Source organism: Carica papaya, chromosome 3 (genome assembly GCF_054855325.1).
Source record: "Carica papaya isolate Zhongbai chromosome 3, ASM5485532v1, whole genome shotgun sequence".
NCBI classification, from domain to species: Eukaryota; Viridiplantae; Streptophyta; class Magnoliopsida; order Brassicales; family Caricaceae; genus Carica; species Carica papaya.
Window position 1 is genome coordinate 15,708,144 of NC_142311.1, and position 144,179 is coordinate 15,852,322.

Genomic DNA, 144,179 nt, shown 5'->3' on the forward strand with positions numbered 1-144,179 from the left:
TTTTGAGACTGCAACACTCGAGCCACTTTCAAGAGGTACATGATTATCATCTTTTCTAAATTTATGGAGTAGATTATTGAGGTCTTCAGGATGATTTTACCGTCTATGGAGATTTGTTCAATGAATGCTTAGTGTTAAAACAGTGCCTTGAAACCAACCTCGTCTAAATGATGAGAAATGGCATTTCATGGTTGATCAAGGACTGATCTTGGGTCATATAGTGTCTTCAATGGGTATAGAGGTGGATAAACTGAAGGTTAATGTGATTAAATCTCTACCCTATCTTCAAAGCATGTGAGAAATTCATTCATTCCTTGGGTATGCTGGTTTTTATAGGAGATTCATCAAGAACTTCCCAAAAATCACCCAACCTCTATGTAAATTGCTATAGAAGGAAGCTAATTGTGAGTTTGATGAATCCTGCAGAAACGCATTTGACACATTGAAGGAGAAGTTGATCATAGTACTCATCATACATCCATTGAATTTGAACCTACGATTTGAAATCATGTGCAACGCTAGTAACTAGGCTGTAGGTGCAGTTCTAGAACAGTAGATGGGAAATGATCCATAAGTCATCTATTATGCTTTCAGAACTTTAGATAGTGCATAGGTGAACTAGTCCATTATGGAAAAAGAGCTACTAACCGTTGTGTTTGCATTGGAAAAATTTCATTCCTATCTGCTAAGAATTTAGATCAGTATGTTTACTGATCACACAACATTAAAGTACCTGTTGAAAACAAAAGATGTCAACCAAAGATTGATTAGGTGGATTCTAATGCTGCAAGAGTTTGAGTTAGAGATACGGAATAAAAGAGGCATGGAAAACTTGGTCACTAATCATCTCAACCATCTATCTCTATATGTAGAACCTGTGCCATTAAAAGATGAATTATTATATGAGCATCTATTCTCAGAATAAGATCACATTGTGTAATGCTGACACTGTCAATTTCTTGGTCACAGAAAGACAAAATTAGAAGAGAAGTCAGAAAATATATATGGGATGATCCGTATCTATGAAAGCATTATGCAAACCTAATCATCCGCCAATGTGTCTCAAAGATAGAAGTTCCTTCTGTCTTGAGTTTTTTTCATTAATATGCTTGCTAAGGACATTTTGGCCCCAAACAAATAGCCCGGAAGGTGTTATAATGCGGTTTAATTTGGCCTTCTTTATTTTAGGATACATACTTTTACTACAAACCTTGTGAAAATTGCTAGAACACATGGACTATAAACCACAAGGACCAAATGCCTTTGACACCCATCTTTATTTGTGAAATTGTTTATATATGGAGGATCAACTTCATGGGGCCCTTCTCCTCTTCTTTTGGGAATTCATATACCCTATTGGTTGTCGACTATGTCTCGAAGTGGGTAGAAGGTAACAAAACTTAGATAAATGATGCAAAAACTATACTCAAATTCATCAAATCCCATATTTTTGTTCGGTTCGGAGTACCTCGTGTAATGATTAGTGATAGAGGCATTCATTTCTGTTACTGAGTTTTTGCGATACCCCTCAAAAGATACCATGTCACTCACCGTACTTCCACCACTTATCATCCGCAAATCAATAGACAAGCAAAATTTTTTAATAGAGGTAAAATCCATTCTAGAAAAGACAATCAATCTGAACCGAAAAGACTAGCGGTTGTAGTTAAAAGATGCTCTGTGGGCTTACAGAATAGCTTACAAGACTCCTAGTAGAATATCGCCATATCGACTTACCTTCAACAAGGCTCGTCACCTTCCTGTAGAGTTGGAACACAGAGCTGGGAAATCAAGAGCTGTAATATGAAGATGGAAGAAGTCAGAAAATAGAGGAAGCTACAATTGTACAAACTAAAAGAGATAAGAAGGGAAGCCTGCAAAAATGTGCACATTTACAAGGAGAAGACAAAGGCCTTTTATGATAAGATGATTTCCATAAGGTAATTCTCTATAGGACAAAAGGTTTTATTATATGACTCCCATATGAAACTATTTCCAAGCAAACTGCATTCCAGAGGGCTATGACCTTTCATTGTCATTACTGTCTACCCTCACGGAGCTGTTGAAATCAAGAGTCTAGACACACATAAGATTTTCAAAGTGAACGAACACTGATTCATACTATTTTATAAAGGATTTACTAAGCAACAAGTCGAAGAAGTGATCCTCAAGAATCTTGCAGATAATAACTGACAACTCACAGGCTACATCTAGCCTAAGATGATAAACAAGGGCATTTAATGGGAGGCAACCTATTTGGTTTCTTCATTCCTTCTATCTCTTTTCTTCTTATTTCCTTTATTGTTTATTTTTGTTAGTTGTCAATGCTACTTTAACTTATGCTTTTCTCCCTTATTGCAGACTATTCAAAGCCATACTCGAGGCTACTCAAATAAAGATCATATCAAGAGGAAGAGAATTACCCTTGCCCAAGGCAAATGCAGATTTGTTAACCCTTACTTAAGAGTTAATCATACAGTAATGCTTGAGCAGCAATTTGGCAGTCACCACCTAAGCCTTGCTTGGCTTGCATTTCGATCACTTAGACACTTTGACTCAAGTGGATCATGTTAACCTTGCCCTAGGGTAATAAAACATTCAAACCCTTAGTCAAAACCCTTAAGCCTTGCCTAAAGCTTACGTTTTGAGCCAGTGAAGGGGGAAAATAGCTAATTAACTTATATTAACCTTGTCTAAGGCTTATTCTCCATAAAAGAGTCCTAACAAGCCTTACTTTAGGGTAGACCGATTGTCAACCATTCTCCATATCTTAAGCCTTATCGAAGCAAAAAAAAAAAAAAAAACCCTCTCGTCTATACTTGGCCTAGGCACTCGGCCCTTTGCACCCCTTTTAAATTTCAAAAATTCCCAAACCTTACTTTAACCTCTCTTTATCTTCCCCGACCTAGCCCAACTCCCGACTCTTAACAACCAACAACCACATACACCACAACCATGAGGCCAAAGAGATCAGCCCAAAAAACTTATGACCCTCGACCCTACTTCATCACTCGCCAAGCCGAGAAGGATGCGGAATGAGTCGCAAAAAAAGTAGCATAGAGTGCGCCATATATGTCAGTTCTGGCTCTGCAACCAGAACCACCACACATTATGAGCAGCTCCACGGCGAGTGACCACCCACCAGGCAGTCCCCTCATCAATATTTTTGATTCCCCACTAAGACTGCCAGATGCCTATTAACCCGTACCAGCTGTGCTACCGATCAGCCCAAATTGCAATAACCCCACTCATAGGAACCTACTAGTGAAGATGTCTAGGATATCCAACACTAGAAAAGGGCACGAATCCAAAAGGGCAAGCATGTACTTCTACCTAATAAGTATGAATTGAGCAACTACCTCGCATTCCCATAAGAATCAGAGAAAAAGAGGTACGAGGAAGTCTCTAAACTTCCCATCGTACCAAACAAATGTTGTCATACCCTTACCCTATAAACCCTCAGCATCAAAGAGGAGGTTTTGCAACTAATTAGCAACATCAACTAGTCTCCTTACTTTGAGAACACCCTGTTATCATATGTGGAATTAGTCCAAGAATTTTACTCCACTTTTGAATTTTATAAACAGACCAATTTCACTCTGAAGACACCCAACGTGGTCTCCTTCTAGTTGATGGATCAACACTTTAACTTTTTGCTTACTTAGTTCTAAAATGCCTTGGGATTCTCTAAATCTTTCTTCGAGCACCTATTCTATGATTTTGGTGAGGACTTCAACTAGCCTTCGTCTATGAGGAGCTTTGTGATAACTCACCAGACACCTACAACCCCAACAAATACAAAAACATCTACTTACTGGCACTGAGCATAAAGTACATCCACCATTTCCTCACCTACTCCTTCTCTAGCTGCAAGGATGAACCGAACATCCTATCCAAAACAGAGATCTATTTCTTGTGGTGCATGGTGCACAAAAGATGGATGAACTTAGGCTTCTGGATGGCCTCACAGTTCTCAAATATCATCACCTTCCAATGACCACTGATCCTAGGATCTGTCATCACCAGGCTTACTATGAGCCTTACTAGCTTTGACACCACGGACAATGACCTGCATATAGCCTGCCCACAGGCACCATTGGACTTTGGTTCTCTCGACGTGATGGGCTTGTTAATGCTCAAAGATAGCATCCCTTGCTTTGCACTTGTAAGCCCACCTATACTAACAGACCTATGCATATCTAGAAAAAAAAAATAGGGATGAGGTCCTCGAGCAAACCCCCATCCACATTCTAAACTGCAAGAATTTATGGACTCTGCCCTCCTGCAATTCTGTTAGTTGGGTGACCGTATGACCCTTCTCTAGCAATCAACTCGAGAATTGACTGCAAAGGTTGATGCACTGACTGAGCTACTCACCTGACAAAGGTGACCAACCAAGTGGCCCTGTACTAAATGAACCTCTAGGGGAGTATTATGTCATTTTTCTTTTCTTTTTCTCTTTTTTAATGCCTTTTCTCACTTATTTACCACATGCATTACATCATAATGGGGACAATGTGTCCTTTAAATGTGGGGGAGCTTAGGTACGAGTTTAGGTACATGCTGCACCTTTAGATTTTAAGATAGTCATATTTTGAATACTCACTGCCCTACACCCTTAGCCATGCCCAAATCACATACAAAGACACTTTTACTAATTCTTACCCCAATCTTTTTCACAACTATTTCTGTTATTTTGAAAACAACTTAAAATTGATATTTTGAAAATCAAATTACAATTTACAACCATCTTCTTAATTCATAGTTGGTCTTTTATCCTTTCACATTGTGAACAGTCAGTTTTAATCATACATGCTAAACATGACTTGGTCTCAACAAAAATTTGATTTTCTCTTACTTCCAAGTAAATGTCAATGTCTAAAAAGAACCTCACTACAACCTGTCTAGATTTGTATAGAATCATACAGTTCATGCACAAAAAATAAACAAGAGAGAAAGAAAAGAGAGCACAAATAATCTATTCCTTTAGTAATTTGAATATATAACCAGCTGAGCAACTGAGTGCATTCATCATAAATGTTGCCTTTGCATTAAAAGGTTGGTGACATTTTAAGCTGAATGACCACGAGTAGCACTAGTAGCCACTTGAATCTGTGACCAGCATAGTAATCAAGGGCATTCATCAGAAATGTTTGCCCTCGGGTCAAAAGGTTGGTGATAATCCAAGAAAGCAAAGTGTTTAAAGTTTGACACAAATAAATTTATTATTTTTAGCATGAACCAATTGCATGAAATCCTTATTTCTGGATAGGGTATTGGCTATCCAAAAGGGCATTGGTTATTTCTTTCAATGGAAAACTTTTGTACTGAAACTTTTACAAAACTTCCATGTTGTGTTTGGGTATTGGTTAAATGGTTGTTCACCGATGTGGTTGTATAAAAATCTATTCTTTGAACTCCTACTTCTGGTTATTCTTCTAATTTAAAATGTCAAAGTGGAATAGATCGAGTTGTGATAGAATTGATGGGAATAGGTGGGTTAGAAATGAAGGGTTGGAAATTCATGGTTTGCGTTATGAAGTGTTTAAGGGTAAGCACAAGATAAGTATGGGGGCGTTTGATAGTCCATAAAAACATCATTTTCATTGTCCATTTTTGGGTGCTCAATTGGAATAATTGCTATCTAATTTAAGTTATTCCACTCTTTTTGATGCAGGATAAAAGATGGGAGCAAAATAAGGGAAAACAACATGAAGAGAGGCAGAATTGATGGAAAAGCTGTCAGACCAAGAATAAGCCACCCAAGACTTAGGACTAGCAAGAAGCAGTAGACCTGAGTTCTCCTTCACTTGTCCCTCAAGCAAGACTAAGGTATCAGTGGAATTACAATTTGCGGACCCACTCAAATAAGCCTCAACCAAGACTTATGTCTCAAAAAAAGGAGGAAGCATAACTTATCCTTGGGCATAACTAACACCAAGGTAGTAGGAGGTAGTCTTTATCCACACTCGACTAAGCCTTGGCTAAGGCTTAGAACATGTACAATTACTAATTTGAGAAAGTTGTGCTCTTGAGATTAAAAAGAGAGAATTCCACCACAATCGAGATTGGCAACTGAAAATCAAGGGAAGATGATTTTAAAAAGTAAGCTAAATGCCAAAATCATTAAGAAGAAACCCAAAAAGAAACCTTTTGGCTATAAAAGAAAGTGGCCGATATCAAACAAGATGATTTTTACCCTCCCACTACATGCTACAATGTCTGTAACTTTTTTATATATTTCTTTTTCTTCTTTCCACTTAATCAAAAAGTAAACCTTGGGTTGTAATACATCATTAGTGGCTAGAACACTTTTTCTTTTCCCAGTTAATCAATTTAGTAAACTCCAAAGTGTATTGTGAGATCGAATTGAAATAATTTTAATTTTATTTGAATGTAAGTATTTGTTTGTTTCTCTGCACATATATCTATTTGCTATTACTAACCGCTTAAACATGCTCTTTTGAATGTGTGACACAGCAACATACAACCATTTGAGACAGTTTAAATCTGTAATTGTTTGAGCTAAGGAGGTATTAGTGGCAATTAGTCCTGAGCTAAGGGAACAAACAATCTGGTTGTTCGGTTCACATAGATGAATCTGACAACATGAATATGGTCCTTGTAGTTTACAAAGCCACTGATAAATTAAATCCCAAGAACGTTCCTGAGGCTGTTTGATTGATGAGAATCAACTAATGAATGTTTCGTGACTAGCTTAAAATTAAAGAAGGATTGGTTGCCGAAATTTTTCTATCAACTAGAACTGATTTATTGCATTCTAACCTTATTGATTTTTGCATCAGTGATCAATTACACGATTGGAGTATAGCTAATTCGTTAATTGGGAACGTTTACATATTTGATTAATCTACAATTTCTTCTAATGATTTTTTTACTTTAAATACAAACAAGTTTGACTTAAGTATTTTTACCATCTTTTCCATTAAAAAGAGAGAAAACCCCTCGTCTAATTCTGTTCAAATTGGTCACAAAAAAGGAAGGCAATCCTCAGTTCCCTATGGAATAGACCCTATTTACCACTGCTATAATCTAGTGTAATCGAAAAATAGAATTTTTAATCTTGAGTTAAATCAGATTGATATTAAGAAAGCGTTTTTCAATGGCGTCATTAATGAAATAATCTATGTGGTGCAACAAAAATAATTTATGTCTAGTGACCAAAAGAAAATGGTTTACAAATCAAAAAAATCCATTTATGGACTCAAACAAGTTTCTCGTTAATGGTATCATAAATTTCTCCAAGTAATTGTTTCATTTGGTTTTGAGATAAATATTGTTGAAGATTTTTTGTATCAAAAGCTCAATAGAAGTAGATATATATTTATTGTTTTGTATGTTGACAACATACTCCTTACTGCCAATGATAAGGAATCATTGCACGAGACCACACAATTTTTATCAAAGAATTTTGAGATGAAAGATCTTAGAGAAGCTTATTTTGATTTAGGAATTCAGATACATCAATATCGCTCTCAGGGTATTCTTGGATTATCTCCAAAGAGGTATATTGAAAAGGTACTTAAAAAATATGATAACTCCTATCACTAAGGGAGATAAATTCAGTCTCAATTAGTGCCCTAAGAATGACCTTGAAATTAAAGAAATATAGAAGATTCCCTATGCTTCTGTAATTAGGAGTCTGTATATTCAAGTTTGCACACATTTGAAAATAGCATCCATTGTCAGAATGCTAGACAAATATTTAAGTAACCCTAGGATGGATCACTAGAAAGTAGCCAAAAGGGTTATGAGATACTTACAGAGAACTAAGAGTTACATGCTCACATACAAGAAGTCAGATTATTTAGAGATCATTTGATATTCAGATTCTAACTATGTTGGATGTCAAGATAGTAGGAAATCCACTTCATGCTACATTTATATGTTTGCTAAAGGAGCTATTTCCTAAAAAAGTACTAAACAAAGACTTATAGCTTCTTCTACCATGGCAGCTGAATTTTTAGCATGTTATAAGGCATCCAACCATGGATTATAGCTGCGAAATTTTATCACTCAGCTGCACCATCTTAAGTGGTATTAAAGAAATATTTAAGTTATATTGTGACAATAACTCACCGGTTCCATATTCCAACAACAATAGGAGCTTGACTGGGTCAAAATATATTGACATAAAGTTTCTAGTTGCCAATGAAAGAGTACAGAGTGGATAGATTTTTATAAAGCACATTAGGACAAACTACATGATTGCAGATCCGCTTACTAAAGGATTAATATGGCATCTCAAATACCTCATGAGTAAAATGGGAGCCAACTACTTAAATAGTTGCGAGTGCAAAATAAATTTTTTTACATTGAAGTGGAAATATGAAATCCCTTACAACCTTATAAGTTCAATTCCCTACAATAAGGTCATAAGATGACCATAAAATACAAGATAGGATCCTCACAAGAAACTCCATCAAAGTGCAAAGTAACTATTGCACATGAATTATGTCGTAAAGCATTATCAATAATCTGGAATAGGGTATAAGTGGACTTCATAAGGTGACTCAGGGAGCAAACCCTCCTTTTTCTTAGTACCTGGGTGAGCATGAATTAGGGGTGAGTTCCATAGAAACACAGTCAGGAAATTACATGGCTAAGGTTTAAAGAGTAAGTAATTTGAATAAAACCTTTATTCCTCTCACCTTAGAGATCCATCGCGGAGTGGAGTCAATAAGTCATACAGAAAACTATTGTCTTTATTAAGAAATTCGGTGAAACAAATATCCAAACATGCTAAAGACTATGTTACTTAACATTCATGCAGACATGTTATTTCACATATATTCACACTGATAGTACATCCAATAGCAGAAAATTCAACATATAAGTTATTATAGGGATATAAAGAAGCACAAACAATACACTATGCAACATTAGAATCATCATGTAGATCAAAGTTGAAATTCTAAATAATAATTAAGTTTTATTTTATCTTTTATTGACCTTCGCACAAAGACTCTGCAACATATATCCACTGAGGGTAGAAGGAATTCCTAACTACTGCTGTGAATCACAGACCCATTTCGGATCCTTATCATTTACCCATCTAAACTATAACCATGGAAATACCTTTTTCGTGGTGGTTCTATATAAACCTAACACATATCCTCTCTCGTTAGAGGGAACGCCGATCATCACAGGAAGCAGTTCACCAACACTTATTTAGAGAGGGAGAAACAAAAACCTCTTAGAGATCATGGTTGAATGGATTTCTTACTTCTTCTCACTTGTTTAATTTATGCTCACAACAATATGTATACTACATGTTAATGCCACTGTTTTCCAAACCCGTTAAAAATTCCACATCTTACTCAGCCCGAAAGCTCATATCTGGCCCGAAGGCTCTCAACTGTGTTCGGCTTGAAGGCTCATTTTATCTAGGACCTACAGGTAATCATCTTAAACCAAAGTCCATAAGAATAACCCTCTTCACCATTACTAAGCTAACATAAAGTGTAACACCCTGCTAACTTTTACGCTAAATTTATATTTGGAAACCCCTATTTATTCGGGCGCTAAGACCACTAGAACTCTTTAAATTACCTCGTAATTTTTATATATCATATTTCGTAAATTTGATTCATATTTTTATTTTTATTTGAAAAGCATATTTTATGATTTCGTTATTTTTTCCAATTTTACTTCATTATTATTTTTTATTAAAATAATTTTTCAGGAGAAAAAGACAGAAAAAGGGGCAGAATCCTATGGGAAAATGCCTGTGGAGAAAACTCACCCGCTCGAGCATCGCACACCGTGAGTGCATGCAGCCAACACAGGACGTCCAAATTGGGCACATGCCTTGTCAGCACGAGGCTTAAGGTCGGTCTGTGTGCACATCCCATTGCACACAAACAGGCTAGCCCGTGTGCATCACATAATGCACGGACAGGACAGGCATTATACGCCCTATGCGCGTGCCGTCCGTGCAGTAGGCCTGAGCGATAGGCTTGCGCGCACCCTGCACATTGTAGGCCCTATGTGCGGCCGACTTGGGGAGGCGCACTGTTGCCTCGGGCAGTGTGCCGCCACCCCTTAGGTGCTGTGCACCGCCTTGGGCAATGTGCTGCTGCCGCCTTGGGTGGTGAACCACCACCAGTTGGGGGTTTCTTCCTCTATTTTTTTGTGTCGCCGTCATGTTGCGTCACATCACTCTTTTTCTACTAAACTTTCTCTTTCCTCACCAGATTTCACCACTTGGCACAAATCTAACAGTCCCCATTTTTTATAAATAGGGACCCCTTTCTTCCATTTTTTCTCATTTCTTCCATTTCATTCTTCCATTCTCCAAGAGCTTAGTGAGAGAGGGAGTGATCTAGAGAGAGAAAAGAAGAGAAAAAGAAGTATTTCTTTAAACATCTTAATGAGCATTTTTAGAATTAAAATTATGAAGCTTGAAATTTATGATTTGCATTATTTATGTTTAATCGTTCAAATGAAGTGAGTTTACTTGATAAAGCATGTTATAAGATTATATAGCCATTTGGTAATTTTCATGTGATTTAAATGACGTGATTTTGGTGATAATTTTTTGAAATACGAAAAAGAGATTGAGTATGAAATGGTATGAAAAACATGTATCTGTATTGATATGCATAATGCATCAAGTGTCTCGTTAGGTTTTTTATCTCTAAGAAATTTTTATTTTTCCCTCCTCCATCTAGTCTAGAAAGACATGAGAGGACCGCTCCTTATGTATGACAGCATACCCTCTAACGAGAGTGGTGACGCGAATATCTGTTAGGGATCACCTTTGGCTAAGTGTTGCTGTGGCTATATAATATCTGATAAGATCACTGTGGTTGGCACGGTCATGGTCATAGATTGTTTCATGGTTTGGCAAGCTGAAAATGTGCCGTGAGCAAATTATCGCTATATATCTGATCTGGTCATTCTACACGGGTAGTCGAAATCTGTATCTACCCTCAGAAGATGAAAGTCGAAACAACTTCGCGAAACATGATACAAAAATTGGAGCATTTTCTGTTTTATTGGATTTTATCTATTATCAACATGATTGATTTGATTGTTGTAACTATGATATGATGGATCTGATATTTTCTTTAATAAATAAATTATTTTCATAAAGTAAGAAAAGACCCTAACGTGACCCTTGATGGTTAGTGTTGATGACATAATTATTCATTTTAAAAATCTTATGATGTTATTTAAATAGTATTTTTCTTACTGAGTATATAAAACTCATCTCTTTCCATGTTCCCTCTAGATGAGGAAGATAATGAGGAATCGATCGCTAACCTATCCCTTGAAATCTATGAGGATCCCGTGGCATCAATTGTCCCACACTTTGATGAGTCCATTCACATATTGAAAGAAGTGGCCTTTTTTATATTTTGATAATTTGTATTTTGTTGCCACTTCTGTCCTAAGTTATATATGTGTAATTGAAATTCATATATATTTTGGTAAGGGATTTGTAATAATTTACTCCGTTGCATATAATTATTTATCATGCACTCATAATATGTTTCTGTATTTGGCACCCTTAGGCCTTAATTAGCATTTCAGATGTCATATAAAGGGTCAAATCTGCTTAAATTTTAAATCATTGTACTATGTGCATTATACTCAATGTTTTCATGATTAAATAATATCAAACACTGTAAAGATATTAAACATCAAATCAACACGTTCAACCATGAAAATCATCAATCCACACAAGGTTTCATGCATCTCAATCATGCAGGAAACTCTCATGCATCGTGCCTCATGCTCGAGACACGGTGGGGCTCCAACATATTTGGCCAAAAATGCATTACCTTCGATCTTGACCATTGGGATATTTCTTGCAACTAGGGCTCCTTAAAACACCCCTTTTTACTTTTACTAAAAGTACCCATAAAAAATACCAAAATAATTTATCAAATCAACGTTAATCAAACTCTGTCACCAAGCAAGCACTCACAATTATTTTATGTTATTATTATTTTATTAAGCTAAAAAGAGTACTTAGAGGCATAGATAAAATACAACAAAATATCTTACTATACTTAGCCTTTTGGTAGCGAAGGAAAAGCTTCTAAAAATCCTCCAAATGAGCTTGTGAAACTCCAAACTTTTCTTTCCTTTCTTGCTCCTTATTCTCCCTAAAGATCTCCCCTTTCTCTCTCAAAAATTTCTCTCCTCTTATCTCTCTAAGTTTCAAAAAGTGAAGAAGGAAAATGGCATAGACGAAATGGAGAGGATGAGAGGTTTAAATAAAAAAAAGAAAGGTCGGATTTGTGCCACTTGGCAAAAATAAATGAAATAAAGTGAAGAGGTGGACTTAGGGCCCACCAAACATGGCCAAAAGGGAAAAAGAAAGACCAAACATGGGCTTTGACTAATGGGACAAGGTTGTCCCGTCGATGATAGCGCACAGCAACAGTGTGTGGACGCGTAGGCGGCCATGCCACGCAAGGTGAGTCTGATGGCTACTTGTCAAGCGCGCAGACACTACAATGTTGTGCAGTAGGCATACACAATATGCGCAGCCAGCTTGCACAGGCTATCTGTGGTTCGTAGTCCGCAGGTTGTGACCTGTGAGCTGTGAACCATGGACCATGGGTCATCTTTTCCTGAGTCACTTATTTCCTCATTATTTCTTCTCTTGAAATTGGTTAATTCAGATAAAATTTTGAAAAAAAAGGGCTCGTAATTCAATGAAATTTCATGTGACCAAAGTCTTGAATTGTCGTAGTTTTGAAATTCGTTAATTACCAAAAGGCAGGGTGTTACATTCCCCCTACCTAATAAAAATTTGGTCTTCTAAATTTGAAGGAGTCCCTAAAACCAAGTCGAGATATAGATCCTGCATCTCTTTTTCCTTTTCTCATGTCGCCTTCTCTTGAGTGGTATTATTAGCATACCTTGACCATGGAAACTTCTCAACTACGTATTATCTCCTCAGCCCATTCCATGATCTCTATATGATATGTTGCGTAAGTATTATCTGTGCAGATGGGGACTCTCGGATATGGAATGTTGTTGGATAGGTTACAAAGATGCTTTCGAATCATAGAAACATGAAAGAGTTTATGTAAGGAAGCATATCCGGGGGTCAGAGCGAGGCGGTATGCCATAGGACCCATATGTTCTGCAATCTTCAGAGGTCCAACGAAACGAGGAATTGATCTTACTATCTGTCCATCTCACCATCCTACCTTGCATGGGAAAACCCTGAGATAGATGTGGTCATGATTACAAACTCCAAGGGCCATCTCTTGTTGTATGCGTAGCTCTTTTGGCGACTCATAATTGCGATGAGGTTTCTTTGAATAATGTCAACCTTCGCGATAACCCATAGGCATAATCCCACTTAGGGAGGCGTCTATTTCTAGTCTCATTACGTCGTGTCAAGAATCGATAAGGTCTACCATAGAGGGCCTCGGAGGGAGTCATACCAAGGCTACACTGGTAACAGTTGTTGTAAGTAAACTCGTAAAGGGACGTGTTGATCCCAAGAGCTACCGAAATCCAGAGCACCGGTACACAACATGTCCTCTAGGGTCAAGATAGTCTACTCAATCTGACTAGCAGCATGGGAATGTCCAACAGTGCAAAGGTTCAAACTAGAACCGATAGTTTTTTAAAAACTATCCCAAAAGTGCAATGAAAAATGAGGGTCCCTATCTGACACCACGGATCTAAGAATGTCATGAAGTCTGACAACTTCTTCAATGAACAGTCGGCCTAATCTCATAGTTGAGTCAGTGGTTCTAATGGTAAGGAAGTGAGCTACCTTAGTCAGTTGATCTACAACGAACCAGATGGCATAATGGTTGGCACTGGTCTTGGGTAGTCTTGTGATAAATTCCATATATATGTGCTCCCACTTCCACTTGGGGACAGAAAGATTTTGCAAAAGACCACGGGGTGTCAGATGCTCAGCCCTAATCCTTTAGCATGTGGGACATCAGAAGACATATTCGATGATATCTCTCTTCATGCTATACCACTAATATTGGTGCTTCATATCGCGGTACATCTGGTGCTACTGGGATGGATGGGTAGCTTGAATGTATGTACCTCTTTCACAATATCTACTCAGATTGATGAGCTGTTAGGTACCTAAATTTGATTGTTGAACCAATATAATCCATCATTAGCCACTATGAAGTGACTATCGCTGCTACTATCACCCATGGGGCAAAACTTATTCCTATGTTCTAGAATCTCTGGATTTGTTGCTTGAGCTTCCTAAAGTGTATCAAGGATGTTAGGTTGATCCCATATTTGTTCAAGGTAAATATGATGGTTCTATTGACTCACTCAAAGTCCTTGAATTGTCTCTAACATCTTCTATATGGATATCATCAGGCGTCTCAATAAGGTTTGTTCTTCTCGATCAAGGGCACCATCGATTTTTCTTCCTCTACTGGGATGCCATAAGATTGTACAATCACAATCCTTCAGAAGATTTGTCCAGTGTTCCCATCTCTTAATGTCATAGGATGTCATAGGTAAATAGGATTGTACATTTATTTTAGGCTTTCATGATTAGTGTGAATCTCGAAGGTCTGGCCTTGCAGATAATGTCGCCATATTTTTAAGGAAAAGACAATGGTGGCGAGCTCGAGGCCATGAAAGATGTAGTCGCACTCATATAACTTTAGTTGTCTAGAACCACAAGCTATAGCTTGGCCTTGCTGTATGAACACACACTCCATACCTATATGGGATGCGTTGCTTTTTATTCAAAGGTAGTTAGTGTTGTGAGGAAAGGGTGACACTGGTGTGGTGGCAAGTCGATGCTTAATCTCTAAAATGCTTCCTTCACATTTGGGATCCCAGTTGAAGTAGAACCCTTCTTGACAAGGCTCTTCAAAGGAGCTGAAATACGAGAAAGGTCCTGGATGAAACGCCGAGAGTGACCAACTGGTCTAAAAAATCTATAAACATCTTCGATGTTGACAAGTTGGCCCATGTTGATAATGTTATCGATCATAACCAAATCAATGGAAACCCCTTCACCAGAAACAATATGGCCAAGGAAAGAGGTATGGTCCATCCAGAATGAGCATTTCTTGAACTTGGCATACAAAATGTGCTGACGAAGAGTTTCCATTACATGTTGTAGACGTGGTCTTAAGAGTTCCTCGAGTACACCAGTATGTCGCCGATGTGGATAAGAACATATTGGTCTATGATAAGTTCAAATCTTTTTTTTCATGAGATCCGAGAGTATTGTTAGGGCATTTATCAATCCATAGGGCATGACTCAAAATTTAAAACGACTGTATCAATAACAGAATGTCATCACTAGCATATCCTTGACTCAAACTCACATTTGGTGATAACTAGAGTTGAGATGAATTTTAAAGAACACTGCAGGGCCTGAAAGTTGATTAAACAGGTTATTGACATGGGGCAATAGACACCATTTGTTGGTGGTTATCATTGTTGAGTTCTCGATAATCGATACAAAGTAGGGAGTTCCATCCTTCTTCTCTGTGAATAAAATCGGGGCACCCCACGGAGAGGAGTTAGGTCAGATAAACTTCTTCATTCATAGTACCAAAAGTTGGCAATACAGCTCCCGAAGTTCATTTCTATCCCTTTGGTTCAAAGGTAGGTTAATGAGTTGGGTTCCAGGAACTAGATTGATGGAGCACTCAATTCCTCGCTTGGGCGGCGACCCTGATAGTTTCATGGGAAAGACGTCTGAAAAGTTGCCAATGACAGAAATGATATAAGGTGATTGTTCAGGATGTATCCTTTTATTTATCACAAGGGTTAGAAGAAACAATATTTATAGAATAAATCTCTATTGTATGTTTGTAGACATAGAATAGTTAATTTTCCCTAGTGTTTCCTCTTAGGCAATAAATGTTTCCTATCCTTCCTAGTTATCAGATAACTCTTTAATGATGGTAGGATTCTAAGACTTCCTAAATTTTGGGTTTGGGATGCCAATCATGAGGGATTTCTTCTAGAATCGGGCTCTGCTACCATCTGTGGCATCCCAACTACCTAATAGATAAAAAAGAAGTCAACTACTTAAGTAGTTACAAGTGCAAAATAAAATTTTTGACATTAAAGGGGAAATAGAAAATCCTTTATAACCTTCCAAATTTAATTCCTTACAATAAGGCTGTAAGATGGAAATAAAATAGAAGATAGGATCCTTATAGGAAACTTCATCTGAGTGCAAAGTAACTATTGTACTCGAATTATGTTCTAGATCATTATCAACAATCTGGAACTGGGTCTAACTGGACTTCTAGAGGTGACTTAGAGAGCGAACCCTTCTTTTTCTCAATACTTAGGAGGGGCACAGAGTAAGGATGAATTTCATGTAAACTCAATAAGGGAAGCAGTAGGTGTAAAGAGTAAGTAATTTGAATAAAACCTTTGTTTCTTTCACCTTAGAGATCCATACAGAACACCATTGTCTTTATTAAGAAATTCACTGAAACAAATATCCAAATATGTTAAAGACTCAGTTACTTAGCATTCATGCAGACATGTTATTTCACATATATTCACATTGATAGTACATCCAATAAATAGAAAATTCAAACATATAAGCGATTAGAAGGATGTTAAAAAGCACAAACAGTACACTATGCAATAATAGAATCATCATATAGATCAAGATCGAAATTCTAAACCACAATTAAGTTTTATTTTGTCTTTTACTGACCTTTGCACGAAACCATTGCAACATATATCCACTAAGGGTAGAAGGGATCCCCAACTACTATTATGAATCACCAACCCATTCCTGACCCATTCCCAAGTCCTTATCATTCCCCACCTAAATTATAACCATGGCAATACCTTTATTGTGGTGGTCCTATATATACCTAACCCGTATCCTCTCTCGTCAAAGAGAATGTCGATCATTACAGAGAGCGATTTAACAACATTTATTCAAAGAGGGAGAAACAAAAACCCCTCAGAGAAAATAGTTGAACGAATTTCTTCCTTCTTCTCACTTGTTTAATTTATTCTCACAACAATATGTATGCTACATGTTCATTGCAACTGTTTTGTGAACCCGTTAAAAATTTCATATTTTACTTAGGCCAAAGGATCATATCTGGCTCAAAGGATCTCAATCATGTTCAGCACGAAGGCTCATTTTACCCGGACCTGACCTACTAATTATCCTTTTGAACTAAAGTCCCTAAAATAACCCTCTTCACCATTACCAAGGTAAGGCGAAAGGTCAAACTTGCTTACGTTTCAAATCATCGTACTACCTGCATTATGCTCAAATTTTTCATGATTAAATAATGTCAAACACTGTAAAGATATTAAACATCAAATCAGCACGTTCAACCATGCAAATCATCAATCAACACAAGGTTTCATGCATCCCAGTCATATAAAAAACTCTCATGCATCGTGCCTCATGCTCAGGACCTGATCGGTGTCTAAAACATTTGGCCAAAAATACATTACCTCTGATCTTGACCATCGAGATATTTCTTGTAGCTGGAGCTCCTTAAAATACCCTTATTTACTTTTACTAAAAGTAAGGCAAAGGGTCAATACCCATAAAAAATTCCATTTTGTCATTTATTCAAAACAAGGTATAAAAATATCGAAATAATTAATCAAATCAACACTAATCAAATTTTATCACCAAGCAAGCACTACAAACTATTTTACGTTATTATTATTTTATTTAGCTAAATGAGCACTTAGAGGCGTAGATAAAAATACTAAAGAATCCCTTAGCATAACTAGGTTGACTTACCTTTTTGGTAGAGAAGGAAGAGCTTTTAAAAATCCTCTTAAGAGCTTATGAAATTCCAAACTTTTCTTTCCTTTCTTACTTCTCACTCTCCCTAAAGATCTCCCCTTTCTCTCTTTAAAATTTCTATCCTCTTTTCTCTTAAGTTTTGAAAAGCGAAGAACGAACATGGTGTGATAAAATGGAGAGGATAAGGGGTTTAAATAGATCAAAGGAAGGTCGTATTGGTGCCACTTAGTAGAAATCGATGAAATAGAGTGAAGAGCTGGACATCGGGCCCACCAAGCATGGCCAAAAGGGGAAAAGAAAGACCAAGCATGCCCTTTGATTGATGGGACAAGGCTGTCCAGTCGATGACAGTGCTGTACGCATGCGCATGTTGCCATGCCATGCACTGCGCTCAAGCAGGTTACCTAGTGTGTGTGCAGGTGTTACAGTGCTACACGTTGTGCGCATACACCCAGTACACAGTTGGGTGCACAGTTGCATGCATTGGGTGTGCGCTAGGCTCACGACTTACCCGCACAGGCTGTCTGCAGGGTGTGGGCCGTTGGTCGCGAGCCATGGGCCGCGGGCCATGGGCTGTGACCTTGGGCTGTGTTTTCCTGAGCCACTAATTTTCTCATTATTTCTTCTCCTAAAATTGGTTAATTCAAATAAAATTTTGAACATAAAAAGGCTCAAAATTTCAACAAAAATTTTGTATGGCCAAAGGCCTAAAATATCATAGTTTTGAAATTTGTTATTTGCCAAAAGTCATGGTGTTACAATTACCACCGAATGTCTTTCATGAGCACACTACTTATGTGGGTGTTATGCCATTTGAGGATATTCTGGTCTAGTAGGAGTTCATTTGTGTGTGTTTTATTGTCCTATTCTATATTATGGACACATTTTATATTCAGATATTTTCTGCAAATAAAGTATTTAATTTATTCACACTCTATCTTATTGTGTTAAAGTTTGATGTCAATAAAGTTTAAAATATGACTAGTTGAAAATATACATATTTGTATAACGTAATATGTAATTTCGATCCTACACATCCATAATTGATATGTCATTTGATATATTGATATGTGTGACTACTTGTCAATTTAGTTCAACTAAATGTAACAAAAATTCCTTTAATCCCATATCATTATGGTCAATGGACGAGATTGCTCATAATACCTTATATGATTGTAACACCCCGCCCATCGCTGTGCTTAATTAATTTAGAATACCCCATTTATTTTGGCATTTAGGTTGTATTGAACTCATTTAATTTACAACGCAAATTATTATCATAATTCGTAATTCTTGGTGATTTTAATTTGATTTTAATTAATTATAATTTAATTTAATTGCATTAATTTAGTTTTATTTTATTTCAGTACAAAAGAAATGAAATTTCGAAAAAAAATGGCAAAACGGAAAAAATCCTGCAAAAAAATCCCACGAGGAAGGGGAGTTGTCCGTGGGGCGCTTATGCACTGTGCAGCACGCCGGGTGGGCCACCGCCGCCTCGAGCAGTGCGCCATCATCACCTCTGGCAGCATGCCCCCACCGCCAGCAAAAGAGACTTTTCTCCCTTGTTTTTCGTGTTGCACATATTTTTTTTTCTCTCTTCACCAGATTTTGTTACTTTGCGTGAATCTGACGGCTCTTAATTTCTATAAACAGGTTCTTCCCTTCCTATTCTTCCCCACACTTCCATTCTTCCATTTTTCAAGAATTAAAGAGAGAGAAAGAGAGAGAGTGATCTAGAGAGAGAATAAGAGAAAGAAAAGAAGAACGGTGAAGGAGAAATTATAAATGTTTGGGTAAGAAATTTAGTATTTTTTTAAACGTCTTAAGAGATATTTTTAGATAAAAAAATTATTAAATATGATAATTGTGATTTTGCCTGTTTTACATGCTTTTGTATTTGTAGGTCTAATAAGCTGAATTATTTTTTATTTCAAGCATGCTATGTGATTATAAATACTTGATGATTTGCATGTAATAAAAATAATATAAAGTTGGTATTATTACCTGGAAAATAAAAGAAACAAGAAAAAAAGAAAAAGAGAAAAGTGTAATAAAGCATGAATTGTCTGAAGTATGTATCTGTATTGACATGCATAATGCATCAAGTATCTCGTTAGGCTTTTTATCTCTGAGAGATATTTGTTCCCCTAACCCCATCTAGGGTATCTGTTTCTCCCTTCCCCATCTGCTCTAGAAAGACGTAAGAGAACCACTCCCTGTAGATGACGAAGTACTGTCTGACGAGAGTGGTGATGCAAATATCTGTTAGAGGTCACCTTTGGCTAAGTACTGTCGTGACTATAGAATATCTGATAGGACCACTATAGTCGGTACGACCGTAGTCATAAATCGTACCATGGTTTGGCAAGCCAGAAATGTATCTGAGCAAATTGCCGTTATCTGTATCTAATCTTATCATTCCACATGGGTAGTAGGAAATCTGTATCTACTTTCAAAGATGGAAGTTGTAACGACTTCGCGAAACATGACACGGAAATTGAACATTTCATGATTTATTTGATTTTCTCTATTATCTGGTGTGATGTGTGTTTGTTTTTATTATATTAACTTATTCTTTTCTCTAATAAATAAAGTGTTTTCATAATGTAAGATAGGTCTACGAAATAGTCAAATGGTAAGTATTTATATTAGAATAATTCACCTTTAAAACCTTATGATATTTAAATATTATTTTTCTTACTGAGCATAAGGAACTCATTTTTTTCATGTCCTCCCGCCCCAAATGAAGAAGAAAATGGGGAACCACCAGCTGACCTACCTATTAAAGTTTATGAGGATTTTGTGGATCCACAAAACTTGAGTTCATGATCGTTTCCGCAGTCTAATGAGTCCAATAGTATAGTGAAAGAAGTGGTTCTCTTTTGTATTTTAACTTTGTACTTTATAGTCATTTATGTCCTCAGTTATATGTATGTAATTGGAACTCATATATATTTGTAGGATTTGTATTAATTTGTTCCGATGCATAAAATATTATCATGTACTCGTAATTCTATTTCTGTATCTAACACTCATTTGTCTTAATTAGCATTTAAGATGTCATAATGATACTAAAAATTTAAGCTCATAGGTTGTATACATTTATATGGTCACATATGCAGTCTAAGTGGGAGATTGTTGAAAAATATTTTAATAAATGGGCACACATATGTGATTTAATGTGTATTGCTATCTTAAACTATAGTTAATTTTATTGGTGGTCTAACAATTAATAACTTTAAGGTATTAAATTTTCATGAATTTAATGTGCGGAGACTAAATTGTAATTTTTAATATGACGAAAGGGAAAATAAAAAATAATGAAAAAATATGTCTTTTTAAGGGATTATGGTCCCTAATTTAAAATTGTCAGTTTTTTCTTTCTCCATTCAATTGAAAAACTTACAGACTTTAAAATTATTTTTAAATTTGAAGAATCAAACCCTAATCATCAAGAACAGCTAATTCCAAAATGGATCAAGGTATATTTCCGCTCATTTCTTTTATTGTCTTCTCATTAAATTGAATATAGAAGGTGATTTTTTATTCTAAAGATTTATTAATTCAACAACTATAACTTGTTTTGAGAAGACAACTACCATGTCTCCAAACTAATTTATAAAAACTATTTTGGGTCCCACTGATCGAGTCTTAACAAAAATAGTGATGAAATATTTATGTTGATTTTGATGACATCAAATACTTAATTTTTGCAAATGAGTATTTTACCAGCTCGTACAAAGTTAAATGTGCAATTATGATTAAAAGAAAATAAAGCACTTGGATTAAAGAACTTTCAAGGAAAGTGAAGAACAAAGAAGAACAAGAGAAGAATGACAAGTTGTGATTACTTCATCTTTTAATTCTGTAAAAAATAAATAAAATATATGACTCAAGAAAATTAAAATGTCTTTTAGAAATCTTCATGATGGTATTTACAAAATATTTTTAAGAGAATATTATCAAAAATAGTTTAGATGAATTTAAAAATTAAATTTTGAGAATTTTACTTATGAAAATGTGATTATACATGTGAAATATAATATGTTGATACAGTTAAAATACATTTAACATTATAGAATTTGTAAAGATAAGAAAAAAATCATATTTAAGATTATTAAATGCTCTCATTTACATAGACTTGTGTCTAATAGTAGTTTCTTCCAATATCTTCAAATATCATTCATCACTTCATTTAATACAACTTTTTGAGCATTTAAAGTTTGAAAATAATAAACAAACTTCATTTTTTATTTTCCTTGGGCATACATTTGAAATCTTTAGATCAATATGTATATTTTACACTTGAGAGAGAGAAGGTATGGGACTTTATTTTTCTATTCATTATTGGGTATTGTAAGAAAAGAGCAGGAATTCCTTCAGAAAAAAGTGTTAAAGGAACACTTGTGACAGTAGTGGGTTGTTGTGTAAAACAAAGACTTGTAGAAGCTACGGTTTGTTAACCTTATATTAAAAAAAAAAAAAAAAAGAAAAGAAAAACCACAATGAGGAGTGCAGTTAATCAACATTGCATAAAACAAATATTATGAAAGAAGTAACTTGTCGGCGTTAAATAAACAAGCATTACCAGAAGTGTAGCTTGTCGACCTTGAGAAAAACAAGCATTACAAAAAATAGAGCCTGTCGACGTTGGAAACAATAAGTAGTTGTAACTGTGAAGGTTATTAGTGCAATTCTTAAATGGTGAGTTGAGGAAAGAAGATAAACATGTATTGAGTGAAACCTACATAAATCATGTTTACATCTTCTTGTAAAACATTGGAATATTAAAAAGGAAATATTAGCTTAAAAAAAAGATATATTAGCTTTCTTGAGATAAAATAATTTAGAAAGAGATCACCTTTGAAAATCTGAGCAAACGGAAGAAAAAGAGCACAACTAATAAAACTTTCTACAATAACAAAAAAGGGAGAAAAAACTTAGAAATGCATGCTTTGAAATAAACAAATGTATGAGGCAATTTAACGCAGACAATAATCAATTAAGAGAAAAATAAAAAATATTAGGAATATCTGACTAGGCATCATGACGCATTAATCTATTTAATTATGTAAGAAATTGATTAAAAAGGTTGAAAATTGTAACATCCCGCAACCAGGAGACGCGGGAAAAGCAAGATTTCAGGCTGCAGGTGGCCAAACCGCGGACTGCACAACACGCCAAGGTGACGCCCACGCCTTGGGCGTGAGGTGGCAGCTTGCTATTCCACCGGTTGGGAGAGTTGGGTTAGCAATAGCTGCTGCTTCCTTGCCCAGCCAACTGCCAAGGCCACCTCTTCCCCTCTCCAGCTGGTTGCCTCTTTCTTGCAAGCAACGGCCTGCATGATCCAAGGGCTGAGATTGAATGGGAGATTACGTAAAAGCCTCCCATTCTGTCTTCTGTTCTTCATTTTCGTCTAGAAGAGAGAGAGATGTAGAAGAGAGAAACAGACAGAATTAGAGAGCATAGAGAGAGAGAGAGAGAGAGAGAGAGAGAGAGAGAGAAACAGAAAGCATAGAGAGAGAAACTGAAAAGAGAGAAGAAACGAAAAACAGAGCGTACGTGTGCGTACGCCTCTGCCCAGAGGAACCGGGTCCTCTTCGCGTGTGAGGTGAACTTCTTCTCTTCTAGTGCATTTTCCTTCCTTCCCTCTTGCTTCGCATCGTTCCCTTGAGCTAACTTAATCTACCCAGAATGTGCAGCAAGCTTCCGACGGAAGCTGTTCCCTCTGCTGCTGTCAACTGCGTATCTGCTGCAGGTAGCTGAGTTTCTCTTGTCTTTTCCGCTTTCCTTATTCTGTTTCCTTGCATTTAGAGGATGTTTAGGGATGCCTTTACATGTTAGGATAAGTGCCTAACCATTTCCTGCAGCAGATTCTTCCCAGAACACTGCAGAAGTCGCTACAAATCCACCCAGCTCTGCACGCATCGCATGGATGTGTTGCAGAGAGTTCATGCGCGATTGGGGGCGATCCACTCGTCCTAAATTTGGTCTCCATTGAGGTGAGAATAGCATTACTCTCTTGAACACATTTAATATTTTTTTAGATGCATTTAGAGAATGAAGTTTGGGTGAAAATAGTAGAAGGTTATGTCTTAACGAAATGTAGAGGTGTGTATGTGTTCATGTGATTTTCTAGAAATTAATGAATGTTTTCTTGAGGCTTTATTGTTTAATTATGTTTGCTAACATGTTTAATGTTTTAGAATTAGGATAGAATCAACATAGGAGAGAAAACCATGGAGAAAATGGTGCAGAAGCCAAAGGGAGTACCCCTGTGACGGGTGCCGAATTCACTAAAAATAAATTCCTATTCAACCACCAATACAGAATTATAGCAGTGTCAAACAGGATTGAATCCTTAGGGAACTGAGAATTACAATTTTGCTTATGACCAATCATACAAGAATAAAAATAGGGAGGATTTTTTCTCTTTTTTTAAATTGAAACAGTTAAAAAAAATAATTTGCCAAAATAATCCTAAATTTATAACTCATATATTGATAGTGCGTAAAAACATCATCTTCATTATCTATTTTTAGGTATTTAATTAGAATAATTGCTATCTTATTTCAGTTATTCCACTCATTTTGATGCATGACAAAATATGAGAGAAAAATCAAGAAAAGCAACATGAAGAAGTGCAGAATTCGTGGAGAAGCCGTCAGACCAAGAATAAGCCTTGCCTAAGGCTTAGGACCAACAAGAAGTAGCAGAATCGAATTCCTTTTCACTTGTTCCTCGGGCAAGGCTAAGGCATCAGCGGAATTACAATTTGCAGACCCACTCAAATAAGCCTCACCTGGGCTTACGTCTCAACAAAAAGAGGAAACATAACTTACCCTTGGGCACAACTAACACCAAGGCATGAGGAGGTACGTCCGATCCACACTTGGCTAAGCCTTGGCTAGGGCTTAGGACATGTACTGCTATTAATTTGAAAAGGCGCGCTCATGAGATTTAAAAGAGAAAATCCTGCCATAACAGGGATTGGCAATCAAAAATCAAGGGGAAGATGATTTTGGAATGTAAGCTATGTGCCGAAATCAATTGGAAGAAACCTAAAAAGAAACCCTAATCCTTTTAGCTATAAAAGAAAGTGACCAGCATCAAACAAGATCATCATCTCCCTCGTGCCCCACACTGCAACGTCTACAACATCTCTGTATTTTTCTTTTTTTTCCCACTTAACCAAAAAGAAAACCTTGGGCTATAATACCTCAGGCATGGCTAGACATTTTTTCTTTTCCTAGTTAATCATTTTAGTACAACTCCAAAGTGTATTGTGAGATCGAATTGAGCAATCTAAAGTGTACAACTCCAAAGTGTATTGTTTGAGCTAAGAAGGTATTAGTGGTAATTAGTCCCAAGCTAAGGGAACAAACAATCCGGTTGACTAGTTCATGCAGATGAACTCAGGCAACTGAATCAGGTCCTTCTAGTTTCCAAAGCCACTAACAAATTAAATCTCAGGACGTTCTTGGGGTTGTTTGATTGGTGAGAATTAGCTAATGAACGTTTCCTCACTAATTTAAAATTAAGGAAGGATTAGTTGTCAGAACATTTCCAACAATTAGAACTGATTTACTACATTATAACCTTATTGATTTTTGCATTAGTGATTTATTACACGATTGGATTGTAGCTAATTTGTTAACTGGGAATGCTTACATAAAGTTTTGTTACTTTAAATACAAACTTGTTTAACTTAAGTATTTTTTCCACCTCTTCCATTCGAAAGAGAAAAAAAACCTCATTTAATTTTGTTTAAACTGGCCACAAAGAGGGAAGGCAATCCTTAGTTCTCTGTGGAATCAATCTTATTTACCACTATTACAATCTAGTATTATCAGAAAATAGGATTTTTATCTTTGATGGATTTAAAACTCATCAAATTTTGGCATCGTTGCTGGGGAGCTGAGTAACTAATTATTATTTTTTATTTTATGACAAGATCTAATCGTGAGGAACATCTCCTTTACAACCCTGAGATAGAATAGATAGCCAACAGCTTGAGAAAACAGACTGAACAAAGAAAACAAATACAACCACAAGATTCGAGATCTGAAGAAGATAGTGACACTGCAGAAACTGAAAAAACATCAAACTTGATCGCATAGGAATGCACTATGAGGGAGTTGGCTACTCCGCCTATGAACCAATAGCCCTTCTGCATAACCTACCCAAATTGGATATACCCTTTGAGCTGAAGTCGAGTCTGATCCATTTATTGTCTAAATTCAGGGGATTGGAGAATGAGAACCCACACAAACATGTTAAGGAATTCCAAGTGGTGTGCTCCAATATGGAATTACAAGGAGCTTTTAAAAAGTAAATCAAGCTAAGGTCATTCCCACTCTCATTGGATGACACGACCAAGGGTTGGTTGTTTTACCTAGCTCCTGGTTCCACAACAACTTGGGGAGAGATGGTCACGTCGTTCTCAAACACAATTTTTCCTACTTCCTGAGCTGTTGGGGTAAGAAGAGAAATCTACAGCATCAAACATAAGGACACCGAAAGCCACCACGACCACTAGGAAAGGTGAAAAAGATTGTGTGCTAGCTATCCGCAGGATGATATATCTGAACAGTCACTTATCCACTAATTCTATGAAGGACTGATCCTTACAAAAAGAAGAATGCTAGAGGCTGTTAGCGAAAGCACAATAATGAACAAAACTCCCATAGAAGCGAGAGAATTGACATCAATCATGACAACAACTTTGCAGCAATTCGGAGCCTTGCGAAAAACTCCGAAGAGAGTGAATGAGGTAAGTAGTTCTTCTCTCGAATCCTGAATTTTTGAAGTGACACATCTAATACAGAACATGGTTTCAAAAATGGACCACGTGCACGAGAATATAGAATATGCGCACATACAGGACACCCAACATATATGTGTCCCACGCTTCTACAGGATGACACACAGTATGTCAACGCCTTGGGAGGATTCTAGAGTTAACAACAACAGAGATACGATCCCTATTAAAATACATATAACCCCGAATGGAGAGACCATCCGAATTTCAGCTATGGGGCGAGGCACTAGAAGTTTTAACCATACCAAGCCCGACCACCTTTCCAGCAGAAAGCAATTGCCCCGAAGCAAGATATGTCCCTTGAAGAAATAGTGAAATCATTTGCAACTAACATGCAGCAATTACAACAAGAAACAAGGGCTAGTATCAAGAACTTGGAGACCTAGATGAGCCAGCTAGTAACATCTCTCAACATACTAGAATCTCAAGGAAAATTGCCTTCTCAGACTAAGGTCAATCCGAGGCCTAATGTGAGCACAATCACATTATGGAGTGGCAAAGAGCTACAAAACATCTTTCACCGGCCAACCATTGGGCAAGGCTCACGAAGGGAGGCTGAATCAAAAGTCTTGACTAAGGATTCCAACCCAGTTTGTAAAGAAGATAGCTGGGTACCAGTGTGAGATTCTGGACAACTGAAGACACTCGTAGTGAAGGCACCATTCCCAAAGAGGTTTGCCTAGACAAAAAAAAAAAAGAAAAGGAGCATCCAGAGATTCTGGAAATTTTTTGCAAAGTAAAAGTTAATCTCCCCCTTCTTGAAGGAGATTCTGGAAAAGTAAGAATGTGAGGTTTGCATCATTACGCTAAATTCTTGAAGGAATTATGCACACACAAGAAAAGCTGTAATGAAAGAGTCGGTGTAGGGGAGAATGTGTCAGCTATCATACGGAGAAAGTTGCATCTAAGGTGTAAGGACCAAGGCATGTTTGCTATTTCGTATAAAATTGGCACTTTAGGCATAAGAAAGGCTATGTGCGATCTTAGAGCTTCAATCAATGTGATGCCATTGTCTATTTATTCCAAACTGAAGATCAAACAGTTAAAAGAGAGAGAGGTTATTATACAATTAGCTGACAGATCCATGGTTTACCCTAAAAGGGTGCTCGAAGATGTATTGGTGCAAGTAGACAATCTTATCTTTCTTATTCCTATGTGTTAGACATGGAGGATGACAAGTCTTCAAACTCATTCGACCTCTTGTTAGGAAAACTGTTTCTCAGCACTGCCAAGACCAAAATTGATGTGCACGGTACACTCACCATGGAGTTTGACGGGGAAGTGGTCGGGTTCAACGTCTATGATGCCATGAAGTATTTCACTGACTTGTTCTACGTATACAGTGTTGATATTCTGGATTCCTTGCAGCATAGGCATTTCAACCTATACTTTGGAGATAAGATGGATACGGATCTTAGTAACACACTATACTCTAAAGACTTGGAGGGTTTGGAAGAAGACTATATGGCTGATGGAAAGTTGCAAGAAGGGTGTTTGAACTGATTCATCAAAATGACTCAAAGATAACATTCCACAATGTAATCTTTCTAGTTCTCAAACAAAGATTTTGCCTTATGTTTTGCAAGCCCTAAGTTGGAACTGAAGTCTTTATCAGGGAACTTGAAGTATGTCTTCTTAGGAGAAGAGGAAACACTTCCCATCATAACTTTTAACAAGCTGAGTAAAACTAAGGAGAAGAAATTGATACGAGTACTCTGCGAGTACAAAGAAGCGGTGGGATGGACCATTGTTGACAACAAAAGGACATCATCCTCAACGTGTATGCACAAGATACTGATGGAGAAAAATAACAAACCTAGTAGATAGGTACAAAGGCGTTTGAAACTACTTATGATGGATGTAGTGAAAAAGAAATTCCTTAAATTGATGAACATTTGAGTGATTTACCTAATTTCAGACAGCAAGTGGGTGAGCCCAGTGCAAGTAGTACCAAAAAAGACTGGAATAATGGTGATCGAAAACCAGGACAGTGCGAAAAGGTCAACTAGGATATAAAACGGATGAAGGATCTGTATTGACTACGAAAAACTAAATGTTTCCACTAGAAAAAACCACTTCCCCCTTATATTTATCGATCAGATGCCAGAGAGACTTGCTGGAAGAACACATTATTGTTGCCTGGATGGTTATTTAGGGTTCTATCATATTCAATTTGCTCTAGAAGACTAAGAACCTACCATCTTTACCTGTCTTTTCGGCACCTTTGTTTATAGAAGGATTCCTTTTAGCTCTGCAACACCCCATTCACTTTTCAGAGGTGCATGTTTAACATCTTTTCTAATTTGGTGGAGCAGATTATTACGATCTCCATAGAAAATTTTACAGTCTATAGAGATTCTTTCGATGAATGCCTGAAAAACCTCACTAAAGTACTAAAACGGTGCCTTAAAACTAATCTTGTCCTAAATGATGAGAAATGTCATTTTATGGTTGATTAAGGACTAATCTTGGGTCACATAGTGTCTTCAAAGAGTATAGATGTGGATAAAATGATGGTCGATGTGATTAAGTCTCTACCTTATCCTCAAAGTGTGTGTGAAATTCGTTCGTTCTTCGAGTATATTGGTTTCTGTAGGAGATACATCAAGAAATTCTTAAAAATCACGTAGCCTTTATGTAAATTGCTACACAAGGAAGCCTATTTTGAGTTGGATGAATCCTGTAGAAATGCATTTAACACATTGAAGGAGAAGTTGATTACGACACTTATCATGCAGCCACTGGATTGGAACCTACTATTTGAAATCATGTGCAATGCCAGTAATCAGGCCATAGGTGCAGTTATCAAAATGTAGATGAGAAAAGATCCACGTGTCATCTATTATGCTTCCACGACTTTAGATAGTGCTCAAGTGAACTATTCTACCACGGAAAAAGAGCTACTAGTCATTGTGTTTACAATGGAAAAATTTTGCTCCTATCTACTAGGAACTAAGGTCATTGTGTTTTCTGATCGCGTGGCATTAAAGTACCTGCTCAAACAAAAGATGTCAAGTCAAGATTGATCTAGTGGATTCTACTACTGCAAGAGTTTGACTTGGAGATAAGGGCAAAAGGGGCATGGAAAACTTGGTTGCTGATCATCTTAGTCATCTACCTCAGGATATAGAACCTTTGTTGCTGAAAGATGAATTCCTAGATGAGCAGCTCTTCTTAGCACAACAGATCACACTGTGGTACAATGACATTGTCAATTTCTTAGTCACATGTACCTTCTAGATGAACTATTAAGGTCGTAGAAAGACAAAATCAGAAGAGAAGTCAGGCAATATATATGGGATGATTTGTATATGTGGAAATATTGCACAGACCAGATCATCTGTCGATGTGTCCTGGAAGTAGAAATCCCTTCTATCTTGAGTTTTTGTCATTTACACGCTTACGGAGGACATTTTGGCCTCAAACGCATGACTCCAAAGATGTTAGAATACAGTTTATTTTGGCCTTTTTTTTTGTTTCAGGATGCATACTTTTACTGCAAAGCTTATGAAAATTCCCAGAAGACTTGGACTGTAAACAGCAGGGACCAAATGCCTTTGACACCCATCCTTATTTGTGAAATTTTTTATGTATTAGGGATCGACTTCATGGGGCCCTTCTCTTTTTTTGGAAACTCAAATATCTTGTTGGTTGTCGACTACGTTTCGAAGTGGGTAGAAGCTAAGGTAACTCGATTAGACGATGGAAAAACTGTGGTCAAATTCATCAAATCCCATATTTTTATACAGTTTGCAATGATTAGTGATAGAGGCATGCATTTCTCTAATCAAGTTATTGCGACACTCCTCAAAAGATACCATGCCACTCACTATACTTCCATCACTTATCATCTGCAAACTAGTAGACAAGTATAAGTTTCTGATAGAGAGTTAAATCCATTATGGAAAAGACAGTCCATCCTAACCTAAAGGACTAGAGCTTGGGGCCAGAGGATGTCTGTGGGCTTATAGAACAGGTTATAAGACTCCTATAGGAATATCGCCATATCGACTTGCCTTCGGCAAGGCTTGTCACGTTTTTGTAGATTTGGAACACAGAGCGTATTGGGCAATCGAGAGTTGTAATATGAAGATGGAAGAAGTCGGAGAACAGAAGAAGCTACGACTATAGGAACTGGAAGAGATAAGAAGGGAAGCCCATGAAAATGCGTGCATCTACAAAGCAAAGACAAAGGCCTTTCATGATTAGATGATTTTAAGAAAGCAATTTTCTGTAGGACAGAACATTCTGTTGCATAACTCCCATCTGAAACTATTTCCAGGCAAACTACATTCTAGATGGCTAGGACCTTTCATTGTCACTGCCATCTATTCTCACGGAGCTATTGAAATCAAAAGCCTGGACGCACACAAGATTTCAAAGTGAACGGGCACCGACTAAAGCCGCTTTATGAGAGTTTTACTGAGCAATAAGTCGAGGAAGTGATCCTCGTGAATCTTGCGGATAATAACTGACAACTCACAAGCAACGTCCAACCTAAGATGATAAACAAGGGTGCTTAATGGGAGGCAACCCATTTGGTTTCTTCGTTACTTTTATCTCCTTTCTTCTTCTTTCCTTTATTGGTCATTTTTGTCATTTGTTAATGCTACTTTAACTTATATTTTTCTTCCTTATTACAGGTCATTCAAAGACCTACTCAAGGTTGCTTAATTCTCGAACAAAGATCATGTCGAACCTGACTGATATTGAGAAGAAGAGAATTACCCTTGCCCAAGGCTAGTGCAGATTTGTTGATCCTTGCCCAAGGTTTAATCACACAGCAATGCTTGAGCAGCTATATGGCGGTCACCACGTAAGCCTTTCCCAAGCCTTGTATTCCGATCACTCAGAAATTTTGACCCCAACGGATTGTGTTAACCTTGCCTTAGGGTAATGAACATTCAAACCCTCAATCAAAATCTTACGTAAGCCTTGCCCAAAGCTTACATTTTAAGCCTGTGGGGAGGGTACAATAGTCAGTTAACTTGTATTAACCTTGCCCAAGCCTTATTCTCCAGAAAAGAGTCCTACCCAAACCTTGCCCTAGGGTAGATTGCACCGTCACCCGTTCTCTATATCTTAAACCTTGCCCAAGCCCAAAACAAATCCTCCAATTTACCCTTAGCCTAGGTGCTCGAAACCTAGCACCCTTTTTAAATTTCAAAAACCCCTAAACCTTGCTCTAACCTCTCTGCATCTTTCCTAACCTTCAACCCCAACTCCTGATTCATAACCACCAACAACTGCAGACACCAGACCTGTGACCCCCGACCTTATTTCGCCATTTGTCAAGATGAGAAAAATGTGGAAGAGGCTGCACAAAAAATAGCAAAAAAAACAACATAGAGTGCACCAGATCTGCTAGTTCAACCTCTGTAGCCAGAACCACCACACACTAAAAGCAGCTCCATGGGGAACGACCAGTCTCGTCATCAACATTCTTGATTCCCTACTAAATGCGCCAGATACCCATCAAGTTGGACCCAATCGTGCCACCAATCAGCATGAATTAGAATAGCTTGAATCCTAACAACCACACTCCCAGGAACCTACAACCGAAGATGCCAACACTACCCAAGACTAGAAAAGGGCATAAATCTGAAAGGGCAAACATGTACTTCAACCAAACGAGTCCAAACTGAGCGCCTACCTTGCCTTCCCGGAAGAATTAAAGAAAAGAAGGTATGAAAAAGTATCTAAACTTTCACATTGTACCAGGAAAATGTTGTCATGCCCCTACCCTAAAAATTTGCAACATCAAAGAGGAGGTTTTGTAACTGACTAACGACATCGGTTGGTCTCTTTACTTCGAGAACACCCTGCCGGCATACGTGGAATTAGTTCGAGAATTTTAATTTACCTTCGAATTTTACAAACGGATCAATTTCACTTTGGAGAAACCTAACGTGGCCTCCTTCCGGTTGATGGGCCAGTGCTTCAACTTTTAACTCAGTAAGTTCCAAAACGCCTTGGGATTCTTTGACCTTTTCCTTGAGCACCCATTCTGCAATTATAGTGAGGATTTCAACTCAACCTCTATTTATGAGGAGTTTTGTGATAACCCACCAGACACCTATGACCCCAACAAATCCAAAGGCCTCTACTTACAGGCACAAAGTATGAAGTACATCCACAATTTCCTCGCCTACTCTTTTTTCAGCCGCAAGGACACACCGAGCATCCTATCCAAAACTTAACTCTATTTCTTATGGTGCATGGTGCACAAGAGACGAGTGAACTTAGGCTTTTAGATGGCCATACAATTCTCAAATATCATCACCTTCTAGTTACCACTGATCCTAGGATCTGTCATCACCAGGCTTACTGTCAGCCTCACTAGCTTTGACACCACATAAAATGACTTGTATATAGCCTTCCCATAAGCACTCCTGGACTTAGGTTCTCTTAATGCGATGGGCTTGCTGATGCTTAAATATGACATCCCTTGCTTTGCAGCTCAAGGCCCACCTGTACCAAAAGACCAGCACATATCTAACAAAAACAAGGAGCTATGAGATCCTCGAGGTATAATACCCCAACTTTGTAACAATTAATGAATTATAAAACTACAATATTTCAGGCTGTTGGTCACAGGATTGTTGAAATTATGAGCACTTTTTATTTTAATTAGTTTTCTAAAATTTTTGTCTGAATTAACCAAAATTTTAGGAGAAAAAAACAAGGAAATAAGTAGCTTAGGAAAACACAGACCTCAACCTTCAGCCCATGGCTCACGGCCCATGGCTCATGGTCCATGGCTCATGGCCTGTGACCCACGCGCCGCAGACCGTGACTCGCGAATAGCCTGTGCGGGCATCCCTGCGAGCACTACGAACGCTCTGTGGGCGCAGCCAATGGCGTCACCCCTTGCGCATGCGAGCAACGCTATTGTACGTTGTCACTGACGGGACAGCCTTGTCCCATTGATCAAAGGCCATGTTTGGCCTTTTTGTTTTCCTTTAGCCATACTTGGTCGGCCCCAAATTCACCCCTTCACTCAATTTCACCGATTTTCGCCAACTGGTGCAAATTTGGCCTCCATTTTTTCTATTCAAACCCCCCATCCTCTCGATTTCCTCCACTTCATTTTCCTTCTTCACTTTTCCAAATTTAAAAAAGAGAAAGAGGAGAGACTTTTAGAGAGAGAAAGGGGAGATTTTCAAGGAGTGAAAAAGAAAAAAAAAGTTTGGAGTTTCAGAAGCTCATTCGAAAGATTTCTAGAAGTTCTTTTTTCGCTACCCAAAAGGTTAAGTCAACCTAGTTACAGTAAGGGACTCTTTAGTATTTTTATCCACGCTTCTAAGTGCCATTTTCAATTAAATCAATGATAAAAATGTAAGATAGTTATGGTGAACTTTTCATATATGTTGGTTATATTCATTTATCCATGTTGTTTTATAGTTTGCACCATTGAATGTCAAAATGGGATTTTAAGGATATTGATCCTTTGTCCTACATTCGCTAAAGGCAAAAACGGAGCCTCAGCTTCAAGGAATATCTCGACGGTCAAGTCTAGAAAAGATAAACCTTGGGCTAAGTGTTTTGGATTCCCATCGGATTCCGAATATGAGGCATGAAACATGAGAATGTATTGCATGAGTAAGATGCATTGGACCTTGATAGATTGATGATTCACATAGTTAAACTTGTTGATTTGATGTTTAAGGTGTTTGATATTGTTTAGTCCTAAAAATATGAGGCGTAATGCCTAAAACATGATGATTGGAACAATATGTAGGTTTGACCCTTCGCCTTACCTTAGTAATGGTGGAGAGAGTTATCCTAATAGACATCAGTTCAAAAGGATAACCTGAAAGTCAAGTCTGGGTAAGATGAGCCTTCAGGTTGGATATGAGTTTACGTACTGGATAAAATATGGAATCCTTAACGGATTTGAAGATGGTTGCACTGAACATGTGTCATGCATATGATAGAAACATGATTTTGTAGTGAGCATAAATTAAACAAATGAAAATAAGGAAGAAATATGTTCAGCTGTTATCTCTAAGGGGTTTTTATTTCTGCCCCACTGAAAAAGTATTGCTGAACCACTCCCTGATATGATAGGCATTCCCTCTTACAAGAGAAGATATGCGTTAAGTATATGTAGGGCTGCCATGGCGAAGGTATTGCCATGGTTATAGTTTAGATGGGAAAAATGATAAGGACCCGGGAATGGGTTGGTGATTCACAATGGTAGTTGAAGATCCCTTCTTCCCTTAGTGGATATATGTTGCAACGGCTTCGCGCGAAGGTCAGTAAAAGATAAAATAAAATTTAAATGTGGTTTATAATATAAATCTAGATCTATATGATGATTCTATTGTTTCATGGTATACTGTTTGTGTTTTTTGACATCTCTCTAATCCTTTATATGTTTGAATTCTTTGTTTATTGGATGTACTATCAATTTTAATATATGTGAAATACCATGTCTACATGAATGTTAAGTAACGAAGTCTTTAGCATATTTAGATATTTGTTTCACCATATTTCTTAATAAAGATAATGGTTTTCTGTATGATTTAATGACTCCACTCCACAATGGATCTCTAAGGTGAAAGGAATAAAAGTTTTATTCAAATTACTTACTTTTTAAACCTTAATCGTGTGATTTCAAATATTATTTCGCTTACTGAGTTTATATGGAACAAACTCTTAACCCATGACCCCCCAAGTGTTGAGAAAGTTGAGGCTTCGCTCTTTAAGTCATCCCTTAAAGTTTAGCTAGGCCTAGTTACAAATCCTTGATAATGCTCAAGGACATAATTCAAGTGCAATAATTACTCTGCACTCTGATGAAGTTTTTTATAAGGATCTTATCTTATATTTTGTTGCCGTCTTACGGCTTTTTTGTAAGGAATTAAACTTAGAATGTTGTAAGGGATTTCTTATTTCCACTTTAATGTTTAAAAATTTTATTTTGCACTCGTAACTACTTAAGTAGTTGGCTTCTTTTAACCTACTAGGTATTTAAGACATCACAAATGGTATTCGAGCCTGATTCTATGAGAAATCCCTCATGATTAGGATCCCAAGCGAGACATTAGAAAGCCTTAGATGCTTATCATCATTAGAGAGTTGTCTAATAATTAAACAAGTCAAGAAATGTATTCCATCGAAAAGAAAACATAAGGAAACTGTTTTAAACCTTTATGATGCATACACATGTGCAGTAAAAATTTATTCTACAAATGTTGTTTTATTTTAATCATTGTGGTAAATAGGAGGATGTATCATGAACCATCACCTCAAACCATCCTTATCATTACCAACTTTTTGGATGTCTTTCCCAAGGAACTATCTAGACTACCGCCCAGATGAAGAGTTGAGTGCTCCATCAGTCTAGTTCTTCAAGCTCAAACCATCGACATACCCTTAGACCAAATGAATAAGATCGAACTTTAAGAATTGCATCACCAACTTTTTGCACTGCAAAAGAAGAAGTTTATCTAACCTACCTCATCTCTGTGGGGTGCCATGGTCTTATTCATAGAGAAGAAGGATGGAGCTCCCCGCCTTTGTATCAATTATCGAGAACTTAACTAGGTAACCACCAACAAAAGGTGCCCATTGCCCCATGTCGATAACCTATTCAATTGACTTTCGGATGCTGTGGTGTTCACCAAATACGAGTCCGAATCGAGGATATGCCAGTGACAGTATTTTGTTGTCGGTACGGTCGTTTCGAATTCCAAGTCATGCCCTATGGATTGAAAAATGCTCCGGTGATACTCTCTGACCTCATAAACCAAAGTTCTAAAATTGTCCTAGATCAGTACATTCTTGTCCACATCGACGACATATTAGTGTACTCAAGGAACTCTCAGGACCACACCTACCACCTCATTCATGTAATGTAAACTCTTTGTTAGCACCATCTATATACCAAGTTTGAGAAGTTCTCCTTTTGGATGGACTGGACCTCCTTCCTAAGCCATATAGTTTCCGGTGAAGGGGTTTCCATCGACTCGGTTGTGATTAAGAACATCCTTAACTTGGATGAACTTGTCAACATTGAAGATGTTTACAAATTGTTTAGACGAGTTGGGTACTATTGGTGCTTCATCGAGGACCTTTCTCGCATTTTTGCTCCTCTTACGAACCTTGTCAAGAAGGGGTTCTACTTCAGCTGAGACCTAAAATTTGAAAGAAGCATTTGGGAGATTAAGCGTCGACTTGCCACCACTTCATTGTTGGTCTTTCCTAACAACACCAACTACCTTCGAACAGAAAGCAACGAATCTTGTACGGGTTTGGAGTGTGTGCTCATACAGTAAGGTCAAGCTATAATTTGTGGTTCCAGAAAACTGAAGTTGTATGAGCATGACACCTTTCATGACCTGGAAGCTAGCCGCCATCGTCCCTCCCTTAAAGATATGGTGACATTATCTGTAAGGCCAGACCTTTGAGATTCACACAAATCATGAAAGCCTAAAGCAAATATTCTACAAGGAGGAATGGACTAAATGATGCGAATGCTAGACGAATCTTCTTAAGGATCGCGATTGTACAATCCTATGACATCCTAGTAGAGAGAGAAAAATTGATGGTGCTCTTGATTAGGAAGAAAGAGCCTCATGGAGATGACTAATAATATCCAGGTAAAAGATATTTGCAACAATTTAGAAACTTCGAGTGTGTAGCCACCATATCTATCTTACGCAAATACGAGATCAGCCTAACATCCTTGGTAGACTTTGGGAAGCTCAGGCAACAGACTTAGAGATTCGGGAACATAGGAACAAGTTTTGCCTCAGGGTGATAACAACAATGATGATCATTTCAGAGTGACTAATGATGGATTGTACTAGTTCCACAATCGGATTTGGGTACCTAATTGCCCATCAAATCGAGCAGACATCTTGTAGGTGGTACATGCATCTAAATTACCCATCCACCCAATAGCACCAGAATGCACTGCGATATGAAGCACCAATACTGGTGGCCTAGCATAAAGAGGGATATCACTAAATATGTCTTCTGATGTCTGACATGCCAAAGAATCAACACCGAACATCTAATGCCCTGTGGTCTTTTACAAGGTCTCCCCATTCCTGAGTGGAAGTGGGAGCATGTTGCTATGGAATTCATCATTGGACTAACTAAGACCGATGCCAACCACAGTGCCATCTGAATCATTATAGAGCAACTGACCAAGATAGCTCGTGTGACATCCACAATGCTAATTAAAGCATAAGGGTACCAGATACAGAAACATATTACGAGTGCATGATAAAAATTATATGCAGCGGAACAAATTATTACAAATTTCTTATCAAAATATATGAGTTTCAATTACACATATATATATAACTGAGGTTAGAAGTGGAAAGATACAAAATATAAAAGGGCTACTTCTTTCACTATGTGATTGGACTCATCAGAGTGCGAGACAAGTCATGCACTCAAGGTTTATGGATCGATGAGATCCTCATAGACTTCAAGGAGTAGGTCAGCGGTCGGTTCCTCACTATCTTCCTCATTTGAAGTTATAAGAAGGGTGAGTTCCATATACTCAGTAAAGAAAACAATATTTAAATAACATCATAAGATTTTAAAAGTGAATAATTATGTCATTGATACTTACCATCATGTTACGTTAGGGTCCTTTCTTACTTTATGAAAATAATTTTATTTATTAAAGAAAACATTATGTCATAGTCACAACAATAAAATCAAAATCATATTCAACAATAGAGAAAATCAAATAAATTATGAAATGCTCATATTTTCGTGTCATGCTTCACGAAATCATTCCAACTTCTATTTCTGAGGGCAAATACGAATTTTCGACTACCTATATAGAATAATTAGATCAAATATATATAAAGACAATTTACTCGGCCACATTTCTGGCTTTCCAAACCATAGTATGATCTATGACTACAGTTGTACCAACCACAGTGGTCCTATCATAAATTTTATAACCGCACTAGTACTTAGTCAAAGGGTACACCTAACAGATGGAGTACACCGTCATTCACTAGGAGCTGTCCTCTCACGTCTTCTTAGACCAGATGGAGGAAGGGGAAACATAAACCCCTCACAGATAAAAAGCCTAAAGAGACACTTGATGCATTATGTATGTCAATATAGATACATATATTTTTTGAACTATTCAGACTCATTCCCTTTCTCTTTTCTTTTTTTTTTTTTATAAATATTTCAAAAAATTATTACTGAATTCATGTTATTTAATTTACAAGTAAATCATCAAGTGCCTATAAAATCATATAACATATTTGAAATCAAGAACAAATCACTTATTAAACATAAAACATGCAAAACACAACACAAAACACAAACTTCATAATTTGATTTTTTAAAAACGCTCCTTAAGATGTTTAAGGAAATACTAAATTTCTTACCGAAATCTTGAAGTTTCTCTACACCTTTCTTCTTCTTTTCCTTTCATTCTATCTCTAGATCACTCCTTCTCTCTCTAAACTCTTGGAAGATGGAAGAATGAAATGGAAGTGATTAGGAAAAATGGAAGAAAATGTCCTTATTTATAGAAAATGAGGACCGTTGGATTTGTGCCAAGTGGGAAAATCTAGGGAGGAGAGAGAGAGTTGAGTGGAAGATGAATGATTTGATGCGACGTGATGGCGGCACAAAAAACGGAGGAAGAATCCTCCACTGGTAGTGACTCTGCACCCAAGGCAGTTCACAATGCCCAAGGGGTGGCAAAACACTACTCGAGGCAACAGTACACTTCACCAAGCCGGTCGCGCGCTATAGACCTAGCCTACAGGTGTCGGCCTACCTTGTTGCACGCAAGCTCATTATGCGGACGGTACGCGCACAGGGTGTGGTGCCTGGCCCTATCCGGGTGCGATGTGACACGTGCGGACTGGCCTGTCAACATGCGACGTGACGCACGTACATAGCGGCCCGATGCCCTGCGCGGATGGGTTGTACACATAATGCGCACATCCTGCACCTGGTCATGCGTGCACACTCGCTCACAACAAGCTGCGCCTGTGTGGGCGAGCCTCTTCCACGAGATTTTGCCCCATTTTTCGTTTTTTCCTAAAAACTAATTTTAAATAATAATAATAATAATTTATAAAATTAAATACAAATAAAATAAAAAATAAAATAAAGATAAAATAAAAAAATTTGAATAATTTAAAATTATAAATTTAAATAATGAATTACGATATAAAGCTACGGGATAAATTTAAGTGAGTTTAGGTGGCCTTAAGGCCCGAATAAATAAGGGTTTTAAGATACAAATTTAGCGCGGTGGTGAGCGGGTGTTACAGCTCACTTCCTTGCCATCAGGACCACCAACTCAACAACGAGATTGGCCAGATTGTTCGTCGAAGGAGTTGTTCAACTTCATGGCACTCCTACCTCCATTGTGTCGAATAGGGACCCTCATTTTGCACTACAATTTTGGGATAGCTTCTAGAAAACTATAAGTTCTAATTTGAACTTTAACACGGTTGGTTAAATGGATTAGACTATCTTTACCCTGGAGGACATGTTGTGTATCTGCACTCTAGATTTCAGTAGCTCTTAGGATCAACACTTGTCCCTTTACGAGTTCATTTACAACAACTGTCACCAGTCTAGCCTCGGTATGGCTCCCTTCTAGGCCCTCTATGGTAGACCTTGTCGATCTCCGAAACATCGTAATGAGGTTGGGTATAGGTACCTCCATGCATTGGACTATGTCCATGTGATTACTGCGAAGGTTGACACTATCCCGAGACAGCTCCTCGTAGTTATAAGTCACTAGAAGAGTTATGCAAACAACCACATATGGTCCTTGGAGTTCTACCTTAAGGTTTTCTTATGCAAGATAGGACGGCGAGATGGCATATAGTAAAGATAAGTTCGCATTTCGTTGGGCCCCTGAATATAGCAGATCATGTAGGCCCTGTAGCTTACCGCCTCGCTCTAAACTCTAGGTATGCTTCCTTGCATGATGTCTTTCACGTTTCCATGATTCGAAAGCATCTCTGCAATTGATTCCACAACATTCTGCATCCAAGAGCCCCTATCTACACGGACAACACTTATGCAGCATATCCTATGGAGGTCATTGAATGGGCTAAGGAGATAATATGTGGTCGAGAGGTTTCCATAGTCAAGGTACGTTGGCAACACCACACCCAAGAGGAGGAGACATGGGAAGAAGAAAAAGAGATGTGGGATCTATATCCGAATTGCTTTAAGGGACTCCTACAAATTTGGAGGACCAAATTTTATTATGTGGGGAGAATGTAACACCTCAACTTTTTAGCAATTAATGAATTTTAAAACTATGATATTTCAGGCCTTTGGCCATATAAAATTTTCGTTGAAATTACTAGCCCTTTTTATTTTAATTAGTTTTCCAAAAATTTTATCCGAATTAACCAAAATTTCAAGAGAAAAAAAATAACGAAATAAGCAGTTCAAGAAAACACGGCCCACAGCCCATGGCCTACGACCCACGTGCCATAACCCGCGACCCACAGACAGCACGTGTAAGTAGGACCGCGCGCACTACGCCTGCCCTGCGTGTGCCTAGGTGCTGTTGCGCACTGTCACTAATGAAACAGCCTTGAACCGTTGATCAAAGGCCATGCTTGGCCTTTCTTTTCTCTTTTTGGCCATGCTTGGTGGGCCCTAAGTCAACCCCTTCACTCTATTTCACTGATTTCTGCCAAGTGGCACAAATATGGCCTTCCATTTTCTTATTTAAACCCCTTCTCCACTTCATTTCCTCCACACCATTTTCCTTCTTCACTTTTCTAAATTTAGAAAGAGAAAGAGAAAAGACTTTTAGGGAAAAAAAGCATAGATTTTTAAGGAGCAAGAAAGAAAAGAAAAGTTTGGAGTTTCATAAGCTCATTTGAAAGATTTCGAGAAGCTCTTTCTTCGTTATCCAAAAGGCTAAGTCAACCCGGTTACGATAAGGGACTCTTTAGTATTTTTATTTACGATTCTAAGTTCTCTTTTTAGTTTAAAAACATAACAAAGTTTTGGTGAACTTTTCATATTTGTTGGTTATATTCGTTGATTCGTGTTGTTTGATAATTTGCACCAATGATTTTAATACTTATTTTTGAATGAATGTCAAAATGAGATTTTAAGGATATTGATCCTTTATCCTATCTTTGGTAAAGGCACAGAGGGGTATTTCGAGGAGCCCTAGCTTCAAGGAATATCCCAACGGTCTAGTCTAGAAGAGATAAACCTTGGGCAAATTGTGTTGGATTCTCACTAGATTCCAAATATGAGGCATGAAGCATGAGAATATGCTGCATGATTAAGATGCATGGCACCTTGATAGATTGATGATTTGCATGGTTGAACTTGTTGATTTGATGTTTACAGTGTTTAATATTGTTTAGTCATAGAAATATGAGGCATAATGCATGAAACATGATGAATGGAACTGTATGTGGATTTGAACCTTCACCTTACCTTAGTAATGGTGAAAAGTGTTATCCTAGTGGGCATTGGGTCAAAAGGATAACCCGAAGGTCAAGTGCAGGTGAAATGAGCCTTCAGGCAGGATATGAGTTTTTGGACTGGATAAGATATGGAATCCTTAACGAATTTGAAGAACGTTGCAGTGAACATGTGGCATGAAAATGATAGAAACATGATGTTATAGTGAGCATAAATTAAGCAAGTGAAAGGAAGGAAGAAATCATTTTGGCTGTTATATCTGAGGGGTTTTTGTTTCTTCCTTTCTGAATAAGTGTTAGTGAACCGCTTGCCGTGATGATTGACATTTCCTCTGACGAGAGAGGATATGTGTTAGGTATATGTAGGACCGCCATGGCAAAGGTATTTCCATGGTTATAGTGTAGATGGAAAAAATGATAAGGACTCAAGAATGGGATTCACAGTGGTAGTCGAGAATACCTTCTGCCCTTAGTGGATATATGTTGTAACATCTTCATCTGAAGGTCAGTAAAGAACAAAATAAAACTTAAATGTTGTTTAGAATATCAACCTTGAGCTATATAATGATTCTATGTTGCATGGTGTACTGTTTGTGTTTCTTGACATCCCTATGATCTTTTAAATATTTGAATTCTTTGTTTATTAGACGTATTGTCAGATTGAATATATGTGAAATAATATGGGTAAATGTTAAGTAACAGAGTCTTTAGCATGTTTGGATATTTATTTCACCAGATTTCTTAATAAAGACAACGGTTTTTCGTATGATTTAATGACTCCACTCTACAAAGGATATTTAAGGTAGAAGGAATAAAGGTTTTATTCCAATTAGTTACTCTTTAAACTTTAGTAATGTGATTTCAAATATTATTTCCCTTACTGAGTTTACATAGAACTCACCCCTAATCTGTGCCTTCCCAAAGTGTTGATAAAATTGAGGGTTTGCTCTCTGAGTCACCTATGAAGTTCATCTATGCCCAATGTCAGATACTTGATAATGCTCTAGACCATAATTCGAGTGCAATAATTATTTTGCACTTTGATGAAGTTTCTTGTAAGGATTCTATCTTGTATCTTGTTGTCATCTTATAGCTTTATTGTAAGGAATTGAACTTAGAATGTTGTAAGGGATTTCCTATTTCTGCTTCAATGTTAAAAAATTTTATTTTGCACTTGTAACTACTTAAGTAGTTGGTTCTTTTTTACCCATTAGGTATTTGGGACGTCATACAAGCCAACCCCCCTCAACAACCCGAACTGCAAGAATTTATGGACTTTGCCCTCTTGCAATTTCGTTAGTTGGGTGATCGTATGACCATTTTCCAAGAATTAACTCGAGAATTGACTATAAAGATTGATGTACTGACCGAGCTACTCACCCAAGCAGGGTGACCAACAAAGTGGCCCCACTCTAAATTAACCCCTAGGGGAGTATTATGTCCTTTTTGTTTCTCTTATTTTCTACTATTTTTTCTCACTTATTTACCGCGTGCATTGCATCACACTGGGGACAATGTGTCCTTTAAGTGTGAGGGAGCTTAGGTACGTGTTTAGGTATATGTTGCACCTTTAGATTTTAGGATAGTTATATCTTGAATACTCACTACCCTACACCCTTAGTCCATGACCAAATCACATACCCAGACACTTTTAGTAATTCTTACCCCAACTTTCTTCACAACTATTTTCATTATTTTGACAACAACTCAGAAGCTATATTTCAAAAAATGAGTTGTAATTTACAACCATCTTCTTGGTTTCATAGCTAATTTATCATCCTTTCACACTAAGAACATTCACTTTTAATCATATATCCTAAACGTGACTTGTCCTCAACAAATAAACCTCGGCCAAGGTTTATGTCTCAACAGAAACTGAAAGCATAAGTTACTGTTGGGCCCAACTAACACCACGGCAGTAGGAGGCAGGCCCGATCCACAGTTGATTAAGCCTTGGCCAAGGCTTAGAACATGTACAACTGCTGATTTGAAAAGGTGTGCACCTAAGATTCAAAAGAGAGAATCCCAGCACAACTGAGATTGACAACCAAAAATCAAGGAGAAGATGATTTCGGAAAGCAAGTAAGTACCAAAATCATTGGGAAGCCCAAAAGGAACCCCTAATCCTTTTGGCTATGAAAGAAAACAACTAGCATAAAACAAGATCATCATCTCCCTCACGCCGCACGCTACAATGTCTGCAACTTTTCTACATTTTTCTTCTTCTTTCAAGTTAATCAAAAAGAAAATCTTTGGCTATAATACATCATGCCTGACTATAAATTTTTTCTTTCCCTAGTTAATCGATGTAGTAAAACTCCAATGTGTATTGTGAGATCAAATTGAGTTAATTTTAATTGTTTCAATACGAGTATTTGTTTGTTTCTCAACACATACATATTTTCTGGTACTAGCCGTTTTAATAGACCACATTGAACACATGACATAACAGCATACAGTCATTCGAGATAGCTAGATATGTGAATATTTCCAATTAAAGAAGTAGCTTCATTCCAGTTATGTAATTTATTATTAATTCAATGACACGGGTTTGATGAAAATAAAATAGTAAACCAATTCTAGTTGTCAGAAACATTTCGTCAACCGATTCTTCCTTAGTTTTAAACCAACTAAGAAATGTTCATTGGATGATTCTTATTAGTAGGAAATCTTGGAAACATTCCTATGATTTAATCTATTAATAACATTAAGAATTATAAGAACTTAGTTCTTGCCATCAAATTCAACCGCGTGAACTGCTCAAGTAGATTATTTATTCTTCTTAATTCAAAACTAAATTACCACTGAACGTTGTAATATCTTAAATAATTATGGGTTTAGAATATTTTAGCTGGGAGGATGCTGCAGTGTTACTCACCTACCAGGCCCTGTTCAAACAGTAAACGACAATAATGATTATATATGCAGAAAAACAAATAAATACTGATATTTAATGGAACCAAAATTTAAAGCATTTAGATCTCACAATAAAATTGGAGTTTGCTGAAAAACAAAGTTCTCAGCTGCTCATGGTGGGTTTAATTAGACAGTTATGTTCTTATGATTGCTGGGAAGAAAAGAAGAAAAGAAAAAAATCTCAGAAGAATCTATGCTTTGGTGTGTGGCAGCCAAGATCCTTTCTCCTTCGACTTCCTGCTCTTTTTAAACCCAAGAGGATTAGGGTTTCTTGTTTGGACCTGAATCTTTTTCAGGGTTTTTCAGCTCCTTTTTAGCTTCTCAGAAATCATCATCTCCATAACTTTCAGTTTCCTCTTTAGGCTGCAATGGGATTTTTTTTGTAATTTCATATGTGCACCTTTTATGTTTTGAACCAGTTATACTCGACTAAGCTTTGGCCAAGGCTTAGTCAATTATAACTCGGCATTTGTCTGGCTATCATGACATTAGTTGTGCCCAAGGGTTAATCGCGTATTGGCTCGCTTATATTTTTACAAAAGTGTAAGCCTTGCCTGTGGCTTAGTGGTGCGCTCTTGAGATCTATAGTACCTTTTGATGCATTAGCCTTCTTGAGGTTTAATTGTGCGTGCCAAAATCTACTATTGCTATAGGATCTAAGCCTTGCCAGAGGCTTATAACATGACTGACTGTTGTTCTACAAACCCTTATATTTTTATGCTGTTATTTCTGACTTTGGGCACTATATCGTATCCTGCGTCAAAATAAAAAAAGTAGGTCAAATCATATAATATGTTATTCAATGAAGCACTAAAAAATGGACAATAGAAATGTTGTTTTCACATATTATCAAATTCCCCCACACTTACCTTGTGCTTGCCCTCAAGCACCACACAATACACACCACCAATCCTCATCTCTTCACCTTCAACTCATCCATTCCTAGTTATTTCATCACAACTCGCATATTACATCTCAACCATCGAGTTGTAAAAATAACCATCAATTAGTAGTTTGTAGGCTTAAGTTTCATGGAACCACACCAACGAACAAGTACTTTGACTAATACCCAAACACAACATGAGAGAGTTTTGTAATTTTTAGTACACAAAAATTTCATTAAAAGGAATAACCAATATGTAGTAGATCAACTACCTAACTTTTTCAGACATAGAATTTTCATACAATTGGTTCATGCAGAAAATAGAAGACCTATTTTAGCTATCTTGAGTAGTTTTTATTGCATGCATGAAATGTCATGAACTTTTTGACGCGATGGCAAACATTTGTGATGAATGCACCCGGTTACTCAGTTGGTCATAGTTCTAAGTGGCTACTAGCGCTACTCATAGCCTTTTAGATTTGAAATGTCACTAACCTTTTGACATGAGAGCAAATATTTGTGATGCACCCGATTACTCAATTAGTACTGCTTTCAAGTGAGTAGAGGAGTAGTTTATTACTTGTGTTCTCTCTTTTGTTTTCTTTCTTCTTCTTCTTCTTTTTTTTTTTCAATAAAGTCCTAAGCGTGAACCATATAATTTTAGACATGCAAATCTTGGATAAGTTGTAGTAAAGTTCTGTCTAAGCATTAGCATTCACTCAAAGATAAGAAAAAATCAATTTTGAAGAGGAAATTTCAAACAAGCCATGCTTGAAATACATAATCAAAGATAATTATTCATAGTGTGAAAAGATGAAAAACAAGCTACAATTCCTAGGAGATGGTTATAATTGAAATTCAAAATTTGAAAAATCCCATTTGAGTTATTTTAATTAATGAAGATAGTTTTAAAGGTTGGAGCCAAAAATTGTTGGAAGTGTTTCTGTGGTGTGGTAAAAATTAGGTAGGGTCAAGATACCCAAAATGAAATGCTAGAAGAAGAAGAAAAAAGCTACACAAAATGCAGAATGCATAATGCCCTTCCCTTCACACTTAGTGTGTACATTATCCCCAATGTGTGCAAAATGTGAAAATGAAATAGTAAGGGAAAGAGAGGACTCCCCTAGTTTGGTGGCTGGAAGGTGGGACATATTGGAGGCCTCAGATGTTGTAAAGCCAAGGAAGATAAGGAGGTTTAGGCATTGTTCGTGTTGTTTGGGCTAGTGACTAGGCTAACGCATTAACTTTGCTAATCAACAGCTTAGTCGATTGCTCGAGGTAATACAAGCGACCATCAATCATCCGGACATGCAGTAGTACATGGTCCATGAATTCTTAGAATTCAGTAAGCCTAACAGAAGGTTCTACATGATCCCTCTTTTTCCTGAATACTCTCCTATCCCGAGGTATGGGTGGTCCTGGGGGTACAAAGCGGGGTTAGGATTCAACAAGTTCCAAAAGGACCATGTCATCTAAGGCACCTAAATCTAAAAGTTGTTGGGAGCATGCAATATGCAAGTATGTTTCATCAAGATCAAGGCTAGCGATGAAGATGGCAAAGCGAGTGATAATCAAGCCTAGGATGAGGGGTCTTTAAAAGAGATGACATTGGAGAACTGAGTTGCAAACCAAAATCCTAAGTTTACCCTTCTTTGACGAACCATGCACTATAAAAAATATAATTCTGTTTTAGACAAAATATTGGGTACATCCTGTCGACTCGAAAGAGAATAAACTAGGAACCTATGGATATATTTCAGAAATGGATCTTTCAAGTGCAGGTCCTTGGACTTACTAGAATCATATGAAGTAGGGGGGTTGTCACAGAATTCCTCATGGACAATGGCCAAAATCCTCACAGAAATGACAATATGGTTGTTCAAACTCTCTATCTAAAAATCCTAAGGCATTTTTAGATTGAGCAATGGAAAAAAAAATAGCCTTTACCTAGCAAATAAAAGGAAATCAGGTCTGATGTGTACAGATTAAAAGTTGTGGGCTTGTAAAATTAAAAAATGGTGTAAAACTCCAGAACCAACTCAATATAAGCTTACACGTTGACATCGAAATAGAGTGACCAGCCGATGTTGTAGATCAAGTTCATAACACCTGACTGAATATTCAGGGTTACTATAGTAGGATAGTGGGCACACTTACCTGGACAATCAGGAATTTTTGGATTTCCTCGTACCATTCCTTCTCTAAATCATTCTTGAAAATGAGGTTCTCGCAGAGTGCAGAGTCTGGGGCTTGGGGGAGATGTTGGCCTCGTTTGACTCAAGCTCATTTATGAGCTATGTTTGTTTAAGTGGTCTCTTTGGGGGGCTCGGTAAAAGGTGGTTGTTGAGGTTTTGGTTGTTCGGTTGCTTGGCTTGGTCATGCGATAAAGGTGTTGGGCCTTTGGGTTAGAGAGTCATGGACATTGATGATTAGGCTACGACATGATTGGCTTATCGTATTAGAGCTGCTAGCATCGCAGGGTGGGGCTTGTTCTTTGGGTGTTGCTGGTGGTGCTTGTGCAGGCACTCCTTTAGTGGGTCAACACACAGAGGGCCTAAGACAACAGGTTTTTTTGGCTTATTTCTTTTGCTTCGTCTTCTAGTGTTGGGGTTAGAAAGATTTGGTCAGGAAGAGTAAGGACTGGTTATGGAATCCGAGTGAGAGGTCGCAGTTAGGGTTGAGTGGGAGTGCAATTTTGGGCAAGGGTGAAAATGGACGTTACAGAAGTGGGGCGGGTTGTATTTTTAAAATTTAAAAACGGGCACTAGGCGTCACAATCCTAGCCCAAGGGTTGTTCAGGTGTGTAGAGAGTTTTTTTTTCATGTGTATGGAACACTAGCCTTGGGCAAGGTTTATTTGATTGGATCACTGGTATAAATTAGCCTATGGTAAGGTTTAGATGGAAAGGCAAGGTCGGGACCATGGATGGTAATTCCGTAAACCTTGGGCAAGGGTTGTACAGGAAATTCTTTCAGACTTGTGTAATGTTTATCCTCGAGCAAGGTTTAATTGATCAACTTGGGTTGGAGACTATGCGCATCTGAAGTATAAACATTGGGCAGGGCTTATACGTATATCACAAAATTTATTGTCCAGACATCATTTCCCAACAAACCTTGGGCAAGGGCAAGCACAGACTGCTAAACCTTGAGCAAGTGTTGGGATCTTCACTCTCAGTTTTGCTTGGGTTCATATGATCCTTGTCTGAGGGTCTAGTAGTCTTTTGCAAATTCTCTGAAACCCTGTAATGAAGAGGAAAACTTAAGTTAGAATGGCCATTAACAGTTGATATATATATAAATACTAACAAAAGGAAAGAAAATAGAAATGAACGAAAAAACCAAATCGGTTCCTATTAAGCGCTCTTGTTTATTGTCCTAGGCTAGACAAGGTCTCTTGGCTTTTACTCATTGTCCGTAAGATTCTCTATAATAATTTCTTTAACTTGTTGTTTTGTAAATCCTTCACAAAATGATTTAAGTCAGTGTCCATTCACTTTGAATATCTTGTACGTGTCAAAGCTTTTAATTTCAACAGCTCTGTGAGGATAAGTGTTTATAATGATGAAGGGCCCTAGCCACCTGAAATGCAATTTACCTAAGAATAGCTTTAGATGGTATTAGCATAACTTTTTTGCTTATAGAGAACTACTTCCTGGAAATCATTTGGTCATGAAAAGTTTGTCTTTTTTTTTTAGATGCACGCATTTTTATAGGCTTCTTTTCTTATTTCTTCCAATTCCTGCAGCTATAGTTTTATATGTTCCTCGACCTCTTCCATTTTCATATTATAGCTCTTAGTTGCCCAGTACGCTATGTGTTCTAACTCCACAGGGAGATAGCAAGCTTTTTGGACGACCAATTAGTATGGTGACATCCCAATGGGATTTTTTAAACTGTTCTATAGGCCTACAAAGCATCCTCTTGTCGTAAGCTCCAATTTTTTCTGTTGGGATTGACGATCTTCTCTAGTATAGACTTTACCTCTCTGTTATAAATTTTTGTTTGGCCATTGGCCTGCGGGTGGTAAGCAATGAAGGTACAATGGGTAACAAGGTACCTTTTAAGGAGGCTGCTACAACTCAATTATAAAATGCGTTCTCCTGTCACTAATCATTGCACGATGCACTCCAAACCAAACAAAGATATGGAACTTGATGAAGTTGGCAATAGTTTTTGCATCATCGATCCGGGTAGCCTTAGTGTCCACCCCTTAGAAACTTAGTTCACAGCTAGTATAATGTATGAGTTTCCAAAGGAAGAGGGGAAGGATCCTATGAAGTTGATTCCCCATACATAAAAAATTTCACAAACCATAATGGGTGTTAAGGGCATTTGGTCCCTGCGGTTTATACTTCCTGTCATTTGGAAATTCTTGCAAGTTTTACAACATATGTAGGCTTCTTGAAATAAAGAAGGTCAAAACATATTTCATTCTAACACCTTACGTTGTGTGCGCTTGGAGCCGAAGTGTCTCCTATAAGCATGAGAATGATAAAAACTTAAGAATGGACTTCTACCTAAAGGACACAACAGCAGATGATATGGTCAATATAGTGCTTCCAAAGATGTAGATCATCCCACACATACTGTCTGACTTCCTTTCTTATTTTCTCTCTATGACTTGGATAATTCATCTGGAAGCGTATTGGTGACTAAGAAGTTTACAATTTCTGCATACCATAATGTGGTATGTTCCATTGTGAAGAGGTGCTCATCTAGAAATTTGTCTTTCAACAGTGTAGGCTCCTTATTCAATGGCAAACAATTGAGTGATCAACAACACAAGTTTTACATACCTCTTTTGTCCCTAATTTCTAAGTTAAATTCCTGCAATAGCAGAATCCATCGGATTGGTCTTAGCATGGCATTTTTATTCTTTAGTAAGTACTTCAATACCGCACGATCAAAAAATATAATGGCTTTAATTCCTAGCAAGTAGGAATGAAATGATTTCAATGCAAACGTAATAGCTAGAAGGTTTTTTCTATGGGTGGAATAATTAACCTAAGAACTGTCTAAAGTCCTGAAAGCATAATAGATTTCATGTAGATCCTTTCCCATTCTCTGTCCGAGGATTGCACCTACGCCTGATTACTAGCGTCTCACATTATTTTAAATGGTAATTCTTAGTTTGGTGGTTACATGATGGGTGTCGTTATTAACTTCTCCTTTAGTGTATCAAATGCGTTTCTACAGGATTCATCAAACTCAAAATTGGCCTCATTCTGCAGCAGTTTACATAGAGGTTGGGTGATTTTTGAAAAGTCGTTGATGAATCTTCTGTAGAAGCCAGTGTGGCTAAGAAAGGAACGAATTTTTTGAAAGCTTTTGGGATGAGGTAAGGACTTGATCACATCTATCTTTGCTTTGTCAACCTCTATACTTCTCGATGACACTATATGCCCCAAGATCAACCCTTGATCTGCCATGAAATGGTATTTCTCGTAGTTTAAAACGAGGTTGGTTTCAAGGCACTGTCTTAACATTTTTGTGAGGTTGTCTAGGCATTCATCAAAGGAGTCACCATAAACTGTGAAGTCATCCATGAAGACTTTTAGAAAGTGGTTGGGGCATTACAAAGCCCGTAAATCATCCTTCTATAAGCAAAGGTGACAAAGGGGCATGTGACTATGGTCTTCTCCTAATCCTCTAGAGTAATTGGAATTTGATAAAACCTCAAATATCCATCCAAGCAACAGTAATGTGTTCTCCCAGCAAGCGTCTCTAGAATTTGATCGATGAATGGAAAGGGAAGTGGTCCTTTCTCATGGAAGCATTCAGCTTCCGATAATCAATGTAGGCCCTCTATCCGTTCTATATTCTATTTGATACTTTCTCACCATCCTGGTTTTCTGTTACCATTACCTAAATCTTCTTTAGCACCACCTATACCGGACTCACCCACCTACTATCTAAAATTGGGTAAATGACTCCAGCATCCGATAACTTTAGAATTTCTTTCTTTACCACATACATCATGAGTGGATTCAAGCATCTCTGCACCTGTCTGTTGGGTTTTCTATCCTCTTCTAAAAATATCCAATGCCTACAGGTGGAAGGCGATATCTCTTTGATGTCAACAATGGTCCACCCAACTACTTCTTTATGCTCACATAGTACCCTAATCAGCTTCTTCTCTTTTGTCTTACTCAGCTTATTGGAGGTTATCACAGGAAGTGTTTCTTCTTCCCCTAAAAAGATATATTTTAAGTGTCCTCGTAGCTGTTTTTAGTTCCAGCTTAGGGGCTTGTAAAATAGAAGGTGGAAGTCTAGTGCGAGGAATAGGAAGATCAAAATGTGGAGTGATACCTTTTAGCTATTTGGACGAATCCAACTCAAACATAACTTCTTGTAAGTTTCTGTCTGCCACATAATCCTCCCTTAGGTTCCCCAAACTGTCAATATTCAGAGCATTATTGAGCACAATATTCATTTCAATGCCTAAAACATAAATCTAAGTGTCTTTGTTGCACGGAATCTAGGATGTCAACACTGTATACATAGGGAAGGTAAGTAGGATACTTCATGGCGTCATCTACATTAAATTTTCCAACCTTCCCATCAAACTCCATTATGAGGGTACCATCCTACACATCAGTCTTGGTATTGATAGTGCTGAGAAATGGTCTCCGCAGTACAAGGTCCAATGAGTTTTGTGACTTGTCATCCTCCATGTCTAGTACATAAAAATCAACCAGAAAGATGAGATTATCCACCTGTACTAATACATCTTCTAGTACTCTATCGAGATAAACAAAGGACCTGTCTGTAAACTAAATAATGACGCCCGTTCCTTCAGTTGTCTCGCTTTCAGTTGGGAGTAGATGGATAATGACATCACATTGATAGAGGCCCCAAGATCGCGCATGGTTTTCTTTATGCGCGAAGCACCTATTTTACATGAAACGGCAAATATGCTCTCCTCCTCGCATTTGGGAGGCAATTTCCTCTTTGTGATGGCTAACACATTCTTTCCCACATTTACTCTCTCAGTATTGCTCAAACTTCTTCTTGTGCACGCACAATTTCTTTAAAAATTTAGTATAACGAGGTATCTACTTAATTGCATCAAGAAGGAAAAGATTCACTTCAACTTTGTGAAAAGTCTCTAGGATCTCTTTATCTTCCTTTTCTTTCTTTGCCTTGGTGAACCTTTCTAGGAATGGTGGTTTTACGTCTAGAATCCTATTCTACTTTGTGGCATTATAACTCATTTTGGAAGCTCTGCCCAAGGCTTCTAATTCAGCTTCCATACGAGGAATTTCTTGCAATTCCTTGCCACTCCTTAACGTGATTACACTCACATTTGCCCTCGGGTTTACTTATGTTTAAAAAGGCATTTTACCTTGAGACTCCAATCTGCTCATGGATGTTGCGAGTTGACTCATCTTGGTTTTCAGATTCTGGATGTTAGCTCTTGTTGCCTGTTGAAATTGTTATATATCAGTTGCAAGGGATTTAATTATCTCTTCAAGGGATATATCTTGCTTAAGGGCAGTTGATTGCTGCTGTGGAGGTGGTTTAGTTTAGTATTATTGAAAATTCTATTGACTTATCCCGTAACTGAAGTTTAGGTAGTCTCTCCATCTGGGATTGTATGTATTTGAGTACAATTTATACCTCTTCTACTGCTGATTCTAGAATCCTCCCACAACATAACATGTTGTGGGTCATCTGCTTGAAGTATGGGACACAAATATGTCGGGTGTCCTGTGTACACGCATATCCCATAAACTCTCTCCTGTAGGGCATTTTCTGCAACCATATTCTCTATCAGATGTGTTAGCTTAGAAATCCTAGATTCAAGAAAAGAAATGTTTATCTCATTCACTCTCCTTAGAGTGTCTCATGGAGCTCCAAATTACTGTGAGATTTCTGCCTTGATCGATATCAATTCTTTTGCCTCTTGGGGTGTCTTGTTTATTTTGGTGCCTCTGCTAGCTGCATCCAACATGCTTCTTTCTAAAAAGAGTAATCCCTTATAGAAATAGTGGATAATGATTGCTTAGATATGTCATGTTACGAACAGCTCGCGTACAGCCTTTTGAACCTTTCTTAGTAGTCATGAAGGCTTTCAATGTCTTTTTATTTAATTCTGCATCTCTCTCTTCTTATTTTTGCAGTGGGGAAGAATTTGTTTAAAAACGACGTGACCATCTCTCCCCAAGTTGTAATTGAGTTGGGAGTTAGGTAGAATAGCCAGTCCTTGGCTGCATCGTTAAGTGAGAATTGGAACGCCCTAAACTTGATTTATTCCTCAAAAACCCCTTGTGCATTAATGCTAGAACATACCATACGGAATTCCTTTAGGTGTTTGTATGGGTTCTGATTCTCCAACCCTCTGAATTTATGTAACAGATGGATCAAGCTGGACTTTAGTTTTGAGGGTACATCCAAGTTAGGGCAAGTAATGCAAAGGGGCTGCTAGTTCATAGGTGGAGCAGCCAATTCCCTCAAGGTTTGTTCTTGTGGCATTGGTTCTAATTTTGTCTCAGTTTCTATAGTCGAACTGTCTCCATCAGCCCTGGTTTCTTGCTGACACGTTTGTCTTCTCAGTTTGACTTATTTCCTCATACTTTTAGTTGTCTTTTCTATCTCTAGATCGTTGAAGGGAGGTTCTTCACGATCAACCCTGGTCATAAAAGAAAAGAAAACAATTAATTATTCGGATTCCCGAACAACACCGCCAAATTTTGATAGGGGCTAAATCCACCAAAAATAAATTCTTACTCAACCAACAATATAGAATTGTAATAGTGGAAAACAGGGTTGAATCATCAGGGAACTGAAAATTGCTTTTTCCTTTATGAGCAATCAGACAAAAATAAAAACAGGAGGGATTTTTTCTCTTCTTTTGAATTGGAATAGTTGAAAAGAAATAATTTGCCAAAATAATCCTAACTCAATAAGTCACAGATGTTCGAAGGTAAATATAGAAAAAATCAGATATGTGAATATTCCTAGTTAAAGAAGTAGCTTCATTCTAGTTATGTAATTAATCATTAATTCAATGATATGATTTTGATGAAAATAAAACAACAAACTAGTTCTAGTCGTTGGAAACGTTCTGACAACCAATTCTTTCTTAGTTTTAAACCAACCCAAAAATGTTCATTGGATGTGATAGTGCATAAAAACATAATCTTCATTGTCCATTTTTTGGTGCTTGATTATGATAATTGTTATTCGATCAAAGTTATACCATTCATTTTGATGCAGGACAGGAGATGGAGGGTAGAATTAGGGAAAGCAGCATAAGAAGGGGTAGAATTTGTGAAGAAGCTATTAGACTTAGAATAAGCCTTGCTCAAGGCTTACGCCTAGCAAACAGTGTCATCCCTTAGTCTCATTTACTTAAGCCTCGGGCAAGGCTAAGGTATCAGGGAGACTACAACTCACGAATTCCCTCAAGTATGCCTCGGCCAAAGCTTACATCTCAACAAAAGGAAGAAGCACAACTAACCCTCGGGCATAGTCAACAACAAGGCAGTAAAAGGGAGGCCCAATCCACACTCGACCAAGCCTTAGCCAAGGCTTAGGTCACATGTAGCTGCTGACTTGAAAAAAAGGCATGCTTTTGAGATTTAAAAGAGAGAATCCCGCTACAACTTAGATTGAAAACCAAAAATCAAGGAGAAGATGATTTTGGAAAGCAAGCTAAGTGCTGAAATCATTGGAAGAATCTCAAAAGGAAACCATAATCCTTTTTGTCTGTAAAAGAGGCCATAGGCCAAAAATAAAGATCTTCTTCTTCCTCATGCTGCCCACTGTAACACCTGTAATTTTTCCACTTTTTCTCCTCTCTCTTTCCATTATGTTGTATTAAGAGTCACCATGAGTGGCTAGACACTTTTTCTTTTCTCAATTAATTGATTTACTGAAACTCCAATTTGTATCATGAGACTGAATTGAGTTGATTCTAATTTTATTTGAATACAAGTATTTTTTCATTTCTCTGCATATATACATATTTGCTATTACTAACTGTTTGAACAGGGCCCATTGGACTCGTGACATAGCAGCGTACAACTATCTGAGACAGCTCAAATCCGTAATTATTTGAGTTGAGACGGTATTAGTAGCAATTAGTTTTAGACTAAGGGAACAAAAAATATGGTTGATCAATTCACGCAAATGATTCCAAAAATCTGAATCAAGTCCTCGTTTTTAAGACCATTGAAAAATTAAATTCCAACGACATTCCCAGGGTTGTTTGATCAATGAGAACTAGTTAGTGAATATTTCTTGACTGGTTTAAAATTAAGGAATGATTGGTTATCAGAATGTTTCTGATAACTAGAATTGATTTGCTGCTTTTCTATAATATTGATTTTTACATCAGTGATCAATAGCATAATTGGAGTGTTACTATTTTATTGACAGGGAATGCTTGCATAATTGATTATTCTACAATTTCTACCAACAATTTATTTCTTTAAATCTAGACTTATTTAGATTAAATACTTCATCATATATTCCATTCAAAAGAAGAAAATCCCCTATTTTAATTCTATTGAAACTAGTCACAAGAAAAAAAAAAACAGCAATCCTTGGTTCCCTGTGGAATTAACCCTGTTTACCACTACTACAACTTACTATTATTGGAAAATAGAACTTTATTTTGGTGGATTCAATACCCATCAAATTTTGATGGTGTTGCCGGGGAACTGACTAACTAATTATTTTTCTGTCTGTTGACTATCATATTTTATTATTTTATTATTTAATTATTTAATTAATTTGTTATAATATAATTAGGATTTTATGAGAATAATTATCTCATATAATTAGAATTTTAGTAGAATAAGAATTTTCTTATTAGTAGGATATAAATTATATAAATACCCCAAGAGTAACAACATAAAGGTTGAGAAATAAAATTATTATTTTTTCTTTTAAAATCAACATGGTATCAAAGCTAAATAAACCTAGTTTAGGGTTTTAATTTCAGAGTTTTTTTAAAATCCTAAAACAATAAAGACATATCTGAGAGAGAGAGAGCCAGATAAGAGGAAGAGAGCAAACCTTCTGGCAGCAAAGCAGATCACGCAAATCAAGAGCAGCCATGTCACCGATCTTCTTCCTCAGTCGGTCATGGACCTGTACGTGCATGGAGCCTTCTAATTGCGCCGCACTTCGCGCAGATCCAAACTTGTCTTGTTGCACATAGACCTGCGCCAAATAACACTTCGTGTAGGAAGCTTCTAGCAGCGATTTGTTTCACTTTATAGACGCGTCATCAGCCTTCCTCTTCAGCCACACCACACTTCACATAGGAAGCTTCTGGATGCAGCCTTTTTCTTCAATCACACCACACTTCCCACAGGAAGATTTTGGCTGCAATCTGCTTCACTTTGCCGACATGCTGCTGGTTTTCTTCTTCTACCATGTGCAAACCCACGCGTAGACATGAAGCTTTTCTAGTCATGCCATGTGCAAATTTGACTGAGCCAAGTTGTTTTCGAGCTACACTGACTTCGAGCTATTTTTTAGCCATGTCCGATCCATTGTTTAGCAGACACTGGGTCGTTTTGAGTCAGACTGAGCCATTTTAACCCGACCAAGCCGTGTTGAGCTAGGCCAAGCCTTTTTTAGTCTGACCAAGTCATCTTGAGCCGAGTTGAGCTGTTTGAGTCGATTCGAGTGCGCATACGCCTCTAGTAGATTGCATGATGACTCTTTATAATTTGGTTTACAAGTTGGGCATGTGCGATATCCCTGCATCAACTTGAGGGGGGATGTTGACTAGCATATTTTATTATTTAATTATTTAATTAGTTTATTATGATTTAATTAGGATTTTGTGAGAATAATTATCTTATATTATTAGAATTTTAGTAAAATAAGAATTTTCTTATTAGTGGGATATGAATTATATAAATATCCCAAGTTTAACAATATAAAGGGTGAGAAATGAAATTATTAATTTTTCTCTTAAAATCAACACTTTCTTTTATAACTAGGTTTAATCATGAGGAACCCCTCCTCTACGACCCAGAGATAGAAAAGACAACTAAAAGCTTGAGAAAACAAAGTAAGCAGAGAAAACAGATGCAACCACAGGATCCAAGAACTGAAGGAGATAGTGAGACTCCAAAAACTAAAGTAGCATCAAAGTCGATGGCATAGGAATGTACTATGAGGGAGTTGGCTTCTCCACCTACGAACTAGCAACCCCTTTACATTACTTGTCTCAACTTAGATATACCCTTCAAGCTGAAGTCAAGTCTGATCCATTTATTTCCTAAATTCAAAGGACTAGAGAATGAGAATCCACATAAACGCCTTAAGGAATTTTATGTGGTGTGTTCCATTATGAAACCCCAGGGAGATTCTGAAAGGTAAATTAAGTTGAGGGCATTCCAATTCTCATTGGACGACGCAACCAAAGATTGGCTATTGTACCTAGCTCCTAGTTCCATTATAACTTGCGGGGAGATGGTCACGTCGTTCCTAAACAGATTCTTCCCTACTTCTGGAGTTGCTGGGATAAGAAGAAAAATATGTAGAATCAAATAGAAAGACACCGAGAGCTTCCATGACTACTGGAAAAGGTTCAAAAGATTATGTGCAAGTTGCCTATAGCATGACATATCTAAGCAATCATTGATCCATTGTTTCTACGAAGGACTGATCTTTACTAAAAAAAAAAGAATGCTAGATACAGCTAGTGGGGGCGCAGTAGTTAATAAGACTCCTTGAGAAGTGAGAGAATTAATATCAATCATGGTAAAAAATTCAAAGCCTTATGGGACACTCCAAGAAGAGTGAATAAGGTAAGCATTTCTTCCCTTGAATCTCGAATTTCTGAGCTAACAAATCTAGTACATAACATAGTTGTAGAGAACGGACCAGAAGTGAGGGTATGTGGGATATGAGCACATATAGGACACCTAAAAGATATGTGTCCCACACTTCAAGAAGATGATGCATAACATGTCAACACTGTGGGAGGATTCCAAAATTAGCAACAAAAGAGATATGATCCCTACTCAAATAAATATAACCTCAGATAGAGAGACCACCCAAATTGTAGCTATAAGGCAAGACAACTGAATTTTTAACTATACCAGGCCCAGCAAGTAGTGACAACCCTTGTTCCCATTCACTCAAGCCTCAGGCAAGGCTAAGGTATCAGTAGGATTACAACTCACGGATTCGCTCAAGTAAGCCTCGGCCAAGGCTTACATCTCAACAAAAGCACAACTAACCCTTGGGCACTGTCAACACCAAGGCAGTAAGAGGGAAGTCCAATCCACACTCGACCAACCCTTGGTCAAGGCTTAGGTCACGTGCAGCTTCTAATTAAAAAAAAAAGGCTTGCTCTTGGGATTTAAAAGAGAAAATCCCACTACAACCGGGATTGGCAACCAAAAATAAGAGATAAATGATTGTGGAAAGCAAGCTAAGTGCCGATATCATTGGAAGAATCCCAAAAGGAAACCTTAATTTTTTTTGGCTATAAAAGAGGCTACAGGCAGAAAATAAAGATCATCTTCTTTCTCATGTTGCCCACTATAGCACCTGCAATTTTTATGTGCTTTTCTCCTCCCTCTTTCTATTATTCAAAATAAACTTTGTGTTGTATTAAGACTCACCATGAGTGGTTAGACACTTTTTTTTTCCCAATTAATTTATTTAGTGAAACTCCAATATATATTGTGAGATTGAATTAAGTTGATTCTTATTTTATTTGAACGCAAATATTTGTTTATTTCTCTGCATATATTCATATTTATTGTTATTAACCATTTGAATAGGGCCCAATGGATGCGTGACACAGCAACATACAACTATCTGAGGCAGCTCAAACCCATAATTGTTTGAGCTGAGGCGGTATTAATGGCGACTAGTTTCGGACTAAGGGAACAAATAATCTGGTTGACTAATTCACGCAGATGAATCCAGCAATCTAAATCAGGTCATTATAGTTTTCAAGGACATTGAGAAATTAAATTCCAAGAACATCTCGGAGTTGTTTAATCAATGAGAACATTATTGCTTCTTGACTAGTTTAAAATTGGGGAAGGATTGGTTGTTGGAATGTTTTCAACAATTAGAACTTATTTGCTGCATTTTGATAATATTGATTTTTGCATCAATGATCAATTGCATATTGGACTGTAGCTATTTCATTGACTGAGAACGCTTACATAATTGATTATTCTACAATTTCTACCAATGATTTTATTTCTTTAAATCTAGACTTATTTAAATTAATTACTTATTGTCATCTATTCCATTCAAAAAAAGAAAATCCCCTGTTTTAATTTTGTTCAAACTGGTCACAAAGAGAAAAAAGTAATCCTCAATTGCCTATGGAATCGACCCTGTTTATCGCTACTACAATTCAATATTATTAGAAAATAGGATTTTATCTTAAGTGGATTTTATCTCCAGCAGCAAGTAGCTGCCTTAAGCAATGTATGTCCCTAGAAGGAATAGAAAAATTACTTGCAACTAACACACAACAATTCCAATAGAAAATGAGGGCCATTATCCAAAACTTAGAAGACCAAATGACCCAGTTACAGCATTTGTAAGCAGATTAAAGTCTCAAGGTAAATTTCCTTCTCAAATTGAAGTGAATCTGAGGCTAAATATGAGAGCAATTACATCAAGGAGTGGCAAGGAGTTACAAGGCATCCCTAATCGGCCAAGCCTTGGGCAAGGCTCACCAAGGGAGGCTGAATTAGAAATCTTAGCTAAGGCTCCCAACCCAGCTTCTAAAGAAAATAGTCATAAAGTAGTATGGGGTTCTAGTCAACTTGAGCCATTTGTAGTGAAGTCACTATTTCAAGAAAGTTTTGTCAAGGTAAAGAAAGAAAAGAAGGATTGAGAGATTTTGGATCTTCCCCTTATACAATCAAGCAAATACCAAATTCTTGAAGGAATTGTACACACACAAGAACAAGTTACGCTGTAATGAGAAAGTCAGTATAGGAGAGAATGTGTCAGCTATGATACAGAGAAAGTTGGCTTAAGTGAAAAGACCAAGGCATGCTTGTCATTTCATGTAAAATTGGTGCTTTCGGTATAAAGAAGGCCATGTGCAACCTTGTAGCCTCGATCAACGTGATTCCATTATCCATTTATTCCCAACTAAAGGCCGGATAGTTGAAGGAAATAGGAGTTATTATCTAATCAGCTAATAGATCCATCATTTATCCTGAGGGAGTGTTGGAAAACGTATTGGTGCAAGTAGATAATCACATCTTTCTGGTTGATTTCTATGTGCTAGACGTGGAGGATGACAAGTATTAAAACTCATCCGAACTTTTGTTGTGGAGGTTGTTTCTCAACATTGCCAAAACCAAAATTGATGTGCAGAACGATACCCTCACCATGGAGTTCGACATGGAAGTGGTCAAGTTCAACGTCTGTGATGCCATGAAGTATCCTGTTGACCTATCCTGTGTATACAATGTTGACATCTTGGATTCCTTATAGCAGAGACATTTCAATTTGTGTTTTAGAGATGAGATTAATACAATGCTTAGTAATGCATCACACACTGACAATTTGGAGTACTTGGAAGAAAACTATATGGCTGATGGGAAGCTGCAGATGCTGTGTTTGAACTAGATTCCTCAAAATGACTCAAAGGTAACACTTTGTAATTTAATCTTTTTATTTCTCACACCAAAATTTTACCTTCTATTTTGTAAGCCCCTAATTTGGAACTGAAGCCGCTGTCAGGACACTTAAAGTATGTCTTCTAAGGAGAAACGAAAACACTTCCCATCAGAACCTCTAATAAGTTGTGTAAGATAAAGGAAGAGAAACTGATCAGAGTACTCCGCGAGTACAAAGAGGCGGTAGGATGGACCATTGCCAACATAGAAGAATATCACCCTCAACATGTATACACTAGATACTGTTAGAGGAAGACAACAAACCTAGCAGACAAGCACAAAGGCATCTAAACTCGCCTATGATGGATGAGGTGAAGAAGGAAATCCTGAAGTTACTGGACATTGGAGTAATTTACCCAATCTCATACAGCAAATGGATGAGCCCAGTATAAGTAGTGCTAAAGAATACTGGAACGGTGATCGAAAATCAAGATAGTGAGAAAGAGTAAACTAGGATACATAATGGATGGAGGGTTTGTATTGACTGCCAAAGGTTGAAAGCTTCCACCAAAAAAGACCACTTCCCTCTTTTGTTCATCGATTAGATGTTGGAGAGACTTGTCGGAAGAACACACTATTGCTGGCTGGATGGGCATTAAGGTTTTTATTAGATTCTGGTTGCTTCAGGAGACACATTTGCCTATGGAAGAATGCCTTTAGGACCTTTGTCTATTGAAGGATGTCGTTTAGACTTTGTAACTCCCTAGCCACTTTTCAGAGGTGTATCATCAGCATTTTTTCTAATTTTGTGGAGTAGATTATTAAAGTCTTCATGGAATATTTTACAGTTTACAGAGACTCGTTCGATGAATGCTTGGACAACCTCACTAAAGTGCTAAAATGGTGCCTTGAAACCAACCTTGTCCTAAATTATGAGAAGTTCCATTTCATGGTTGATCAAGAATTGATCTTGGGTCACATAGTGTCTTCCAAAGGCATAAAGGTGGAAAAGCAAAGGTTGATGTGATCAAGTGATGCAGAACCCGAGATCAAAAATGAAATCAAAAATCACGCATATACATCAACAATCAAAAGCTCAAAACCCTAAGCATACCCTCAATACTTGACTCGTACTAAACAGGGGAGTGAAAACCAATGTGACTGGGAAAGAAATAAAGAACTAGAATTGAAAAGACACCATGAAATTTACCTCGATAAGTGATCCCAATTCTTAGCACAGCAAGTTGGTTGAAAGACCTAAGCTCTCACTCTTGCAAGCTTGAAAGCTCAAAACAAGAATATCTAAATTTTATTAATGAGCTAAAAATTCTAAATTGAGTTATAACTCTGAATTGAAGGCCTATTTATAATGTAGGTCATGTCAATAATGAAGGAAAAAATAATCTCCTAATTAATGGTAGAAATTATATAGGAAATTAAATCTGAAGTAGAATGAAAAACTAGCAAAATTAAAAAATTACAACTAAAGTAGGATATATATGATTTTTATATAAGGAAAACTTTTTAAATAGAGAATATCTTAATTAATTGTGGTTGATTAGGGGAAGAGATTCTACCAAGATCTTTTTCTCTTTCTCAAGTATTTTCCTTTTCTGCGAAATTTGGCATTTAAGGAGTTTTTCTCTTTCTCAAGATAGCTTGCAATTTAGGAGCAATTTTCTCTCTTGGCTAATCTTTAATTGTGAAGATTTCCCACATAATTAGGAAATAAAATTCCATGGGAATTTTCCTTTTTCATATCTTGTAGAATTTTTCCCTTTTCTTACTTATTTCCCTCTTGCACTTGGGGTGAATAGTCTATACTATTATAACCTTAGGTTAATGGCCATGTTGTCTTCTTTTCCTGGGCTTCTTTAATGTGTCCAAACCCCTCTACCTCATTGATCCATGTTTGGATAAAAAGTTGGAAGGCTTGTTGTAATCTTTTAGTTCTCCCCCTTATAATGGACCTACTTGGAATTGAGATATCCTTTCCGCCAACTTGATCAATGTCCATGCTCACATCATCCCCTCCCTCTTTAAAAATATTTGTCATTGAATCTGGATCTATATCAAAAAGGGAAAGGTCAGAAACATAAAGGTAGTAGACACACCGTACTCATCTTGGAGATTAATTTTGTAGGCATTGTCATTAATACGCTCTAGAACTTATAAAAGTCCGTCTCCTCGAGGGTCTAACTTAGATTTTTTATGATTAGAAAATCTTTCCTTTCCATTAGAACCCATACCCAATCGTCAGGTTGGAACACCACTCGTTTCCTTCCTTTATTGGCATGTCGTCTATAGGATTCATTCTTCTTCTAGATATCTTGTATGGCTTTCTCATATATGGCTTTAATAAATTCTGCTCTCCGTTCACCATCGCTATCCTGAATTTCCTACAAAGGTAAAGGCGTGAGGTCCAATTGAGTTAAATGATTAAAACCATAAATAATCTCAAAAGCTGAAAATCTTGTAGATGTATGAATGCTCCTATTATATGCAAATTCTACCATAGATAAACAATCCTCCCATGTTTTTAAATTTCGGCCAACTACAACTCTCAATAAGGATCCTAAGGTCCTATTAATGACCTCAGTCTGACCATCAATCTGGGGTTGATGTGTAGTAGAGAATAATAGCTTAGTTCCTAATTTACCCCACAAAACTCTCCAAAAAGGACTAAGGAATTTTACATCTCTATAACTCATAATTGTCTTAGGAATGCCATGAAGTCTCACAATATCTTTAAAAAACAGGTTTGTGATATTTGTTGCATCATCAGTCTTATGACATTTAATAAAGTGTGTCATCTTACTAAATCTATCCATGATGAAAAATATGCTATCACTACCTCGCATCATCAGTCTTATGATATTTAATAAAGTGTGTCATCTTACTAAATCTATCCATGATGAAAAATATGCTATCACTACATCTCCTGGTCCTAGGCAATCCTAATACAAAATCCATAGATATATCTATCTAAGGTACTGTAAGCACAGGTAAAGGTGTGTATAATCCATGAGGTAGAACCCTAGATTTGGCCTGCTTACATCCAATGAACCTACTACAAATGCACTTAATATCTTTTCTCATGTTAGGCCAATAAAAATGTTCATTCAATATATCTAGAGTTTTAGCTACCCCAAAGTGCCCCATCAATCCTCCACTATGAGGTTAATACACCATTAATTTCCTGAGTGAACAGTTAGGCATACATAACTTACCATCCCTAAAGAAAAAACTATCATCCCTATAAAATTTCTGGAATATAGAATGCTCACACGCATGATAAACAGTGAAAAAACAGTATCATTAGCATGCATCTCCTTAATATGTTCAAATCCTAACAACTTAGAGATAAGTGTAGAAATCAAAGTATACCTGCGAGATAATACATCAACAACAATATTATCCTCATCTTGTTTATACTTGATTATATAGAGAAAAAATTATATGAACTCAACCCACTTATTGTGACGACGGTTGAGTTTACCTTGACCTTTCAGATGTTTTAGGGATTTATGGTCTATGTAGATCACAAACTCCTTTGTCAATAAATAATAATGCCATACCTTTAATGCTGACACCAAGGTGTACAAATCCTTGTTGTAGGTTGAGCAGTTCAATAATGGGCCACTAAGTTTCTCACCAAAATAAGCCACGGTACACCCTTCTTGCATCAGAACTGCTCCTATACCAATACCTGAAGCATCACATTCAAGCTCAAACGTTTTGTTAAAATCAACTAAAGCTAAAATAGGTGCAGAACATAATTTGTCTTTCAATAAAGTAAAAGTATGCTCTTGTTTCTCAGTCTCTTTAAATTTTACATTTTCTTTTACTAGTTCATTCAATGGTGCTGCTATGGAACTGATATCCCTAACAAACCTACAGTAGAAGCTCGCCAAACCATGGAAACTTTCTACCTCATTAGCTAATCTTGGAGTAGGCCATTCTTTGATTGCTTTCACTTTATCCTCATTTATCTCAATGCCCTCTGAACTAACTACAAACCTTAAAGAAATTAAATTTTCACTACAGAAGGTATACTTCTTGGCATTTTCATATAATTGTTCTTTCTTAAGGACCTCATGAATAGACCTGATATGTTGAAAGTGATCCTCTAAAGACTTGTTGTAAATCAAGATGTCATCAAAGTAAACTACCACAAATTTACTTAGAAAATGTCGTAAAACATGGTTTATAAGTCTCATAAAAATGATAGGGGCATTTGATAACCCAAAAGACATTACTAGCCACTCATACAACCCATACTTGGTTTTAAAGGCAGTTTTTCACTTATCTCTAAGTTTCATCCTAATTTGGTGGTATCCCCTCTTAAGATCTATCTTAGTGAAAATAGTAGATCCACTCAATTCATCTAACATATCATCTAACCTAGGCATAGGGTGTTTATACTTTACCGTAATTTTGTTGATAGCTTGGCAATCCACACACATCCTCCAAGAGCCATCCGTCTTAGGCACAAGTAATACTGGAACAGAACAAGAGCTCAAACTTTCTCTTACATGTTCCTTACCTAATAACTCCTCCACTTACCGCTGAAGTTTCTTTGTCTCCTGAGGATTACTTTGATAGGTTGGGTAGTTGGTTTATTAAAGCTCCAAGAATAAAGTCAATCTAATGTTCCATCCCTCATAGTAGAGGTAGACCATCCGAAATCTCCTCCGAGAACACATCTTCATATTCATGCAAAATAGAGAAAACAGAACTAGGCAAAGAAGTGTCAAGGTAAAAAAATGTTAGATAGGCTTCCTTGTACCGAAGTACAATTAAGCTTTGTTTCTCACAGATCACTCTCCTCACTTCTCTCTCCCTCACATATAAACATTCTTTTCTTTTCTCTCTCTCACTTTCTCTCATTGGGCCTTTTTTATTGTTCTTTTGGGCCTCTTTTGCACTTAGTGGGCTTTCTTTATTTTTTAGTGGGCCATTCTTTTTCTTTTTTAAATATTCTTCAAAAGATTTCTTGATTTTGATTTGATCAACATAGACCTCTTTTGGAGATAAAGGTGTCAAAATGTGTTTTAGGTCATCTAGACATGAAGAGTTGATTCTTGAACCCTCGTGATGTACCTGTCTATCATACTGCCATGGTTGTCCAAGTAAGATATGACTGGTGTGCATGAGAACGACACTACAACATACATCATCTTTGTACTCGCCGATGGAGAAGGGAATCTTGACTTATTTGTGTACCTTGACTTCTCTACACTCATTGAGCCAATATAGTTTATAAAGGTTAGGGTGTTTAGTACAAGATAACCCTAATTTGTCAACTAGCAAAGTGCTGACAACATTGTCACAACTTCCTCTGTCTATGCTCAAAATGTATACCTTCTCATTCACATGACATCTGGTGTAGAAGATATTCTCTCTTTGATCGTTGTCTGTCTCTTTGGATTATATATTTAGGGCTTTCCAGACAACCAATATCTCACCCTATACTAGAGCTGCTAACTTGTCTTCACAATCATCTAGTGATGTTCTACTATCATCGTCACTACTATACTCACTGACAGTCTCTATCTTGCCATCGTCTCGCAATAACATGAGGTTTTTGTTGGAGCATTATGACGCGATGTGTAGAACTCCAAGGCACCTAAAACACTTAATAAAATTTGGTCTTTGAGTAATAGTAGGTGGTTTAGGGTTACCTTTAGATTCGATAGAGTTGGGTTTGTCCTTCCTTTTTTTCAAGTTTCTTTCTTCCTTCTTTTTTAGGCCATCTAGAACTAAACTGAAGCGTATACTGAGAATTACTTCTGGAGAAACCTCTATACCTTAGATGTTTCTCAATCTTCATAGCCATGTGTACCATCTCATCCATATCTATGCAATGATGCAGTTCCACAATATTAACAATCTCTCTGTTCAGACCACTCAAAAATCTAGCCATGGTTGCTTCCGAACTCTCATAAACTCTAGCCTTGATCATTGCCATCTCTATCTCATTGTGGTAATCCTCCACCGAGAGAGATCCCTGTGTCAATCTTTGGAGCTTCTGGTGCAATTCTCTGTCATAATAAGATGGGACAAATCCCTTCATCATAATAGACGTTATCTCTCTCCAGCTGGATACAAGTTGGTCTCCATCTCTTTTCCTGAGGGCGGTCACTTGATCTCACCAAACAAGTACATAAATTGTGAACTCAATTGTTGCTAGCTTTATTTTTTTGGCTTCACTATAGAGTGGCAGTCAAAAATTAACTCTACCTTCTTTTCCCACTCATGATAGGTCTCTACATCATTCCTTCCTCTGAACGAGCGTATCTGCATCTTGATGGATTTTATGTCATCATCTTCCCTCCAAATTTCTCTTCTACTGATTTCACTATTGTCGCCATATGACTCATCATCATCTCGGTAGTTTCGGCTTCTTGGATGACTATAGTTCCTTCCTCCATGTCTCTCATCCATTCTTGTTGCTATATCTTCTATGGCTAAGCGCAATCTATTGTACATGTCATGCATCCTAGCCTCCATGCATTCTTCTAAGGTCATAGGTTGGTTGGTTTTACTAAGATGTGACATGTGTACAAAAAGATGTTAATGGAGAAAAAGAAATCATTCTCTCTCAATCACTCGTGTTTCTCTCTCATATGTTCTTCCGTCAAGTTGAGTGTTGGAATTGGATCTCTTGAATCAAGACAAGCAAGGTAAGGTTTTAAGACTTTACAAAGAGTCCTAAAAAGGGATTTTGCTCTCTAAAAGTTCAGAAGTAAGTACACAGAAGAAGAATATGTGGTGCTCTTATGCTTATAGCTAAGTAGTTAGGATACAACTAACTACTTAGATGTATAATGGAACTAAAGCACTTAAAAAAAAAACTAGGAGTAAAAAAAGACAATTCTAGACTTAAAGCGTCAAGGATCCAATTAATCCTTATGGATGTAACCGAAATGTTATACCTAATTATTCTACCTCAATGATGGTTGTGATCTATGACTCACTTGATTTTTATGATGCAGATGCTAATGCAAAATATTGAATGTAATGTTGTAAAAAGAAAACAAGGGAGTCACATACCTCTCTCTCTTTTTTGTTGCTCTCTGTTTTTTCTTTTTGCTCTTTTTTTTTTCATAATCACTCTCCTTTTTTAATTATAACAACGCAAAAAAAATTATTGAAAACAAACTAAATAAATTAGCACTTTATGTAACGAATGCTAACTTTATGTAAGAAAATAAATTCAAATAATAAATCATAAAGATAGTAGATTTACTGGAGTGTAAGCTCTGATAGCAACTGATATAGAACTCATGATCAATAATAGAATCCAATGATGTAATCATAAACTTAAAATCCTAAGCAAACCCTCCCTACTTGACCCGCACTCAACAGGGGAGTGAAAACCAAGGTAACTAGGAAAGAAATAAAGAACTAGAATTGAAAAGATACCACAAGAATTATCTCGATAAGTGATCCCAATTCCTACCACAACAAGTCAGTCAAAGACCTACTCACTCACTTTTGCAAGCTTGAAAGCTTAAAATAAGAATAGTTGAATTTTATTAATAAGTTGAAAATTTTGAATTGAATTACAACTCTGAATTCAAGATCTATTTATAGTATAGGTCATGCGAATAATAAGGAAAAAAATAATTCTTAATTAATGGTAGAAATTATATAGGAAATTAAATCTAAGGTAGAATGAAAAATTAGCAAAAATTAAAAAAATTACAACTAAGATATGATTTTCCTATGAAAAAAAAAAATTTAAATAAGGAATACCTTAATTAATTGTGGCTGATTTAGGGGAAGAGATTCTGCCAAGATATTTTCCTATTTCTCAAGTTTTTTTTTTCGCAAGATTTGGCATTTAAGGAGTTTTCCTCTTTCTCAAGATAGCTTGTAATTTAGGAGCAATTTTCCCTCTTTGTTGATCTTTAATTGTGAAGATTTCTCACAAGATTAGTAAATAAAACTCCATGAGAATGTTTCTTTTTCATGTCTTGCAGAATTTTTTCTTTTTTTTTTTTGCTTATTTTCCTCTTACACTTGGGGTGAATAATATATACTATTATGCCCTTGGGTTAATGGCCATTTCGTCTTCTTTTCTTTGCCTTCTTTAATGGGTCCAAACATATATTCCTCATTGATCCACGTTTGGATAAAAAGTTGGAAGGTTTGTTGTAAAATTTTAGCTCTCTCCCTTGTAATAGGCCCACTTGGCATTGAGATATCCTTTCTACCAACTAGATCCATGTCCATTCTCACATCATCAAGTCCTTGCCCTATCCAAAAGCATGCCACAAATTCGCATCATTCCTCGGGCATGCTGGCTTCTATATGAGATTCATTAATGACTTTTCAAATACCACCCAATCTCTATGTAAACTGTTGCAGAAGGAAGCCAATTTTGAGTTTGATGAACCCTGTATAAACACATTTGACACGTTGAAGGAGAAGTTGATCACAACACCTATCATGAAGCCACCAGATTGGAACATACAGTTTCAAATCATGTGTGATGCAAGTAACCAGGTCGTAGATGCAGTTCTTGGGTAGCGGATAGTGAAGGATCCACATGTCATCTATTATGCTTTCAAGACTTTAGATAGTGCTCATGTGAATTACTCCACCACTGAAAAAGAGCTACTAGTCGTCGTATTTACACTAGAAAAATTTTGTTCCTATCTGTTGGGAACTAAGGTTATTGTGTTCTCTAATCATGCTGTATTAAAATACTTACTGAAAAAGAAAAATGTCAAGCCAAGACTGATTCAATGGATTCTGCTGCTGCAAGAGTTTGACTTAGAAATAAGGGACAAAATAGGCATGGAAAATTTGGTTGTTGATCATCTCAGATGTCAGCCTCTGGATGAAGAGCCTGTACCGTTGAAAAATGAATTCCCATATAAGCACCTTTTCTCAACACAATAAATCACACCGTGGTACGTAGATATTGTCAACTTCTTGGTCACAGGTACACTTATAGATGAACTTTCCAAGTCACAGAAAGACAAAATAAGAAGAGAAGCCAAATAATGTGTGGGATGGTCTATATCTATGGAAGCATTGCAACGGACCAGATTATCTGCCAATGCGTCCCAAAACTAGAAATCCCTTATATCTTGAGTTTTTTCCATTCACATGCTTGCGAAGGATATTTTGGTCCCAAGCGCACAGCCCGAAAGGTGTTAGAATGCAGTTTGTTTTGGCCTTCTTTGTTTTGAGATACATATATTTACTGCAAACCTTATGAAAATTGCCAAAGGACAGGAGCTATAAACCGCAAGGATAAAATTCCTTTGACACCCATTCTTGTTTGTGAAATTTTTTATGTACGGGGAATCGGCTTCATAGGGCCTTTCCTATCTTCTTTTAGGAACGCATACATTCTATTAGTTGTAGACTATATCTTGAAGTGGGTAGAAGCTAAGGCAACCTAAATAGATAAAGCAACAACTATTATCAAATTCATCAAATCCCATATCTTTGTACGGTTTAGAGTACCTCGCACAATGATCAGTGATAGGGGCACGTATTTCTGTAACCAAGATATCGTGACACTTCTCAAAAGATATCATGTCACTCATGGTACTTCTACTGCTTATTATCCACATAATAATGGTTATGCAAAAAAATTTAATAAAGAAGTGAAATCCATACTAGAGAAGACAACCAATCCAACTCAAAAGGACTTAGAGGATCCTTTCTGGGCTTACAGAACAGCCCACAAGACTCTCATTTGAATATCATCATTTCCACTGGTCTTCGGTAAGGCTTGCCAACTTCCTGTGGAGTTCGAACATAGAGCGTATTGGGTAATCAAGAGCTGCAATATGAAGATGGAAGAAGGCGGAGAACAAAGGAAGCTACAACTATAAGAACTAGAAGAGATAAGAAAGGAAGCATATAAAAACGCATGCATCTACAAGGAGAAAACAAAGACTTTTCACAATCAGATGGTTTCGAAGAAGCAATTTTCTGTAAGGTTCTGCTGTATGACTCCAGTCTGAAATTATTCCCAGGGAAACTGCATTCTAGTTGGCTAGGACCTTTTATTCTTACAACCATCTATCCCCACGAAGCTGTTGAAATCAAAAGCTTAAACACACACAAGATATTCAAAGTAAACGGGCACCGACTTAAACCGTTTTATGAGGGATTTACTAAGCAGCAAGTTGAAGAATATCCTCGAGAATCCTATAGATAATGAGTGACAACCTGCAGACTACGTCCAGCCTAAGACAATAAAAAAAGGCTTTTAATGGGAGGTAACCCATTTGGTTTCTTTATTCCTTCTATTTTCTTTTTTGTCGTTTTTTTATTATTCATTTTTATAAACTGTTAATGCCACTTTAACTTACGTTTTTCTTCCTTATCACAGGCCATTAAAAAATCAACTCAAGACTGCTAAGTTCTCAAACAAGGATCATGTGAAGCCCGACTGATATCATGAGAATGAGAATACCCTTATCCAAGGCTCGTACGGATATGTTGACTCTTGTCCAAGGGTTATTCAAATAGCGATGCCTGGGTAGCAAATTGGCAATCACCAACTAAGCCTTACCCAAGGCTTGCATTTCGGTCACCCATGTGTTTTGACCCAAACAGACCGCATAAGCCTTGACCTAAGGTAATGAACATCGAATCTGAGTTAAGATCATGCATAAGCCTTGCCCAAGGCTAACATGTTGGACCAGGCGGGAGGGGCAAAAGCCAGTCAATTGCATTAACCTTGCTCGAGGTTTACTTTCTAGAAACAGGTCTTACATGAGTCTTGGCCTACTATAAGCCACATTTGTCGCCTATTCTCAACCACCTAAGCCTTGCTCAAGTTTAAAAAAAAAAACACAAACCTTCCATTTACGCCTTGGCCAAAGCGCACGGAACCTGGTGCCCATTTTAAAATTCAAAAACTTAAAACCTTTCCCACATCCACCCTCCTCTCAATCACTCTTAAACCTTGCCCTAACCTCTTTAAATCTTTGGTAACCTTTAACTCCCAAATCCTGACTCTTAACCACCAGCAACCGTAAACACCAGAACCATGAGGTAAAAGAGATAAGCCTATAAGACCTGTGACCCCCAGCCCTACTTTACCATTCATCGTGCTCTGAAGGGTGTTGAGTGAGTAGCAAAGAAAGTAGAAAAGAGAGTAGCACAAAGTGCACTAGATCTGTCAATCCTATATTCATAGCCAGAACCACCAGATCCAACGAGTTTGAACTTAATGGCCACCTCGCCTTCCATGAAGACTTGGAAAAAAAGAGGTATGGGGGAGTCTCTAAACTCCCCAAAATGTCGGATAAGTGTTGTCACACCCCCATCCTGAAAACCCTAAACATCAAAGAAGAGGTTTTGTAAATGATCAACAACATCAACTGGTCTCCTTACTTTGAGAACATCGTACCAGCATATGTGGAATTGGTCCTTGAATTTTACTCCACTTTTGAATTTTATGAACAAACTAATTTCACATTGAAGACACCAAATGTAGTCTCCTTCAAGTTGATGGGCCAGCAGTTCAACTTTTTGCTCACTTAGTTCCAAAATGCCTTAGGATTCTCTGACCCTTACCTCGAGCACCCATTCTTCGATTTCAATGAAGATTTCAATCAGGCCACTGTTTATGGAGAGCTCTATGATAACCCACCTAACACTTACGACCCAGCAAATTCAAAGACCTCTACTTACGAGCACCAAGCATGAAGTATGTAACACCCTAAATTTTTTTCCCTTAACCAATTTTAAAACTACAATATTTTTGGTCTACAACCTTGCAAAATTCTTCATTTAAAATTTCAAACCCTTTTATTTTAATTGGTTTTTCCAAAATTTTATCCAAGTTTACCCAAAGTTTAGGAAAAAAAGCAACGAAGGAAAATAGCTCCGGAAAAAACTCATACAACGACCTCGGCCCACAGTCTACGACTTGCGCGCTGCAGCTAGCGACTATAGATAGGCCGCGTACACTGCATTGCCTTCTCGTGCGATTGTGCGCATGGCACGCATGCACATCGCACGGTAAGGTTGTGCATAGTGTGTAGCATAGCGCACCTACCCACGTAGCTGGCAGCCTGCACGTGCACAATGCATGGTGTGGCCACCTGCGCACGCGCACAATGATGTGCTATCACCAATAGGACAACCTCGTCCTATCATTTAAATGGCCACTCTTGGTCTTTCTTTTCTCCTTTTTCTTTTGGCCATGCTTGGTGGACCCCAAAACCACCTCTCTACTCTATTTCGTCAATTTTCACCAAGTGGTGCAAATTCGGCCTTCCTTTTTTATATTTAAACCTCTTCCTCTCAATTTCCTCCCCATTATTCTTCTTTCTTCACTTTTCAAACATTTAGAAAGAGAGAAGAGATATTTTGACATCCCAAATGCTAATTAAAGCATAAGGGTACCAGATATAAAAACAGATACGAGTGCATATAAGGTAAATGTATGCCGCGAAATAAATAATTACAATTCCTTATAAAATGATAATAGAGTTCCATTCATACAATACTAAGAAAAAAAATGGACTCATTAAAGTAAGGGACAAAAAAAGCACTCATAATAGTTCACGGATCCATGGGATCCTCGAAGGCTTCAAGGGCTAGATCAATGATTGGTTCCTCACTATCATCCTCATTTGGGGGAGAAGGGCATGGAAATGAGTGAATTTCACATACTTAGTAAGAAAAATAATATTTAAATAATGTCACCAAGATTTCAAAAGTAATTTAAACTAGAATAAAGTACTATAATTATTCAACATCGGGAATTGTGTCAGGAGTCCATTCAGTAATTATGAAAATAATTTACTTTATTAAAGAAAATTTCAAATCTATCATGTCATATTCATATCATGTCAATCAAATTAATCATACTGAAAGTATAAAAATTCAAACAAATCATGAGATGTTCTTGATTTCATTTTATTCTTCATACGAAGTCGTTCTGACTTCCATCTACTAAGGGCAATACAGATTCCCGACTACCCATGTAGAATGACCAATTCATTTCATATTATATCAGCAATTTGCCACTTGCCAAATCAACAACACATTTACAGCTTGCTAGACCATGACATGATCTATGACCACGGTCGTGCAAATCACAATAGTCCTACATGTAAACTATAGTCATGATCGTACTTCATCGAGGTGACTCCTACAATCATATCACGTCACCACTCTTGTCAGAGGGTACGCCGTCATCCACAGGGAGCAGTCCTCTAACTTCTTTTCATATTAGATGGGGAGAAACAAAAATCCCTCAAATATAAAAAAGCTAACGAAATATTTTATGAACCATGCATGCCAATACCGATATATATTTCTCATGCTTAAAAAATAACATAATGCTCGTTACTTCATCATTATACAATACAACATGCATCTTTTCATATTAGATGGGGGAGAAACAGAAACCCCTCAAATATAAAAAAGCTAACGAAATATTTTATGAACCATGCATGCCAATACCGATATATATTTCCCATGCTTAAAAAATAACATAATGCTCGTTACTTCATCATTATACAATACAACATGCATCAACATTTACCACATGAAAATTAATTATTTTAGTTAAACATGCAAATAATCAGTTTATATACATTCATATAGCCATGCATTAACATGTAATAATTTTTATTCAAGCATAAAAACTAAGCATACAATCAATCAATTAAAATTTTATTAATTTAATCTATAAATACTCTTTAGTATGTTAAAATAAATAATAAATTCCTTACCAAAACCTTAGAGTTTTTCTACATATTTCTTTCTGTTATTTCTTTGCCTTCTCTCTTTAGCTCACTCTCTCTCTATTAAACTCTTTGGTGGATGAAAGAATGAAGTTGAAGTGGCGAGGAAGTAGTGAAGAGGGGTCCCTATTTATAGAAAATAGGGACCATTAAATTTACACAAACTGGCGAAATCTTGTGAAGAGAGAGGAAACTAAAAGTGACTTGATGTGATGCGATGACTAAAACAATACTAACGGATAGACGACGTGACAACGGCAACGTCACAGCAGTGCAAAAGTCTGAGACAAGCCACCCGAACGACGGTGGTACGGTGCCCAAACAACAGTGGCATGCCCCCAAGGGGGTTGCACGCGCATGCACAAGTCCTAGTTTGGCCGCATGCATATATACGAGTACGGGGCATGGGGCCCGCGCAGCGGGGGTTTTTCCCGCAGGCGATTTCCATGGGATTTTCCCACTGTTTTCTCATCTGTTTTTCCCTGAAACCTTTTTAAGTAAATTTTAAAAATAAATTTTAACAAATCAGTATTCAAAATAAATTTTAATAATTATTTAAGCTAAATAACAAATTAATACATAACTCATAAAATTAAGTTTCATCCAAAAATTAAAACATGAAATTTTAAAGAGTTCAAATGGCCTTAGGGCCTGAATAATTAGTGGTTTACAATATAATTAAGTGCAAAGGTTTTTGGGGTGTTACAGATATTTTAGGGAGCGAAATAGAATGTTTTTAGGAAGGATAAGGAGAAAGAAAAGAAAGAAAAGCTTAGAGTTTCACAAGCTCATTCGAATGATTTCTAAAAGCTCTTCTTTCATCACCAAGAGGCTAAGTCAACCTGGTTATAGTAAGAGATTCTTTAGTATTTACTTCCATACCTTTAACTGCTCTTTTTAGCTAAACAACATAATGATAACCTGATATGCTTGTGAATGCTTTCTTGGTGTAATATTTCATTTAGTTTTGGTTGATAATCTACTCCAATGTCTTTATGCTTGTTTTGAAAAAATAGAATTTTTATGGGTACTGATCCTTTGCCTTACTCTTGGTAAAAGCAAAGAGGGGTATTTTGATGAGGCACTACTACGTGAAAATATCCCGATTGTCAATACCAGAAGTAATGGATGTTTGGCCAAATGGGTTGGACCCCCATCGGGTTCCGATCATGAGGCATGATGCTTAAAGTTTGTTACTTTATTAAGATACATGAAACATTGTTTAAAGTGATGTTATGCTTGGTTGAATTATTGGTTGGTTATCTATGCAATGTTTGATATCGTCTTTCCATAGAAATATTGAGTATACTACATGAAAACATGAAAGTTATAAGTTTGCATGCGGGTTTGGCCCTTTGCCTTACTTACGTAATAGTGAAAAGGGTTATTCTATTGAACCTTGGTTCAAAAGGGTGACCTGAAGGCCAAGTCCGAGTGAAATGAGCCTTTAGGCCGGTTATGTGATATGAGCCTTCAGGTCAGTTATGTGATGTGAGCCTTCAGGATGGTTATGTGATATGAGCTTTTGGACCGGAGATGTAATATAAGCCTTCGGGCCGGATATGTGATATGAGCTTTCGAGCTGAAAATGTTAAAAACAAGTCTTCGGGCTGGATAACTCGAAGAATCCTTATCGGATTCGGAAAATGGTTACATTGAACATATAGCATGCTTATAATATGAAACTGTTACATGAAATAAATAAGTAAAAAGAATGAAAAAATCTATTCGACTGCATTCTCTAGGGGGTTTCTGTTTTTCCTCCCCCCCAAATAAGTGTTGATGATCGCTCCCTGTAATGATTGACATTTCCTCTAACAAGAGAGAAGGCATTAGGTGAATATAGGATCGCAATGATGAATGGATCACCATGGATTAGAGTCTAGATGGGGGAAATGATAAGGACTTGAGAAATGGGTTGGTAATTCATAGTGGCAGTCAGGGATCCCTTCTGCCCTCAGTGGATATAAGTTGCAACGGCTTCACGCGAAGGTTAGTAAAAGATAAATAAATTTTAAGTATCGTTTAGAATATCATTTTTACCCCTATGATGAAATTTCTTGTTTTTTCTGCATCGTTTATGCTTTCTGATATTTCTCTTGTCCAACTTCTTTGTTTTAGTATTTTTGTTGAAACGAATCTGCTTAAAAATGATATTTTATCATGTTGAATATATGTTTATCGGGTTTTTATAATGATAACAATTTTCATACGATTTAATGGCTCTATTCCACAACGAACTCTAAGGTAAGAGGTATACGAGCTTTACTCAAATTGTTTATCCTTTAAACCTCAATCGTGTTGAGAAAGTTAAGAGTTTGCTCTTTAAGTACCTCTTAAAGTCTAGCTAGACCCAATTTCATAATCTTGATAATACTCTAGGACAAAATTCAAGTGCAATAGCTACTCCGCACTCTGATGAGATTTCCTGCCAAGGGGACTATCCTGTATTAAATTGTCATCTTATGGCCTTATTATAGGGAACCGAACTTGAAAGGTTATAAGTGATCTCTTAATTCCACTTCAATGTAAAAAAATTTATTTTGCACTCGTAATCTATTGAATTCTTGCTCCATTTTTACCCAATGAGTATCTGGGACATCACAAAGTACATCCACCATTTTCTGGCCAACTCCTTTTCCAAGCGCAAGGATGCACCAAGTACCCTATCCAAAATGGAGTTGTATTTCTTATGGTGCATGGTGCACAAGGGATAAGTGAACTTAGGCTTCTGGATGACCACAAATTTTCCAATGTCATCACCTTTTAACGCCCACTGATCCTAAGATTCGTCATCACTCGACTTGCTGTCAGCCTCACTGTCTTTGATACCACAGACAATGACCTGCATGTCACCTGCCCATAAGCACCCCTGAACTTAAGTACTCTAAATGCGATGGGCTCGCTTTTACTCAAAGACGGCGCCCCTTACTTTGCACTTCCAGGCCCACCTGTCCTAAGAGGCCAGCACATATCCAAAAAAAAAAAAAAACGGAGCCATGAGATCCTACAATCCCCACTCCTCCATAACCCAAACTGAAAGAATTCATAGACTTCGTCCTCATGTAATTCCGCTGGTTGGATGATTGAATGAACCTCCTCCAGCAATTGACATGAAAATAAAATGAAAAAGTTGATGCAGTGATCTGGTTACTTACCCAAACAAGGTGACCACCAATAGCCCACACCAGATGAGCCTCTAGGGGAGTATTATGTCCTCTTTTCTTTCTTCTTGTTTCTTTTCTTATTTTGTATTGCTTTTTTATTCTACTTATTTTCTCAGTTGTTTACTGCATGTCTTGCATCACATTGGGGACAACGTGTTATTTAAGTGTGGGGGAGCTTAGGTACGAGTTTAGCTACATGCTGCACCTTTAGATTTTTAGGATAACCATATTTTGAACACTCACTGCCCCACATCCTTAGCCATTACCTAAATCACATACACATACACTTTCGGCAATTCTTACCCCAACCATCTTCACAACTATTTCGGTTATTTTAAAAACAACTTAAATGTGATATTTCAAAAATTGAATTGCAAATTACAACCATCTTATTAGAATAATAGCTTGTCTTCCATCACTTTACATTAAGAACAGTCATTTTTAATCGTGTATCCAAAACATGACTTATTTGGAGATTGCCATCAACAAAATCTAATTTTCTCTTACTTTCAAGTGAATGTCAATGCTTATGAAGAACTCCACTACAACCTGTCCAGATTTATATGTTTAGAATTATACAGTTCATGTCTAAAACTCTAAAAAAAGAGAGAGAAAAGAGAGCATAAATAATCTACTCCTCTAGTCACCAAAATTTGTGATCAGTTGAGTAATCGAGTCCATACATCATAAATGTTTGTCCTCGTGTCAAAAAGTTAGTGACAATTCAAGCCAAATGATTAGGAGTGGTGCTAGTAGCCACTTGAATCTGTGACTAGCTGAGTAACCAAGTCTATTCATCACAAATATTTTCCCTCACGTCAAAATGTTGTTGACAATTCAAGCAAACAAAAGTGCTTAAGTCACGCACAGATAAATTTATTATTTTTAGCATGAACCAATTGCATGAAATCTTTATACTTGATAGGTTTTGTGGTTGTTCTGCTGGGTATTAGCTATTTCTCTTTATGAAATTTTTTTTGCAGAACTCTTATGTTGTGTCTTGATATTGGTTAAAATGGTTGTTCATTTATGTGGTTGTATGGAAATCTATTCTATGAACTCTTAGTTGATGGTCATTCTTCCAATTTGAAAAATCGAGATGTTACGTATTGAGTTGAGATGGAATTGATGGGAATGGTTGGGTTAGAAGTGAAGAGTTGGGAATTGGTGATTCTTATGAAATTCTTGAGGGCAAGCACAAGATAAATGTGAGGGAGTTTGATAATGCATAAAAACATCATCTTCATTATCCATTTTATAGTGCTTAATTGGGATAATTGCTATTTGATCTAAGTTATTCCATTTATTTTGATGCAAGAAAAGAGATGGAGGGCAGAACTAGGGAAAGCAACATAAAAATGGGTAGAATTTGTGAAGAAGTTGTCAGACTAGGAATAAGCCTTACCCAAAGCTTAAGCTTAGCAAGCAGCGACAACCCTTGTTCTTGTTCACTCAAGCCTCAAGTAAGGCTAAGGTATTAGCAGGATTATAACTCGTGGATTCGCTCAAGCCAACCTCGACCAAGGCTTACATCTCAATAATAGGAAAAATCACAACTAACCCTTTGGCACAATTAACACCAAGGCAATAATACTCGACCAAGCCTTTGTCAAGGCTTAGGTCACATGCAACTACTGACTTCACATAAAAAGGGCGTGCTCTTGAGATTTAACAAAGAGAATCCCACCACAACTGGGATTGGCAACTAAAAATCAATGGGAAGATGATTTGGAAAGCAAACTAAGTGCCAAAATCATTGGAGGAATCCCAAAAGGAAGCATTAATCCTTTTTTGCTATAAAAAAGGCTGCCAAATAGAAAACAACAATCATTTTTTTCCTCACACTGCCCACTGCAGTCCTTGCAATTTTTCTACATTTTTCTGCTCCCTCTTTCCATTATTCAGAATAAACTTTGTGTTGTATTAAGACTCACCATGAGTGGTTAGACAATTTTTCTTTTCCCAGTTAATTGATTTAGTGAAACTTGAATTTGAATTGTGAGATAGAATTGAGTTGATTCTAATTTTTTTTCAAAGCAAGTATTTGTTTATTTCTCTACGTATATACATATTAATATTACTAACCGTTTGAATAAGACACGTTGGACGCATGACACAATAATATACAACCATTCGAGGTAGCTCAAATCTGTAATTATTTGAGCTGAGGCTGTATCAATGGCGATAAGTTTTGGATTAAGGGAACAAGCAATTTCGCTGACTGTTTCATGCAGATGAATCCGACAATTTGAATCAGGTCCTTCTCATTTTTAAGGCTATTGTAAATTAAATTCCAAGGATGTTCCCAAGGTTGTTTGATCAATGAGAACCAATTAATGAACGTTTCTCGACTGGTTTAAAATTGAGGAAGAATTGGTTAGAACATTTTCGATAACTAAAACTATTTTGTTGCATTTTGATAATATTTATTTTTGCATTAGTGATCAATTACATAATTAGAGTGTAGCTATTTTATTGACTAGGAATGCTTGCATAATTGATTATTCTACAATTTCTACCCATGATTTTATTTCTTTAAATCTAGACTTATTTAGATTAAACACTTTTTGTTATCTATTCCATTCAAAGGAAGAAAATTACCCGTTTTAATTCTGTTAAAACTAGTCACAAAGAGAAAAAAATAATCCTCGGTTCCTTATGGAATCAACTCTGATTGCCACTACTATAATTCAATATTATTGGAAAATATGATTTTATCTTTGGTGGATTCGGCACCCATCAGGATGACTCTTATTAGTAGATAATCCTATAAACGTTCTTATGACTTGATTTGTTAATAGCATTAAGAATTAGAAGAATTTAGTTTTAGCTATTAGATTCAGTTGTGTGAATTGCTCATCTAGATTATTTATTCTTCTTCGTTCAAAACTAAATTACCACTAAATGCCAAAATATCTTCAACAATTACAGGTTTAGAATATTTCGACTGGTAGTATGTTGTAGTGTTACTTGCCTAACAGACCCTCTTTACAGTAAATAGCAACAATGATTATATATGCATAAAAACAAATAAATACTGATATTCAATGGAACTAGAATTTAAAGCATTTAGATCTCACAATACAAATTGGAGTTCGCTAAATCTGTAACTGGAAGAAATAAAGTTCTCAACCACTCATGGCAGGTATAATTACATGATGATGTTCTTATGATTGCTGGGAAGAAAAAAAGGAAAGAAAAAAATCCAAAAGAATCTCTGCTTCAATGTGTGGGAACCAAAGTCCTTTCCTTCGACTTCCTACTCTTTTTAAACCCAAGAGGATTAGGATTTCTTGTTTTGCCCAGGATCTTTTTCAATGTTTTTGGCTCTTTTCTAGCTTCCTGGAATTATCATCTCCTTAATTTTTGGTTTCCTCTTTAGGTTGCAACGAGATTCTTTTTGTTATTTTAAATATGCATTTTTCTGTTTTGAACTAGTTGTACTCAACTAAGCTTTGGCCAAGGCTTAGTCAATTGTGACTGGGCATTTGTTCGACTGTCATGACATTCACTATGCCTAAGGGTTAATCACGTATCAGCTCGCTTCTATTTCTCCAAAGGTGTAAGCCTTGCCCGAGGCTTAATAGTGCGCTCGTGAGATCCGTAGTTCCTTTTGATGCATTAGCCTTACCCGAAGTTTGATTGTACGCGGCAAAGTCTATTATTGCTGCAAGATCTAAGCCTTACCAGAGGCTTATACCATGACTGACAGTTGTTCCTCGAACTCTGCTTTTTTATGCTATTATTTCTGACTTTTGGCTCCATCTCCTATCCTGGATCAAAACAAAGAAAGTAGCTCAAATCAGATTATAAGCTATTCAATTAAGCACTCAAAAACGGATAATAGAAATATTGTTTTTGCGCATTATCACCCTGCTTCTGTCCACGTCATGTCCTAGGCGCCAAAGCACCAGGACAGCATGCAAACACAGTTTGTTGTGTGTGTGTTTATGCATACAGGAGCTGTGCATTCCAAGGCAGATCTCTCTATCTCACTACAACATGTATCGAGCGTTGTGAGACGCACATAGCTCTGGCACGGCCCTGGGCACCGAGAGTGTTGTGGAGGCAGATGGGCTAGAGCCACGAATGTGGGTTCGTGGGATTCTTCCCCCATATGTGGACTGGTTTCTAGCCTTGGAATTTTGAAAGAAAAATGGGAATTCGGAAAAGAGAAAAATTAGGAAATTAATAGAAAAAATATATATTTCTACTAATTTAGAAGTAAGGTTAATTAAATAGAGAAATTATAAAAATGGGAATTTGGGTTAAATGGGAAAATCATAAATAATAAATTAGTTCTAATTTTTTATTTATAAATAATTAATTTAGATAATTAATTAAATAGGGGATTTAGTAAATTCGTCTAAAATGGGAATTAAGTTGAAATTAAATAGCAAGAAACAAATTGGGTTAATCAAATATTAATACATTTAAATAAGAAAATTAGAAATGGAATAAATAAATAAATAAATAAAATTAGGAAACTAAATTAGGAAATTGGAAGAGGAAATAAATAAATTAGAAAAATATAATAATACGAAAATAAAATAAATAAGATGAAATCACCTAAATTAATTTAAGTTAGTTAGAAAGGGTTTGTTTGTTATTTCTGTTTTTCTGCTGAATGTTGTATGTATGGAGGATTTTATTGCTAAAGGGTAAAATGAAATGAAGGGAATGCATGAAACGGAAATTAACTAGAAATTAAATAATAATTAATGATTTGGGTAATAAAATAATTAATTTTAGAGCACTTGAATAAAAGAAATAAGGGAAATAAATCAACAAATAAAATTGTGGAACTTAAATAGGAAATTTAAGAAAAATTGAATTAAGTTAAAATGTAGTAACGTAGAAAATAGATAAGATAATCAAATATAATAATGTAAAAATAAAATAGATAGATTAAGATCACCTAGATGAATTTAGGATTAGTTAAAAAGGTATGTTTGTTATTTCTATTTATTTTATGTATGTTAAATTGTATTGTTTAATTTATTGAGTTGAAAGGGTTATAATTGCTAAAGGTTAAAATGAATTGTGATGGATTGCATGAATTGAAATGAAAAATGAAAAAAGGTTAGGTTGTGAGCCGGGGAGGGACATGTAAGTTATGGAAAGAACATGAGAAGGGAAATGGAGGAAAACATAATAGAATTAAGAAAGAGCAGGTTTACGTAATCAAGGTTGTGTCTAAAAAGAAAAAGGAGTCAATAGTCTAATAAGACTTATTTAACCAAGCAATCTAGTTAAATTTGGTTCATTTGATTTTCAGAAAGGACTTCGATCGATTGTATAGATATTAATTGGCTTTAGGAGCTACTATGCTATGGGTGCAATTAGTTATTGATTCTATTATGTGGGAAGATTCAATGTTTTTAGGAGGGAAAGCTAGACTTGATTGGTATTCACGCTCTAGAGCTCAAAGGCGTAGATCATGGCGACCAGAGTGACTGTGGGATCCACCCGGAGAGAAAGAGTGATTGCATGCTCTTACAGGTAATATATGTAAATTGTTATTAATTGCTATTGGCGCACCCATCCATAGGTAGTGGTGTCCATATTGTCCTCCCTAAAAATAGATGTTAAATGATTATGCACGCAGAATTGGTTATGTGAACTTTATTAAATATATAAATGAATGTAAAAGATTTAATAAAGAAGAAGAGTCAGTGAGTCAAAGTCAATCATTAGAGTCAGTCCAGGTATGTGTATAGAGCTTGCATGTGATTGATTGTGTGTGTAATTGCATGGGGTTTTGGAGATTGAAAAACGGGAACAGGTGTGGCATCAGGGATTGTATGTTATCGATTATAAAGTAAGGATTGTAAGCTAGGAATTGATTGATGAATTAATAGATTGATTGATTGATATTGCTTTTATTGCTAAAAAGATTTTCTTAAAAAAAACACACTACATTTTATAAAGAGTTTTCAGTGAATGCATTAAAAAAATGTTTTAGAACATTATGTATGGTCTGTTACTATTGTTATTGTAACACCCAAATTTATTATTTTTATTTTTTAATTTATTTTAATTTATATTAGAATTTTAGTTTAATTTTTTAATATTTAATTTATAAGGTTTTAATTTAATAAAAATAAAAATAATAATAATGATAAAATAGGATAAAATTATTTTTGAAATTTAATTGAAATTGATTTTGGAAAAAAAGGGTGAAATTTTGGATTCTGGGGGTGTTTTTGAAAAGAAAATCGAAAATCGGAGGTCAAAACGCAATTTAAGAAAGTCGTGCCACGTCAGCAGCCCAGTCAGCAGCCCCGGTCAACCAGAACACGCCGCGTGGCAAGGAAGCTGACGCGGGAGGCTACGCGGGATGGAGCCACATGAGCGATCCGCGTGCACGCGATCGAACGGTCCAGATCTCACGTGTGCAAACGGCCCAAATCTCACGCGCACGGATGGTCCAGATCTCACGCGTGCGGACGGCCCAGATTGAATCATGCACGGATGGTCCAGATCGCATCGCGATGGACGGCCCAGATTTATTTCCATTTTAATCGCGATCGGACGGCTCAGATTAAATCATGATGGACGGCTGAGATTAAAAGGGGAAGGTTATAAATAACCTCACCCACACCCGACCCCAAACCCCTAGCCGCCAGTGCCCTCGCCGGAGAAGAAGAACCAGTCTCCGGAGGAGCTGGCCGCCGCCACCCGCCGCCGCACCAGAGGGTTTTTCGACCGCCAAACGAGGTAAATTTTCTCCCCTTGGCTCGTTTTTCGATGCTGAATTCGTCTATGGCCAAATCGAAGCCAAATCACCGGCTAATCGGCCAAAAAATACTACTGAAGTCCAGCGGCGTCGCCGTGGCTTCCCTCGATTTTTGCCTCCGATGAGGCCCTTTCCGGTTTCTGTTCGATGCAATTTTTACACTACTGTGATCACCATCCTTTTCTCTACAGGTTGACCGGAGCAAAACATCAAATCGCGACTCGCGCCGGAGAAGCCACCGCACCTGAGAGCTCCGCTGCCGGTAGGTCTCAGTTTTTTGTGATTTTTTGGCCCACCGAGGGCCCTAGGGTTGTTTTATCGCAGGAACCAATGCAAGTTTGGCTGAATTCAACCGAAAATGGCCAACCCGAGGCGGATCGTCGCCGCGGGAGGCGGTGCCGTCGCCGGAGCACGGCGGAGCCGCCGTGCCGGAATTCCGATATTGGTCGAAAAGGGGCCCTGGGTCTGATTTAGGGTTTTTTAGGACACGTGCAGGTACCGGTAGTGCGTTTCAGTTTCCTGAAAAAAAATTCAGGGAATTTAGGGACAGCCCGTAGGCGCATTGTAAAGCCGATTTCAGGCCCCGAAACAAGTAAGGATCTCTCATCCTGTTTCCTATCACGGCATTAAAGTTTAATAAATTATAAACGGTATTTTATGAATTAATATATATGTATAATTGATTAAGGTTGCTAATGGAGCCCGAATCTGATATATTTTCGGTCAGGTGTTGTTTGATCTATTTTTCAGCTTTAAATGCAGTATGGTATTTGATGTATTTATTTTATGATTTCGTATGCATGAATCATGGTTTCTTTTATGGTTTAAATTATGGTGAACCCGATGTTGTGTTGTTTTGTTTGGTGTTCATTATTGGTTTACGTGTTTGTGTATGATTGGATAATTAAGACCACGGAAAATGGGAAAAATGTTATGTGAATTGATAAATGGATAATGTGGACAGCCTGACTAGATATCCTGGAAGATGGTGGATGGACCGGATCCGTAGGGAACCCTACTAGGAACGTGGTCTCTTATATCGGACGGGGTATGGAGACCTTATGTATTTTGGCGCCCATACCGGACGGGGTATGGGGACGGCCCGTTTCACCCTCATACCGGATAGGGTATTGAGTTTTATGGGTTTGGCGCCCATACCAGACGGGGTATGGGGACGGCCCGTTTCACCCTCATACCGGACGGGGTATTGAGGTTCATGGTTTTGGCGCCCATACCGGACGGGGTATGGGGATGGACCTGAAATCAGATTATTAATGTTAATGGTTCACGTGTAGCGGGGACCCCCTATAGATCCTTATGGATACTAGTAGGCTGGTAAAAGAGGAAATTTGTTGTCTGATTATTGAAGTGCAAAAGTATAACATGTGTTATGTTATAAAGTGTATATGATTTTATGATGGTTATAATGTTATTATTTTCATATGTTATTTTCACGAATCTCACTGAGGTAAGTGGACAGTAAAGGTGTTTATCATTAATAAATGAGTTTGTTATAAATGATGCTCCATTGGTCGTTTTTGTTTTCTATCAATCTTTACTCCTGTGACAGTGAGATAGTGTGATGTCTTTACTGGGATAGTGTAGCTCATTCCTTACTTAACCATTTCAGATCAGGAAGACGTCGTGTCCGAGCTCATTCCGTAGGAAGACAGCGAGTTAGACGCTTAAAGATTTTATAGTTCTATTTATAGTTTTTATTTCGAGTAAAATTAGCTTATTCTTTCATATGTTAAATACGTTTATGGTTATTGTTTAAAAGATGTTAATCAGAATTTTTATTTCGCTTCCGCATTCGAAACTTTTAATACATACATCTTCATTTAAATTTCCGGGACTGTTACAGTTATTCTTACTGAGTTGCCTGGAACTCACTCCAATCTAGATTGCTTTTTTAGGTTAGGAAACTGCTGATAGGGTTAGCAGCTAGTAAAAGTGAGAGAAGAGTCTCCTAGCTTTGGTTTTAAATTTATTTGGTAGGAACTATTATAAAGTAATTTTAATTTATATGTATCAATTGTCTCATGCAATAGATTTTATATATTAGAATTTTAATTTAAGAGATGTGTTATTTTTATGTAGTTTTGCTGTATTTGAATAAATTTTTAGTTTTATGTTATGATACGAGTGGTTGGCAACTGTTTTCGGAATTCTGGGAATGGGATCATAAAAATATCAACATTTTTTGTATAAAAATGTCCAGAATTTGTTTAATATTATTTGTTTACATATTCCATGTTAATTTTTAATCATATTGAATTTATCTACTGATATACAAACCATGTGAACGTTTATTTTAAATTTGTCTATATAAATATAGCAGCGATGTCATATCATCGTCCATATCAATGTTTTTTCAAATAAAAATTTTAGTAAATTAGTTTCAATTCATCTTCGTTGTGCCAAAATCACTTCATTCTCCAATATTTTGGATAATCTCATCACCCTTTGGTTCTCCATTAAAAATCATTTTGCATAATCTCACAGGCTCTGCTGTCTGTCCAAGCGTCTCTTACCAAAATGTGTTCGTATAAATGCCCACCATTCATCCAGATTTAAATATGGTCATCACTAAATTGCTGCTTGCATCTTTCTTGTAAAGTTCAATATATTATTGAAAAGTATGTTTTGATAGAAATATTGAAATTAATTAATACTTAAAAGAATGTAGAATAAATTATTCAACACCAAGATGATCAATATTATTAATTAATTCTTACCTTCAACATATTGTATATATAGGTACAAATCATTTTTCTGGGTATGTTTGAGTGATGATAGAATTATAACATATAATTAGACCATATATTTCAAATAAAAAAGTGAAATTTTTTATTGGACCATATATTTAATTCTAAACCAGGGATGTTAATAGCAACTGCTTTTAATCCACAACTAAAATCTATGTAATACTTCTCCATTAATTTACGTATGGAATCATCGTGAGAACCCAGCCATATGTGGGTAATAACCTTGAAAGCTGCCTTTCTCATCTCATTCAAGAATTCAATTGGGCGTTGCATGGAGGCCCATTCATCCAACGAAGTCATTGCAATGTCTTCCATACAGGGAATGTACGTACTCAACGCCGTGTGACCACTGATGGGCGAGCTGGTAAGCTTGCGCAAGCGCTTGTGCTCAGCATGGGAAACACTGTGAAATGATCTTTTCCCAGTCAACTGTTTAGTGGAGGCAGGGTAACCTAATGCGAAGTGCTGGTCATCTCCTAACACTTTCCGACAAGTCTCGGGTATACTCACTATGATACTTGGGCTCCCAAATAAATAAATCTTATAGATATCAGTTCGTCGATAAACACATTAATACACCAACATACATCACACAAGCATACATATATGAAAAATATGAGTCTTTTAAAGTATAACATGTTTTATTTACTATCGGGGATTTGAAATTTAAAAGCTTTGATAAAAGAATGCAGATTCCCAAGCAAAGGCCACCCCATATCACCTGGAGGAAGGTGTTTCTTCTTTCCTAATCTCCCGACATAATACCACTTGTTTGCACTCTTTATTAACCCAAATAATAACACCTATACACACACAATAACTACAAAATATCAACAAAAACAAATCTATGGTCTCCATCTTGATCTCTTTAATTGTTCTCTTTTTCTGTTTCAACACTTCTATTTACAGTCCGTCATTTACTATCAAATATCTTCTTATTCTTGCTAGGTAAATGTTCTATTTACAACATTTACATATCTTTTATTTTTATGAACGCAAACCACCTCTATATCATTTTTATTTCCTTCCTAATTTCAAATTAATTATCTTCTTTTATTCTCTATTTATTCTAAATCAGTAATTAATTAGAAACGAATACATCTAAAAATTTACAATAAAATCTTATTGTTATTATATCTTTATGTGTGTGTATATTTATACTGCCAAATATATATATATATATGTCGTCAAATAAGATTGTAAGAAAAGAAAAATGTGTTCCATGAATGGTTTATTTTTAATAAAGGACAACGATGGTGACCACATAGCCATGGAAGATGCTAAACTCAACAACTCTCATTTAACTATTATTATCTTTGAACTAAAAGAGTATAGAAAATAGTATTTAATTTATAATCCATCATTTACTATCAAATAGGTTCTTATTCTTAGCAAGTAAACGTCCAATTTATAACATACATTTATATATATTTATATATATCTTTTGATTTCATGAATGCAAACTATCTCTTTGTCATTTTTATTTCTTTTCTAATTTTAAATTAATCACTTTTATTTCTTCTCTATTCACTCTATATCAGTAACTAATTATAAACGAATACATCTAAAAACTTGTAATACGACCTTATTGTTATTGGTACTCGTGTGTGTGTGTGTGTATATTGTCAAATATGCATGTCATCAAATAAGATTGCAAGAAAAAAAAATTGTGATCGATGAGTAGGATTGTTTTCAATAAAGGATGATGATGGTGACCACATACCCACCAGAAGATGCTAAACCTAACAACTCTTATTTAACTATTATTGTATTTGACTTGAAAAGGGTATAGAAAATGGTGGTTAGTTTATAGTCCACCATTTACTATCAAATATCTTCTTATTCCTATCAAGTAAATATTGTGTTTATAATGTGTGTGTATATATATCAATATATCTTTCAATTTCATGAATGTAAACCACCTTTCTATCATTTTTATTTATTTCATAATTTTAAATTAATCGTCTTCATTTCTTTTCTATTCATTCTATACCAGTAACTGGTCGGAGATGAGTACATCTAAAAATTTATAATATGATCTTTTTGTTATTTTGTATCTGTGTTTGTGTATATATATTTTCAACTGTGCATGTTGTTAAATAAGATTGCAAGAAAAGAAACATGTGATCCATGAATATTTTGTTTTTAGTAAGGGATGATGACGATGACCACTTACCCACCGGAAGATGCTAAACTCAACAACTCTCATTTAACTATTATTGTCTTTGACCTAAAAAAAGTATAGGGAATGGTGGTCAATTTATAGTCCACCATTTACTATTAGATATCTTCTTATTTTTATCAACTAAATATTTTATTCATAATATATATATCTCTTTCATTTTCATGAATGTATACTACCTCTCTGCCATTTTTATTTTATTCCTAATTCTAAGTTAACTACCTTCATTTATTCTTTATTTACTCTATAACAATAACTAGTTGAAAATGAGTATATCTAAAAACTTACAACACAACATTGTTGTTATTATATATTCGTGTTTGTATGTGTGTAAACATATATTTTTTCATTGAACTTTATTGTCTTTAACCTGAAAAAAAAGTACAGAGATCAAGAAAAATGATCATGTTGCATAACTTCATTATATCAGCTCATAATTTTCTCCTTACATATCATAATATATATACCAATATAAAAAATAGACTAAATACAAATTAATATTTTTTAAGAATTTTATCAATTTAAATATTAATGTTAACTGGTATCAAATAAAGTACCTTTTAAAAATTTCTTTAAAATATGCTTACTTAAAAATCATTAATCAAAATTATAGGTAAAATAACATAATAGAAATGTTGGGCTTAATTAATATATTATTTATTTATTTTATTACTATGTGTGTTCTAAATTATGAATTTGACTTAATTATCTTTTAACTAAAATTTTTTAGCTAATTGAGCTTAAAAACTTATGTTTAATATTAATTATCAAATTAAATAAAATTTTACTGTTTTTGTCGAAACTAAAAGAGATAGTAAAATTAAGAAAAAACTCAAAGGAAAATGGAATAAAAATAGATAATGATACGAATTTTTAGGTAACTGTACAACCTTAAAATAAAAAAAAATAATAACAAAAAGATAGACACAAATTCTATATAGATTAAAGTTAAATATTTATTGTCATTCTACATAATAGGTATCATCTCTCTAGATGAAGTTCATCACTTATAATCTTTCTAAATGATAGGTAAAATCTCCATAAATGAGATTCATTATTTATTAGCTTCCCACATAATAAATAATTCAAAATCACTAATAATTCTACTAAAAAATAAATATTAAATTTATTTAATAATTGTTCTCTTACACTAAGACATTTAAGTTTTAATTTATATGTGTAGCTCTTTAATCAAAATTTTTCAAGGTTTAAAGACCCAGCAACTTTCTCAAATTTTGAAGAAAAAAAAGATCCGAGAGGTTTTATAAATATAATACTCAGTTATTCTTCATTCATACTATACTTTAAATCAATTAACACATTATTACTGAGATCTTTTAACGAATAATATTTAATATTAATATGTTTGCTTCTTCCATATAGTATATGATTCTAGGATAGTTTAATGGTTGAGCTGCTATCACAAAAAAAATTGTAATAGTTCATTCTTCCTTGAAATTCAGCTGTTCAAAAATTCTTCTTAACCACATAGCTTGACAAGTGCAATCTGTTGCAACGTTAAATTCAACTTTTGTGGTTAATAAAGTAATAATCGGTTGCTTTTTAGAAAACCATAAAATAGTTGAAATATCCCATAAAAAAAAAAAAAGTTTAAGTTCAAAATGTCCAAAGTGAATTATGCTAAATTTTTAATTAATTAATTAATTAATTATAATTTAAAATATTATTTAGCCAAAGAAAAACTGAAAATTAAAAATTCCACTTTCAGAATTAAATTTTTAGGAATGTAGGGTTTAAACTGGAAAACAAATTTAGCCTTCTGGGCTGTTTTGCAATTAAAAACCGGCCCAGGGACGAATCTGAAAAGAAATCCCAGAGTCTGGAGTCAAACGACAATTAAGGGAAGCCAAAATACGTCATTCTGATGTGTCCGTGCGGGCCAACCACTGCATGCCACACGGAGTCCACGTGTACAAAGCGCAGATAAACAGAATGGAAGGAACGACCGAGATCTTGCCACGTCCGCGTGAGGGAGCGATCCTGCGGCCCAGATCGGTCGACATTCATGTGAGAGGCGCACTTTCAACGACTCTGATCACGCGTGTCAGCGATCCAACAGCCCAGTATCGGGCGGTAAATTTGTGAGTATGCATATTCAACGAACGAGCCAAAATCTCAAGCAACCTGTTCACCCACTGGTATCATGACCAAACACCCTACTTTTCTTTCGATTTGCTTCCGATTCCCGTTTGATTTTAAGCATAAAAGACGATAGAACTAAAGATTCACCGAAAAACAACCGATTTAATCGGTTAAAGACCACCCAAAATCTGGGGTTTGTCACTCTCTTAGTAGCTATTAGTTGCACTAGGATCATTCCTTACCCAATATAATTTCCTTCTGGATTTCAATTTGAAGGTATGAAGATCAAAATTTTTTATCGTGATGTAGGTCATAATCTAGATGTAAAAAATTTAAAAAATAATTATATAATGATACAAATAAATTATTTTTACTTATTAATTAGAATTTAATATGTAATTTTAATTTATGAATTTACTGTTCATTTAAATTTAAATTTTATTAATCATTTTCTAATTAAATATGACAATTTTTTAAAAAAAGGAAATTGTTCTAAACCAGACCAAATAAAAAAAGACTTGTGTGTTTAAATATTTAAAAAATATATAAAACAATTTAAACTAAACTAACATTTTCGTAAAACTTAAGCTATGCTGCTTCATTTATCGTCTGATAAAACTAGTAACTTCAACTAGATGGTTATGAAAAGAAAAAAGAAAAGAAAAACAGACAAACAAATAAAATACTGATCATTTATAGTTACATCATTTTCTGTCTGACAGATAGAAATTTAAAAATAATACATTTGTTCTTCAAAATGTCTCGTCAATCACTTACAAATTTTTATAATTATTTAAAAAATTACATGAAAAATTAATTTTATGTTTTAATTAAAAAAATAAATAACATATCATAATTTATTAGTGTAATGCATTTCTTTAGGCAAAGACTCCGTTTTTTTCTCTTCTCGGATGGTAAATATTTCTCAGAACATGGAGTATGAATCAAACCCATGTTTGAATTGAAATTGAGATACTGATGCAAATTCTTCTCTTCTGAATCAGATAGATTCATATCTGAAAGAAGTTGACAATAAATTCTTTCAAAATTGACTATTTGTCCCTCTGTTAGAGATGTTCTAGAAATGTCTGCAATCGAGTAAATAGCTCTACGAACTAATGAATCGAATCGAATTACAAAATGGAAAGATTTGTACAAGTTATACCTTTCGTCACCACTTTGTGGAAAATCGTCAGATATGAATATGTTAGATACCTGTGAAAGGTATTCTCATATAACGGACACGCGGCAGCGGATCATGAAGAAGGGGTAAGTGGGCGGGCAAAAAAGGCTGAGTTCAGTTTTCAATTTACGATTCGTTCCGTTTTTTAAAAGAAAAAGGGGTAGTTAAAGAGCATCAATTTTTCCTCTTATATCTTATAGAAAAGAGAGGAGGTCTAGCGCCGGTCCTAAAAGGAAGATGCATTGGGTCATTCGGTAACTACCTCGTATGCTTTACTCCCTCCCGCCTTTAAGGACTCACGGGAGGAGAGCTATGAGTCCGTTCCCTCACTCCCACTAAAATCATTTATCTTATCTTATCAAAATTCAATTCCCTCTGTGGATGGTTTCCTCTTCTCTATCTCCTCTTGCTCTTCCTAAAATTTCAGTGTAAAGTTTAATCAAACTAATTATCAACTACCAAATATAAAAAAAAAAAATTATATATATACCTTGGCCTTCTGTAACATGTCTGGATGTTGGTGGAGATAAATAAGTGTCCACATTGCAGCATGCGTTGAGCTTTCATGTACGGCTAACAAGAAGACCAGCAGTAAATCTATAATATACTCGTCTTCAAGCTTCACACCGTTCTCATCTTCAACTTCCAACAATAAATCAACCATCTCCCTCTGTATACTCTCCCAATCTTCATTCTTAAGTCACTTCCTTTCATCAAGAACTCCTTGAAGAATCTCAACCAAATTCTTTCTTACCTATAAATCCCCATAAATAATATAAATATTTCATAATTAATAATGTTAAATAATTAATTAATTGGATTGTCTAAAAAATTTAAACAGATAGGAGATATTTAATCTTTTAATAATATAAAAATAGTAATATATATTAATAAAGTTGATAAAGATAGTAAAATATATTATTGACAGATAAATAAAAATTACACCATGTAAATATACATGTCCTAATATAGAGACATGATATACCTTGAATGCCTTGTGAAAGGCAAGGCAAAACTAGGATGTTAATAGCATCTGCCTTCAATCCATAATTGAAATCTATATAACACTTCTCCATTGATATATGGATGGAGTCATCGTGAGAACCTAACCATATGCAGATAATAACCTTGTAAGCTACCTTTCTGATCTCATTCAAGCATTTGACTGGCCGTTTTATGGAGGCCCACTTCTCCAACAAAGTCATCACAATGTCTTCCATGCAGGGAACATACATACTCAATGCCGTGTGACCATTGACAGGCGAGGTGGTAAGCTTGCTCAAGCGTTTGTGCTCAGCATGAGAAATGCTGTGAAATAATCTCTTTTCAGTCAACTATTTCATGGAGGCAGGGTAACCTAGTGCGAAGTGCTGGTCATCTCCTAATACTTTCTGACATATCTCTGGTATGCTTATGATGCTTGGGCTTCCAAACAGATATGTCTTGTAGATACCAGTTCGTCCATATCTACATACACAAATGAATTAATACACCATCATACATCATACATACGTATATATACGAAAAAAAAACAGTTTAGTACATTATTTTAGAAAATTTTTAAGTGTAATATATGTGATTGATTGATGGGTGTCAAATCCACTAAAAATAAATCCGTATCAATCAATAAAAAAATATTATAGTAGTAATAAGAAGGATTGAATCTATAAAAAATTAGAAACTAATTTTCTTCTTTGATAAACGAATAAAATACAAATAAGGGAGATTTGTAGAATTCAATATGTAAAATATAAAATAAACAATGAGTAAAATAATATTAAATAAACTCTTGTCTATAAATTAGAAACTAAAATAATTACAAAAAGGATTCCTAGTTGATGAAATAACTAACTCTAGTAATGTAATTGATCATAGATGCAATGATTCATTTTACCCAAAATATGAAAAATAAGTTATAATTATCGGAAATGTTCTGATAACCAATCCTTTTTTATTCCTAAACTAACCAAGAAATATTCGTTAGTTCATTCTTCACGACCAAGTAGTCTTGGGAACGTCCACAAGATTTAACTTGTCAACGGTCTTGAGAGATAGAAGGATATGATTTATAGATACAATTGCTAGGATTATTAACTAATAATGAGTGAATATTGAAAGAAATGATTCTCTTTGTGAGAACCCGGAATATCACCTCACTATATATAATGGAACCCTTTTTTCAATTCTCAATTTCAATTATAAATAATGGGTCCCTCGATTATGTAAAATTATCATTCAAAAAAGAAATATTTGTTCTCCTCTATGAATATGAAGAACCATTTTTTCATAAAATATCATAGTCAAATCTCGTATACTAATATAAAAACTAATAAGTTTTTATTTCAACGAGGAATGAAAAGGACAACATACAAGATAGGTAGAAGAAGTTATGATACTTGACTCAAGTTTTTAGATTCATCTGCATGAACCAGTCAATTAGATTACTTACTTCCTTAGTGTGACACTGATTGCTGCTTATTATCAAAACCACTTAAACAATTACAGATTTGAAGGATTCAGCTAGCTGCTTGTTGTTTCTCTTCTCATATGGTGAGCCCTTTTTAAATAGATTCAAAACAATAAATATATGTAGGTGCAAGATGTAAATAAATACCTAATCTGAAATAAAACTCAAATTAATTTGATTAGATCTCACAAATAAATTGTTGGAGTTTGCTAAATCTATCAACTAGAAAAAATAAATAAATTAGCCACTCATGATGGACTTTTTAACATAAATGGTTTTTGGAGAGTAAAGAAAAGAAGAAAGATGAAGAAGAAAAATTGCCGGAGCTGCTGTGTGCTACATCAGGAAGAAAAGAGATCCTCCTTCTGCTATGACAACCGCCCTCTTTATAGAAAAGGAGCTAGAGTTTTTTTTTTTTTTTGTTGATTATGATCATTTTTCTTGATTTTTGGCTTATCTCAAGCATTCTAGAATATTTTTCCTTGATTTTCGGCCCTAGATCTTGACTTGAATAATGTCTTTTTTTATATTTGAAATATATATGTTTTAATTTAAATCTACTGCTATGCGCGACTCTTAGCCTTGCCCAAGGCTAAGTTGTCTGGGGTAGGACCTAAGCTTTGCTCAAGGCTTATTTCTGGACTGATGACTCTTTTCACAAACTCTTCATCATTTCATATTATTTTTTCTTGTTTCGTCCTTATATCATGTCCTGCAACAAAACATAAAAAATAACTCGAATTAAATAACATACCATTAAGTTCAACAACCTAAAAGTGGGTGATAATGATGTTGTTTTAAGGCACTATCAAACTCCTCCACAGTTATCTTATACTTATCTTGAAGCACCACATAACACACACCATCAATTCTCATCTCCTCACCTGTAACCAATCCCAATCATTTTGACACAACTCGCATGTTATATCTCAACCTTCGAATTGCAAAAATAATCATCACTAGTAATTCGTAAGCTTGAATTTCATGGAACCATACCAATGAATAACCATTTTGACAACTTCCAAATACGACATGAGAGGGTTTTGCAAATTTATGACACAAAAAATTTATTGAGGGAGAATAGCCAATACGTAGTAGAACAACCACCAAACCTGTACAGATATAAGGATTCATACAGTTGGTTCATGCCAAAAATAAAAAAGCTTGAGCATCTTTGCTTGCTTCAAATGTCACTAACTTTTTGACATGAAGGTAAACATTTGTGATGAATGCACCTGATTACCCAGTTGGTCACAGTTTTAAATGGCTACTAGTGCTACTCGTAATCATTTGGTTGGAGGAGTAAATTATTATTCGTGCTCTTTTTTTCCATTGTTAGTGCGTTTTATGCTTCATTTTACACTTTTACTCTAACTGTTTTTGAAAGTGAGTGTGTTTTATGTTCCATCTCACTCATCACATGATAGCCAATTGATTTATTAATTCAAAGCACACAATTCCGAACAAGTTATAAAAGAGTTCTTTGTGAGTATTGATATTCATCCAAAAAAAAAATTAATTATTAAATTTTTTTAATAGGTAGCCCTCAAACAATTCATGTTCAATATATAATCAAAGATAACCATTCATAGTGTGAAAAAAATGAAAAAAAAGCTATAGTTCCTAGGAAATGGTTATAAGTGCAATTCGAATTTTGAAATAGCTCATTTCAGTAATTTAAAAATAATAGAGATAGTTGTAAAGATTGGAGCAAAAAATTGTTAGATATGTATGTGTGGTGTGGCAAAAATTAGGTAAGATCTAAATACAAAAAATAAGATGCTAAAAAGAAAAACTAGCTACCTAAAATGCAGAATGCCTCTCCCCCATACTTAAATTACACATTGCCCCCAATGTGATGTAAATAATGAAAAATAAGAATGAAATGACATATTAATTCCCCTGGTTACTTGACTTGGTGGCGGGGTACATTGAAAAATATCATATTTTAAGAACCACTAAATGTGTTGCCAAGTGATATAAGTCTTGGGCAAGGCTTATTGTGGAATGACACACGATCGTATTTTTTTGGGATTCTATTGATTTTTTTGTTATAGACAGGACACGGCCGTGTTTGGCAAGCACACAGTTGTGTTGTCCTCACAGAAACGCTTTTGTGGTAACACATGTCTATGTCTTAAGGATTTGCCGCAAGCCTTGTGCAAGGCTTATGTGTAGATTGACACATGGCCGTGTTTAGCAAGTACACAGTCGTGTTGCTCTCATAGAAATACTTTTGTGGTAACACACGACCGTGTCTTATAGGCCTAACACAAGCCTTGGGCAAGGCTTGTTCGGCTATTCCAGATTTTGGCTTTTTCTCAACTCCAACACTTGAATTCTTTATCCTTGTACTCTAATCACCATAAAACTCATGTTAACTCAGAGAAAAATGTTGTAAATAAATTGAAAGCACTAATGCAAATAATGAAAATTGAAAAAGAATGAACAAAAATGGATGGCTTGCCTCTTATCAAGTGCCATTGTTTAATATCCTAGGCTAGACATTGTCAATTTTTAAGCACTCAAAATCAATTTGTCTTCTTATAACCTACTTAGTGCGTTAGAACTTATAACTGAAAGGGTCTCTTGTCCTCGCAAGAACATTTATTTCAGATGTTTAGGCAGTGGTTTGAGTTCTAGTTTTGGTGCTTATAAAATAGAAGGTAGAAGTTTTGTGTCAGAAATAGGAAGGTCAACACACAATGTATTGTTCATTTGAGGTTTAAGTATCTTCAATTCGAATACCATATCTTGTGGATTATTTTCAGCAACAAAATCCTCTCCTAAAATTTTTAAATTGTTTATATGAAAATCATTAGAAAGCCCAATGTTCAGCATATCATCATAGCTCGAATAAAAATATTTTTGATTTAGAAGATCTATAGTATCAACACCATACACACAAGACACATCATTAAGATACTTCATATCATCATAAACATTAAATGTTATAATTTTTCCATCAAATTCTATAATGAGTGTATCATCCTACACATCTATCTTAATTTTGGTCGTACTAAGGAAAGATCTTCCTAGCAAAAATCATAGGGGTTAGATGATTTAATATCTATCACATCTAACATATAACAATCAGCAGGAAAAATGAGATTATCAGCTTTGACAAGAACATTATCTAGAACTCTTTCAAGATAAACAACTAACCTATCAGCTAGCTAAATTATAACATCTATCTTTTTAATGAACCATCATTTAACCTTGAATAAATGGACAAATGCATGACATTTATTGATGCTCCTAAACTACACATTGTTTTCTTTATTTCAAAGTGTCTATCTTGCAAGGAATAACAAACATACCTTGGTCCTGACATGTGGGGGGCAGTTTCCTCTTAATTATAGCTGAAACATTTTCCCCATACTTACCATTTAATTACAGCTCAGTCTTTTCTTGTTGGTGTACAACTCCTTTAAAAACTTGGCATATTGAGGTACTTGCTTAATTATATTGAGTAGAAGAATGTTTACCTTGACTTTGCAAAAAAAATTTAGGATCTCCTTGTCTTCTTTTTCTTTTCTTAATTGTACAAATTTTTGTGGAAATGGTGGAGGGATTATGAATGATGCTGACTGGTCAGAATCTGGGTTTGTTTTGTCTGTCTTGCCATTAACTACGACTTTTGATTCTTGCTTTTTTGTAAGCCTTGCCCAAGATTAGAATTTTCTAGCAGTTCCTTACCATTTCTCAATGTGATAGCACTTACATTTTGCCTTGAATTGACCTCAGTTTGAGATGGTAATTTGCCGTAGGATTCCAGCCTACTCATAGATGTTGCTAATTGGCTCATTTGGGTCTTTAAATTTTGAATGCTTGCTCTTGTCTCCTTCTGGAATTGTTGGGTGTTAGTAACAAGTGATTTAACATTTTCTTCAGGAGACATATCTTATTTTGGAGGTGTTAGTTATTGTGGAGGTGGTCTTGGCTGATAATGTTAAAATTTTTGTTGTCTTGCTCCATAGCTAATGTTAGGATGATTCCTCCATCCTCTGTTGTAAACGTTGGAATAAGGGTCATATCTCTCTTACGGCTAACTGGAGAATCCAACCATATTAACTTGCTATTGGTCATCATCTTAAAATGTAGGACATATGTCCGTAGGATGTCCACGATGTGCACAAATTTCACAAACCCTTGACCGAGAGTTATTCCCTGCAGTCATATTTTTCACCAAATGAGTTAGTTCAAAAATTTGGGATTCAAGAGAAGAAATACTTATCTCATTCACTCTTCTTAGGATGTCTTATGCTACTCCGAATTACTGTGAGGTGGTAATCATGATTGCTATCAAATCTTTGGCTTCTCCAGGTGTTTTGTTCACTATGGCACTGCCACTAGTTGCATCAAATATTCTTCTTTCTATAGGTAGCAACCCTTTATAAAAGTAATGGATGAGAGATTGTTTGGAGATGTCATGTTGTGGGTGACTCACACACAACTGCTTGAATCCTTTCTAATAATCATGGAGGCTCTTTGACTCTCATTGTTTTATCCCACATATTTCTTTCCTTATTTTAGCAGCTCTAAAGGTAGGAAAAAATCTGTATAGAAAAATTTTCATCATATCAGTCATAGTACTAATTAAAGCAGGAGTCAAATAAAACAACCAATCTTTAGCTGCATTATCCAAAGAAAAGGGGAACACTCTCAATTTTATTTGTTCTTCAGAAACTCCTTGAAGCTTCATGCTTGAGCACACGACATAAAGTTCTTTGAGGGGCTTGTGCGGGTTTTCATTCTCTAAACCTCTGAACTTGGGTAACAAACGAATTAGGCCAAATTTCAGCTCAAAAGCTACGTCAATATCTGGATAAGTTAATATAGATAAATTCATTTAAAACTTAGATATGTTCGAAATTATAAAAATTAAGAAATTCATAAGGTTCAAATTAAAAATAATTTAGGAACTTAAGGAAATTCTGTAAATTTAAAAGGATTAAAATGAAGAAAAAAATTAATTGGGGTGAAACCTTAAATTTCAAAACTTCCCAACACCTTAGTGAGTGAGGTGTCCAAGGGGACCATTCAAGAGAAGCCACGTGATAGTCCATAAAAATACATCCTTATTGCTCAACTTTGAGCTATCAATTTGATAGAGTTCTATTTAATTCAAACTTTTTTTATATATTTTGTTGTAGTACAGGATATAAGGACAAGATAAACAAAATAGTATGAGAAAGAAGAAGACTTCGTGAAATAAATCATCAGACCACGAACAAGCCTTGAGCAAAGCTTGGATCTAACAGAGAACAACATGTTATGTTCCCATACAAATAAGCCTCGGGCAAGCCTAAGGCAGCATATAAGTTCATTGACCCCGTGTGTAACCAAAATAAGCCTTGCCTAACGCTTGTGTCGTGCTCAGCAGTCAACTTGAAGAAAAATGTGTAATTTTTAAATTTAAAAAAGATTCCATTCCAGCCGAGATCTAAAGATAAAAAATCAGGGGAAGATTATTTTGGAAAGCTGAGGATGAGTCGAAATCATTGGGAAAGATGCCAATAAAAAAATGAAAGAAACTCTAGCCTCCTTGGGTTATAAAAATTAGGAGTTGCTAATTAGAAAGGGCATTTCTCTTGCTCCTGATGCTATTCACTGCAGCATTTACAGTTTCTGCATTTTCCCTTCATCTTTCTTTTTCTCTTTAATCTTCAAGAAACTCAAAAAGTCCACCATGAGTGGTAGATTTGCTTTCTTTCCTTAGTTGATAGATTTAACAAACTCCAGTGATGTATTGTGAGATCGAATTGAGTAATCTAATTTTTATTTGAATCTCAGTATATATTTACTTTCTGCACTTACATATATTGTTGTATTCCAATCAGTCTGAACAGGTAGTTGGATGCAAGATAAAACAGCAAACAACTACCTGAATTACTCAAATTCGTAATTGTTTGAGTAGTTCCGGCACTTAGTAGCAATCAGGCAGCACTGAGAAGGTAAGTAATTTGGTTGACCAGTTCATGTAGATGAATCCGATAACTTGAACTAGATTCTTCTGGCTCTTAAGGCCATTGGCAGATTAAATCATGTGGACGTTCTGTGACATCTCCAATGTTAATTAAGGAATAAGGGTGCTATATACAAAAATAGATTACGAGTGCATGAAAAAATTGTATGCAGCAAAGCAAATTATTACAAATCCCTTACCAAAATATGAGTTTCAATTACACATATATATAACTGAGGCTAAAAGTGGCGAAATACAAAATATCAAAATACAAAAGGGTCACTTCTTTCACTATGCGATTGGACTCATCAGAGTGCATGACTTGGTTTGTGGATCCATGAGATCCTCATAGGCTACAAGGCGTAGGTCAGTGGTCGGTTCATCACTATCTTCCTCATCTGAGAGGGGGGCATGGAAAGGGTGAGTTTTATATACTCAGTAAGAAAAACAGTATTTAAATAATATCATAAGATTTTAAAGTGAATAATTATATCATTAATACTTACTAACAAGTCATATCAGGGTCTTTTCTTATTTTATAAAAATAATTTATTTATTAAAAAAAATCATATCCATCACATCATAGTTACAACAATCAAATCAAATATCATACTTAACAATAGAGAAAATCAAATAAATAATAAAATGCTCAGATTTTTGTGTCATATTTTGCAAAGTCATTCCAACTTCCATAAAATATGCAAAACATAAAATACAAAACACAAACTTCATAATTTAATTTTTTTAAAATGCTTCTTAAGATGTTTAAGGAAATACTAAATTACTTATCGAAACCTTGAAGTTTTCCTACATCTATCTTATTTTCCTCCTCTCCTTTTCTTTCTAGATCACTCACTCTCTTTCTAAGCTTTTCGAAGATGAAAAAATGAAATGGAAGTGATGAAAAAAAATGGAAGAAAAGGGTCTATACTTATAGAAAATGGGGACCAATAGATTTGCATCAAGTAGTGAAATCTGGTGAGGAGAGAGAGAGTTGAGTGAAAGATGAGTGATTTGACGTGATGTGACGGTAGTGCAAAAGACAAAGGAAGAAACCTCCACCGATGGTGGCTCTCCACCCAAGGTAGTGGTACATCGCCCAAGGCAGCGCACGATGCCCAAGGGGGCGGTGGTACATTGCCTGAGGTGATAATGCCCCTCACCAGGCCGGCTGCGCACTACCGGCCTACCTTGCAGGTGTCGGCCTACCCTGCCGTGCGTAGGCCTATTGCGTGCAGGCCCAGACACGCAAGCCTATCTGTGTAAGCCTACTGCATGGACGAAAAGTGCACAGGGTGTGGCACCTTGCCTTGTCCACACGCGATGTGACGCACGCTGACTGACATGTCTGCACGTGACGTGACACACGCGCAGACTGGCCCCATGCCCCGTGCAGATGGGATGGACGCACAATGCACACGTCCTATGCCTTGTTGCACACATACGCACGCGCACAACATGCTATGCTTGAGCAGGTGAGCCTCTCCCATAGGCGTTTTCCCGCGGGATTTCGCTCCATTTTGTGTTTTTTCCTGAAAATTATTTTTAAATAAAAAATAATATATAAAATTTTATAAAAATAAAATTAAAAAATAAAATAAAGATAAAATAAAAAAATCAGTTTAAAATTACAATCACAAATTTAAATCATAAATTATGATATAAAACTTATGGGATAAATTTAAATGAGTTCAGGTAGTTTTAAGGCCTGAAAAAATAAGGATTTTTATATACCAATTTAGTGCAGTGGTGACCCGGGTGTTACATCCCCCTCCACCTTAAAAAATTTAGTCCCCCAAATTTGTTTCGAATAGATCTGAGAACTTCTCTCTCATATCTCTTTCTAACTCCCACGTCGCCTCTTCTGGAGTGTGGTGCTACCGCTGCACCTTTACCATGTGGATATCTTGTTGCAAAAGACTTTATCGGTCCAATCAAGAATTTTTATGGGGAGTTCCTCGTAAGTCATATCGGGTTGTACCTGTGTCTCATCGTGAGGAATTATATGAGAAGGATCAGGACAGTACCTTTTGAGTATGGAGACATAAAAAACATTATGTAGACTCCCAAACTCTCGAGACAAAGTAAAACAGCGTGCTACAGATCCAATACGCTCCACAATCTGAAAAGGTCCCACATAATAGGGGCTCAACTTTCCTCTTTTCCCGAACTGCATTTTTTCTTATAGGAAAAAATCTTATGGAAGACTTGGTCTCCAATGAAAAATTTTAGGGGTCTTCTAGGATTATTAGCATAACTCTTCTGGTGACTTTGAGCAGTAGTCAAGTACCTATGGATGATCGCAACTTTCTCAATAGTCTCCTGGATGAAGTCTGGTCTCAAATGACACTAGTTTTTTATTTTGCTCCAGTAAGTGGGAGAACGGTAGGGAACTATGACGATGTTGGAATGATAACTGTTATTATAAGTAAACTCACATAGGAGAAGATACTTATACCAGTTATCACCAAAGTCGAGGATGCAAACACGCAACATGTCTTCCAACGTCTGAATAGTGTGTTCACACTAACTATCAGTTTAGGAATGATAAGTAGTGTGAAGTACAATCTAGACCCAAACGCTTCTTGAAATCTATCCCAAAAGTGGGAGGTGAATGGAGGGCATCGATCAAACACAATAGATGAGGGAACACCATGGAGTCGAATAATTTCATCAACATAAAGTTGGGTTAATTTGCTGGATGACTTAGTGGTCCTGATGGGCAGGAAATGGGCGCTCTTGGTTAGTCTGTCAATGGTGACCCAAATAGCATTACAACTGAAACAGGTCTTGGGTAGTCCGGTGACAAAATCCATGGTTACATACTCCCACTTTCTTCCGAAATCGGGAGGCCTTGTAATAAATCACCGAGTTTCTAGTGTTCTGCCTCAACTCATTGGCAAGTAAGGCATTGGAAGACGTATTCAACAATGTCCTTTTTCATTTTCGGCCACCAGTATTGACGTTTCAGGTCCCGATACATCTTGGTACTCCCGGGGTAGATGGACAGTTTAGAGGCATGGGCAGCCTTGAGAACATTCATTCTGACAGTGACAGGGACCAAATTTGATCCCAAAATCTACACAACCCATCATCTGAGGGTTTGAAATTGAAATTGGAAAACTTGTCAGAAGAGAACTTACTCAAAATTTTGGTGATTTCTTAGTCTGTGCATTGAGCTTGCCGAATCTTCATGAAAAGATCAGGTAAAGCTCGAATCTGGGCGAGATTAGTACTATTGCTATAGTAGTTAAGGTGGAGTGTCTGCATAGTATCTACTAACTTCCAACTAGAGGCAATGGTTTAGGCCAACACTGTGGACTCCTTTTGGCTCAGTGTATCAGTGACTACATTCCCTTTACCGGGATAGTAGATGATCTTACAGTCGTAGTCTATTAGGAGGTCCATCCAGCGTCTCTGTCTCATGTTCAACTCCCTATGTGAAAATATATACTTTAAACCTTTGTGGTCAGTGTAAAATTCAAAGGTTTGACCAAATAGGTAATGACACCATATCTTCAAGGCAAATATAGTGGCTGCTAACTCCAGGTCGTGAGTAAGGTAGTTCCATTATGGGATTTCAACTGTCTGGATCCATAAGTGACCACTCTATAATGCTGCATCAAAATACATCTCAAGTTAAAATGAGACACATCGCAGTAGACCTAAAATCTTTCAGTATTATCGGGGAGGATCAACACCGGAGCAGAGGTAAGATGATGCTTTAATTCCATAAAGCTTTCACCACATTCGTAATCCCATATAAAAGGTATGCCCTTTCGAGTGAATCGAGTCAACAGAGTAGTAATCTTAAAAAAATTTTCGATGAATCATCAGTAGTAACCTGCTAAGCCAAGGAACTACGTACTTCAGCTATATTAGTGGATGGGTTCCAGTTGATCACCGTTTCAACCTTGGTTGGATTGACGAAAACTCCTTCACTTGAAATCACATGACCAAGAAAGGAAACTCAATCCAACCAAAAAAAGTATTTTCTAAGTTTAGCAAACAGGTGGTTCCGACGAAGTGTCTCCAACACTTTAGACAGGTGGACTGCATGTTCTTTCGGGCTCTTGGATTACACTAGGATGTCATCAATAAATATAATGACGTACTGATCCAGTGCATGCTAGAAAAATCTGTTCATGAGATCCATGAAGGTAGTAGGAGAATTAGTTAACCCGAATGACATCACCTTAAACTCGTACAAGCCGTATCTACACCATATCTTCTTTTTTGACTCTCAGCTGATAGTATCCCAATCTGAGGTTGATCTTGGAGAAGACCGTGACTCTTTGCAATTGTTCGAAAAGATCGTCGATTGGAGGCAGGGGATACTTGCTCTTTATTATTACTCGGTTGAGGTCTCAGTAGTCTACACATAGTTTGAGGGATTCGTCCTTCTTTTTCACAAATAACACGAGAGTTTCCCAAAGAGAGTGACAAGGGCGAATAAACTTCTGGTCAAAAAGCTCAAAAAATTAGTTTTCTAGTTCTACGAGCTCAGCACGACTCATGCAATAGGTAGGTTTCGAAATTAGTTGGGTTCCAGGAATTAGTTCGATAGAAAACTCTATCTCTCGCGAGGGAGGTAGACTAGGTAATTCGACGGGAAAAACTTCCAGAAAGTTGCAAATAATGGGAATGGAATACACAGCAAGATCATCATCCATATTCTTGTTTATTCAATTGTTAGGGAGAAAAATAGATTTTATTTCTTTTTTGAAGTTTGAAGGTTATAAATTTACTTTCACAAACAATAATTGGCCTATATTTTTCTAACCAATCTATTCCTAGAATAATGCCAAACCCTAAGAAATCTAAAAGTATTAAGTGTATAAATACTTCTATTTACGAAGTTTTTATCTGACAATTTTTATATACACAGTGAGCTTCTAGTAATCCCCTAGAGGGAGTCTCTACAGTTAATATTTCTTTTAAAGGTTCAGGCTTAACATCTAATTTACAAGCAAATGCACAAGAGATAAAAAAGCAGGTAGCACCTGTATCGATCAAAGCCTTGGCAAAAGTATCATGAATGAAAAACATATCCTGGTTAAGGGCAGGAGTGGGGAGGGCATTGGTTTCATCTAGGTGGTACACATGACCCTGGGCTATAGGTCTGGCTACGTCATTCGGTCATTGAGGGTAGTCCTTTATAAGGTGTTGGGTGCTTCCGCACCGATAACGGGTGTGATTGATACGCCGATAGGGTAATTCACCATGTGAGCGACCACAATGCTAACATGGTTGGGAAGGTTGGGTAGGCTATCCAACAGGTGGGGGTAAAGTAGGGGAAAGGGCAACTCGGGGTGGCTACTCACTTAGTCAGGCAATCTTCTTCTGGGTTGTTGAGGTTATTGTTGTTGGGTACAGACTCGAGCAATGCGTTGGTGCTTGGCCGAGATGAGATCCTTGGCCAACTGAGTATGTTCTAATACCTCGACATATGACCTTGGTCTCAGCATCACAACCCGATCATAGATATCAAAGAATGCATCCATGAAAACTTCTTAAGTGGTAGGGGTAGGCAGGACTTCCTTTTTAAATCGTCACCAATGTAGAAAAACTTTTCTATCTGCAGGATCTAGGCTTCAGCTAATAAGGGGTCAGGGCCACCTTCAAAGTGTGGCAGGTTAAGCTTTCTAAATTCTTCTATGTTGTGAGAGATAGAACTTTCGATTGTTCGGTATTCTGGGGCAAGGTGTAAACAAGGGTTGGCTTGGATATGTCCTATGGCTACGGTTAACCCCTGGATAGCTTGGAAGAGTTCGGTAAACTCGGCCCTGGTTGGATGGTCCTAGATCTCAAGTATTTCGATACATTCTACAGAAGGTCTCCCTCGCGTCATTCCTATAAAAGAAATGAAGACACGAGTTGGTGGTCTAGTTTTATAAAAGATGTCTTTATTTTCCTAGATATCCTAAAAGTTTTTCTACCTACGTCCTCAGTTGTAAGGGATTTGGTCTGCGTAACTGCTCTGATACCATCTATGATATTCCCATGCTAATTAAGACATAAGGGTGCAAGATATAGAAACAGATTATGAGTGCATGATAAAATATATGCAGTGGAGCAAATTATTACAAATTCCTTACCAAAATATATGAGTTCCAATTACACATATATATAACTAAGGTCAGAAGTGGCAAAATAAAAAATATCAAAATATAAAAGGGCCACTTCTTTTACTATGCAATTGGACTCATCAGAGTGTAGGACAAGTCATGCACTCAAGATTTGTGGATCCACAGGATCCTCATAGACTTCAAGGGGTAGGTCAGAGGTCGGTTCCTCACTATTTTCCTCATATGGGGGCCATGGAAATGGTGAGTTTCATATACTCTGTAATAAAAATAATATTTAAATAACATTATAAGATTTTAAAAGTGAATAATTATGTCATTAATACTTACCAACAAGCCATGTTGAGGTTTTTTCTTATTTTATAAAATAATTTATTTATTAAAAAAATATTATATCCATCACATCATAGTCACGACAATCAAATCAAACATCATACTTAATAATAGAGAAAATCAAATAAATCATGAAATGTTTAGATTTCGTATCACTCTTTGCGAAGTCATTCTAACTTCCATCTCTAAGGGAAGATACGGATTTATGACTACCCATGTGGAATGAACAGATAAGATATATAATGGCAATTTACTTAGGCATATTTTCGGAAGCCAAACTATGGTACGATCTATAATTACGGTTGTACTAATCACAATGGTCCTATAAGATATTTTATAGCCATGACAGTACTTAATCAAAGGTGACCTCTAACAGATATTCGCGTCATTGCTTTCATCAGAGGGTACACAGTCATCCACAAGGGGCAGTCCTCTCACGTCTTTTCATACTAGATGGGGGAGGGAGAAACAGAAACTCCTCAGAGATAAAATGCCTAATGAGACACTTGATGCATTATGCATGTCAATACAGATACATATATTTTCGGACCATTTCTGGCTCATTCCCCTTCTCTTTTCTCTTTTGTTTCAAAAATATTTCAGAAAATTATTATCTGATTCATGTCATTTAATTTACATGTAAATCATCAAGTATCTATAAAATCACATAACATGCTTGAAATCAAGAACAAATCACTTATTAAACATAAAACATGCAAAAAACAAAACACAAAACAAAAACTTCATAATTTAATTTTCTAGAAATGCTCCTTAAGATGTTCAAGGAAATAGTAAATTCCTTACCGAAACTTTGAAGTTTTCCTACACCTTTCTTCTTCTTCTCCTCTCCTTCTCTCTGTAGATCACTCCCTCTCTTTTTAAGCTCTTAGAAGATGGAAGAATAAAATGGAAGTGATGAGGAAAAATAGAAGAAAGGGGTCCCTATTTATAGAAAATAGGGATCGTTAGATTTGCACCAAGTGGCACAATCTATTGAGGAGAGAGAGAGTTGAGTGGAAGATGAGCAATTTGACGCGAAGCGATGGCGTCACAAAAAATGGAGGAAGAACCCTCCACCAGTGGCGACTCTCTACCTAAGGCGGCGACATACCACCCAAGGCAGCGCACAACACCCAAGGGGTCAGCGACACACTCCTCGAGTGGCAATATGCCACACCAGCCTGCTGCGCAAAGCAGGCCTAGCCTGCAGGTGCTTGCCTACCTTGTTGCGCGTAGGCCTACAACGCGCAGGGCGCTACGCGTAGGCCAATCCACACAGGCCAATCCACGTAGGCCTACAACGCGTTATGTGACACGCGTGGACTGGCTTATTTGTGGGTAATGTGACTGTGTGCAAACCGACCTCGTGCCTCATGCGGATGGGACGTGTACACAGTTCGCACGTCCTGCGTTTGGTTGTGCGCTCACAGTGTGCACGTCCTGCATTTGGTCGTGTGCGCACATTGTGCACGTCCTGGCCCTAGTCGCGTGCACATGCTCGCGCACAGCGTGCTATGCCTGCGTGGGCGAGCCTCTCCCACGGGTGTTCTTCCGCGAGATTTCGCCCCATTTTCCATTTTCTCCTAAAAATTATTTTTAAATAAAAAAATAATATATAAAATCAAATAAAAATAAAATAAAGATAAAATAACGAAATCAGTATAAAATTAAAATCATAAATTTAAATCTCAAATTATGATATAAAGCTTACGGGATAAATTTAAATGAGTTCAGGTGGCCTTAAGACCTGAGTAAATAAGAGTTTTCATATACAAATTTAGTGTGATGGTGAGCGAGCTGTTATACGTTCCTAGAACTGTTTGTTCAGTGAAGAGCCAGCTAATGAACGTTTCTTGGTTGGTTTAAGAATAAGAATGGATTGGTCGGCAGAACGTTTTTAATAACTATAATTGCTTTGTCGTACTTTTAAATGAAATTATTGCATTATGATCAACTACATAACTGATGCTTAACTATTTTGTTAATTAGGAATTTTTCTTATAATTGATTTACCCTATAACTTTTAGACACAAGTTTTGTTAATTGTTCCGTTCTATTTTTATTTTATATTTTATATTTTATTATTAATATTGAATCCTATAAAATCCCCGTTGTTGCTTTTCATTCATTGGCTAAGGAAAGAATTCAGTTTCCAATTCTATGTGGATTCGATCCTGCTTACCATAACTATAAATTTATTTTATTGGATAATTAAGATTTTATTTTTAGTAAATTCGACATCACCAAATTTTGGCGTCGTTGCTAAGGAATCAAAGTTAAACTGATTCTTTTCTTTTTATGAACATGTCTGATCTTAAAGAACCTACTCTTTATGATCTAGAAATTGAGAAAGCTAGCAAGAGCTTAAGGAAACAAACCAAGCTAAAGAGAAAAACGCGTCAACAGAACATGATTTTTACAGAGAAGAATACAATCGCTAAACAAAGCAGAAATAGAGCAGGTGGCCGAGGAACACACCTTGAGGGAGCTGGCAACACCACCCACCAACCAGTAGCCCTTCTATATCACTTGTTTAGATCTAGACGTAGTTTTCAAGATTACTGCCCAAGTTTAGAATTTTAGAGAATGAAAACCCACATAAACACCTCAAGGAGTTCCATGTCATGTGCTCAAGTATGAAGCTGACAAAGTGTCTAAAGAACATAGTAAATTGAGGTCATTCCCCTTTTCTTTGGATGATGCAACAAAAGATCAGTTGTTCTACTTGCCTCCTAGCTCGATAATATAGACAGACATGGTAAAGCTATTTTAAATAGGTTTTTTTTCTGCTTCTAGGGTTGCTGGAATAAGGAGATAAATATGCAAAATCAAATAAAAAGAGTCGGATGACCTATAGCAAGTTAATGCGATTGAAGGATTCCCCAACTAGCCACAAGAGAGATATGAGGGGTCCCAAATATTACAACCTAAGATTGAGGGATCATCCTAATTTTCGCTATAGAGTAAGGCAACAAAAGTTCTAACAATACTAGTTAAGACCACCCCCATAATAATAATTAGCATCTCTAAAACAAGGTACATCCCTTGAGGAAATAGTTAAATTCTTGGCTATTAACACTCAACAATTCCAACAGGAAACTTAGCATTTCTAAAAGAAAACTAGAGTTGTGACATCTCTGGTGCTAATTAAGGCAAATGAGTGTCAGATGCAGATTCAGAATGATGAGTGCATAATAAAATTTATGTAGCAGAATCAAACCATAATAAATGCCTTACAAATATATAAAATGTTCCAAATACATACCTAAACTGAGGTCAGAAGTAGCTACAAAATACAAAATATAAGGGCCACTACTTTCACTATACTATTGGATTCATCAGAGTGCGAGAACAGTCATGCACTCAGACATGTGGATCCGTAGGATCCTTATAGATTTCCAAGAATATATTTGCCTGCGGTTCCTCATTTTCTTCCTCATCTGGGGAGGGGCATGGAAAGAGTGAGTTTTATATGCTCAGTAAGAAAAATGGTATTAAATTAACATTGTAAGATTTCAAAAATTTATTATTTTATCTTACCGTTTAGCTTCCTCGTTTACCTATCTCACTATTATAAAAACTATTTGTTTGAATACAAAAATGGTATGTTAGCATAGAAGATCAAATATACATCATGCCAGATAATTAAGAAAATCAAATAAATCATGAAATACACAGATTTTTCATGTCATGCTTTGCGAAGTCATTACAAACTTTCATCTCTGAGGGTAGATACAGATTTTTAACTACCCAAATGGAATGACCAGATCAGATACAGATATGATAATTTGCTCAGGCCCACTTCCGGCTTGCCAAACCATGGTCGTACCAACCATAGTGGCATTAACAGATATCTATAATCACGACATTACTTAGCCACAGGTGACCACTACAGATAGTGCGATACCACTCTCGTAAGAGGGCACGCTGTTATCCATTGGGAGTAGTCCTCTCATGTCTTTCTAGACCAGATAGGGGAAAGAGAAACAGATACTCTGAAGGGCAAGGAGAACAGGTACCCCTGAGAGTAAAAAGCCTAACGAGATACTTAATGCAATATGCATGTCGATACAAATACATTTCGGACCCTACATGCTTCATTCCACTTTTTTCTTTTTCTTCTCTTTTTACTTTTACTATTACAGATTACATATTACATTTATTACATACAAATTCATCAAGTGACTGTAATTTACATAACATGCTTAAAACCAGAACAATTCAACTAATTTGAACACAGAGGCATATAAAACATACAAAATAACAATCATATTAAATTTTCTTATATAAAAATACTCCTTAAAACCTCGAAAGTAATACTAGATTCATTACCGAAATCTTAATGTTTTATTCTTCACCATTTTCTTTTTTTTCTCTTCTTCTCTCACTAATTTATTATCTCTCTCTCTCTAAACCTTTGAAAAATGGAAGAAATGATAGTGTGGAGAGAAAGAGAAGGGGAAGGACAATTTATAGAATTTCAGAGCCATTGGATTCGCACCAAGTGGTGAAATCTAGTAAAGAGATAGGAGAAAAAGATTCTTGGAATAAAAAATGAGGGAGGAGGGACTCCTTCACCGGTGGAAATATCGCTCCGCCTGAGGCAGCAGTGGTGCACTGTTTGAGGTGGCCATGCTCCGACCGGCACGTTATAGGCTAACCTGCAGGTACACAGGCCTATTGCAGCGCGCACAGGGCCTTGATGCGCTGGGTGCCATGCACGCAGGCCTACTGTGCGAATGTTGCGCACACAGTGTGCGACGCAAGTTCATGCGTGAGGTGACGCGCGGAAGACTTGGCTGGAAGTGACAAGACGCGCACATAGGTCCTAACCCTATATTGTGCGCGTGGAGGAGACATGCACGTTGTGCGTGCATGCGTGCATTCAAATGGGACGTGCATGCTGACGTGCAGATGGGACGTGCACACTGTGCGTATGCCTCACAGCCACTGTGCTAGCATGTGCACGCACACAGTGCCCAACACCCACATGGGCAAACCGTCCTCTCGCGGGAGTTTTCCTGCGTGCAGTTTTTTTTCCGTTTTGTTGTTTTCTGATTTTTTTTCAAAATTTTCCTTTTAATTTTAAAACAAAATAAAATAATTTAAAATATGTAAAATAATTTAAAATAAAATAAAATAAAAATTAATAAAAATAAAAATAAATCAAAATCACGAATTATGATAAATGTTAAATACAATAAATTAATTAAGTTTAAGGCGACCAAAGACCTGAATAAATAGAATTTCTATCATTTTAACATAATGATGAGCGGGGTGTTACATCCCTCCCACCAAAAAAACGTGGTCCCCAAATTTGTCTCGAATAAGTCTAGATACTTTTTTCTCATTTCATCCTCTAATTCCCACATTGCTTCTTCCGGGGTGTGATGCTGCCAACGTACCTTCACCTTAGGAACTATCTTATTACGTAAGACCTCATCAGTACATCCGAAAATTTTCACAAGAACCTCCTCATAGGTCATATCAGCCTGTACTTGCACCTCATCACGAGAAATAATATGAGAAGGATTAGGGTAATACCTTTTGAGTATCGAGACATGAAAGATATTAAACTCTCAGATGGAGTGAGGCAGTATGCCACAGGTCCAATGCACTCGATGATCAAAAACGGTCCCACATATCGAGGGCTCAACTTCCTTTTCTTTTCAAATTGCATTTTTCCTTTATAGGGGTAGACTTTTAGGAAAAGATCTCCATGAAATACTCCAAGGGTTACCTACAATTATCGATGTAGCTCTTTTGGCGGTTTTGGGCAGTTGTCAAATTCTTGCAGATGATTGTGACCTTCTCTATGGTCTCCTAAAACTGAGTAACTAGATGTATCCATCACAAATGTTTGCCATCGCGTCAAAAGGTCAGTGATGTTTCAAGCAAGCAATAAAAGTGCTCAAGTTAGCTACAAATCAATTTTTTGTTTTTAACATGAACCAATTGCATGAAGTCCTTATATTTAGACAGGTTTGGTGGTTATTTTGTTGGCTATTGGTTGTTCCTCTCAATGAAAATTTTATGTGCTAAAATTTTTAAAACTCTCTCATGTCGTGTTTAGATATTAGTCAAAGTAGTTATTCATTAGTGTGGTTCCATGAAATCCAAACCTATAAACTACTAGCTGATGGTTATTTTTACAACTCGAGGATTGAAATGTAATAAGCGAGTTGTGATTGAATGATTAGTAATAAACATGTTAAAAGTTAAGGGTTGAACGTTAAAGATTTATATTGTATGGCGCTTGAGGCCATGCACAAGATAAGTGAGGTGGAGTTTGATAGTGCGTAAAAATGACATCCTTATTGCTCACTTTTGAGATATCAATTTGATAAAGTGCTATTTGATTCGAACTATTTCTAATTTTTTTACAAGATATGAGATAAGGACGAGATAAGAAAAACATCATAAAAATGAGAAGAGTTCATGAAATAAGTCATCAGACTAGGAACAAGCTTCGGGCAAGGCTTGAACTACTCAAATCCAGTAATTGTTTGACCGGTTCTTGCACCTAGTGACAATCGATGCAGCACTGAAAAGGTAAGTAATCTGGTTGACCTGTTCATGCGGAATGAATCCGGTAACTTGAACTAGGTTCTTCTAGCTCTAAAGGTCATTGGCAGATTAAATCATGGGGCTGTTCCCAGGACTATTTGTTCAGCAAATAGATAGCTAATGGATGTTTCTTAATTAGTTTAAAAATTAAAAAAGATTGATTAGTAAAATATTTTCGACAACTATAATTGGTTTGTCTTATTTTTAAATGAAATTAATCTTTGCATTTATGATCAACTACATAACTGGAGTTTAGCTATTTTATTAACTTAGAATCTTTCTAATAATTGATTTAGCCTCTTAACTTTAAGATACAAGTTTTGTCAATTGTTTTGTTATATTTTTATTTTGCATTTTACATTTTATGTTTAATATTGAATTCTACAAAATCCCCGTTATTGCTTTTCATTCACTGGTCAAGGAAGGAATTCAGTTTCCAATTCCCTATGGATTCAACCCTACTTACCACTACTATAGATTTGTTTTGTTGGATAATTAGGATTTTATTTTTAGTGGATTCAACACCCACCACCATGAGACAAATCACTTCAAATTTTGAGAGCTTTTAACATAATGGATGAAATCTTGTCACCCATGCATTGTGTGGCAAATCGTACTAATAGGTATTGAATCCACCAAAATTAAATTTATATTCAAACAAGAAAACAATAGTGTAGTACCAATGAAGAGGATCGAGTCCACAAGGAATTGAGTTATAATGTTCTTTTATGACCAACAAATAAATAAAAAAGAAAAGAGGGAGCTTTTGCTTTGAGTTGAAATTAAACAACCAATGAATTAGAACAAACCAGCAAATAAAAATCAATTAAATGAGATTGGTAGAAAATAATTCAACAAAATAAGAAGACAAAAATCCATTGTGAATAGATTTCCAATCAAAAAAATAATACTCATTTCAATATGCAATGAGATCATTGGTGCAAACATAATTCTTACTAATTCTCAATAAACTAGTTCTAGCTATAGGAGACGCTCCTAATAGCCAATATTTCGTTAATCTTAGATTGACCAAGAAACGTTCATTGATTAACCTTTACTAATGAACAACCCTGACGCTCCTAAAATTTAATTCACTATCAATATGATGAATTAGAAAGACCCGATTCTAAACAGTAAACTCAATCGCGTGGTTTATTTAAATTAGATATATATCTTTTTATTGTGAAAACTAATTTACTACTAATTATCGAAATATCTTAAATAATTATGGATTCAGGAATCCTGAATGACAATATGTTATTACACTAGACGCACAATGAGTCCTATTGTACTGAGTAGCAAATAATAATATTTTTATACACAAAAGAATATATAAATATCGAAAATAAGGAAGAATAAAAGTAAAGCAATCAGATCTCACATCCCTTATATTGAAAATTCAATTAAATCGTTGATTGAAAAATTGTAGCATTTAGCTGCTTATGTTGAGCTTGATATACCGGCAATTTGTTTTGGAATTAATAGAGAAAAATACAGACAAATAGAAAGAAAATCTGCTCTTCTTGATTTGGCCTCTTTTTATTTTTAAAAGTATCATTTTACTTGTTTTCTCTGTTGTTGCCGCTAGGGTGTAAGCCTTGCCCAAGACTTAAGCACGTGTGACTACTTTGTGTGCTAAATCAGTTATGTTGTATTATTTTTAAGATATTGAGTCTTATCTTCCCACCTACATAAAAAATTATCAAAATCCTTAAATTAGGTATTAAGTGACTCAAATATGCACTCAATATAAGCAATAAAAATGATATTCATGCACATTTATCTTGTGTTTGCCCTTAAGCACCACAATATAAATCTCTAACTCTCAACTCTTCACCTTCAACCCAACTATTCCTAGCAATTCCATCACAACTTGATTTGTTACATCTTGACTTTCAAATTGGAAAGACAACCATCAACTAGGAGTTCATAGAAAATATTTTAATACAACCACACAAATGAACAACCATTTTGACTAATATCCAAACACCATAAGAGAATTTTGCAAATTAGAGCACAAAAATTTTCATTGAGAGGAATAATCAATACATAGCATAATAATTACCAAACCTATCTAGATATAGAGGTTTCATGCAATTGGTTTATGCTAAAAATAGAAAACCTATTTATAGCTAACTTAAGCACTTTTATTGCTTTCTTAAAATTTCACTAACCTTTTAATGTGACGGCAAACATTTGTCATGAATGCACTCGGTTACTCAACTAGTCATAGTTTCAAGTAGCTATTAGCGCTATGCATAGTTAGTTGACTATCAATTTTATGACTATCTTAAAATGTTACTAACCTTTTAACACGAGGGCAAACATTTGTGATGAATGCACTCGGTTACTTAGTTGGACACAATTTTAAGTGATTAGAGGAGTAGTTTATTATTTGTGCTCTCTTTTTTGTAGTTGTCCTTGACATGAACCATAGAGTTCTAGACGCACAAATCAGGAAACGTTGTAGTAAAATTTCTCTTAAGCATTGGTATTTACTCAATGATAAGAGAAAACTAATTTTGAATAGGCAATATCTAAACAAGTCATGTTTGAGATACATAATCAAAGATAACTATTCATAATGTGAAAAGATGAAAAACATGCTACAATTCCTAAAAAATAGTTGTAATTGCAATTTGATTTTTGAAATATCCAATTTGATTTGTTTTAAAATAGTTGAGATAGTTATGAAAGTTTAGGCTAAAAATTGTTTGAAAGTGTATTTGTGGTGTGATAAAAAGTAGGCAAAGTCGAAATAAACGGTGATAAGTATGCAAGAGAAATAACTCAACAAAATGCTAAAGGAACTACCCAAAATGCAGAATGCCTCTTCCCCACACTTAAACCACACATTGTCCCCGATATGTTATAGACAATGAGCAATAAAAAGTGAAGGGACATGTGAATTCCCCTAGATTGGGCAAAACCAGAAGTCATCATTTTTTTCTTGGGTTGAGAAGCAACCCTCATAATTATCGCTACGACTTGGGTTAATTCCTCCATCCTATTCAGTTTGTCCAATAATTGGAAGCTCAAATCCTCAAGGTGATTCAAGCATGTGTCCATCTTTTGAAGGTGAAAAAATAATACTTCCAAAGCCAGGGATTCTTGTGAGCTAGCAGCTAGTGCAAGTTTTGTGGTGGTGGTCGGTTTAGTTTTGATAGAAGTTGCAAGTAGGAAGAGGAGAACGTCAAATCGATTTATGAAGTGCGAAGTAAGAGGTTTAATTTTGACAAAAGAGGGAAATAGGTGTTGAGGTCGAATGAATAGGGTTATGGCAACTTGGTCTTTATAAGTGTAAAGCCAAAATAAATAAAAAAAGGTGCTAAGTGGTTATGGCATAAGCCTTGGGCAAGGCTTATGCAAACATCCCAAATTAAAAACCATAAATTCTATGTGTGCCTCGATTAAAATTTGCAAGTGATTAGAAAAACTTCCAGTTAAGAAAAATAAGGAAAAAGACGATAAAAAAAATTAAAAAAAAAATGAAATAAAAATTAAAAAATCTTGGAAATAAAGGAAAGAAGAAAAAAAAAACTGAACGAGTTGCCTCTCATTTAACGCCCTTATCCATTGTCATTTCTTAAGCACTCAAATCAATACTTCTTCTTTTAACCTGCTTAATTTGCTAGAAATTATCACTCGAAGGGTCTTTTATCCTCCCAAGAATACATATTTTAAATGTTTAAATAGTGGTTTGAGCTCTAACTTTGGTGCCTACAAAATAGAAGGTAGAAGTTTTGTGTCAGAAATAGGAAGGTAAACACACGATGCATTACTCTTTTGATGTTTAAGTGCCTCCATATCTTGTAGATTCTCTTCAGCAACAAAATTATTTTTTAAAAGTTTTAAGCTGTCCATATCAAAATCATAAGAAAACATAATGTTCACCTTATCAAAGAACTTAGATGATTCATAAAAAACATAAAATTTTACAATTTCTCCATCAAACTCCATAGTGAGTGTACCATCCTGTACATCTATCTTCATCTTTATTGTACTAAGAAAAAGTCTTTTGAGCAAAATATCAAAGGAATTAGATGATTCATCATTTTTCGTATCTAACACATAAAAATCAATATAAAAAATGAGACGACCAACTTAGACTAACACATTCTCTAGTACTCTTTTAGGATAAATGATTGACCTATTTGCTAGCTAAAGTATGACACTAGTTTCATTTAACGGACCAACATTCAATTTTGAATAAATAGATAGTGGCATGATGTTTATTGATCCTCCTAAATCACACATGGTTTTCTTTATTCATAAAGTGCCTATTTTGCAAGAAATAGTAAACATACCTTAGTCTTTGCATTTGGGGGGTAGTTCCATCTAAATTATAGCTAAAACATTTTGCTCTACACTTAACTTCGCATTGCAATTCAACTTTTTTTTGTTGGTTCACAACTCCTTTAAAAACTTGACACATCAAGGTATTTACTTGATTGTATTGAGTAAAAGAATGTTTATCTTGACTTAAAATTTTCTAGGATCTTATTTTCTTTCCTTAATATTATAAATCTTTCTAGAAATGGTGGGCTGATGGTAAATGATGCTAGCTGGTCAGAAGTAGGCTTAGCTCTGTCAGCTTTATCATCAACAATAGCTTCTGGTTTTATGCTTTTCTGTAAGCCTTTCCCAAGGCTTAACCAACGAGGATTTTCTAGCAATTCCTTACCATTTTTCAACATGAAAACACTTATATTTTTCCTTGGATTAACCCTAGCTTGAGATGGCATTTTGCCTCGGGATTCTAGCTTACTCATAAATGTTGCTAATTAGCTCACTTGTGTCTCTAAATTTTGGATGTTTGTTCTTATCTCCCGTTGAAATTGTGGGGATTTAGTGCTGTAGCAGCCCCGGAAATTTAAAATGGAATTTATATTATAAATATCAAATGCGGAAGCGAAGTCAAAATTTGAATAACATCCCTTACACTAAAACAAAAAACGTGCTCACAAAATATAAAAGATTAAACTACCTAAAGGAGAAACTTGAAAGTAAAAACTACGAATGTGACTATGGAGTCTTTAGGCGTCCCCTTCGTCGTCCCCTTGCGGAACCGGCTCGGGAACGATGTCCTCTTGATCTGAAATGATTAAATAAGGAATGAGCTACACTAGCCCAGTAAAGACATTACGATATCTCACCGTCACGGAGGTAAAGGTGGGTAGAAAACACAAAAAGACCAATAGAGCATAATTTACAACAAATCCTTTTATTAATAATAAAACCTTTACCATTCACTTACCTCGGTGAAATTGATAGAACAATATACGAAAGCAATAACATCATCATCATCATGAAAACATATATATGAACTGTATAACATAATACCTATCAAACTTTTCGTAATTCCATCGTTACACAACATATTTTCCTAACTCACCAGCCCACTAGTATCCATGGGGATCCATAGGGGTCCCGCTACCCGTTAATCCTTAACACTTGAAATCCATTCCAGGGCCGTCCCCATACCCCGTCCGGTATGGGCGCCAAACCATAGACCTCATTACCCCGTCCGGTATGAGGGTGAAACGGGCCGTCCCCATACCCCGTCCGGTATGGGCACCAAAACACATAAGATCTCGATACCCCGTCCGGTATGGGAGACCACAATCCCGGTAGGGTTCCCTACGGACCCGGTCCGTCCACCATCTCCCAAGATATCTAGTCAGGCTGAACACATTATACAATTTCCATTTACATAATCTTTCATTCTCCTTTTCACTCAGTCAGCATTATCAATCACATATAAATAAGCAAAACGATAATTTATGCCAAACAGACAACATACAGCATCAATATCCCGGTCATTCAATCCATAATCAATAAAACAGTAAAATATGCACACGAAACTATAAAATGAAAACATCGAACCTCATGCTGCATTTAAAACTGTAAAACATGCCAAATAACAGTTAACCGACAAACACACTAGACTCGGACTCCATTAGCAACCTTAAGCAATTTCACACATTCGTTGATTCATGAAATACCGTTTTATCATTTATTGAACTTTAAAACCGTGATAGGAAATAGGGTGAGGGGTCCTTACACGTTTCAGGGTCCGAACACGGCTTCACAGTGCGCCTACAGGCTGTCCCTAATTTTTCCTGAATTTTTCTCGGGGAACTGAAACGCACTACTGGTACCTGCACGTGTTCCAAAAAATCCTAAATTAGGCCCAGGGCCCCTTTCGGCCAATATCGCAACTCCGGCACGGCGGCTCCGCCGTGCTCCGGCGACGGCGCCGCCGCTTGCGGGGGCGGTTTGCCTCGGGTTGGCCGTTTTTAGTCGTTTCTGGCCAAATTTGGCCACACTCGCATTGGTTCCTGCGATAAAACAACCCTACGGCCCTCGGGGGGCCGAAAATTTATGGAAAACTGAAGCTTACCGGCGGTGGTGCTCTCGGGTGCGGTGGCTCTCCGGTGAAGTTCGTGTTTTGGTGATTCGGCTCTGATCAACCTGTAGAGAAAAGAATGGTGATCACGGTGATATAAAAATTGCATTAAACGGAGGCCGAGAAGGGCCTCATCGGAGACAAAAACCGAGAAGGGGCGCGGCAGCGCCGCTGGCTTTCGGTCGTGTTTTCCGGCTTTTGGCCGAGATTTTAGCTCCGATTTGGCCACTGGAGAAATCAGCGTGGAAAAACGAGTCGGGGTATGAAATTTACCTCGATCGGCGGTCGGAAATTCCTCCGGTGCGGCGGCGGGTGGCGGCGGCCGGCTTCTGGTTCGTCTTTTCCGGCGAGGGCAGGCGGCTAGGGTTTGGGGTCTGGTGTGGGGGTCTTATTTATACCCTTTTGCCTTTTGATCTCAGCCGTCCATTTTGATTTAATCTGGGCCGTCCGTTTTTGATTAAATCTGGGCCGTCCGTGCGATTAAATCTGGGCCGTCCGTGCGCGCGATTGATCTGGGCCGTCCGAACGCGCGCACGTGGATCGCCAACGTGGCCTGTCCTCGGTCGACGTGGTTTTGCCACGTGGCAGGTCCTGGTTGGCCAGGCCTGCTGACTGGGTCTGTTGACGTGGCACGCACGTTTTTTTTTTTTTTTTTTTTTCCCTTCAATTTCTTCAATTTCCCCGGGCGCTAAAAGTGGCAAGTAATTTAACAATTTTTTCAAAAGACGTACCTTGTTTTAGAGGTATTGGTTGTTGTTGTAGAGGGGGTCTTGGCTTATATTGTTGAAAATTTTGTTATCTTACTCTATAGCTAAAGTTAGAATGATCCCTCCATCTCAGGTTGTAAATGTTGGAATAGGGGTCAAATCTTCTTTGTGGCTAGCTAGGGAATCCTCCAATCGCATTAATTTACTGTTGGTCATCATCTTGAAATGTAAGATACATGTCTGTAGGATGTCTAAGATGTGCATAGATTCTACAAACTCTAGCTTGTTAAATGTTATCTACAACCATGTTTCGCCCCAAGCGAGTTAGATGTGATATCTGAGATTCAAGAGAAGATATATTTAACTTGTTCACCCTTTTGGGGTGTTTCGTGTGGTTTCGAATTGCTGTGAAGTGGTAGCCATGATTGCTATCAATTCTTTGGCTTTTTGATGTGTTTTATTCACTATGGCATCACCACTAACTGTATCCAACATTCTTATTTCCGTGGGCAGTAACCCTTCATACTAGTAGTGAATGAGAGATTGTTTTGAGATATCATGTTGTAGGCAGATTGCACACAACTGTTTGAATCTTTTCCAATAATTATGGAGGCTCTCTGAGTTTTTTTTGTTTGATTCTAGATATTTTTCTCTTTATCCCAGTATCTCTAGAAGTAGGAAAAAATCTATTCAAGAATAACTTCACCATATCTGTCCATGTTGTGATTGAACTAGGAGGTAAGTAGAACAACTAATCTTTGTCTGCATCATCCAAAGAGAAGGAGAATGCTCTCAATTTGATCTATTCCTCAGACACTCCTTGCGACTTCATGCTTGAGCATACTACATGAAACTCTTTGAGGTGCTTATGCGGGCTTTGTTTCTCTAAACCTTTGAACTTGGGCAGTAAATAAATTAGACCAGATTTTAGTTTAAATGCCATGTCCAAATCTAGACAAGTGATGCAAAGAGGCTGCTGATTTGGAGGTGGTGCTGCCAGCTCTCTTAATATTTATTCCTTGACCATCTGCTCTATTTATGTTTCAGGTTCGACAGTTCTGCTGTTTTCTTCAAACACTCTGTCCTGTTGGTACATTTTTCTCTTTAGCTTGGTCTATTTTCTTAAAATTTTGACAGTTTTCTTGATTTTTAAAATCATAAAGAAGATGTCCTCCATGATCTTACCTGGTCATAAAAAGAAAAAAATCAAATTAGTTACTTCAACTCCTCAGCAACGGTGCAAACATCATGTGCTATTACACTAGACGCATAATGAGCCTTATTGGGACGAATAACAAACAATAATATTCTTATACACAGAAAAATATATAAATAATTTAAATAAAATAATTAGATCTCACAGCCCTTATATTGAAACTTTAATTAAATGCTTCACTAGAAGGTTGTAGCATTTAGCTGCTAATGTTGAGCTTAATACACCAGCAATTTCATTTGCGATCAATAGAGAAAAATACAGAAAAATAGAAAGAAAATCTACTTCTGCTTTGAAAACCTCATGATTGGATCAATGTGATTAAACATTCATTGTACTTGTTTTTAATAGCGTAAACCGGTAGAAGTTGTAAGGGAGACAATTTGAATATTTTTTAAAGGTAGGGTTGATTTATATTTTTTTTTAAAATAGAGTACAATTTAAATATTTGCTAAAAGTTTATGGTGAAATTAGATATTTTACTTGAAAACAATATATACAAAAACAAAAAAAAAATGTGTATTACTATTAAAATTCTCCTAGTTCAATGAAAAATAATGAATTAAAAAGAACTTTTATGTATAAAAACCAAATTATAACAAAAAAAAAAACTTTTAGGAATTAGTTATAGCATAATGATTAATTCAAAAATTAAAATAGTGTTAGTCCTAAAATTTATAATTGTGTAACCAAAAGACTTCAATAGTATAATGATTAAGTTTGATTTTCTATAGATCAACAGATCTCATCTCAGAAAAAGAAAAACTAAAAAAATATATTGTAATGGAACCATTATGTCCAACAAATATTATATATATATAAACTTAGGGCTCAGTTGTTCACTTCATACAATAATATTTTTAGCTGAAATCATCAAATCCAGATACCAACCCTGAATCTGCATTGCTAATATTCAATGTAGCTTATGACTTTTTTATTGAAAAAAATATCTTAAGACATGATTACAACAATATTTTACTAGTAATATAAATATTCACAAATTCTCCTCATATCTATATATATAGTAAAACCTAAAAACATTTTTAGTCCTATACTACATAATTTTATTTGATTTGGTTCTTTTTTTTTTTTTTTTGTTTTTCAGTCTTTATACTTGTAAAAGTTGAGTACTTTAATCTCTCGATTAATTTATGTTAATATTATTAACACATTTATTATATACTATTAAATTTGACACGTGATATAATTTAATTAGGTATTCTTCTATGTTAAATATTATATGACATTTAATATATAAAAAATTTTAATTTTTAATTATTTAAAAAAATATAAAAACATATATAATGTTATATGCATACATATATATAATTTATTACAGTGGATGAAAAGGAAAAAGAAGATGCATCTTTATCTTCATATTCATCTTCATTAGGTTCATCTTTCTTGACGTAGAAGTCGGAAGTGGGCATGGATCTAGAAGCCTTTAAAGACCAACATTTACCTTATAATTTGCGGAACTGACGGAACAAAGCAGCTAGAACCCAGACTTTTGAACTAACAAAAGGAAGGAATTGATGGCAGTTCTGTGAGAATTGAGTATGGAGATGAGATGAGATGAAATGTTATTGTAGAAGTGACTTGAGCTTAATATATAGATATTTTTTTAATTAAAAATAATTTAAAATTTGAATTATTTTTATATATTATATGTTACATAACATCTGATCTGATGTGCAAAAACACCTAATTAAATTATCTCATCCATTAGTAATTAGAGCTAGACCCCAAGTTTTACATTCAAAAGCTCTTCTACAGGAAAATACTGCGCTTGCAAAAGATTAAAAAAACAAAATTAAATGTTGGTTAGAAAACTACCTCCAAGTCTGTCTGACAAGCAAAGACTTATTGAAATATTGAAAATCTCCAAACCTCAACACTCTTTAAGAACTTCAATGTATATATAAACACCTATTTAGACTAATGAAATTTTCTCTATTCCCCATTGTTTCCCTCCAGAACCCTGTTAATAATTTCTTTAGCTAAAGGCAAATAGATTTGGGAAACACGAACACACTCATGTTGTATGTCAGAATAGATTGAGTAACAGCCTTCATCATAATCTCGTAGCTCACCTTTACAATAACCAATGCGACAAAATTGATTTTACCATCCTTTCCTACTCTCAACAACAAAATTTAGTAAGCTTCTACACACAAGAAAAACATATAAAAGATAAAGAAGATCACCTTGAATGAGCCCCATCCGGATAGACCACTTTGGTTGGCTTCTCATTAATAAAAACATAATGAGTAACAGAGTTTATACAAGAATAACCAATGCAAAAAAATATGGATGAATATCCAACTTTTTCAACATTCCTTTAAAAAAAAAGATCTAAGATACCTTGTTATATCCCTTATTGATGTCTAGCTTTAAAGCACAACTATTACTGTCGTGTTTCGTAAATGATTAAAAATTTCAAACGTAATAAGGCAATATCTATGATGAGCCTATCAAAATTCAATTCAGACTATGAAACATTTATGATACGATCTAAAAAAGGCTTTAATCTATTTACCACACATTTTGTGATTAAATTCATAACCATATTACATAAGTTAATGGGGTGAAAATTAGATGGACATTTAGGCTGTGACACTATTAATACTAGAACAATAAGATATGATTTAATTGCAATAGGTGAGAATAAATAACAAAGAATATTAAGCACATATGAGAACACATCATCTCTAATTAAGTGCCATAATTTTTCAAAGAAAAGTGGGGACATACTATTGGGTCTAGTTGCTTTGTCAGATACATTTGGTGAAGTATAATATAAACCTGATCCTTTGTGTAAGGTTCCAATAATTGCATATTCATCTCTATAGAAACTCCAATAATCCTAGAACCTCATCAATGTTATAATCTTGATCCATCTTAAATACATCTAGGAAGCAGTTAAGAACATCTCATTTCTAACCTCTGGTTTATCTTCCCAAACAACATCTTCACCATTAAGCTTTTGAGTTTTATCTCCCCATTTTAATCAATCAATACCTTGCCAATTACTGCAAAGAGTATTTAGAGAAAAATGACATTCCATGATGGTGTAATTAGAAATCCAACAAAGCACTCCTGAATATTTTCCTAACTGAGATACACCAATCCACATAAATCTAATAGCTCTTTAGAAGGAGTCCATAGAAAGCAATTTGCCAATTACTTATCTTCTCGTCTGCATATAGCACTTTATTCTAGTCTCTGCTAACAACCCATGAAGTAGATGGAAGACATGTTAGAGATAAAATTGTTATGCCCAAGATCTAATTATTTATATAATATATTGAATACATTTTTATTAGAGATAAAATTGTTATGCCCAATATTTAATTATTCATATAATATATTGAATGCATTTTTGTTTGATAATTTATTTTAACATATGCCAATAATATTTTTATTATCATATCTATTATCTTATTGTTTAATTTATATGAAGTTTTTGATTAAATTTAGAGACTTTACCTCAAGATAGAGATTTTGATAATGAGAATAAAGATGTAGCGCCCGGGAAAATTGAAGAAATTGCAGGAAAAAAAAAACGCGCGTGCCACGTCAGCAGCGTCAGCAGACCCAGTCAGCAGGTCTGGCCAACCAGGACCTGTCACGTGGCAAAACCACGTCGACCGAGGACGGGCCACGTTGGCGATCCGCGTGCGCGCGATCAGACGGCCCAGATTTAATCAAAAATAGACGGCCCAGATTAAATCAAAATGGACGGCTGAGATCAAAAGAAAAAAGGGTATAAATAAGACCCCCACACCAGACCCCAAACCCTAGCCGCTTGCCCTCGCCGGAGAAGACGAACCAGAAGCCGGCCGCCGCCACCCGCCGCCGCATCGGAGGGATTTCCGACCGCCATCGAGGTAAATTTCATACCCCCGACTCGTTTTTCCACGCTGATTTCCCCAGTGGCCAAATCGGAGCCAAAATCCCGGCCAAACGGCCAGAAAACACGGCCGAAAGCCAGCGGCGCCACCGCGCCCCTTCTCGGTTTTTGCCTCCGATGAGGCCCTTCCCGGCCTCCGTTTAATGCAATTTTTATATCACCGTGATCACCATTCTTCTCTCTACAGGTTGATCGAAGCCGAATCACCAAAACACGAACTTCACTGGAGAGCCGCCGCACCCGAGAGCACCGCCGCCGGTAAGCTTCAGTTTTCCGTAAATTTTCGGCCCCCCGAGGGCCGTAGGGTTGTTTTATCGCAGGAACCAATGCGAGTGTGGCCGAATTCGGCCGGAAACGGCCGAAAACGGCCAACCCGAGGCAAACTGCCGCCGCAAGCGGCGGCGCCATAGCTGGAGCACGGCGGAGCCGCCGTGCCGGAGTTGCGATATTGGCCGAAAGGGGCGCTGGGCCTAATTTGGGATTTTTTGGAACACGTGCAAGTACCAGTAGTACGTTTCAGTTCCCCGAGAAAAATTCAGGGAAAATTAGGGATAGCCTGTAGGCGCACTGTGAAGCCGTGTTCGGACCCCGAAACGTGTAAGGACCCCTCACCCTATTTCCTATCACGGTCTTAAAGTTCAATAAATGATAAAACGGTATTTCATGAATCAACGAATGTGTGAAATTGCTTAAGGTCGCTAATGGAGCTCAAGTCTAGTGTGTTTGTCGGTTAACTGTTATTTGGCCTGTTTTACAGTTTTAAATGCAGCATGAGGTTTGATATTTTTATTTTATAGTTTCGTGTGCATATTTTACTATTTTACTGACTATGGATTGAATAATTGGGATATTGATACTGTATGTTGTCTGTTTGCCATAAATTATCGTCTTGCTTGTTTGTATGTGTATTGATAATGCTGACTGAGGGAAAAAGAGAATGAAAGATTATGTAAATGGGTAATTGTATAATGTGGTCAGCCTGACTAGATATCCTGGGAGATGGTGGACGGACCGGGTTTGTAGGGAACCCTACCGGGATTGTGGTCTCCCATACCGGACGGGGTATGGAGATCTTATGTATTTTGGCGCCCATACCGGACGGGGTATGGGGACGGCCCGTTTCACCCTCATACCGGACGGGGTAATGAGGTTTATGTGTTTTGGCGCCCATACCAGACGGGGTATGGGGATGGCCCGTTTCACCCTCATACCGGATGGGGTAATGAGGTCTATGGTTTGGCGCCCATACCGGACGGGGTATGGGGACGGCCCTGGAATATAATTTCAAGTGTTAAGGGTTAACGGGTAGCGGGACCCCTATGGATCCCCATGGATACTAGTGGGCTGGTGAATTAGAAAAATATGTTGTGTAACGATGGAATTACGAAAAGTTTGATAGGTATTATGTTATACAGTTCATATATATGTTTTCATGATGATGATGATGTTATTGCTTTCGTATATTGTTCTATGAATTTCACCGAGGTAAGTGAATGGTAAAGGTTTTATTATTAATAAAAGGATTTGTTGTAAATTATGCTCCATTGGTCTTTTTGTGTTTTCTACCCACCTTTACCTCCGTGACGGTGAGATATCGTGATATCTTTACTGGGTTAGTGTAGCTCATTCCTTATTTAATCATTTCAAATCAAGAGGACATCGTTCCTGAGCCGGTTCCGCAGGAGGACGACGAAGGGGACGCCTAAAGACTCCATAGTCACATTCGTAGTTTTTACTTTCAAGTTTCTCATTTAGGTAGTTTAATCTTTTATATTTTGTGAGCACGTTTTTGGTTTTAGTGTAAGGGATGTTATTCAAATTTTGACTTCGCTTCCGCATTTGATATTTATAATATAAATTCCATTTTAAATTTCTGGGGCTGCTACAAAAGATTTTATGATTTAATGTAAAATATTTTTAGTCATTGAATCATCAAAATAGGACATTAATAATCCGATAAGACCAATATATATGTTATGGGCTTTATAAGATAAAGATTAGTTAATCTCATTAACTAAATTACATATATAGATAATGTATATAGATATATGATCATTGAACCGACCCACTTGAGAACTCCTAATGGTTAATATTAGTTTAAACTGTCAAGATGTAAGAATTTTTTTTGACTTGAGATCATTATAGTAATTAACAAATCATTTATCATACTTGAATTTTGGACACCTATAGTTATAAAACTATAGTTGAAAAGATATTATATGTGATTAAATACTTGCAAAATTAGAATTGATCAAGATCGAATTTGCCAACTTTGGTAATAAGTTTAAGTTTTGTGTTGTCATCTATTATAACAAATACATTAAAACCTTGGTCAAGGCAATTGAATGAAAAAAGAAAAAAGTTTCTTATATCATTCATTAGTCAGTTATAATTGACATGAAATATAGTTGGTTACCTATTGAGATTTGATAGTTAAAACATATCCTATGATTAACCTAGAGTAATAATAACGGAAAGAAATATTATATTATTTTTTAGTAAGTTTTTAACAAAAATTATACAATTCATGTTATCCGGTCATTAAGAAATATTGCTATTTGTCAATTTTAATTAGTAAATTAGTTTAACCAATTTGCTACTGGTTTAGTATTGAACGTATAGGGTCGCATACTAATGATTGTTCTAATTTTTACTAAATGGATTAATTATTTTAATTATTTAATAATTAAATAGAAGAATTTAATTTAATTAAATAAATAAACTTTTTTATCTAAATGAAATATTATTAATTTTTTGCTAATAAAAATAATATAATTAATATTTGAAATAAAATGAGTTTTTCTATTTTAAAAATAAAAAATTAATTGTTATATTTTTTTGTTATTATATTATTACATTAATAATATAATATGTATGATTATATAATAATAGAGTTTAAAATCCAATTTAGAGTTGGATTGATTTATAGAATATTTTATTAATAAAAAAATAAAATAAAATAAATAATAATAATAATAATAACAAAAGCAGCCGCAGAATAAGGTTTATAACCTAATTGTGCAGCCACTCTTATATACATATATATATATATATATAAAGGGAAGAAAGGGAGGGGGTGCTGAAAAGGGAAGAAAAAGCTGGAAAAACAGTGCAGCCGCACGTCTTCAGGCGTTGGTAGAAAAGTGCAGCGCACATGTTAGTCACTGGTAAAAGAGCAGCCCCACACCTACAGGAACTGGTAGACAAGTGTAGACGCACATCTGCATATGCTGGTAGAAAAGTTTAACCGCATATCTGTTGGTTGTGTATCCAGCCCAAAAAGGACAAATAAGTAATTTAAAAGAAAATGAAAAAAAGAAAATAAAAAGAAAAAAAAGAATTAGGACGGCAGTTTTTAGAGGTATATATATGTGTGTGTTGCACAGAAAGAAAAAACAGAGTTAGAGAGAGAGAGAAAGGTTGTGCGGCAAGAGGAGAAAAGGAAGAAGAGAATTTTCTATATATATATATATATATATATATATATATATAAGTTGAGTGGCTGCCAAGAGAAGGAAAACTAGGGGCTTCCATTCTCTCTCCCTGATGATATCATTGCCTGACATCAGCAGTTTAAATTTGATTTTTGTTTCCTTTTCTCTTCAAGTTCTGCACAAAGAAAAATTGTTCTCTCCATTATGGATTTAATTTTTGGTGGTTTACTTTGTACTTATTTTCATTAATAATAGATTTGATTCGGAGCTTGACCTGTAGTTTTTACCTTCACGCTGAAGGATTTTTTACGTAAAATTCTTTATCTATTTAATTTTTTTATTATTATCTACTTATTATTTTTGTTCTATTGCACATTAATTTGGCTTAGAATTATGGTTATTAGTTCCTACTAATTAATTTGAGATTAACTTAATTTATACAATTAATTTTATCTCTACTCGGGACCCAACAAATAGTATCAGAGCTTGGTTGACTAGTTTGTTGATTGATTTGTAGTATGACTTAATTATGTGAATTAAGATGGAGGAATTTGCTAGTATTATGATAAAATTATCTTCTTCAAATTATTCAATTTGTAAGTTAAAGATGGATGATCTTTTTTATTGTAGGGATTTATATGATCCGATTAAGTTAGGAAATGCTAAGCTAATGGAAAAATTAGATGATGAATGGAAGAAAATGCACAGAAAGACTGTAGGAACTATCCGACAGTGGGTGGATAATAGTGTCTACCATTTTATAATAAAGAAGTAAATGCACAAGTTTTTTGGAACAAATTGAAAAATATTTATGAGAGAAAAAATGCTCAGAATAAGACTTTTTTTATTAGAAAGCTTGTTAATCTGAAGCTGAGAGATGGACAATCACTTGCAGAACACTTTGAGTAAATTTTGAGAGTTAGTAAATGAGTTAAACACAATGAAAAGGGCTCTAGATGATGAATTCCAGGCGTTATTGCTCGAGTTTTTTGCGAGACAGTTGAAAAATCTTAGTAGTGTCTCTTAGCAATTCTACTCTATAACATTTTGTCTTTACTTGTGGTAATAGATAGTCTGCACAATGAAGAGAGTAGAAGAAAAGATATGGGTATTGAGACTTTACAGGCACTTGTTACAACAACAGAGAGTAGGATTAAAAGTAAAAGTAGAGGTTCTAAGGGACACTATAACTCCAGAGGTAAATCACAGGTAAAAAGAAAGTCCAGTTGTTATCATTGCAGCAAGGAGGGACATATGAAAAAAAATTGTAGGATTTGGAAAAAAGAACAGAATAGTGAGAAAAATTAGAAAAAGGCAGATGATCAGAATACTACTGCAACTGTAGCTGATGACAGTGAAAAACTAGTTGTACTTTCATTTGTTGAGAATCATAGTCACGTCAATGATTCTGATAATGAATGGGTTGTTGATTTTGCAGCATCTTATCATGCTACACCCAAAAGAAATGTTTTTACTATGTACAAAATAGGAGATTTTGGCAAAGTGAAGATGAGTAATACTAGTTACGCAGACATTGTGGGTATTGGTGGTATTTGTGTGCAGACAGATGTTGGTTGCATGTTAACTCTGAAGAACATGTAGTATGTACCAGATTTATATCTTAATCTAATTTCTACTAATGCTCTTGACTTCGATGGTTATTATAATTTATTTGGTGGTAGAAAATAGAAACTTACTAAAGGTTCAATTGTGGTTGCAAGAGGCAAATTGTGTCATACACTTTACAAGACTCAGATGAATACTATTAGAGGTGCACTGAATGCAGCTGAAGATGATGTTTCACAAGACTTGTGGCATGAGAGGTTGGCTCACATGAGTGAGAAAGGGTTGCAGATTTTGGCAAAGAAGTCCCTTATTCCCTCACAAAAGGTATGAGTCTTAACCCTTGTGATTATTGTGTGTGGTAAATAAAATAAAATTTCTTTTACTAGCTCATCTAAAAAGAAAAAGAATGTTCTTGAATTAGTTTACTTTGATGTTTGTGGTCCTATTAATGTGGAAACCATAGGAGGTAGTAGATATTTTTTTACTTTTATTGATGATGTTTCATGAAAGGTTTGGATATTTGTGTTGAAAATAAAATACTAGGTTTTTCAATATTTTAAGCAATTTCATGTCAGGTGGAAAGGGAGAAAAAACTTCCTTAAAGTGTTTTCGCAGTGACAATGGTGGTGAATACACTTCAAAGGAGTTTGAGAATTACTGTTAGATTTTTTCTAATGTGTGGGCTTAATGTGGATTTTGGTATGCGTATCAGGCTATTAATTTAACACTCGTTTAAAAGTGATCAAATATGGTTAAAAAATATTGGACTTTAATGCATCGGGTTTAAGTATAGGTTTGTAATGTGTATATATCTTTTTTTGTAATATTCTCATTTTATGATGGGTGAAATGAGAATTACAGAAGTTCGTTGATATAAAAGGTGGTTATGGTTCCTGAATCATAAGGTTGTCATTTTATTTTTCTGAAATCTCATCACAAAAAAAAACTAGTTTCAATCCGTTGTGTTGATTCGAAATATCCTACCATCTTATACGAATAAATCTTCTGCGATGAATTCAAGTACACTTCCTCTTATATTTCTCTTTAATTCAATACGAGAATGTATGTTTAACTTTTATAGATTTGCGGATTTGAAAAAAAAAATTTATTCTAATATTTGGTATCAGAGTTATTTCTCGTATTAAATTTTTTAGAAAATTTTTTTTTTATGTTATTATGTAATTTTCGATTCAGATTCATAATTTTAGATTTTGGATTCTATTTTGTTTAGTTGAAAATATATGCAGAAAATTAAAATATATATATATTAAGAAGTTAAGTATTATATATGTATATATATATATATTTCAAGCATGTATGTTTATATATATGAAGCAAGAATAAAGAATAGAGCAGCGGCTGGCCGCTACTACATGAGGAAGAAAATCCGGTGGTTTAGCAACCATTCGGCAGCCGAAACGCTGCCAAATTTAGTCTGTAAAGGCTGGAAATTTCCAGAAGTTACTATAGCAATTAATTCAGTTTTAAAAAAATTAAAGGCAGCCGTTACAGGCTGCACGAGAAGAAAAAAAGGAAGCAACCGTTAGAGGCTGCATAAGTTTAATTTACTATTTCATTTTCTATTCAAAATTGAAAAGGAAAAGGGTTTTGGGCTGAGTAGTTTAATTTTCTGTTTTTAAATTTATTGATGTGGGCTTGGTCCATACCAATAAAAGAAAATAAGGGAAAAAGAGAGCCCATTCCGATGGCACAAAACCCAAACCCATTTGGGGCAGACCTGATATGACCCAGACCCGACAGATGTTAAGCCGACCCGACGGATGTTCACATACCAATGTTGACTTTGATCGGTCAATGGTCAATTTTTTTTCAAAAAAATTAGTTTTAATTTCTTTCTAATTCAATTTAAATTTGGTTTTGATTTTGAATTTTAATATTGGTATGTGAATAAACATATTGAAATAAATTAATTACATAACATATCACTAAAGTGATGTCTCTTGTGAATAATTTATTTATTTCATAATATAAATAGTTGTATGGGTGTAATTTATGCAAATAGTAATCGGTCCAAAGGAAGGTTAATATTTAACATTATTACATTCTATTTTTGAGGTAATAAATATGTGACAATTATTCAGTATGACATGTGAACTTTAAATCGGCCTGAATTAAAGTTTATTGTTTGATGTGTTTTTACTATCTGTATTTAATTACTGTTACAAGGTACTACTTACAAATTAATATTCTATCTAAATATAGAGTGTCAATGGAGTGCTCAGTATCTTGAGATGAGAATATGTATTTATTTAAAATTCATTATTAAATTTTATGATTTACAGTTTTGTATGAGTATTAATTTATTTATTTTTTATATGTTCTCTGTTCAGCTTCCTTTTCTACTAAAAATATCACTACGAATGTTAATTCCATCCCAATATTGAATGACACGAATTTCAAGCAATTGAAGAATAGTGTTCAACTTGTGCTTGGAGTTATGGATATGGATTGGGCTTTATGGATTGATCAACCCAATCCGATTACTCATGACAGCACCCTTGATGAAAAGGAGTTTAAAAGATGGGATCAGTTAAACCGTATGAGTATGTTAGTTATGGAACAAGCCATTCCATAGGTTTTTCAATGCACTATGTCTGATGAGATCACAACAGTTAGAGATTTTCTTCATTCTCTAGAACAATGTTTCACTAGAAGTGATAAGGTCGAGGTATGTATATTTTTATCGACTCTTATTTCCATGAGGTATAAGGGAAATGGAAACATTAGAGATCACATAATGGAGATATCACATGTGCATGCAAAGCTCAAAACACTTAAAGTGGAATTATCAGAAGAACTACTTATGTGCTTTGTTTTAATTTCTCTTCCACCACAGTTTAATCATTTTAAGGTGATATACAAATGTCAAAAAAATCTTAAAATTTAAATGAACTCATTTCACATTGTGTTCAAGAGGAGGAAAGACTCAAGTTTAAGAAGACAGAGAGTACTCATCTAGCAGTGATATCAAAGAATAAGAAGAACAAGAAAACAAAAATAGGTAAATCTGTTGTGGTTCCACTATAATAGAAGAAGCAACAAAAGATTCAGACAAAAAATGTTTGTTTTTTCTATAAAGCTCCGGGACGCCAAAAGAAGCAATTAGCTAACTATCATGTATGGCGCGCAAAGAAAGGTATGCTTCTTAATTTTGTTTATTCTGAGGTTAATTTAACTTCTGTACAAATACCCACCTAGTAAATAGATTCTGGTGCCATAACTCACATAAGTGTGTCTATACATGGTTGCCTTCATTGCTGTAAGCCATGTGATGGTGCTAGATTCATTTACGTGGGCGATGGAAAACTAGTCGAGATGGAAGCAATTGAAGCATTTAGATTGTTGTTAAGGATTGGATTTGATTTGAATTTAGAAGAGAATTTTATTGTACTGTCATTTAAACATAATGTAATTTCAGTTTCTGTATTGGACAAATTTGGTTATTCATGTTCATTTAGAAATGATCTTCTTCTTAATTCAAATGTGGTTGGTTCTAGTTCTTTATTAGTGCATGATAATCTTTATTTGCTTGATACAATTGCTTCTTATAATGAATCCTTACATGTTGGTATAAGAGGTATAAAGAGAAAATTAACTAAGGAGAATTCTACTTCTTTATCACATAAGAGATTAGGTCATATCTCCCAAAGGAGAATTGAGAGACTTGTGTCAAACGAAATTCTACATCCCCTTAATTTTTTAGATTTTGATAGATGTGTTCATTGTATCAAGAGAAAATAGACAAACATTAAGAGATTAGGTACTAACAGAACTATGGATGTATTAGAACTCATTTATACAAATATTTGTGGATCATTCCATATGGCTTTTTGAAATTGTCAATAATATTTTATAACATTCATAGATGATTATTCAAGATATGACTACTTATATCTAATTCATGATAAGTCCCAATCCCTGGATGTGCTCAAAAATTTTAAAGTAGAAGTTGAGAATCAACTCAACAAAAAGATTAAGACTGTTAGATCTGGCCACGGTGGTGAATACTATAGTAGATCTGATGGATTAGGTGAACAGTGTCCTAGACCGTTTGCTCGATTCTTAGAGGAATGCAATATCGTCCCACAGTACACCATGTCGGTTCTCCTAGCATGAATGATGTTGCTAAAAGGCAAAACAAAATACTTAAGGATATGGTAAGAAGTATGATTAGTCATTCTACTTTACTTTAATCGCTCTAGGGAGAAGCATTAAAACTATAACATATTTACTCAACAGAGTTCCAATTAAAGTAACTATAAAGACCCCTTATGAGTTTTGGACGGACAAGAAGCCTAGTTTGAGACATTTGCACATTTGGGAATGTCTAGCTGAGGCTAGGCCTTATAGGCCATAGGAAAAGAAACTAGACTCGAAGACTGTTAGTTGTTATTTTGTTTGTTATTCTGAGCAATCTAGGGGTTACAAGTTTTATGATCCTACTACTAAGATAATTTTTGAGACGAAAAATGCCTAGTTTTTTGAGAATGTTGAGTTTGTAGGAGGAGACAGAGTTCACGACCTTGTTTTTAAAAATAAATGGGTTAATATTCCTATTCCCTCAGGTGCTCTTGACAATGATCATGATAAGGTTCTTATACATAGCATTGTTCAAGAAGCAACTCCAAATTAAAACAATGTCATAGTATCTCTTGTTCCTATTCACGAAACTATTCTTGAAGCATAAACTTCACACCCTTAAGAACTTATGCCATTAAGGAGATCCACAAGAGAGAGGAGAAGTGCAATACCAAATGATTATATTGTATATCTTTAAGAACATGAGTTTGACATTGGCACGATGGAAGATGATCCTATCAACTTCTATCAAGCAATGAAAAGTTCTAACTCTCATAGGTGGATTGATGCCATGAATGAATAGATAAAGTCCATGAAGGACAATGATATTTAGGATCTTGTCTCATTGCCTAAGGATATGAAAACTATTGGTTGCAAATAGATATTTAAGACCAAGAGGGATTCGAAAGGTAATGTGGAGAGGTACAAGGCTTGTCTTGTCACTAAAGGATTTACACAGAAAGAAAGCATCGATTATAAAGAGACTTTCTCTCTAGTTTCATCAAAATACTCTTTCAGGACTATAATAGCTTTAGTGGGGCATTTTGATATTGAGTTACATTAGATGGATGTTAAGATAGTGTTTCTCAATACTGACATTGATGAGATGATTTATATGGTGCAACCAGAAAACTTTGTATCCAGAGATGCACAACAAATGGTTTGCAAACTAAAAAAATTCATCTTTAGACTTAAATAGGCTTTCCGTCAATGGTATCACAAATTTCATCAAGTCGTCATCTCGTTTGGTTTTGAAATAAGTTTAGTAGAAGATTGTGTATACCATAAGTTTAGTGGGAGTAAATATATTTTTTTAGTTTTATTTGTCGATGACATATTGCTTGCGAGTAGTGATATAGGCTTATAGTATGAAATCAAGAGATTTCTGACAATGAAATTTAAGACGAAAGATCTTGGGGATACCTCTTTTGGATTAAGAATCCAGATATATCGGGATCACTCTCGAGGTATTCTTAGATTATTACAAAAGAGTTGTATCGAAAATGTTCTTAAAAGGTTTAACATATAGGATTGTAAACCAAGAGACACCTATGTGTCTAAAGGAGATAAATTTACTCTAAGTCAATGCCCCAATAATGATTTAGAGATTATGGAGATGCAAAATATTCCTTATGCTTCTGCTGTAGGGAGTCTTATGTATGCACAGGTTTATACGCATCCAAATATTGCATACATTGTTGGATGTTAGATAGAAATTTAAGCAATCCAGGTATGGATCATTGGAAAGTAGCCAAACGTGTCATGCGGTATCTACAGAGAATAAAAGGTTATATGCTCATATACAGGAGATCAGATCAGTAGAAGATCATTGGTTATTCTGATTCTGATTTCGTCGGATGTCAAGACAACAGAAAATCTACATCAAACTATATTTATTTGCTTATTAAGGGAACTATTTTCTCAAAAAGTGCTAACAAACTCTTGTAGCCTCTTCTACTATGATAGTAGAGTTTGTACCTTATTATAAGGCATCCAATCATGAAATATGGTTGTGAAATTTTGTCACTAGGCTATGTATTATTGATGGCATAGAAAGACCATTAAAGTTATTTGTTGACAATAAATCTACAATTATGTATTCTAACAAGAACAGGAATTTGACGAAGTTATAGCATATAGATATTAAGTTCCTCATTGTTAAAGAAAGAGTTCAGAGTAAGTAGATATCGATAGAGCATATGGGAACAAACTCCATGATTGCGGATCCACTATCTAAAGGATTACTACCTAAGGTTTTTCATGAGCACACTGCTCATATGAGTGTTGTATCCCTAGATGATATGTAGTTTCGGTGGGAGTTTTGTATCATAGTTGCATTTATTTTGTAAGGCATGTCATAAATTATATAATTTGATTTGGTTTATGTATATATGGTTTCATTTAAGTTTTTACTTTTTGCATTTATGTTTATATGTATTATTATCTCTGAATTTTCTTATAGTTGATCTCACTAAGATTAAGACAGGACCAGTTGGAAATAGGCATGTTTAGATCATATAGCGTGTAATTTTCATGCTGTACATCCATGCTTGATCCATGTCGTTCAATTATACTGATATACGTGACTATTGATAGGTTTAGCTACGTTAGTTATAGCGAAAGCTAGTTTGATCCTATGTCTTTATGATTGATGGACGAGATTATTTGGTGATACATTCAGGTATTGATAGCATAATTCTGAGTACTCCTACACTTATTAACGCATAGTTAAGGTGTCACATAAAGCCCAAGTGAGAGATAGTTCAATTTTTTCTAATGTGTGGGCTTAATGTGGACCTTGGTATGCGTATCAGACTATCAATTTAACGGGCTCATTTAAAAGTGATCAAATATGGTTAAACAATATTTGACCTTAATGCGTTGAGTTTAAGTATGAGCTTTTAATGTGCAGATACTTTTTTTTGTAATATTCTTATTTAATGATATGCAAAATATAAATTGCAAAAGGTAGTCGATATAAAAGGCAATTATGGTCTATGAATCATAAGATTGTCATTTTATTTTTTTTAAATTACGTCATAAGAAAAAACTAGTTTCAAGATATTGTATTGATTCGAAAGATCCTACGGCAATGGATTCAGGAACGCTTCCGCTTATATTTTTCTTTAATTCAGTACAAGAATGTATGTTTAATGTTTATATATTTACAGATTTAAAAAGAAATTTTATTCTAACAATTACTGCCTACAACATGGAATTAGACATGAGAAGACAATACCTAGTACTCCTCAGCATAATAGTGTAGCTAAAAGAATAAACAGAACCCTCCTTGAAAAGGTCATATGCATATTGAAAATGGTTAATTTACCAAAACCATTTTGGGGTTAAAGACTCTACATTGCCTACTACTTGATGAATCGATCTCCATAAGCTCCTTTAGATTTTAATATTCCTCAAAGAGTATGGTTTGGGAATGTGTCAGTTATTCTCATTTAAAAGTTTTTGGCTATAAGACATTTATGCATGTACCTAAGGAGCAGAGACAGAAGCTTGATGATAGGACAATTTCATGTGTTCTTATGGGTTATGGAGATATAAAGTTTAGATACATATTATGAGATCCAGTGAAGAAGAAAGTTGTCAGGTCCAGAGATGTGATTTTTGATGAGCACAAGACCTTATCAGACTTTGAGACATCAAAGAAGATTATAAGTGAAGATATTTCTCTTATTGCACTAGTTTCTCCTTCGATCAGAGATGCCACAGATGAGGGAGAGTTACATGATGATCAAGGGTTTGATAATATGTCAGCACCAGATAATGTTAAATAGGGGGAGCAACCCCTTGCATCTCAGGTTACACAAGAACCTTAGCTTAGAAGATCAACTAGAACACATCATCCTTCTACCAGATATCCCAGTTTTGAGTATATTATAGTTACTAAAGTGGGGGAGCCAGAAAGCTTTCAAAAAGTTCAGAACCATCAAAAAAAGGCTCAGTGGTTGAAAGCAATAAAAGAAGAGATGAGCTCTTTGAAGAAAAATAGTACCTGTGAGTTACTTGAACTTCCAAAAGGTAGAAGAGCTTTGAAAAACAAATGGGTATACAAGCTTAAGATGGATGGTGAGAAACTAGTGAAATATAAGGCTCATTTTGTAGTAAAGGGTTTCAATGAGAAGAAAGGAATTGACTTTGATGAGATATTTTCTTTTGTTATGAAGATGAACTCCATTCGTGTAATACTTGGTTTGACTGCTAGTTTAGATCTTGAGCGTGAACAATTAGATGTGAAGACAACATTCCTTTATGGTGACCTGGAAAAAGAAATCTACATGAATCAACCAAAGGGATTTGAAGTTAAAGAGAAGAACACATGGTTTGTAGGTTGAAAAAGAGTCTGTATGGATTGAAACAGGCTTCGAGACAGTGGTATAAGAAATTTGATTTTTTCATGGTCAGTCATGGTTACACTAGAACAGATGCAGATCATTGTGTATACTGTAGGACATTTTTATATAGTAACTTTGTTATTTTGTTACTTTATGTAGATGATATGTTGATAGTAGGACAAGACACTATAGAGATTAGTGCTTTAAAAAAAGAATTGTTTGGTTCTTTTGATATGAAAAATTTGGGACCAGCATGACAGATTTTGAGTATGCAGATTACTCGTGATAAGAAAGCTAAAAAGTTATCATTGTCACAATAAAGGTATGTTTAGCAGGTTATAAACAGATTTTATATGAAGAATGCTAAGGTAGTTAGCACACCACTTGCTAATCATTTCACACTTAGTAAGAAATTATGTCCTGCTACTCAAAAAGATAAAGAAGAAATGTCAGTTGTTCCTTACTCTTCTGCAGTTGGGAGTTTGATGTATTCTATGGTTTGCACTCGACCAGATATTGCTCATGTTGTTGGTTTGATAAGCAGATTTCTTTCTAATCCTGGTAAGAGTCATTGGGAAGTAGTAAAATAGATTTTCAGATACTTAAGAGGTACTTCTAAGATGTGCTTGTGTTTTGAAGGTTTAGAACCAATTCTAAAGGGATATGCAAATACATATATGGCAGGTGACCTTGATAGTAGGAAGTCTACTTCAGGGTATATGTTTATTTTTGCAGGGAGAGCTGTATCATGGCAGTCTAAATTGCAAAAATATGTTGCCTTATCTACAACTAAGGCAGAGTATATAACTTTGACTGAAGTAGGTAAAGAAATGCTCTGGATGAAAAGATTTCTCAAAGATTTGGGTTTGAAAAAATATGAGTATGTGATAAATTGTGATAGTTAAAATACTCTATATTTGAGTAAACATGCCACATATCATTGTCATAGTAAGCATATTGATGTGAGATACCACTGGATACGAGACGTGGTGAATAATAAAGATATGCTATTAAAAAAGATTCAGATTGATAAAAATCTAGCTGACATATTAACCAAGGTAGTGACTTGTGACAAGAATCAGTCTTGCACCAAGAAGATAGGACTAATTGGACACTGAGCAATGTATGGTGGACATCTCCTCATGTGCTGGAGGGGGAGATTGTTGGTTATGTATCCAGCCAAAAAGAACAAATAAGTAATTTAAAAGGAAAAAAAAGAAAAAAAAAGGAATTAGGGCTGTAGTTTTTAGAGGTATATATATGTGTGTGTTACACGGAAAGAAAAAATAGAGTTAAAGAGAAAGAGAGAAAATTTGTGCGTCAAGAGGACAAAAGGAAAAAGAGAATTATATATATATAAGTTGAGTGGCTGCTAAGAAAAGGAAAAATAAGTGGCTTCCATTCTTTCTCCCTGATGACATCATCACTGACATCAGCAATTTCGTACTTTTCCGAGGAAGTTTAAATTTGATTTTTGTTTCCCTTTTTTCTTCAAGTTCCATACAAAGAAAAAACTATTCTCTCTGTTTTAGGTTTAATTCCTGATGGATTATCTTGTACTTATTTTTATTAATAGTGGATTTGATTCAGAGTTTGACCTATGATTTTTTTCTTTACACTAAAGGGTTTTTTTTACGTAAAATCTTGTGTCTATTTAATTTTTTGATTATTATCTGCTTGTTATTTTTACTCCGTTGTGCATCAATTTAGCTTAGGATTTTAGTTATTAATTCCTGCTAATTAATTTGGAATTGACTTAATTTACACAATTAATTTTATCTCTGTTTGGACTCAACAATATTTGCAGGGGCCGATAAAAAAGTTCAGTTGCACATTAGTAGGTGTTGATAGAAAAGTGCACCTGCACATCTGCAGGCGCTGTAGACAAGTGCAACTGCACATCTGCATATGCTAGTAGAAAATTTTTACCATACAATAGGCGTTGCTAAAAGAGTTCAGCTACAAATTTATAGGCGTCGATAAAAAGACCACCGCTGAAAATAACCACACAATAAAAACAAGAACAAAATTGATGGAATTTTGTTCTTTTAATTTGTAAAAAATTTATGAGAAAATTTTAAATAAATATTATTCAATTTGTTTGTGAGTTCTATTGAGTAAAGAGTTGATTAACAAATGTCAGTCTCGGTGTGGATATGCATAAAATCTTTGAATTTTTAAATAATTTTAATTTGAAAACCTGCTACCAGATATGTTTTAGATTTGATTTTTAACTTGTAATATAATTTTGAAGTATAAATAACTCAAATTAAATTAGTTTATATTTTTCTTGTATACTGTAAACACATTACAATCGTTTAAAACAATGCAGAGATAAAACCAAATCACAAGTGTAACTGTGATGTCTCAATTACACTTATGACTTTTTTGTGAAATGGTTCCCTCCTCCTTACTAGTAGTAATGGTTACCCCCTTCAACAAATCAGCCTATGCTATTTTCATGGAAGTCAAGTCTTCTACGAACTCTCAATTTACAATCATAAAAGTAAAACATGTTCAAAAGCCAACTTTTGAAAGGGATGAGAGTAGAAGACAACATAAAGAGTGATAAACAAGCAAACTAACGAGACTCCTTACAACTTCAAACTTAGCCAATTGATCCATTATCTAATTTTGCTCTCTACGGATTTTTTAAGCATGATTTATTCAAGAAGAAAGACCAAATTTGTTTTTTCTTCTTTTGAAAGAATGCAATAATATTTTGTATAAGACCATGGAAGGGTTTATTACACATAAAACTACAACGGTGGAGTTAATTTCAATGAAAAAACTAGAGCATAAGGTCTCAGTCCCTGGAAAAATGATAAATAAGGCTTGCTTTATAGCCAACAATTTAGCTAATAACTAAATGCAACTTGTTTTGAGAAGACAACTACCATATCTCCAACTAATTTATGAGAATTATTTTGAGTCTCATTGATCCAGTTTTAGCAAAAGTAATAATGAAATATTTATATTAATTTTAATGACGTCAAATACTCAATTTTTGCTAATTAATATTTTACCAGCTCTTACAAAGTTAAATGTGCAATTATGATTAAAAAAAAGAGCACTTAGATTGAAGCACTTTTAAGGAAAGTGAAAAATAAAGAAGAACAAGAGAAGAATCACAAGTTGTGATAACTTCATCTTTAAATTTTGTAAAAAAAAATGAAATATATCACTCAAGAAATCAAAATGCCTTTTGGAAATCTTTATATTGGTATTTATGAAATATTTTTTAAGAGAAAGTTATCAAAGACATTTTAAATGAATTTAAGAATTAAATTTTGAAAATTTTTACTTCTAGAAATGTGACTATACATGTTAAATATAATACGTTGATATAGTTAAAACACATTTAACTCCTAAAATTTGTAAAGATGAGAAAAATATTTATATTTAAGCGCTTTAATGCTCTCCCTTATCTAGACTCGTGTCTAATAATAGTTTCTTCCAAATACCTTTAAATATTATTCACCCCTTCATTTAATACAACTTCTTGAGCATTTAAAGTATGAAAATAATGAAGAAATTTCATTTTTTTATTTTTCTTGAGCATACATTTGAAATCCTTAGATTCAATCTGTGTATTTTACACTTTAGAGAGAGAAATTTTGGGCTTTATTTTTCTATTCATTATTGGGTATTGTAAGAAATGAGTAGGAATTCCTCTAGAAAAAAAATGTTGAAGGAACATTATTGAAAGTTATGGGTTGTTGTGTAAAACAAACACTTGAAGAAGGTGCAGTTTGTTAACCTTGTATAAAAAAGCACAGTGAAGAGTGTAGTTTATCAACGTTGTATAAAACAAGCTTTGTGAAAC

At 35.8% G+C, this 144,179-nt stretch overlaps 2 long non-coding RNA genes across 12 annotated transcripts; one reads left to right on the top strand and one right to left on the bottom strand.

The window, feature by feature from the left end:
• Window positions 1–21,876: 21,876 nt before the first annotated feature.
• LOC148266750 (uncharacterized) lies at window positions 21,877–23,631 on the bottom strand. Its single transcript, XR_015817876.1, has 3 exons — window positions 23,309–23,631; window positions 22,335–23,162; window positions 21,877–22,210 (listed from the first exon to the last, which is right to left on the bottom strand). It is a non-coding gene; the product is annotated as an uncharacterized LOC148266750 (long non-coding RNA).
• LOC110808791 (uncharacterized) lies at window positions 23,160–86,850 on the top strand. Of its 11 annotated transcripts, XR_015817868.1 has the most exons (8): window positions 23,160–23,357; window positions 23,440–23,504; window positions 23,620–23,748; window positions 24,323–24,621; window positions 31,211–33,095; window positions 59,545–59,705; window positions 79,589–83,767; window positions 86,635–86,850. It is a non-coding gene; the product is annotated as an uncharacterized LOC110808791 (long non-coding RNA). The 11 variants fall into 11 exon arrangements; XR_015817867.1 differs by lacking the exons at window positions 79,589–83,767; window positions 86,635–86,850 and adding an exon at window positions 71,723–79,577; XR_015817870.1 differs by lacking the exons at window positions 79,589–83,767; window positions 86,635–86,850 and having other exon boundaries at window positions 31,211–32,522; window positions 33,027–33,095; window positions 59,545–59,850.
• Window positions 86,851–144,179: the final 57,329 nt, after the last annotated feature.